The sequence below is a fragment of the Corythoichthys intestinalis genome, chromosome 4 (assembly GCF_030265065.1).
Source record: "Corythoichthys intestinalis isolate RoL2023-P3 chromosome 4, ASM3026506v1, whole genome shotgun sequence".
Lineage (NCBI taxonomy): Eukaryota > Metazoa > Chordata > Actinopteri > Syngnathiformes > Syngnathidae > Corythoichthys > Corythoichthys intestinalis.
Window position 1 is genome coordinate 58,386,579 of NC_080398.1, and position 144,179 is coordinate 58,530,757.

The 144,179-nt window shown below is 39.2% G+C and overlaps 2 protein-coding genes and 1 non-coding gene across 6 annotated transcripts; 1 reads left to right on the forward strand and 2 right to left on the reverse strand.

Moving 5' to 3' along the window:
* The first annotated feature begins 7,830 nt into the window (after nt 1-7,830).
* Nucleotides 7,831-119,444, forward strand: adcy3a (adenylate cyclase 3a). Of its 4 annotated transcripts, XM_057833452.1 has the most exons (22): nt 7,831-8,029; nt 18,604-18,915; nt 19,180-19,769; nt 25,980-26,129; nt 46,097-46,227; nt 47,424-47,535; nt 57,917-58,044; nt 58,290-58,448; nt 66,541-66,706; nt 69,311-69,430; nt 71,784-71,926; nt 77,276-77,437; nt 77,801-77,888; nt 100,717-100,833; nt 100,966-101,225; nt 107,609-107,690; nt 109,497-109,655; nt 109,730-109,876; nt 110,635-110,748; nt 110,822-110,951; nt 113,169-113,293; nt 117,608-119,444. In XM_057833452.1, the coding sequence occupies exons 3-22, from the start codon at nt 19,251-19,253 to the stop codon at nt 117,785-117,787; spliced, it is 3,192 nt and encodes a 1,063-aa protein (XP_057689435.1). In that variant the 5' UTR covers nt 7,831-8,029; nt 18,604-18,915; nt 19,180-19,250; the 3' UTR covers nt 117,788-119,444. The 4 variants fall into 4 exon arrangements, with proteins under 4 accessions (XP_057689435.1, XP_057689433.1, XP_057689434.1 ...); XM_057833450.1 differs by having other exon boundaries at nt 18,604-19,769; XM_057833451.1 differs by having other exon boundaries at nt 18,604-19,769; nt 110,825-110,951.
* On the reverse strand, nt 80,281-99,342 carry LOC130914352 (E3 SUMO-protein ligase ZBED1-like). Its single transcript, XM_057833455.1, has 3 exons — nt 98,401-99,342; nt 92,314-92,537; nt 80,281-81,704 (listed from the first exon to the last, which is right to left on the reverse strand). Exons 1-3 carry the CDS (start codon nt 99,263-99,265, stop codon nt 80,928-80,930), a joined length of 1,866 nt encoding a protein of 621 aa, XP_057689438.1. The 5' UTR covers nt 99,266-99,342; the 3' UTR covers nt 80,281-80,927.
* Nucleotides 119,445-141,628: 22,184 nt separating the features above from the next.
* On the reverse strand, nt 141,629-141,710 carry trnal-cag (transfer RNA leucine (anticodon CAG)). Its single transcript has one exon. It is a non-coding gene; the product is annotated as a tRNA-Leu (tRNA).
* Between the last annotated feature and the right edge of the window lie 2,469 nt (nt 141,711-144,179).

Here is a 144,179-nt window from a genome sequence, read left to right on the forward strand (position 1 = left end):
AGCCAGCTACAAGCAACTGAAATGCTGGTAGTGTCATTTTTCATCTTTACAGCCGTTTCTACAGAAAACATAACAGCAGTGACTTGTGAACATGTTTCACCCAAACCAGCCATGCAGGTGCAATGTCCACACAAAATTTTTCCTGAGGGCTGAGTAGCAAACCAGGGTGATAGAGGCGTCTCACTTAGACGTTGTGAGTGAACTACCTGAAAATATATAATTATAAGGGGATAGTAAGAAAGTTGTCATACAATGAATTTACAATTTCACTATTGAGGTCAAAAGCCCAAAAAATAAATTCAACTAGGGACAATCTGGAGTAGTGCTATCGCTAAACCATATAAACATAAAAAGCCCTAGCTGCATTGACAAATGACATGAAATCATTTAGACTTGACAGTTGATGTTAGCGAGAATAAAAGATTTTGAATTGAAAATTTCGTAACTCACCTTCCCGAGCACAAGATAGATTCCTGCCGAATTTTCGTGGACGAGGACCTGTCTCACCCAACCAGCAACGAAGTATTTATAAGCCTCCAAGCTCTTAGTTTTTCAAACTTTCGTGAGAATAGGCTGAGTTTGTGTGGACAAGATAGTTGTAGATATCAGGGTAGCAGATGTCAGGCAGAGACGGCGAAGACAGCGGGTCCAAAAATATCGATTTGGGCATCAAATATGGATCTGGCGACTGGATCGATCGAAGCTTTTCCACATAACGCCTTTTATGCAACACATCCAATGAGTTTACTGCGTCCGAAAGCATTGGGGCTTCCATGAATTGCACGATAAATTGCACGACCATTGAGTAGGGTGACCATATTTTGATTTCCAAAAAAGAGGACACTCAGCCGACCTCAAAATACTTGAATTTACTTGAAAGTTCACTCGAAGATGCCTATATCACTTTAATATATTTAAAGTGTGCCCCCTCACTCTGGGTGTAAAAATGCAGTTTGAAAATAAATAAATAATGACTTTAAAAAAAAAAAAAATATATATATATATATATATATATATATGTAATATATGTATATACACACACACACACATATAATATATAATGCAGACCCATAGAAATGTACAGTGCCTTGCAAAAGTATTCGGCCCCCTTGAACCTTGCAACCTTTCGCCACATTTCAGGCTTCAAACATAAAGATATAAAATTTTAATTTTTTGTCAAGGATCAACAAGTGGGACACAATCGTGAAGTGGAACAAAATTTATTGGAAAATTTAAACTTTTTTTAACAAATAAAAAACTGAAAAGTGGGGCGTGCAATATTATTCGGCCCCCTTGCATTAATACTTTGTAGCGCCACCTTTTGCTCCAATTACAGCTGCAAGTCGCTTGGGGTATGTTTCTATCAGTTTTGCACATTGAGAGACTGACATTCTTGCCCATTCTTCCTTGCAAAACAGCTCGAGCTCAGTGAGGTTGGATGGAGAGTGTTTGTGAACAGCAGTCTTCAGCTCTTTCCACAGATTCTCGATTGGATTCAGGTCTGGACTTTGACTTGGCCATTCTAACACCTGGATACGTTTATTTTTGAACCATTCCATTGTAGATTTGGCTTTATGTTTTGGATCATTGTCCTGTTGGAAATTAAATCTCCGTCCCAGTCTCAGGTCTTGTGCAGATACCAACAGGTTTTCTTCCAGAATGTTCCTGTATTTGGCTGCATCCATTTTCCCGTCAATTTTAACAATCTTCCCTGTCCCTGCTGAAGAAAAGCAGGCCCAAACCATGATGCTGCCACCACCATGTTTGACAGTGGGGATGGTGTGTTCAGGGTGATGAGCTGTGTTGCTTTTACGCCAAACATATCGTTTTGCATTGTGGCCAAAAAGTTCAATTTTGGTTTCATCTGACCAGAGCACCTTCTTCCACATGTTTGGTGTGTCTCCCAGGTGGCTTGTGGCAAACTTTAAACGAGACTTTTTATGGATATCTTTGAGAAATGGCTTTCTTCTTGCCACTCTTCCATAAAGGCCAGATTTGTGCAGTGTACGACTGATTGTTGTCCTATGGACAGACTCTCCCACCTCAGCTGTAGATCTCTGCAGTTCATCCAGAGTGATCATGGGCCTCTTGGCTGCATCTCTGATCAGTTTTCTCCTTGTTTGAGAAGAAAGTTTGGAAGGACGGCCGGGTCTTGGTAGATTTGCAGTGGTCTGATGCTCCTTCCATTTCAATATGATGGCTTGCACAGTGCTCCTTGAGATGTTTAAAGCTTGGGAAATCTTTTTGTATCCAAATCCGGCTTTAAACTTCTCCACAACAGTATCTCGGACCTACCTGGTGTGTTCCTTGGTTTTCATAATGCTCTCTGCACTTTAAACAGAACCCTGAGACTATCACAGAGCAGGTGCATTTATACGGAGACTTGATTACACACAGGTGGATTCTATTTATCATCATCGGTCATTTAGGACAACATTGGATCATTCAGAGATCCTCACTGAACTTCTGGAGTGAGTTTGCTGCACTGAAAGTAAAGGGGCCGAATAATATTGCACGCCCCACTTTTCAGTTTTTTATTTGTTAAAAAAGTTTAAATTATCCAATTAATGTTGTTCCACTTCACGATTGTGTCCCACTTGTTGTTGATTCTTGACAAAAAAATTAAATTTCATATCTTTATGTTTGAAGCCTGAAATGTGGCGAAAGGTTGCAAGATTCAAGGGGGGCGAATACTTTTGCAAGGCACTGTAGTCCAGTCAATACACATACACACAGTGGGCTATGTGCCAACTAAACATTTTTATAAATTACTATCACGACAATTGTCCTTGACAAATTGTTACTCCCATTCAATTGATATTCTCATTCAATGTTTTAGATTGTACACAAACAAAAACCGAAATAAACTGACAAACTATTCAACCAGCATGTTTCCAAACGTAGCAGTTAAAACTACGTTTCCCATAATGCCTAGCGCGGTTTAGCTTACTGATAGCTAGCTGAGGCAAAAATCAAACTTTGCTATAAAAGTTTACAGTCATCGGCAGCGCAACGATGCGACACCAAATAGGATTTTACAGTCAAAGCTCCGACAGAAGTCAACAGTTGCCATTCTATACGTATTTATCGTAAAAAACTTCAGGCGTTGTGGCCATATCGTCAACCCAGTAGATGGCGGTAATGCCTCATGATAGGGGTAAACTGCCAACAAAAACAAGAAGAACTACTCCTTCCCTCCCTACTACTCGGAGCCATGTCATCGCAGGCAGGCGCTGCCACCCAGCGGTCGGAGGGATTCTCTTCAAATTGGTCCCGTGAAAAATCATAAAAACCGGACATTTTTATGAATTTATAAAACCCGCCCGGACCACGCGGATACTACGTGAAAGTAGGACTTGTCCGGGCAAAAGAGGACGTTTGGTCACCCTACCATTGAGAATACGGACACACAATGACGGACAATATGGCGGCACAATACAGCGATCCCGTGATTGTGTGATGTCGGTGATTGGGGTCGTTGTAAGAATTATGATTATGTTTGATATTTTTTACTACAACTACTGTACTGCTGTGGCCGCAACACATGCTACTACTGTTAGCCTGTTGCTAATCAGTACGTGTAGGATGGCACATTTATGTAACAAAATGTCAACAAAGAAAAAATTATATGTGATGGTTCACTTACTTACTTTAGAAACTCCAAAAGGTTCAGATACTTTTTCATAACACTGTAGGCGCTTCCAGGAGTTCACGCACAGCACAGAAAGTCTCCGAGTCTCATCTAAGTCGTACTGAATCCATTTTGGAAGATCCCGCAGGTTCCTCTCATTAGATTTTGAAGTTTTAACTTTGTCAACACACTGCTTATTTCAACCACACTGCATGTTTTTCTGTTTAAACCGGAAGTTCGGAGCAGAAATTGTCAAAGATGGCGCCGCCCATGTTTCGCTCAGGAAACTTGTCTATAAGTACTGAATCAAGGTTTGCTAAAAAAAGTCGGATGTAAAACAACAAAATAGGAGGCTACATGGCCCCTAATCATAAAAGTTAGCATCCATGCAGAAGGACTTATTAAAAAATTTCGTTCATATAGCTTTTCCCCATAAACACAAATATAATGCATACTAACTGGTTGGCACGGATGTAAATTACTTACAGACGTATAGTTTCCAAGGCAGAAACGTAACGGAAAGCACTCAACACCATTAATGCGACCTACAGGCTATGTACTGTTAAAGTGAATGAGCATGTGATCTAAACTGTGTCACATGATGGATGCAGTGAATTATTATGACCGCAAGGTGGCAGTAACGTACTGTAAAATGGCAACTGGCTCCAAACACTGGCGACTCTAGCCAGCACAAATATATATATATATTAGAGGTGTGCATCGACACTGCCCTCACGATTCGATTCGATTACGATTCGGAGGGCCACGATTCGATTCAATTCGATTCAGAGGGTCACGATTCGATTCGGTTCGATTCGGCAATGCATTGCGATGCATTAAAGCCTGGGATGCATTAAAATTCTAAAGCAAACATCAACGAAATTGCAATGTAGAACAAAAGTAAAATGTAGGCATAGCCGATCTTATATCTATAATATTTCTCGCTCCCTCTTTCTCCGTTTCAGCCATTGTTATGTTATGTCCTATCTCTCTGCTCTCTCGATTACAACTGCGCTTGTCTGTGACGTTACTCCAGTCACAGTGAGGAAGCGGATTTAGGTTCCTCGTCCCCCCTGTATAGAGGTTAGATCTTGTGCCCGAACCCGACCCGACCCGAAATGTTAAGCATTCACGCTTCGGTGGGTCGGGTAGGGCCGCCGCGCCGGACTATAAATTTTTTTTTTTTTTTTTTAAATGCGCAGAGGGCTGTGGCGCAGCCCTCTTTTTCTTCTTCTCCTCCCGTTATTTCGTTGTGTGAATGCTTTTATAATTCGCATAAAAATATGTAGACTATTTAAATATTGAGTAAACTTGCGTTTTTTTCCTGCCAACTGAGAATTCGTTACGAAAGACACTTTTATTTATGCACACAAAGGCATATGTGATCCTTTTGAATCTTCTCCTCTGTGTGTCTGTAAAACCGTGTTTTTTTGTTTTGTTTTTTTTAATTAAACTTTCCCAGCGTTATTTCGTTGTGTAAATGGTTTTATAAATCTCATAAAAATATGTAGACTATTTAAATATTGAGTAAACTTGCGGTTTTTTTCTTCTGCCAACTGAGAATTCGTTACGAAAGACACTTTTATTTATGCACACAAAGGCAAATGTGATCCTTTCGAATCTTCTCCTCTGTATGTCTGTAAAACAGTGTTTTTAAAAAAAAAAATATTAAACTTTCCCAGCGTTATTTTGTTGTGTAAATGGTTTTATAAAGCTCATAAAAATATGTAGACTATTTAAATATTGAGTAAACTTGCGTTTTTTTTCTGCCAACTGAGAATTCGTTACGAAAGACACTTTTATTTATGCACACAAAGGCAAATGTGATCCTTTCGAATCTTCTCCTCTGTATGTCTGTAAAACCGTGTTTTTAAAAAAATATTAAACTTTCCCAGCGTTATTTTGTTGTGTAAATGGTTTTATAAATCTCATAAAAATATGTAGACTATTTAAATATTGAGTAAACTTGCGTTTTTTGTCTGCCAACTGAGAATTCGTTACGAAAGACACTTTTATTTATGCACACAAAGGCAAATGTGATCCTTTTGAATCTTCTCCTCTGTGTGTCTGTAAAACCTTTTTTAATTTTTTTTATTTTTTTTATTAAACTTTCCCAGCGTTATTTCGTTGTGTAAATGGTTTTATAAATATCATAGAAATATGTAGACTATTTAAACAGTAAGAAAACTTGAAGAAACGAAAATAAATTGCTGCTGCGTTTTTTTTTTTTTCCGCATCACTCGGCTCGGGCATGCAAATCTATAGTTAATTGATCTGGCCGGTCGGGCTTCAATACCAGCGGGCCGTGTCGGGTTGGGCTGGAATTTTTTAGGCCCGATCTAACCTCTACAGGCTTGCTTTGAAGTAGCTCTTTCTACAGGTAAACATGAGAATAACAATACAAATGGGGAAACCAAATTCATTGCATCACCGGAATTGCGCAGGGAAGATTTTTGAACGTACTTATATATTTTAAAATGCGCTGAATCGATTCAGCGTGTTGCCCGCATCGAATCGAATCGTCCCTGCCCCGCATCGGGATGCATCGCCGCATCGATTATTGTTGACACCCTTAATATATATATGTATATATATATATATATATAATATATATATTAGGGCTGTCAAAATGATCGCGTTAACGGGTGGTAATTAATTTTTTAAATTAATCACGTTAAAATATTTGACGCAATTAACGCACATGTCCCGCTCAGACTAAAATGACAGTACAGTGTAATGTCCGCTTGTTACTTGTTTTTGGGTGTTTGGCGCCCTCTGCTGGCGTTTGGGTCCAACTGATTTTATGGGTTAGTACCATGAGTGAGCATGGTGTAATTATTGACGTCAACAATGGCAAGCTATTAGTTTATTTTTTGATTGAAAATTTTACAAATTTTATTAAAACGAAAACATTAAAAGGGGTTTTAATATAAAATTTCTATAACTTGTACTAACATTTATCTTTTAAGAACTACAAGTCTTTCTATCCATGGATCGCTTTAAGAGAATGTTAATGATGTTAAAGCCATCTTGTTGATTTATTGTTTTAATAAACAAATACAGTACTTATGTACCGTATCTTGAATGTATATATCCGTCGTGTGTCTTATCTTTCCATTCCAACAATAATTTACAGAAAAATATGGCATATTTTATAGATGGTTTGAATTGCGATTAATTACGATTAATTTTTAAGCTGTAATAAACTCGATTAAAATTTTTAATCATTTGACACCCCTAATATACATATACATATATATATATATATATATATATATATATATATATATATATATATATATGTATATATGTATTTTTCACATTTTTTTTTTTTTAAATATTTTTTATTTTTTTTTACATTTTATTTCCAATCCTCTGACAAATGGTCTGGTTTCCGATCATGTGATCGGATGAGAGAAGTTTGGATCGGATCGGGACATCCCTAGTGCAAACAGGCACCTATGTCATGACCTAAACTGACCACGCGTTGACAGTAGAGAGCTTCGGTACCCCCAACCCCACTCACTCACCTGGGTTTGGGTGAGTGAGGTGTAGTGGGTATTTTATTAAGCGTGATTGCCAACACACTCAGCGCATCATATACGCCTGGAATGGTTGCATTTTACCGGTGAAATTGTCACAAATAGCTCCATACAGGTGCAACTTTTCGTGTGCTGCAAATGATGATTTACTTTGAAAAGCAGCCTCATCCAGTGCCTGCGTGACATTCCAGACGTGCCGGTATTGCTCATACACGTACATAAACTCATAAACGTGCAAAAACTAATTCACTACGTTAGAACGATTCTATCTCCACCATTGACATTCAGAATCCCAAAAAAGATAAAGAGGTGAAATGGACAGCATTCAAGCAGGCGGGGGATACAGAAAGGCAAACGTGAAGATGGGTTGGTAATGTTAGACAGAAAATGTACGAGCGTATACGGAAATGTGGTCACTTTTCCTTCAAAATAAGAGCCCCGTTCAGCCACGCTCCCCTCAAAAAAAGAAATTATATAATTTTATCAAACAGTACAATGATATTACGTTAAGAGATTAGAAATAATGAAGATTTATTTTCAGTGACGATCAATTTGTGTGGTAAATTTCGCGTAGAAAGTGTTTTTATTTCGCTTAATTTTCATTTGAAGGACCGGAAATTCTCTGTGCAGTATTTAAATTTAGTGACGAAACTGTGTCTTCTGCGGAAAACACCCAAGAAAAAAAAAAAAAAACACTAAACAACTGAATCCATGCCGAGGCTACTTTCTCTGCTCTACTTATTTACCCCGCAGACTGGGGCTAAACTTTACTGGCTATTGTGATTCCTGCTGATGACACCCACGCGTGTGTAGTGAAGGAGTCAGGATAACACCCAAAATCTGGCCTCTACGAACGGTAGGTAAATGCATCAGTGAAGAATTTCACGACAGCTGGCAGAATGGTCACTGATTATCTGCTTTCCTCCAACCAAGAGCATACAAATTAGCTAAATGAAATAATAACTCCTTCAGATAACTCTCAACGCAAAGATCTCCATCATTGTGTACGAATAGTTTATAGTCTACATTGTAAACTCCAAAATGCTAAAACATCAGTAGAAACAGTTAATCCCGAAAAAATAACGGTACCTTCATTTGTAAGCCTTGTCTAAGGGCAATTACTGTGGCAGTTGACAATGTTTAAACAATCCTGAGAAAGTACAAGTGTTTTTACGAGCTGTCCGTATAGCTTCGCGCAACATGTAGTCGGTCGTCAGGAAGGCCGTCAGCACAGGGCCTGGATGGACCTTGAATGATAACAACTACCACCAATGCTTTACCACAGCACTAGGATAGGTATTTCGGACGAAATGTCTTTTTTCATCAAAACCCATCCTGTAATACATCACTTTTAAGGGGTCTTCCAACCATTCACAGAACTGAAGCCCTTTTTTAAAAATTCCCAGAAATGACTCTGCAGCTGATCAAAGGGTACCACGGATAGAAAGATGTAGTTCTTAAAAGATAAATGTTAGTACAAGGTATAATCAGGGGTGAAAATGGGCCAGAACGGTCAGGAACGCAGTTCCGGTATAAGATTCAGGGCCGGAACACAGTTCCGGTATATGGTGCTTTGATTCCGAAAATATGACGGCAACTGTCAAAACGCTATGTTAAAAAAATGTTTACAAAGCTGCCACGCATGCATTTCATCTCCAAGAAGAAAACAATCCACCAACATCAGATTTACATACACAAGCGTTAACAACAAGCATAATAAAGTGCTTGTGTAGCGTAATCCGTTTCCACCGATATTTATTATTTATTTTATTCCACGGACTGCATGGAGGTTTCCCCAGCTGCTGTAGTTATCCGAGTCTGACGATGACGAGTCACATCAATGTGCGAATACACGCAGCAAAGCAAAGCACCTGGACTCATTTATCCATTCAATTGGCTGACATACTGACATGTGATCACCAGAGATTGTTAGCTCTGATTGGTTCAAATGTGAATGTTTTCTGAAACAGCAAAAAAATAAAATAAATAAAAATATAAAAATAAAAAGCAAAAGAAAATGGCTCAAATCTTTAAGAGCAAGAAAAGAGTTATTTAGTTTTATTTGCTCTGATGGGGAGGTTCAGAACATCTTAGCTGTCAATATGCACTTTGGACTTATTTATTCATTTATGTTGGCTACTTATTCATTTCCTTATGATTAAAAAAAAAAAAAAAGTCAATATTTGCACGATCTTCAAAAAATTTTTCCATTTCACTTTGTATAATATAAGTCATTTGTACTTATATTTCTGAATGTATATGTTACTTACAGTATATCTTTATGTTTAAAAAACACAACAAAAAGTAAATGTTTACATTATCTTCAATTTTAATATATATCCTATGTTCTCAAGTAGTTAAAATTGAGATTTGGAGTTTAGTATGTGAGGAAATGAGGGAAAATAAAAATTAGTAGATGGAGGTTTGGGTTATAGCTGTTTTTGTTTTATTTTACAAATCATTGGAAAAATACAATTTTGAATGAAAAACAGTTTTTGTATGTGTTATAGAAATAACTGACCAAAACAGTTTTCTTTGAATTTCAGTAGTTTTAACCCCCCCAATAAATAAATAAATAAAAATTTCTGGCTCCATGGCGACCCTCATGTCGGGGAGTTCCGGCAAGAAATTCTAACCACTTTCACCCCTGGGTATAATACTTTGATAACAAAACTCCTCTTAATGTTTTCGTTCTAATAATATTTGTAAAATTATTTTAACTAGGAGGTCGCCATTGTTGTTGACGTCGCAGGGCGGTGATGTCACATGGCTATGCTGAGGGACTTCCACCGTGTCACTCTTTAACTACATTAACATGTCCTAGTTTCTGCCCTTCCAACTTGAACCCGAGTGGAACATGTGAAGGACCGCAAAAGCAAAAGACGCGAATGAGTCGAGTAGTGTTAATGTGTCAAGTACAGCACCCCTGCTCTAGTGACGAGAGCAGGAGAGTGTTTGATGTCAAAAACTGTTTGCAGATCTTCACGGTAAACTATTGTGTGGTCCAACTGATTCCAATCTTATTATAGAGATAGTTAGCATCCATAGCTGTGCTTTACATATGATTAGAGGGCTGTTGTTCAACCTTTTCTGAGTCACGGCACGTTTTTACATTGGAAAAAATTTTGCGGCACACCAAAAACCAAAAATGTTCCAAAATTACTTTATGTACATTATTTTTTAAATTATAAATAAATTCTCAGTATTTATACTTAGTGTGAAACTTGAGCCTATTTAGATGAACACAAAGCCGATATCCTGGCAGGAATCTGCTTCAACAGCACGCAATCTCTCTCTGTTTTTGTTATTTATTTATTAATTTATTTTATATAGCAGTTAGGCTCGAAAAGCTCAGAGTTATAAGACGGGGACTTAAGCAATGTCTTTAAACGCATCAGGGCCAAGCATCTCACTGACAATGGCTTTGCAGGCAGGTAGTATTAATGTCTCTGCCACAGTGTGGGAATTTTTGGATTTAGCAACAAGTTCAGCAACTAGGTAACTGGCTTTGAGGGCTTTCTAATTTAGCTTTGTATTTTTTCTAAAAAAAAAAAAAAAAGTTGCCTGTTTCTCTGTTTACACAAAGGCGAACAAAATAGTCCATCAACTTGTTTTGAAGCGACGGAAGTTTCGTTTGGAGATGACGTTTGAACTTGCTTGGCACTACGGCGCTGTTGGATTGCTGCTCGTGTCGCATTCAAGAACTGCTCAGATTTCTAGCCAACAGCCGCCTTGCTGTCTTCGACAATGTGTTGGAATCAAACACATTGGAATAAAACACAGAGGGCAGGATTGACGGTCATCGCATATGGATAAGGTGGCCGAGCAGTTCTTGAACGCGACACGGGCAACACCTCACTCATCTGCACACGACCGCAACTTTCTACCTACTCCTTCCCGACAACGTTTAAAAAAAAATTTTTAAAAAAGCGATATAGAATAATTTCTCGCGGTACACCTGACGATCTCTTACGGCACACTAGCCGTGGCACACTGGTTGAAAAACACTGGATTAGAGTATACAGTGAAACACATCAGTTTGATTATTTTTGCTGATAGCCCAGTGCCGTGCATCAGAACACACGAAAACGTTTGCCTTTACCGAGACGTCTAATGGCATCTTACCTTATTTTTGTCACGTAAAAGCAGATGTTTAGATTGTTGATTATCCTGCCGGCTGCTTCCCGGTGAATAAGTGACACGAAAACGAATAACTGTATTAATGGCCAACAGATTATAATGACTCCTTATTTTGCACATTGAGATCTAAGAGGCAGAGAAAGGTGAGTGGACACATGCGTTCATTGGACCACGCCGTTTATTGACAAAAGCTTCGGCAACCCCTTCACAACAAAAATAAGTATCATATAGTGAAAATACAACAAAAATAATATATCTCTCAAAAAATAATGTTCACAAAAATAAAAGCGCTTCAATCTGTCCTAATGATGCCCTATTCTCACACAGTTAAACAACAATGGAAAGAGAACTGGCATTCACAATCAAAATAGATAAGCAAAATTCACATAAAACTTACTCAGACTTTGGTCAAACTCTATTCAAACATTTTAGCAACTTGTTTGGCTCAACAAATACACTTAATGTCAATATTTAATCATCACAGTATACAAACTCTGATGCTGGGAGCCATTATCAGGAGTCTTGTACGTTGTGAAGACAACATTCAAATGAACTTGTAAAGTACAATAGACCCGCAGTAAACGGGAAACTACGGTGTCAGTCAAGGGACATAACGCACTCATTGGCTTGATCTAATTGATTTTAAAACTCGCCATTGACACCTTGTGGTGTGTTTAAATCACTACCTTACATAGTTTGAAGAGTGACACTGTGGAAGTACGACAGGGAGCCCATGTGACGTCACCGCCTTGCGACGTCAACAACAATGGCAAGCGATAAGTTTTTTTTTGTTTTTTTTTCCAATTTAAATTTTTACAAATTTTATTATAACGAAAACATTAAGAGGGGTTTTAATATTTAAATTAGTATAACTCGTACTAACATTTATCTTTTAAGCACAACGTCTTTCTATCAGTGGTCCCCTTTAAAGGTAGCTACGCCAGGTATATGTTTTGGACTTAATCGCTTAACTTATTTTGGCTTGTAATGGTAAGTTCAGAAGTGTTAAAACAAAAATAAATGTTAGTAAAACTGAATTAGAAATGTGAAAATAAAACCTGCAAAGGAAAAACATCAAGCAGAAGAAAAAAGGGGATAACCTTTCTAACTATAGTCTATACACTTAAAAAATATGCTTCAAATGTTTAAAGTCCTCATACAACAACTAGAAACGAAATTAAATTGCATGAATTGCCTTTAAAAACAGTTATTTCAGCAGCAGCATCAAAATTGGTGTTTAACAATGCTCAGCAAAAGCATGTGTCATTGTTTACATTCCAATAGATAACTTCCGGTTTCCTTCAGGTTAAAAATCCCCTGGCGCGCAAAATGCTACTCCGCCATCAGTGTCAAAGGGGAAGTTCAGAATTTTTTAAACGTAATTCTTAATCTTTGAGATAGCAGGGGTTTAATTAGTAGGTGGAGTTGATTTCAACAAATTCCGTGCAGTTTGTTAGTTATTTGTTAATTTCAGGGCTCCGGAGTGGCTAAGCTAGCGCGAGTCAATGGTGCCTGCGTAGCATATTAGAGCTGTCCCGACAAGTCGATGTCATTGATGACGTAAATGTGTCGACGAGCACAACATCCTGTCGACAGTTAATGAAGGGTTGAAAAAATATATGCGTGGAAAGTTAAGAATGTTGGACGCTTGGTATGCAAGCGGGGAAAGCGGAACAAAGCCAAAAAAAAGCGCACCAGAGTGGCCAAAACATTTGAATCATTTCAACAGAACAAACGAGGGTACGCTGTTGTGTCCTGTCTCTTCAATGCCAAGCTTGGCTGCACGTCTGCCTTGAATGAACACCTAAAGCACCGTCACCCAGTTGTAATTTTGGAAGATGACAGGAAACAACAAGCTGGCAGATTGTAAGTCCATCTAACGAACTAACGACATGAAGTTGCTAAGCCTATCGCGATATGCAATGAGTCCATTTATATCACGGTAAATAAAAATGAGGGCGGTTATTTTCACGGCTGCGTTTTATTGTCGCGTGCGTGCGTGCGTACCTGCATACATTTGTGCGTGCGTGTTGATGGCATATGAGACCCCAGTTCCTTTCACAGATGTTTATTGGTCATCAACGCGCCGTAGAATTAATGTTCATACATACAAAATAAAGAAACGCATCTATATTAAACACTGTAAACGTTAGCATTGATACATTGAGGCTAATGGGGGGGGGGGGGGGGGGGCGGGACAACCTACTTTAGCCTGCTATAAAACATTGGCAGTCTTCTCCAAAATGCAAACTTGTGGTTAAAGGGTAAAGGTGACACTTCAAACATAAAAAAATAGCTGGTTAACAGCATCTGCAAAAAATAGCTTTAAGAATAGCTTTAAGTTACACCCTTTATGAAAAATCAGATTGGCAATGAATAATTATTAGAATTTCTATAATGCTATTATATATAGTGGTATACTATAATATTAATTAGGGTTCTTCCGATCATGTTTTTTTGCTCCCGATCCAATCCCGATCGGAACTTTAAATGAATGGATATAGTGTACGAAGGAGATGTTTACAGATCTAAACCTACTAATTCTGTCCGAAAATGATGTTCTTGGTGCCAAATTTACTGGTAAAGATGTGGAAGAACATACAAATGTTCAATTAAAGAGATGGCTTGACTGTCGAGGCCTGAAAAAGAGCCGAGCTGATCCATACCTTTTTCTTCACGCTACTGACAATGACGTTCTCCTGTTTCAACAAGCTATCCTTTACCCTCATATGCACTGCCTAATTTATATATTATACCCTCTGGTTGTCTTACATCTCTGACTCTTCTTGGGGGTAATTTATATTGTTAGTTTTGTGTAGCGATCGCAAATGCTACTCCGTGACAGTGAAAGAACACTTTTAATTTTTTCATTAATAACATGTTAATTCTATTAATTTATTTACACTTCACCCTTACTGAAGTTGTTTCTTCACAACAGAAAACTAAGGTTCGGAATCTCTGGCATGAAGCCGATTCAATATGTATCTAGATACCAGTGACGTGCGGTGAGGTTCATGGTTAGTGAGGCACTGACTCCTTTAGTGTCAGATTTCCAAATATATAAACCAAAAAGGGTAGCTTATTCAATTGGCTACTGGTTATTTCATATCTCATCAGCATTCTTCACAAAACACGCACACACGGTACATATTATCGATACGTAAAAGTAAGAAAATAACATGCATTCGCTCTACACCCTCAATGTGTTGGTCGTCGCAATTCTATAATTCATGCAACATAAATCAATTCTGACCTTTAGTGAAATATTCAGTTGTTTTTAAAACTTTTAATTCTGATACTTTAATCAATTTATTACAGATTGCTAAACAAAAAGTGTGAAAAGAAAAACAAAGAATATTTTATTTAAGGCCAAAATTTAGTTTTTATATATTCTATTGTATTTTTCTTGGTCTAAGCTCTTTTTTATTTTTTTATTTTTATTTTTATTTTTTTTATAAGGTTGAAATGAAAACTGTTTGTGATCTTGCGCCTGTCCTTCACCACAAAAACCGGCGTTACTTTGGAAGGGCATAAGTTTGGTCTCAACATTCGTAGGGACGATATAACAGCATAATCTGCATGTAGGTACACTTTTTGTTGGGACGGGACATTAATTAGACCAAACAGATTGGATGAAGGGGGCAAAGGGCCACATTTTTCATGTATATGAACCTAATCAATTAATAGGCAAAATGATCAATGCAAAATAAATCCTTCTGATAACTTTTACATGCATTGGTTCAGATGATACACTGTTCGATTCAAACCTTTGTTTTCAAAAAATACTAAAGAAACATTTTGAAAACTTCCTGAATAAATGTCTGTTTTTTTATTAGCAAACATAAACATAATGAAAATAATTCACTTAATAATGGCAGGGTCAATTCTATCCTTACAACATATGGAACTATTGAAAGATCTCTCTATATAACTGAACATTATATCATGCAGAAAAGGTAAGGTTGCTTAAAAGTTGGTGGGGACAATTTTAGCATCCTGAAAAGTTGGTAGTGTTATGTCCCTACCGTCCCTATGCAAACCTACGCCTTTTTTGTAAAAGTCCTCCTTATTTTCCTTTACTTTAAAAAAATCTCTCCGCCTCAATGGAGAGGATTGCTTCAATTAGATCGTTCTGTGTTCTATTTGACAAGCCAGAAAACACAGTGGATGTGTCCAAAAGTCTAGCTAACCTTTCATCTTTCTCAGCAAAACCATGTAATCGTTCTACATACTGTATATGCCACGTTTAGAAGAGCTACACGCTCATCGTTCCCACGAAATGTTAACTCCTGTTTAGCTAGGATGCAGGTTGCATTAATGAGGTCTTTCAAACTCTTTTCTTTACCTTAGCGCTGAGGATGCTACCGTTGAGCTTCCGCTGTTCGTCAAAGCCAAATCGATCCTTGAGCTTCCAAAAGTTTTTAAAGCAATCAGGCTTTGAATGTGAGTGGTCGAGCTCTCATGTTTGCTGAGGCTTCGTGGTAGTTTTTTAATGTCACAATATCTCGTGTTAGTCCAGACATTGGCACAAGTTGAGAAGAAAAGGCAGGGAAAGCAGCAAAGGCGATTTTTCGAAGGACAGCCACATAGCCAGTCTTTTCGGGTGTACCAGTCCGTTTGAAAAGTGCGAGTTATCTTCTGTCTCGTTGTTTGAAGCAAACCTTTTAGCGCCGGTGTTGTGTTAACCGCGTCCACTTTTAACGGAAAGTCCAGTTTCACGTACGCCCCCTTGCAGTGCGGCAGAGTACTATCTGCTGCAACCTGTGCCTTTTCACTGCGGTTTTATTTCCCATCAGCAAAACTAACTAACAAACATTAAACTTTAAGGGATAAAGACATTAGCCAGACTGTGGAAAATCAGGTCAAATAAACGTATCTGGAAACATTATAATGGCGACATGCAGATGTACGGCAACCAGCACGCTCCAATTCCATGTATCAACCCAGTTTGTTGTGGATTGCGCAATCAGAGGTGAGGCTTTACTCGTTGCTGCCGCACCTCTCGTTTCATTTCTTTATTTGAACAGGAAATGGGCAAATTCAGCGATTTTGACTATAAAAAATGTTTGAAATGAGTCATACATAAAGAGCAATGGACATATATTAATATAAATTTGATGCTATAATTATTTTTTTGTCATGATGACAGGTGAGGCTCTGCCTCACCTGCCTCCCCTGACCGCACGTCACTGCTAGATACACAGGTTACGATTCGATTAAAAAAACGATACATTTTTAAGGCCGAGCGATTCGATACGATTCGATACAGTTTAAGAACGATATGGTTAGATGCAGAGTGAAAACGATACGATAGTAAACATTTGTTGTGTGTGTACGTACAGTATTTTAAACATATTAAAAAAGATTAAAGATTAAATTAAACAACAAAATTTCCTACCAATGTTATGTTTTATTTTTTTTTTACGAAAAAAAAATAAAATAAAGCTTACTATATGACTGTCATTTTGTTCGATGGGATTGATAATAAAATATAAATCCAGTGATAGAAACCAGTAAAGTGCAGTAATTTAACTACTGTATTTCCTGGTGTTTTGAAGACAATAGGTAAGTAATTTAAGTGCAAACTTTCAACATAAACATCTTACAAGCAAAAATATTAATTATATGCAGCAGCTCTAGAAAAAAAATTAAACCTGCTAGTGTTATCATAAATAAATAATAAATTATGCTCTACCACTGGTATACCTGGGGGAATAAAAACATGGTATTTTAGACAGACGGGTCTATAATCATTACTTTAACCTTATACACAGCAGAGTATGCCTGTGCTTCCACATTTTTTTTTTTAAATTCCTCATCACTGTCTATATATTTTTTTTTGAAGGGCACATTTTTCTTGAGGAAGATCAACTGATCCACATGTTCATGTTTAAGTAGACTGCGTTTCGTGGAAAAAGTATGCCGCCCTTTCCACCATTGTAGTGGGTTAATTTTTGGGTTAAAAACTCACGATCTCTGTACCGCTTCACACTAGCTCTGTCCCATGCGAACAGATCTGACTGCCTTCGTCACTTCAAAGTCCGACTTTTGTTTTCCTGGGTGCGTTGAAAATCAATCGCTGCATGTCGCTGGCGTGGGGCGCAAACTGTCCATTGTTTTAGCATGTTGCTTTGTTGCCACTACTAGTTTCGTTTTGGGCTGTGAAGAAAACGCTGCGGAGCGTGCGTTACAGTGGTTTTGTTAGCTCTCGCGTTGTTATGACACGCCCAAGACGATCGGGTAATGACGGCGACTACTAGCGGTTCTGCCGAAATGAATGGGAAGTCGAGGCAACCACAAAGGCGGTCACAATCTAAGTGCGCTGTGTGGTGAATGACACAAGCGCAGCATGTGAGGTAAAAGCTAAATTTTCATATCATCATGTCAATGCATTGGACTAAGTATTAGAAGCCGATTCTTGTGCCCGCGATAGCCGAATTCTATCTCTACAATCGGTTCATTGAATATTTAATGGCTAATTACTGTCGAATGGTAACTTTATTATCGATACAGCTGTATCTCTCACCTGTAAAACCGGATATCCGGTCATATCTGTTTATCGTTCTCAAGCTTACAGAAAAGCTAACAACGGTGGCAGTCAGATACAAGTTTAATTTTTTTCAGGTTATTCAATGTCGGACAGAAGCAGCACGGCAAAATACCGCGCTAAAAAATAAGTAAAAATATCAAAATGGCTTACCTCTTTCTAGGGCGCTATGGCAGGGAATGGGTCGGGATTGTCATTTGTAGGACCATGACCCACAACTAAATTTTTACTGCATATCAAGGTGAATGACTTCACCTTCCTGGCATTAAACTGGTCTCTTGGACATACGCACAAGCTCCATTGAACCATTGTTTACATTTTTTCCTTTGAATCTTTGGTTTCGGAAACGTATGAAGAAAACATCTTTCATATGTGGACAGTCGTAATGTCTAGAGTCTTTTCTACAAGTTCCATCGTCGCAGTGTTTGATCAGCATGTTTGTTCTTGAAAGATTATCGGAGAAAACTAGCAGAAATATACTGGTTTGTATGCGAGACTGTGCCTATAATGTCCCACTTCCACTTTACTATGTGACGTCATGGTCGAAAAATAGCATTCGTGCAGTACGCTATTGATGGGAAAGGAACACATTTCCTTGATAATATGGTTGAGATGAAGAAGGGTTGTCACAGTGGATCCATTCAGATCTTCTTTACAACTTCCATACATTGCAATATTGGTGCGCTTAATGTGTTTGATTGTTTAATAGTGACAATCCCTTTTATGTGTTCCCATTTTTTCAGGACATGTGACCCTTGACTATGGAAGTCCAACATGGAAAATACTGCCCATGCCAGTGGAACGATGGCGACAGGGGCTCATGTAATCATTTGCCCAGGCGATTACATAATTCCAATTTAACCACATCGACTGGGTGCAATACTATGGAGAGCCACTATGGAAATGAGATTGTGAACCAGTCACGTTGCTGATGCTGAATGAGGAAAAAGACAATCTCTGGATCATGTTGCTAAAGAGGCGGGTCCAGTTTGTGGATATGACACTGGACTGAGCCAAACGACAGCATTTGATGGAGTGACAACAACTGCAGCAATGTAAGCAGGTGTCTCTCATTTGTCAGTCCCGTCAGACAATCAACATACGGAAGGGATTTCGTACACTTATATGGATTCAAAACGGATATAGCTGATGAATCTTCAAAGAATTTGATCGACGCCTGTGCCAAAACAATCGTGTCCTCTAGTTGGAAAGAAGAGAACGCTTAGTGTTCATTATGCCTCGAAACCGAGCTTTCTCGGAGCCCGAGTATTCTGCCGAATATTCCGCAGACTGTTCAGTGACTCTGCCCTCTGACCCAGGGCAGGCTGTCGGGCGGACGCACGAGGTCACGGTGAGGAGCTCAGGATGCTGCCTTTGCCTTCCCCGTTTCATGCGCCTCACCTTTGCGCCAGAGTCTCTGGAGAACCTCTACCAGACCTACTTCAGGCGTCAAAGGCACGAAACCTTACTGGTACTGGTTGTGTTTGCGGCTCTTTTCGACAGCTACGTTATTGTCATGTGTGCAGTGGTATACACCGGTGACAAACTGGCATCTGTCCTCGTGGCATCTGTTGGGCTGCTGGCAGAAATCATCCTCTACCTACTGTGTCGCTATGGGGTTCTGCCAGATCGCATCTCAAGGCGGGTTGTACCCTACGCCCTGTGGGTGCTCATAGCGGCACAAATATTTTGCTACTTGGGTTTGAACTTCGCCCACTTTCACCAGGCCAGCGACACAGTGGGCTGGCAGGCTTTCTTCAGCTTTTCCTTTTTCCTGACTCTACCTTTGAGGTTAACACCCATTGTACTTATAACGGCAGTCACGTGTGGTGTTCATACCCTAGTTCTGGGTGTCACTATCGCCCAGCAGCAACAGGAGGACATCCAGGGGGCAGCACTTGGCAGACAGGTGAGACTTGGCAGGGGATGACAAATGTGAACAGGATTCAGGTTATTTTTCAACAAAAGAGAAATTGGACATTGAACTTGTGTATTTATATCATAATATAGTGTAAGTGAACCAAAAAAGGGTAAAAATTATATCACTACATCCATCGCATATGAATATAGCATATTATTTTTATTATTATTATTATCCACCTGTTTCATTAAAATACCTTTTCATCTAACTGTGCAGTATATATAATGTTACTCCATCCAGCTTCTACTTTGCAAGCACTTATAGTAGTATGAAATAATAATAATTAAAAAAAAAAAAAAAACAAGCGTGGAAAGATGAACAGTTTGGTTTGGCAATATATTAATGATGCTTAATTTAGCCTTTTTTAAATTCATCGTCAGCCATTTGACTTGATGTTGTTTAGGGTTGGGCATCAAGCATCGATGGGACCCGGTTCTAACACTCCGGTTCTCCCGGAACCGTTCGAATTTTAAAATTTCGGTTCCATGTTTTGATACTCTGACAGCCGAGCGGAAAAAAATGCTGCCGAAAACCACGAAGAAGAAGCCACAAGAAGTGCGTGTTTGTGCATTGCAACTTGAGAACAACCATGGACATGGTGCGGCGGCGCTCAAAAGTTTGGCTTAACTTTACACAAAAAAAAAAAAGATTAATCAGCTCAGTGCAACATTTGCAACACAGCTATATCTTGCAAAAGTGGCTGCACGACCAATTAGGCACGACCGGCCTCATGAAATATCGCCTAAGTGCCAAGTGCAAAGCTAGCTGAGTGCTACGTAGTTGACACGCTGTGCCGCCAGAACTAGGTAAGTAAAACAATACATTACGTCTGTCTTCTGCTGTCCCAGCGACCCGACCCCGGATTAAGCAGTAGATGATGGATGGATGGATGGATGGATGGATGGACGGAATAATATGAGAATAAATCGTATTATTTGTCGGGCTATGGTCGGTATCACATGTAAATAGAACTAGATGCAAAATGACAGACTCGGTGGCGTTAGAACATATAAGGACTCGCTGGTGTTAGTAAACAGCCGCCATCTTAAAGCAGTAGACTCCTCCGTTAAGATCAACAGTATTAAAAGCATTTTTGTTTTGGAATCTGTTGTGTTGCTAATTTAGAAAGAAGCAGCCATATGAAGCATTCGATTACGGTTCTTTTTTTAATGAACTCGTAGCAGTGAAAACATAGCATCACATCACAAATCATTGTAGCCAGACGCTCTCATCTCTTCTTCTCTGCATTATATGTACACACTCCCAACGCGACACTCACTGGCCTAACTGGTATTGTCACAACAGCTACATTCACAATTCACGTTTAATACTTAGTTCTCAAAAAAGACTCCCAATGTCTCAAGCCATGGCTATCAAAAATTTAAAACTATGAATAAAAATTCAGTTTAGCTTTTTGTTGACAGGAACAGATAAAACAGAAAGAGGAGAAAGTGTTCCCCAGCCATGATAAAATTACTTGATTGCGTAAGTGCAATAATGATCAGCACCAATGAAAAGTAAAATCAGATGACACAATTCTGTGCCTTTTCCCCCTCTCTACTTTAAAAGAAGTCACAGTACAAGCGAGTTTACTGTCATAGTACCGACTTTGTTTGTTTTTCTGCACAATTTGTTTACATAAGAAAATTCAAACCAGTCTGAGCTGTTCATGCAAATAATGAGACGCCAAACAAATGTTGCAGACGTATCGAGTCCTGTTATTCAGCTGTCCAATGCATACAACTGTTTTAAAAATAGCTTTTAAATGTAAATGATGCAAACACATTGCATAATAGTGAATTAAGAATTGGTAACACTTTATAATAGCTGTCCATTATAACTAGTTAATAGATCATTAGTAAAATGTTAATAGAGGATTTATTGTTGATTTGTGAAGTATTAAGTTTGTCAAGCATTTATAATGCCTTATAGATAGTTAATATACCATAAATTAGATGGTTAATGAGTAATAAATGACTAGTAAGCTGTATGTAAATGATTTATACCTACACCTTATAAATGAGTAATATACCATTAACAAGTTATTAGTAGCTTACTAACTAATGACTTAAGGTTCAGTTGATAGTTTATTTGTGTTATTAGGACATTCTAAAGTTGCAAATTAACTACTCATTTCGTAATTGTTAGTGAATGAGGAATAAGTGCTACTTAAGAATAATGTCCCAATAACATACATAAGCTTATAACTAGATTCAGTATATTAACTCACACTTTACAAATCAGTTGTTAATAGTTTGCTAACCATCTACTAAATTTTAAAGAACAGCAAATTGGTTGAGCAAGTTCAAGGTACAGAAATTTGATGTGATATTTAAAATATCAAATTTTTGTACCTCAAGATTGTTCCACCCATAGGTCTTTTTGTGTGCTTTACCAAAGAAACACCGAAGATGAAATGTTGAACATTTTGTTTAATGCATAGAAACACACACACTGAGCCATCACATGGCAGAACAACAAACTACTAGTACAAAGCCATGAGTTTGTGACACTTTTTGTGCTAAACAGAGGATAAACTGAATTTATGAGGGGCATTTAACATCCATACATCACAGCAAACTGTTAATTCAATTCAATTCAATTCAATTTTATTTGTTTAGCCCTGGATCACAACAATGATGTCTCAAAGGGCTTTGCAGAGGCAATATGATACACAATCAGAAACTGCAAACGAAGCAACAAAGATGAATAAATAAATTCAAGTCCTGGGTATCCCCCATCCTTAGACCCTCCATACTGTTAAACACTTAAATCAACAATAACTTATTAACAGTTTAGGAATGATGTATTAAGTAGTTATTATGAAGTGTTACCACAAAATTATAAATACCTGGTTAATGTTTACATATGTATTTGGAAACCTACTTGTGCTCATCAGTACACTAATAAAGTGTGTTCGTCATTCGCAGCCATTTGCTTTACACTTGTCAAGTTGTTCCTGTAAAAAGCATGTGTGTCAATTGCAAAAATGGGCTGTAAAACCAATGCTGCTGTCACCCCCTGTCTATTTATAGTGTAAATTATTGAATTCTTTTAAAGTCAAGCAGCACAACGCTCAACCCATTGCAGCATGCATTGTGGGTTATGTGACAACGCTGAACAAAATATCAATGCAGCAAATGTTTTTGTTCTTGTTTCATATGAACTTAAAGGAGCAATATGTAAGATTTGCACTTCAGTTATTCATTTAATGGCACTAATATTTCAGTAGACGTTAAAGAAAAATGTTTTTGGGAAATTCTTCTAACACTGTTCTCAATGGTTAATCCGAGATTTCCCGATTTCAAAAGTTGATTGTCAGCCCGTAGAAGTTGGTGTTGTTTTCATTCTGTGTTTACAACAGATGTCCTGCCCTCCACCAATCAACCAATTACAAGTTAGTTCTTTAGCCTTTGCCTAGGTTGCCAGTTGCCTCAGCTCAGTAGGTTTCGTAAACTAAGGTTGGAGAAATAAGACAAGTACGCATATGCGTCTCGCACTTGTAGTACAAGTACCTTTTCTTATACTACAAGAACATGTACTTTATTATACTCAACTATGATTACTTGTACTATGTGTATGTGTGTGCATGACAAATACGTGCTTTTGCGTGTATTAAAGTCACAAGTACGTGTACTAGTACTGCAAGCGCACGTGCTTGCGTGCACATGTACTACAAGTATCCCGACCAGCACAGCAGTCCAGTTTCTGATTGAAATGTAACATTAGCATAATACTGATCCTGTTCATTCATTGAATGGCCCAGCAAGAGCCTAGATTTGAATCACAAATATGGCCAAGACATTTTTATCTTAGTTTTTAAACAATGATTAACTCTTGAAGGAAAAAGAACTGCCCTTTATTCAAATTATCATATCATGAGTGACAATGCTTGGCTTCACTCATTAAACTTTACTTTGTAGCTTAGAAAAATGGGTAAGATTCAAAATAGGGATGTCCCCGACTCATTTGAGAATGACTTCAAAACATCCTGAGGTGGGTTGACTAGCCAAAAATTGTACTCAAGTACAAGTAAAAAGTATTTGGTAAAACAAATACTCACGTGATGAGTAACATTGTGAGTAACTGCTTACGACGTTTAATTATTATTATTATTATTTTTTGCTAAACAATGGTATTTTTTTTTATCTTGCCACAAAGTTTTATATGAACTGTTATTGTGTACTGTTTATGTAAATTTAAATATAGGCGTCCAGCCAAACAAATATCCAAAATGTGAGTTTAGTGAAGTCAAAATTGCAAATGTGAGTCTTCATTTTTTCACATGTACTTCTGGGACACCTAACAGTTATGGTGATAATCAGGAAAAGTTTACAATGAAAAAAATATATAATCCTTTGTTAAATCTGTGATACCTCTGTGTGTACAGGTTTAAGCCTTTCAAATGACGGTATGTGTTATCAAAATCAGTTTGAAGTGATAGAGAAATCTGATGGAAATTGCAAATGAACTTTTTTATTGTTTGACCACCAGTGTTGTTAATAACGGCGTTACAATATAACGGCGTTACTAACGGCGTTATTTTTTTCATTAGTGGGTAATCTAATTAATTACTTTTCTCATCTTGGCAACGCCGTTACCGTTACTGAGGACGGAAAGGCATGCGTTACTATGCGTTACTATATTGGTCGAAAAGTCTGAGGGAGACGGACTCACCGAGACGACAGAGCGGAGTAGGGAGGAGGCAAGAAAGTTGTGACGCCGAGCAAACGCGATGCTAGGTAGCTCCAATAATACATGTTGTAGCCGATAGCCTACAAACGACGACCGCATGTTATGGTAGATATGGTAGACATGGTAGATATCACATATACTGTACATAGATATAATTAGATGCAAAATGACAGACATGGCACTAAATGAGTTAGTAGACAGCCGCCATCTTAAAGCAGTAGACTTTTTAGGACGGCTCTGTTGTAGAGAACCTTCCTAGCGAACCTAAGTAACTTTTTATCTAAAATACTTCTAAATCGGCAAAATCTTGACTTGAATCTATCTTTAAATGATGAAACAGTTTTAAAACTTTCATATGTCGAAAGTAGAGAGAAGGGAACTAATGCAATAATGGGAGCAATTTTAACAACTTTTAACAGTTGATTCAGGGTAAAGGGTAAATTAGGGTAAAGAATTGGGCTCGGGCCAATTGTACCAAAAACCTTCACAAAAAACTTCACATAGTGTGGCCAATGTTTTTTTTTTTTTTTTTTTTTTTTGAGGAGGAAAAAAAAAAAGTAATTATCACCAATTACTTTGCCAACTAACTAATTACTCTTACATTCAGGTAATTGAGTTACTAACACAATTACTTTTTGGGAGAAGTAATTTGTAACTATAATTAATTACTTTTTTTCAGTAAGATTAACAACACTGTTGACCACACAGATCGTAACAGTGATGTAGCATTGCTGGTGTGTCCACCAAAGTCATGTCCTCATTGAACATTGATGTCCCCGAGGTTGTTTGCTGCACTCTCATTGGCATTGCTAATGGGCTAATGATTTTATTGCTAATGGGCTACTGATTTTATTGTTACAAAGCATCCATCGTCCTCTAATTTCTTTCTTATTTAAAATAAATAAATAAATAAACGCTCGCATCATCAAAATCGCCTACAGCATGTGGTTTGAGGGCATTCTGTTAAATTTTAAAAAGACACTTCAATGTTAATCTTACATGAGTGAATGCCATTTTATAATGTGACCAACTGGTATTTTGGTGACTGATTGAGTTTATTGATTTGTCAAGACTATTTTTGTTAATTGATTTTTTTTTTTTTTTTTGTATTCTTTGGCTATTAATGCAAGTTACTGCTTAAAAGAAGCTTTAGGTATCTAGATAGAAGAAGCAAAACATTTTTAATGCTACCCATTCATCTTTTGTCTGAAAAAGATTACCGTAAATTGGAAATCTGGCCAAGTTTTTTTTTTTTTTTTTTTTTTAAATAATTATTCCGTGACTTTAGTGGGATATTATGAAAGCTACAAGTAAACTGCAGGCTCTGAGTTGAATGTCCTGCTTAAGTGCTGTGTTCCGTGTTATTTTCAGAATATGCTACTGACTAATTACAAAAGGCTGCCGGATATGTTGCTCATGGCAGGCCTGTCAATACAATTTTGCTAGATGCGGCTTACAGAATACCATTCACGAAACTGTGATCCTGCCTCTTGTTATTTTCAGCTCCTGGCCAACATTGTGATCTATGTTTGCGCTATCACCGTGGGTGTTATGTCGTATTACATGGCAGACCGGAAGCACAGAAAGGCCTTTCTTGAGGCAAGACAATCTCTGGAAGTCAAACTCAACCTGGAGGAGCAAAGCCAGCAACAGGTCAGAAATCGTATTGTACAATATTTCTGTGTTCAATCACAACGTTGTGACTGTTATTGTAAGTTTAGTAGGGGTGGGAACCTCTGGGTACATGAACTGTTGATATAATGATACTGTACAACAGCCCATTACATAACCACATTAAAGTGCTTGTGACACGAAAAAGCATGTTTATTTCATAATACACGCGGTATTTTATGCTCCTGAATGATATGGACCGCTTGGATGTGTGTGGAAGCGATCGCTATATTTATTTAGTTTTTTGAATCCCGCGCCAGGAAAATGAGTGACTTCCGGCTTCGGTCTCGCATTGAGGAGGAGGGCGCTGTGACGTGTACGGTAGAAGACGTCCCCTTCACGCTACAGTGTACTGTTGTGTATGAGGACGAAGGATTCAGCTGATTTGGGGGATTAATACTTTTATTTTTTGCATCACGCCAGCCAAACGGCTGCAGAAAAATCATTCTGTATGCGGGAGAGGCGTATGCGCCTTTTTGGAGTTTCAAAAGGTTCCCATTCACCGTGGATATTTACTGTGGGACCATTGGACTTACAAGGAAGTGAGTAAACATCTTGTTTTGTATTATGTCAAATACGAATACAGTGATTACAAATTAAACACTATAAAATTCCTTTAAATAAAGGACTACTTACGTTTGATCATTGATAGGCATGTAAAAAGCTATCCTCACGCTCATTAGCAGTTAGCTGTTAGCACGTTAGCTACACAACAATTCCAGCCACCCTCCTCCAGGGAACGAACTGTAAATTGCTCTCCGCCGGGCGGTTTGCCGATCCGCAAAGAAACTCGACAACCGGGTCGTCATGTCAAATAATCCAGGCTAGTTATGTGTGATTTTCCACTTCGAAGACTTAGAAACATCCCTCGGTTCGGGTTAGCATGTCGGCTAGCTGTCACTCCTTCTGGTCTGTTTACATTCTCCGAAGCCGGGGAAGGGAAATGACATATGTCCGATTTAGGTGTCATAAAATATCGTTCGGCAGGTGTGACAGTAAAGGTAAAGTCGACTGTTTTGACCATTATGGAGTAATTTTGCCATGTCGTCTTGAATAAATGGATTTTTATTATTTTATATTCCATTTAGCACAAGTTATTTGTCATGACCATGCCATTTATTTAGCAATTGGGGAAAGTACTTGGGTAAAAAGAATATCCTGTAAAAATATTGACGTAAAGAGACAGAAACAATGACATTTTGCCGCTCTCTTCGTCGCGTTTTCCTCATTGTGAATAGTTCCCCCTCGACGGGCTGACTGGTCCTTCTCAAGCCATTTATATAGCTATTGGGGAAAAATACTTGGATAAAAAGAATATCCTGTAAAAATATTGAAGTAAAGAGACAGAAACAATGACATTTTGCCGCTCTCTTCGTCGCGTTTTCCTCATTGTGAATAGTTCCCCCTCGACGGGCTGACTGGTCCTTCTCAAGCCATTTATATAGCTATTGGGGAAAATACTTGGATAAAAAGAATATCCTGTAAAAATATTGGGAGTAGAGAGACTGAAACAATGACATTTTGCAGCTCTCTTCGTCTCGTTTTCCTCGTCCTGAACAATTCCCCCTCAGTGGGCTGAATAGTAAAACCGATGAGCCTAGTCTACCGCTGACGTCATCCACCTGTTGGGGACGCTAAAGCCCTATAATTGTAGGCGTGGCTAACCGGCAGATTAAAAGACTAATTTCTCGTCATCTGCGCTTTGCTAAATTGTTGTATATGGTCGAATCGTCTCAAAATATGATTCTAATTCACATAATAATGCCATTTAAGACTTTTTTTCTGGTGTCGTATGCTCTTTAAAGTGCCTATGACAGCAAAAAGCATGTTTATTTAATTTTTCACGCAGTATTTTATGCTCCTGATTGAAACCGCTTGGATGTGTATGGAAGCGATCGATTTATATATTCAATAATTAGAATACCGCGCCATGAAAATGAGTGACTTCCTTGATTGAGGAGGAATGTGAATGTCACGTCACCCAGGTCAGTATCTCACAATACAGCATTGCTTTATAGCATGCAGATGGCTGCGGAGTCAGCACATTTTGGGATAAATTTGTTTATTTTTCGCATCACGCCAGCCAAATGTGCTTCAGGTTTTTGTTGCTGCACCAGGGAGAGGCAAGTGAGCCTTTTTGGGTTTTTAAAAAGTGCCCGTTCACCGCGGAAATTGACCTAAACAAGTCCCACAACTGTGGGACCATTGGACTTACGAGTATGTGAGTAAACTACGTGTTTTGTATTATTTCAAATACTGGGATCATGGCACACGTTTTAATAAGAAGTTGGCTTGCATTTTGTGGCTGACAATGCTCCTTGCCCACCGAGAAGGCCACTCGGCCGACGACCGGCGGCTTGTCGCACACCCCACTCGGTCCTCTTCACGAGCCTGCTAAGAATGCACTTTCCTCGGCTTGATGACGAGCACTGGCAGCCCAGCTGTTTTCACATAATAATTCCATTTTTTTTATGCTGTCACAGGCACTTTAAGCCAAACAATTTTTAAAAAAATCATTAGATTAAAGAGAGGAAAAAAAAAAAAAACAGGAATGAAGCATTATTCGTCCAAAGAGCATGAGTGCCCTGCCCTCTAGTGGAAAAAATAGTTCCTAGTTTGAGTAGTGAATACTGTAGTTCCTTCATAGATACTATTATGAAATTAAAAGGATCATATCTTCGGCTTTACGTGGTCGATTGGTTAAAAATAAAAACTTTTAGAGAGTTTTAAATCCACGATTTAGATTCATATTGAGGGCAGCGCTCAATGTTAAATACTTCATTTGCTACGGTGTTTTAAAGATACATGATTGAACAGGTTTGCGTGATCATAGAACAGCAAGCTTGCGTCTGATTGGTGTAATGGAGTCATGTGATTATTGTGGCGACATCAGTGGTGAAATTAGTAGCGCTATTCTTGGCAATAGCATGGCTAGCAAAAAAAAAAAAGTCATAACGACTCTTGCGTAGCCCAAAGTAGCGGAGTAAAAGTAGTAAGTTGACAATGACAATAAATAAAGAGTAAGTTTTTTCTTCACAAATCTACTCAAGTAAAAATAAAAAGTATGGCTTGTAAAAAGTACTCTTAGAAGTACATTTAAAATAAGTACAGTAAAAAGTTACTCAAGTAAATGTAACGTACTACCCACCTCTGATCTCGTGCCAGGATCCAATCACGCATTTGTATGCTTTGCTGCGAAACATTCTCACTCACATCTCAAAATGAAACTGACAGTATTTTTTTCATTTTTATTGTTTTATGTTGTTTTGTTTATGTTGTGTTTTATTGTTTTACAAATGCGTTTTACAACCCCATTAAATCTGCGAAACCTGAACCGCGAAGTAGGGAAAGGTTGCTGTAAATTTAATACTGAATAAAATACATCGAGAAGGATTGTTTGAGTGCTGGTTTATTGGTTAAATGTTGCCCCTTGTGGTCAGCGCCCCAATGGTTTTGGATGGAAAGTCTGCCACCTAGTGAGGAGAATTCTACACATCAAACCCTCTGCTTTCAACTTCCCAATAGATTGTAGATGGATGGGGGAGAGACACATCTCACATATCACGAATAATACAAATCACATTTTCATCACATCGACTGTTTGTCATGCATTTTTCATGTCTAATTATTATGTGAGCAATCAAATTGAATGAATTTGTCATTGCAGATAATATACAAAATTAAAATGATATACAACTAAATTGTAGTGATGCTCCAGTAAAGTCTTCACATGATCATACCTTTAAATGACACGCTTAAGATAAATAATATAAATCAATCAACAATAATAGCAATGTTAAAAGGAAAATAATGATCCAGACAACTTTATGCTGAAAATCAAACCGATAAGCAGATAATATACATCAAAATTGTAGTGCTGCTCCAGTAAGGTCTTCACATGATCACACCTATAAACTCAAATAATAAAAATCAATAAACAATAATTACAATGTTAAAAAGAAAATAATTCAGACCAATTTTTGCTGAAAATCAAGTCGTGTTAAATACCTCTTGAGTGAAAAATGAATCACAAACCTGAATAGAGGGAGCAAAATCTCAAAATCATCAACACAGACTCATGGAAATTATAATCCGAGGTGGAAAGGGGATTATTTTCAAAGGATTTTTACACGACGTGTAAAAGTAAGGATACATTTTGGTGTGACCGGACAAGTCCGGCCAATCAGAACTGTTCTTAGTGGTCCAGAGTACGGTGTTTGTAAGGGATTCCGATATTGAAATTGATCTTTCATTCATGTCCACGTCAATTCGGATCCTCTGCACTTTCACAGACAAATTCCAAGATCCTTTTAGGACAGCCAATTTTTGGTATTTACCATCACGAAATCCAAGGCAGCAATGACTCCTCTGACCTTGGAAACACAACTCCCCCCACGCAACCCCGAGTACCCAGTGAGTATTGTCTCCCACCTCAACGTCCCAGACGTGTCTTCCTGAGTCCAAAGCACAACCCAGCACGTCGGGAAACGCAGCCCTCTCTGGATTCTCTGGTCGCCATTGTGCTTCTTTATGAGTCAGACTGGTCAGATCATCGGACAGACTGAGCTTGGGATGAGCCGTGTTGGGGTCCAGGATGACAGGACTGTAGGAGAACGTCTCCTTCATCCGCTGCCACACGTTGAATTTGAGGTTGCCCACGTGTTTGGCTTCATCCAATAGAGCTCCTTCAATCAGCTGTGGTTCATCGGGCAGTTCTTGGATTCTGCTCATTGCAGTCTGCAAGTTCTTCATGATAGAAACATTGTCAGACTTCAGCAGCTCCTCTGTGCTTCTGATCGTATTTGAGAGAGCTGTCATTTCTCGGCTGAGGGCTGTAATCTTCTCCTTCATGGTCAGACTCTTCTTCTTCTCTTCATCCATGACAGCAGACAACCTGGCGTCCTCCTCAATGTCAAGAAAGTGACGAAGCTCCTCAAAATCCTTCTTAATCTTGCTCTTGACCTTCTCCCTCTGGACCTTGATGTAATTTGCTTGTTGATTGCACTTGTCTCTAACTCTGATACAATTTTGGAGTCTTCTTTTGGTATCCTGCAGGCCTTCCTGGAGTTTCTCTTTGTGACCGTTCGCAACCTCTTCAAGGGGACTGAACTTGTGGCCAGCGTGGATTTCTTCATCCTTGCAGAATAGGCACCCAAGCTCCTGGTGGTCCGAACAGAAGAATCTGAGTTCCTCCTGATGCAAGCTACAGAGGTCCTCCAAGTTCACCAAGACTGGTGAAAAGTGCCTACACACATTCCTCAGTGCCAAGTTTGGAGGTGGATACAGAGAACTCATCTGCGTCCTACAGACTGGACACGATCGGTTCCCTGTGTCCTTCCACTGCTGCAGACACATGCGACAAAAGCTATGACCACACGACAGCACGACAGGATCTTTGAATATGTCCAGACAGGTGGGACATTGAAGATACATCCCCACTCTTCCAGCCATGGTCTTTGAGAAGACAGCGTGTCAATGTAAAAACTTTGAGTGTCAACTCTCTAGCGAGCTGCAGTTCTTCTGCCTCAGTCACAAATGAAAGGACTTTTAAAAGTCCAAAGTGCCCTTTTAAGTTTCCTGTCAGCGGTATTGCAGATATTCAGAATGAAAGAGAAAGATGGCTTGAAAGGAGTGTCCAAGTACATCATCACAACGCATACGTATGACGTCACCTTAAGTGTAAATTATGTGAGTGTATTCAATCAGGTAGTTCAAGCTGAACTTGTTTGAGTATCAAAAACTATAAAATTGCACTTCCTGCTTTAAGAGTTAGGCTTCATAAGTGGATGACACTTGGGAATAGGCTCAAAGTTTTCTGAGTTTTAATAACATACTTTAACGAATCGGGTTATAAAAATAGCGCACGACTTACGGGAGTAAGGGTGGTGCGGAAGAGCGAGAGACGTGCCTTCCTGTTGTTGTTGTGTGTCTTTGTGTGTCGGCTCCTGCAGATAGCAGTCGTGTGTTGTTCCACGAGTTTCCAAAGTAAAGAATTGCAACCTAACTAATTGGGTGACTCTTTGTCAACGTTACAATACCTTAACTTTTCTTTCCAAACAGCGCCAGCAACACTGTACTTAGTTGACTCCTCAAGCTCACTACTGAGCGTGTGTCGTCCTCTTCGTCACGCAGCAGACCGGCTTTTCGAAACCAGTTGATGATGGTGGATTTTTTTTTTTACACTGCTCCAAGCTGTCAAACTCGTGCAAAAGTTGCTCTTCGTGTCCAGTTTTGGTAAACAATCTCTCGCCGCTGGTCATCCAAGCCTTCAATTCAACTCTGCACGTCATATCCTTTTCTTCTAGCATTTTCCATGATGCGGGTCTGCTAATTTTACTAATGCACAAAGATGAGGGTCTGCTACTTTTATTCGTGCACAAAGCACAAAGTTAAAATAGGGGTAAGACTGCAAACTTGCGTCTTCCTTGACACAAATATTCCATGTGTCTTATGCTTACATTTTATGCTGGAGCGCTCTTGGCGGTCATTAGAAAAACTGATAAATTGGCCGCATCATTGCATATGCCGCAGGATTCAAAATGAGGGAAAAAGTAGCGGCTTGTAGTCAGGAAATGACGGTACAGTAAAGTTGTACCTCGACATCCGATCACTTCGACACACGATCTTTTAAACATCCGAGGTAAAATTTGACCCGCCATTTGTTTCTACATCCGACAACATGCTCGAAATACGACGACATGACAGCACCGCAGACGGATGCACGGCAAATTTTCTTTGTTGTGGTAACATCGGCAAAGAAATCGCCAGCTTCGTCAGGTTTTTATCATTTATTTCAGCCCTTATCCAACACAAAACGCCTCCTGACCGCCAAAGTTGACGGTGTTCTCAAGAAAACATTGAAAGCGAAAGTAAACTCTTTGTCACGTCAGTCACGCAGTGCGTTCGGGTACAGAAAAAAAACATCCGCCACATTAGAACCCAATTCGTTTCGCTATTAAGGGAATTATTATTATTTTATTGTTCAGATTTTTATTTATAGTTTGTTTTTCTATGTGTTATCGTCATAGCCATAGTACCAGCAGGATTTATTAAGGATTTAGTGTAGGTTTTTGGGCTGTGGAACGAATTAATGGGATTATAATGTATTCTTATGGGAAAAACGTGCTCGACATACAACCATCACGACTTACAAACAAGGTCCTGTAATGAATTAACATCGTATGTAGAGGTACCACTGTAATAGAAAAATATGAGCGTAGTGTGCGCATCCGTGAACTGGCTCGACAATATGGCCGTAGAATATCTACTCTCGACGGTCCTCCTTCAACCTCCATTCGTCACTCGTTATAAGTTAAGGTGACAAGTATAGTGGTAACAACGCCAAAGAAATCGGCAGGTTTGTCAGGTTTCCAGTCATTTATTCCATTAACTTGTGCAACACAACACGCCTACTGTCTCCCGTAGCTGAGTGAAAATGAAAGTAAAAGGTCCCATCTCACTATGTCAAGTCAGCAACACAATGCGTTCAGGTACATAACGCAAAATCAGTCGCCATATTAAAACAAATCATTACATTATTACAGGTGTTATTATTACTATTAATATATTATTATTCCAGTTTTTATTCTCAATTCACTTGTTTTTCTCTGTGTAATTGCTATTTGTTACAGTACCAGCAGTATTTATTAAGGATTTAGTGTAGGCTTTCGGGCAGTGGAACGAATTAATGGAATACTAGCTCCTGGAATGATTTAACTGCATATGTAGAGGTACCACTGTACTCAATGATGAACTTCCATCCGTCCGTCTGTCCGTCTATCCATCCTCAACACTGTTTATACTTGTTAGGGTTGAGGGTTGGTTGAGCCTATTGCAGCTGACTTCGGGCGAAAGTGGGACTAGGGCCTAAAGTAGGGTTGCCAAATCCCTGACAAGAAAAAAATACGGGACACCTCATTATTAAAGCTGACGGGTCCAATAAATGTCACTCTTTAGTTCGTTTTTTTGTATGTGAAAAGGGATTTTTTAAATATTAATGATTTTATCAATCATTAATAATTTTATAATAATTTTTGTCAAACCTGAATTATTTAGGTGCATATTTGAGTGATAAGCACATGGAAAAGCAATCATTATTAAAATGTAATAAAAAAAAAAAACAAAAAAAAAGGGATAAGATTAATATCTATCCTTCTTAGTTAAAAAAAGGTATAATTTAACCCTTTAAGGTCCTGAGTCCTGTGTGTGTTTTTGGCTGTCTTTTTTAGAAATTTTTAAAATACTTTTTAGTTTGGACTCAGGTTTCCCTTGGCCTGACGTGGGTTACCAGGGCCCCCCTCTGGAGCCAGTCCTGGGGGTGAGCTCGAAGGCGAGCGTCTGGATGCCGGGCCTGTTCCCATGGGACCCGACCGGGCACAGCCCGAAAAGACAACCTTCCCATGGGCTCACCACCTGTAGGAAGGGCCAGAGGGGTCGGGTGCGTAGTGATTTGGGCGGCAGCCTAAGGTGGGGCCCCGGGGACGACCCAGGACATTCTGGAGAGAGCATGTCTCTCGGCTGGCCTGGGAACACCTTGGGAGCCTGCCGGAGGAACTGGTTGAAGTAGCTGGGTAGAGGGAAGTCTGGGCTTCCCTGCTAAAGCTGCTGCCCCCGCGACCCGACCCCGGATTAGGCGGCAGATGATCGAAGGATAGATAAATGAAGTTTGTTTCTACTTACAATGTACACAAGTTTAACATGCACTGGATATTTTGTTTGGTACATTTTTTTGGCCAATGGTCCCCGACCTTTTTCTCACCGCAGACCGGTAAAGGCATTCCAATTTTTCTCGCGGACTGGTGGGGTGCCACAGATGGGTAGGGAGGTGCACGACGGCAAAAGACAGGCCTCCCCGCAGCCAGGAAACGAAATCAAAGTACAAATATACATTTATTTTTCATTGTTGCACCAGAAAGCCGTGACTTTTAGTATTGCAAGGAATAGGGCGAAATTGAAACGGCCATACTAGTTTTGGCGAGAACGGCCGCTCCTCGATACAAAATGATGGGTTTACGTGCTGCAAGCTGGGCACTGATGTTGCACCAGTGGTATTCCCCACAGTGTTCCATTGGCTCCTGAGAGTCTGTTTATCACACACCAAGCGCTGTTGGCACTGCTATGAAAAGAATTTCTGAAATGTCCCCGCAGTGTGCAATTAAATTTGTTGTATGAAGAGCGCATGTGCAGTGAGTGCGTAGGTGCAGCAGTGTTGACATATTGGGCAGGTTCCTGCTAAATTAGGTGGGTTATAATTACAGCTTGATTGGGCTGGCGACTCTTTTGATCTGGCAACCCTTAGGTGCAGCGCCAATGGATCCAGATTTTTATACTTGAATGTGGATGGTGCACACATGATTAAAAACGGAAATATTATTTCCGTTGAGAGACCGGTGCCAAGTGGCTCATGGACCAGTACCGGTCTGCGGACCGGTGGTTGGGGACCACTGCTCTAGGCGACTGCCTTCCTCCTCTATGCCTAAGGCCGGGCCTGGTAGTGCTGGTAGAGGAAAATTTTAACGATTCTTGTCACATGTAGCCCAAAGTCGCGGCATAAGCGTAGCCTTTCTTTTTCACACATCAACTCATGTATAAGTATAAATTATTATGTGGTAAGAACACTCTCAGAGGTACATTTTTTCAATAAGTTACTCAAGTAAAGGGAAATGTATTGCGTTACTGCCCACTTCTGGTCACAACACTTACCTGGGGCATATTCAGAAGGCTCTGCAATGAATGAAACTTGGCCTTATGATCAAACTTTTATGGATTTATTACTTTCTTTTTCTTCTTTTGCTTTCGTCTTTAGTAGCGATTATATCTGCCCTGGACATGACTTGTCATGACTTGAGATAACATTTCCTGACACGTTGAAAAGTCTGACGATCATGTCCTCCACCTCAACCAGACTGTACTTGTGGTACTCCTTGTCAGGATTCTTGGTAAACAGCAGGTTGATGCATTTACTGCCCGTGCGAGAAATGTTCTTTTTAATGTTTTAAAAGTTCAGCGCAAATTTCAAAGATCACTGTATTTCATTTAGTTGCAAAGAGGCAGATGAGGTGCAACAATTGCTGACCTCAAACACTGCGTTGCTGCGGTCTACTGGCATTTTGAAGCCAGCAAAAGCCTACCGGGAAAGTGCTTTGGAAATGGAAATGAGCATAATAAGGGTTCATGTGGGTCATTAAAAAGCATTAAAAGTCATTAAATGGGTTTTGTGAAAAATTCAGGCCTTAAAAAGCATTAGAAAATATTCGAGGCATTAAAAACTATGTAAACTTGACTGTTAAAGAAGCTATTTTTTTTAGATAATATCTGACAACTCTAATCAGGCTGGCCGAAAAAACTATGTAAACTTGACTGTTAAAGGAGCTATTTTTTTTTAGATAATACCTGACAACTCTAATAAATCAGGCTGGCCGATAATATCTGATAATATTGACATCGGTTTTTCATTATCCGTTTTGGGCCAATATACATGTTGCCTTCAAAGTGAATGTAGAAGCCTTCTGCCTCTCTACAGCGGTTATGCTTAATGGCCATTAGATGTCTCCAAAAGATGCTTGGTATTTGTTATGTGAGCATACCATATGCATTCATGGTGCAAAAATTAAATGAACAATAAACGATTGAAAAATCATGAATTATAAACTCATTACAAACCTCATTCATGAAGCTACGTGCCTTTGTTGTTATTTTGAACCAAAGCACTGTGTGAGCCATATGTGATATGGCAGTGCTCATTGGCACTTTGCACTTGATCCAAAAAACTGGTGTTTGCACCATTTTGATTTTAACTATAAATGTAGTGGTGCAATATAGGCACTTTTCTCATAACTTCAGTTGAAGTTGTTCCCTTATTTTTCACAGAATGTTCATTGTAAAACCTTGAAGTTGTTACATTTATCATTATTATAATGTCCAGTTTGGCATCACAATACAATTAGGAATAATATGTCCACGACTGCGTAAAACGATAATATCGGTATCATATTTTTGGAGTTGGACAATATCGAGATATCGGCTATCGGTTAAAAAGTCCTTACTATCTACAGTTGGGCATGGGCATTAAATGAGATTTGCTGATACCTGAAGAAACCCTGATAATATTGGCTGCTAAAGTGAAAATATCTGTTACATAATATTTAAGGCTGTCCCAAACGATTTGTTCTCCCCATTAGACTTTTTTTTTTAGATTAGCTGGCTAGTCTTATAATTTTTTTTTTTTTTTTTTAACTACTCTTGCAATTAAATTTTGGCTGACGATTGTTCATTCACAAAAATATTTTGGAACACTTAAATTCTTTATTAAACACATAAAAAACAATAATAAATCACAAATAAACAATGATGTCAAATGCTGATGGCATGAACCAGGGCAAAACAATGGAATGTGAACGGATTCAGAACGTGACTTCACTTTTCCACTAGGATTGAAAACAATTCTTACTTTCTCTTTTCTCCTTTCTTAATGATGATGCGATGGAGAAATTGGGCCAAATAAATAACTTTTAAAAAAGGACTACGAGATTAAAGTCGTACTATTGCTACAAGGAAGAAAGAAAAAAAAAAAGTCTCATTATTATGTAGGTGTAATGCAGCTGTGAGCCGCTACTCACTTTACATACATGTACCTTAGCTGAGAGCTACGACAAAGCATTAGTATAACTTTTTCTATTGACTATAAATGGATGTAGATGAATCAGAATAATAAGGATTTCCTTAATTGTAAAACCGATTCGAAAGCACAAGATGCTTTCAATATTGCTGATTTTAACGGAGGCGGCAATGTGCTACGTAAAGTATGTCGTTGCTTATTCAGCAACATGAGCCCGACATTAGTCTCTAATACACCGTCGTACGACGCACATTAAGGCAACATCAAGAGAAATGTTGATATATATATATACTAACGATCCTCCAGCTTGTTGTTTCCTGTCGTCTTCCAAAATTATAACTGGGTGACGGCGCTTCAGGTGTTCATTCATGCTGGCGTGATATGCAAGCTCGGCATTGCAGAGACAACACACGACAGTGACACCCTCCTTTGTTTCGTTAAAGTAAATCCATGCTTTGGCCACTCAGGTCTGCTTTTTGTACTTTGTGCCACTTTCGCCGCTTTCATTCCAAGAGTCTGCCATTCTCAGCTTTCCACGCATTAAGATATGGCGGAAAACACTCATGTGACTTGATCTTCCGCTCTGAGACCCCCAATTTGGCCAAATTTAAAAATTGTCCTATATGCATGTGTGATACATCATTGGAAAGCTTAAAATCTCAATTTTCTGGGGAAAGAAAAATTTTGAACAGGAGGGCATTTACAAAAAATATATATATATATATTTTAAACACCAAAACCCTAATTGGAGGTGAGAGCACGCAAGAGCAGAATTAAAGACGGCATGACTTTAACGAGATATTGTCACTTACTTACCTTGTTTCGATCCAAAAACTCCATGTAGCATGTATCACTGAGTGTCAAGAAACAGCTTTGAATGGCCACAGCTGGATTTTTGGGGGGATTTTATGGGTGAAACATAGTATATAACAAGGGTCGCGATGCAAAAATCGCAAACATCAAGGAGTGGTCAAGATTTTCTTTTTCATATATTTACCCTTTTAAATGTTTTTTTTTTTTTTTTTTCTTTGTTTGGATCGATTATTTAGCATCTAACATATTGGAGAAAATGCGACAGTAAAAAAAAAAAAAATACAATTAAGCGATAGTTATGAGGTAGATATCTGTGACTTTTTAATTATTTTTTTATTATTTTAAGTTTTTTGGCTTAAAATACACAAGTTTCTTTTAAAGAGGAGTGCAAGAGCAGCTTTTTCAGTCTTGTCTGTGTTTTCCGCCTTTTTTTTTTTTTTTTTTTTTTTTTTTTTTTTTTAACTCACCTTTAACGGTCGATGGGATGTTTTGCTCGTCAACGAATTTACGTCCTCCACTTGTCAGAGAATTGTACACAACATAATCTCTGCATTCAACATCTCACAAGATTGTGGATCTGCACATCACCAAAAATACCAAATCACATTTCCATCACAGACTTTTTATGTTGCAGTTTTAATGTCTAATTATTAAGTGAACACTTAAATTTAATGTCTTTGTCATGGCAGAGAAAAAAATACAGTAGCACTGAAGTACTGCTTGCTCCAGTAAATTATCACTTGATCAAACTTATACATGAACAATAATATGTCAAAAGGACACTTGATTATTCAGATCGCATATGCAGAAAATCAAGCCATGTCAAATATTGTTTGGGAGAAAAAAGAAAAATCTCAACATCATTACCCCTAACTAACTCAAGGAAGTCAAAACGCAGGGTGGGAAGGGGATCATTTTCAGAGGGCTTTTATCCCATGTGGAAAAGTAAGGATACATTTTGGTGTTACCGGACAAGTCCGGCCAATCAGAACTGTTCTTAGTGGTCCACAATTCGGTGTTTGTAAGTGAATCTGATATTGAAATTGATCTTTCTTTTATGTCCACGTCAACTCTTATCCTCTGCACTCTGACACGTGGATTCAGTGCTCCATATTCTCTACCAGACTTGTTGTATTTTCCATGACAAAATCCAATGCTCCAAACATCCTTCAACTGTAGCAAACAAGGGTCCCCACACATGATCCCCACGTTCCAGTCGTTGTTGTCTTCCACCTCTACGTCCCACACTTGTCTTCCTGAGACCAAAGCACAACCAAGCACGCTGGGCAACGGAGACCTCTCTGGATTGTTTGGACAATGCTGTGGTTCTTTCAAAGTCAGACTGGTCAGATCTTCAGAGAGACTGATATTTTGGATGGGCTGTGTTGGGGTCCAGAATGACGGGACTGTAGGAGAGTGTCTCCTTCATCCGCTCCCATATGTTGAACTTGAGGTTACCCACGTGTTTGGCTTCGTCCAACAGAGCTCCTCTGGGCAGCCTTGGCTTGTCAGGCAGCTCTTGGATTCTGCTCATTGCAATCTGGAAGTTTTTCAAGAAGGAAACGTTGTCAGATGCCAGTTGCTCCTCTGTGCTTCTGATCAAGTCTGAGAGAGTGGCCATTTCTTTGCCAAGAGCTGCAATCGTCTCCTTCATGGACTGACTCTTCTTCCTCTCTTCCTCCCGGACAGCAGCTAACCTGGCGTCCTCCTCAATGTCAAGGAAGTGTCGAAGCTCCTCAAAATCCTTCTTTATCTTGCGTACAATCTTCTCACTCTGGACTTTGATGTACACTGCTTGTTCAAGGCAGTTCTTTCTACAGTCATTATAAGCATTGAGTCTTTTGTCAGCGTTCTGAAGGCCTTTCTCAAGTTCCTCTTTGTGACTTTTTGCAACTTCTTCGAGGGGCTCAATCTTGTGGCCAATGTGGATTTCTGCTTCTCTGCAGAAGAGGCACACAAGTTCCTTGTGGTCCAAGCAGAAGAGTTTGAGTTCCTCATTGTGCAAGCTGCAGATGTCCTCTGACTTGACACAAGTTTGCGAAAAGTCCAAAAAGTTCTCTAACGACCGACGAAACGTTGTCTTACAGACTTGACATGCTCGCTCTCCTTTGCGCCTCCACTGCTGCAGACACACGCAGCAGAAGCTGTGATTGCACGGCAGAATGATTGGATCTTTGAAGGTGTCCAAACAGGTCAGACAGCGGAGATTCTCCTTCAGTCTTTCAGCCATGGTCTTTCAGCGTACAAACTTTGAATGTTGACTCTCAGGAGAGCTACAATTCTTCTGCCTCAGTCACAAGTGAAACGATTCAAAATGAATCGATCAAAAGTCCACTTCGAGAAGCTGGGCTTGGCTTTGTAATGAGTAACCTTTTATGACTTGATTATTATTGTAGAACCGAGATATTGCAGAAGTGCAAGATGAAATGGAGGGAAAGCCCACACATGAAGACGTTCAAATATATCATCTTAACATTTACGTTTAGAGTATATGAGTGTATTCATCTCCGAAGGTACAAGCTGACATTATTTTGATTCCAAAAACTCAAAAATTACACTTGCTTTGTGACGTGTGCTTCTCCAATGGATTACCATCGGACTTAGGATCAAATTTATATAATTAGCACTGAAGTAATAAATCCATATCTGCCAAAGTGTTTTATGAAATGAGATAACAAACTGCCATGACGTAAAAAATGCAAAGAGTACTGTGTAAAAGTGTAATCTTAACAGTGTCAAAAGTTAACTAGCAAACTGAAAAGAATGAAAAAGTCAAAAAGAATTATTTTAACTCATTTGCTCCCAAAAACGTATAAATACGTTCTATTTTTAATTGTTTCAGTGTCCCAAAGACCTATTTATATGTCTTTTGCGTTTTTTTTTTTTTCATAAGAGACATCTCTGGGTTCTGATTCAACTGAGCTCCAAAGCACAAAGCTGAAAATCCATTTTAAAGCAATAAAACTGGCCATTGGAGGGCATTAGCGCATTTGGTAAGACCCGCAACCTGATTCAACGGCGACGAACAACCGGGCCACACAGCCGGGGCGGCAGCAGAAGGATGCCAGGCGGCGGACGACCAAGCAGAACAACCGAGAAGACGCCCGGGATGCCAGGAGCTGGACGACTGGAACCACCAGTGCGATGTCGTTGAGTCGGTGCTGCTCGCCGATCAGACCCCGCAGAGACTCAAAAAAATCCATCTTTATAAGACAGGTGGCGATAAGGGAAAAGTTAACCCGGCTGTCGCGGCCACAACAGCGTCATCTCAGTTATGTGTAAATAAATTGTTACTTTGCTATCAGTAGCTCTATTTGTCTTGTTTTTTATGTTATTTTGTAAAAGGAAAATATTATTCAGATGTTTGGGATGTAACCAAAGCAAAAAATAGCTGTGTTAAAGTCAAAGTTATGTTTAAAATGTATGCTTTCACAAAAAGCTAAATTTCTCTGTGTTTTCATCAGAAATTGGAAAATTGCTCAAAATAAGCTATTTTCTAATGCTGATTTCTAAAGAATGGAAAAAGATATGAACTTTTTTTTCTGCTGAAAGAAAAGCGTAATCTTTCTTTTGGTGGGTTCCATGTTTATATAGCAAAAGAACAGAATTTTCTGTGGGCCTTGCAAAATCAATCAAAATCCAGTAAAACGGCCGAAAACGGCAAAGGGCCTTGCTCCGGTGAAAATGGCTGGGAGTGAATGAGTTAAAGTGATATAGGCATCTCTGAGTGAACTTCGATTAAAATTCAAGTATCTCGAGGCCGGCTCGAGTGTCCTCTTTTTTTTTCTTTTTCTTTTTTTGAGATCTTGGAAATTTTCTTGGAAATCTTCAAATCTTATGGAAATTTTGAAGAATACTCAGCTCATAGACTCTATGAGCTGAGTATTCTTCAAAAAGTAAAAGCTATGTGAATGCTACGGAAGCTGAGCAAAGCTAAAGTAGTCACTGATTAGCTGAAGTGCTGAACTGTTGTACCTTGCAAAGCTATAGGACACGTACACTACTTAGCACTGGCACTGTGTGCAATGCAGCTGGGAGCAATATTGTCTTGGCTAAAGGTGGTCTTCAAGTTTTGCGACTATTCAATACTTATGAATTTGAACTTTTGTTGCTGAAGCAATACTAGTGACTGTGTTTAGTTACTTAGCAGAGACAAATGGTGAATGACAAATTAATTTTTTTTACACTGTATTACTGTCTAGGGCATTGGTCTCCAAACTATTCCACATAGGGCCGCAGTGGGTGCAGGATTTCACTCCGACAAAACAAAACCACACCTTTTCACCAATCTGGTGTTTTATAAGTGTAATCAATTGATTGCAGTCAGGTGCTGCTTGTTTTAGTAGAAACCGCATTGGTTAAAAGGTCTGTGCTTGATCGATATGAACAAAAACCAGCACCCACAGCGGCCCTCGAGGAGCGGTTTGGAGACCCCTGGTCTAGGGTTAGGGTTAGGGTTAGGTTAGGTAGTCCCCGAATTACAACGTACTCGTCTAATCTTTCTTTTGTTGGGTTCCATGTTTATATAGCAATAGAACAGAAGTTTCTGTGGGCCTTGCAAAATCAGTCAAAATCCAGTAAAACGTCCGGGAGCGAAGGGCCTTGCTCCGGTGAAAATGGCTGAGAGTGAATGAGTTAAGAGTGAATGAGTTAAAGTAGAGAAATAGGAGGAAAAAAAGTTTGGAAACGTGAAAAAACCCAAAAAGATTCATACTCATATTTATGCATTCGTGTTTGTACAACTCTCTTTTCAACGACTTTGAATCTTGTCTTTAGACGAATTAAAGTTTACGGCTATGACTCAAAAGCATTGAAATGACGTCACCTCGGTCTCAGGGGAAACTACACTATCCTCTAACTGCGCATGTGCCAAACCATAGACTTCATAACATATTGATATGACACGGGAAACGGGGCCGATTTGTTGGGGGCCTATTTTCAAAAACTTCAAATTCAAATATTAACAAAACCAAAGCTGCTACCGACCTAGAACCAAAACAGGCACCTACCTTATCCATATATGAGTCTTCATGAGCAGCGGCATCAAAAAATTCAAAGTCGTTCCCTTATAAAATCCCAATTAATTATTTTCTATATAAGTATATCACAACTTAGAATGGCTATAAATGTCTCAGATTTTACACTAGATGCACAAAAATCACCAAATGCAGAGATATAACCTATATTTTCAGGATCAATAGCAAAAAGCAACTTATTATTTTTTATTTACTGCAAGTTTTTAACAGCTAATAAATCACTCAATTTAACATCATAAACTTAATACTTGAAGAAAACATGCAGAATCAATTATAAATAATATGTCAATAGATTATTAATAAATTATATATTCAATCACAACTTAAAGGATAGAATAGCCCTTTATTATCATTATACACTATTTACTGTTAGCGAATGAGGCTAGCGGCCGCCTGGTGTAACAGGAGCTTTTCTGGCGAAAATTCTTGTGAATAAATGCGTAAATCCCTGAATTCCTCAACGATATGGACGTACAACAGTCTCGATTCTTGGTTAAAAGCAAAGAAACCGTGCAGTTAGCGTTTATTTTACGTGTATTGACCAAGTACCATGCTGCTATGTTAGCGAATGAGGCTAGCGGCTGCCTGGTGTAAAAGGAGAATTTCGAGCAAAAATTCTTGTGAAAAAAAAAAGCTTAAATCCCTGAATTTTTATATAGATATGGGCGTAAAACTGTGGATTCTTGGTTAAAAGTAAGCTATGAGGCTAGTCAGTTATGAAAAGCCATGTGTAAACAAAGAAGAAAATTCCTGCGAATAAATGCTTCAATCACACATGCATGGTACAAAAAATATAATATTTACCTTGAATCCTTGAACAAATCCCTCCTGAGACAATCCTTCCTGTTTGTATGCGGTACAGCTTTGTAGTTAAATCCAATCGTAAGTAAATCCAAGCTTAAATCCGACATGAGTGTGTGCACGTGTGTGTCACGTTGTGCAAAGAATGACGACGTGACACGTCAATAGTAATGATGTCTATGGCGAAACCCCCCCAAAAAAAAGGTAGACTGGGGTGTTGTGCGTGGAGCTGTCAGTGCTGAATCACTGGTAAAGTCAATCACGTGTTTTTTTCCCTTGTAATTGTACTTTATCAAAAGATGTACAGTTCATGGACTTAGTCACTACTGTAGCTCACAAATGGTTTTGTTTTTTGTGTAAGTCGGAATTAACCCTTACGTACCCCTACAAAATAACTATCCAAAAAGTCCAAGAGTATTGTATTTTGTTTATTGATGGAGGATGCACTGCCCTCTAGTGACATCGTTGGGTCTGGCTGGACTGTCGCTTTGCATGACTGAGAAACGGACTCAGACGTCTATTGATAAAAGATAGCTGCGCTCTGATTTGGCCCACATCAGGCTGTAAGTTAATTCAGCTAGCATATGCTTGTGTGTGCATTTGTAATCAATTTAATGCCACATTTTGTGGAGTGACGTCTGAGCGATTTGCTATGAGAATTGTAAATACGTTAGGATTCGGAGCATTTAAGCTAGCGGATTTTTGTTAGGCTACTTCAATCTACTAAATTTACATATTGATCAGACTAGATGGACGTTTGAACACCAATTGTTTTGTGTCGAGTGTTCTATTGTTAAAACGTGTCGTTTTGAACATAGGTGTACATATGTGTGTTACAGCTTTACAAATTGTCAAAAGTGAAGAAAGTAAAAAGCTTCAAAAAGTACAATTGCCTTGTTGTCTGTAAAGCTGAACAACTTTACATTTGGTGAGGATAGAACACGTCATATTAATAACGTAAAGTAAAATATAAGATACTGTAAGGTACAATAATGTACTGTATATGAAAAAGAAAAACCCGACAGGAGACAAAATGACGGACGAGACTCTGGCGTCGTAAATTCAACATAGCTTAAGTACAGTAAGTCGTAACCCAGGGACTAACTGTATCTGTGACTGGATCATTTAAAGACACGACTAGACTTGCAAAAACAGATGTTATGAGCCTTACCAAGCTCTGATTGTCGCACGACATTTTGACAGTTTCATATTGCACCCAGTTTTTAATGTGAAGGCCCTTGACATTAAAATTAACCTTCTATTGTAAGACTTAAATGATTAGAAATAAAGTTATATGTCATTTTAAGTCACTATGTCCTTATGCGACAAGAATTTGGTCAGGGGGTGTAGGGATGTAGTTGTATTAATTCATAGCAGACTTAATTACAGTACATCTTCACAAATGTGATGTGGTGACTGTTGGCAGATAAGGGTCTCCAACCAATCAAGAAGTGGAGTATGTTGTATTTTCCGTTGCCATGGCAAATACTCTCCTAAGATGACTAATGGTAATCATAAAGCCTACCTGATCATTTCTTTCGTATCCACTACACTGAGACATTTTGATTAATTCCCTCCCATACTCTTCAGATTGTGCATGACCAACTGTGCATAAACATAGCCAACATACTGTAAAAGGTGTATTGGAATAGTAAGATAATGGCTTATTTGTTCTTTTGTAGGAACGCCTACTGCTGTCCATCCTTCCAAAACATATAGCTGATGAGATGCTGCAGGACATGAAGAAGGAGCCCAGTCAGAAAGAGATGCAACAGTTTAACACCATGTACATGTACAGACATGAAAATGTCAGGTAATGTAGCAACTTTTTAAGGGTCCAAATTCAAGACTACCCTTGTGCCGTTTTCAAACATAATACAGGTAGTCCCTGGGTTACGAACGAGTTCCGTTCTGGTGCTGGTGACGTAACCTGAATTTCCGCGCAAGTCGGAATTAACCCTTTAAGAACCCATAAATACCCCCCAAATCTCAAAATAACTATGCAAAAACATGTGTGATACACTGCTGGCCAAAAGTATTGGCACCCCTGCAATTCTGTCAGATAATGCTCAATTTCTCCCAGAAAATGATTGCAATTACAAATGTTTTGGTAGTAATATCTTCATTAATTTTGCTTGCAATGGAAAAAACACAAAAGAGAATGGGAATTTTTTTTTTAATCATTATCATTTTACACAAAACTCCAAAAATGGGCCATACAAAAGTATTGGCACGCTTTGAAAAATCGCGTGATGCTTCTCTAATTTGTGTAATTAACAGCACCTGTTACTTACCTGTGGCGCATCACAGGTGGTGGCAATAACTAAATCACACATGCAGCCAGTTAAAATGGATTAAAGTTGACTAAACCTCTGTCCTGTGTCCTTGTGTGTACGACATTGCGCATGGAGAAAAGATAGAAAGCCAAAGAACTGTCTGAGGACTTGAGAAGCAAAATTGCGAGGAAGCATTGGCAAGGCTACAAGTCCATCTTCAAAGACCTGAATGTTCCTGTGTCTACCGCGTGCAGTGTCATCAATAAGTGTAAAGCCTATGGCACTGTGGCTAACCTCCCTAGATGTGGACGGAAAAAAAAAATTGATGAGATATTTTAACGAAAGATTGTGCGGATGGTGGATAAAGAACCTCCACTAACGTCGACGTTACGTTATTATGTCTAAAGGTTGTGCTGCCAAGTATTGGGCTTAGAGTGCCAATACTTTTGTCTGACCCATTTTTAGAGTTTTGTGTAAAATGGTAATGATTTTTTTTTTTTTTTCATTCTCTTCTGTGTATTTTCATTGCAAGCAAAATCAATGAAGATATTACTACCAAAGCATTTGTAATTGCAATAATTTTTTGGGAGAAATTGAGCATTATCTGACAGAATTGCAGGGGTGCCAATACTTTTGGCCAGCAGTGTAACAACTATTGAATGGAACACGTCAAGATGAAATAAATGTGTAAATATCTTAATACAATGCTTTGTGTCTCTCTCTTGTTGTGCAGTATTTTGTTTGCAGACATAGTGGGCTTTACCCAGCTGTCATCATCATGCAGTGCTCAGGAGCTGGTCAAACTGCTCAATGAACTCTTTGCTCGGTTTGACAAACTTGCCGCAGTGAGTCTCAATATGAATAATTGTGGTTGTCCTGAATTATTTTTTGACATTTGTATTGTTTTATTCTTATATAGATTAATAAGTGTTTTTGAATTGGGCTTACAATATTATTTGTTATATATGTTTGCAGTCTACAAACATTTTTATTCATTACAGAGGTGGGTAGAGTTGCCAAAGAATTTACTCAAGTAAGAGTAACGTTACATCAAAATAATATTTTTCAATTAAAAGTAATCATCCAAAAAATGTACTCAAGTCCAAATAAAAAAGTATTCGGTGAAAAGAATACTCAAGTAATGAGTAAAATTGTGAGTAACTGCTTACAATGTCAGATTGGTATATGGCATATATATCTGTAAATGATATATGGTGTATTGGGTTATGGTATTTTTTTTTTTTTTACAGCACATTGTCATCTATATGAACTGTTCTAATTATACTGTACCATTACATGACAATATTAGGCCAAAGAAATGTACAAAAATAATTTAATTCAGACTAGAAAAATCTACAGAAATGATTGACTTTATAGACGATATGTGATTGACCAGTGATCACAGGACTTCCAACTGCAAGCTTGTGTGTGGTCATGTGATGGCGCTTTTTTGTTTTAACATGGCCTTTATATTGATATTGACAGGACATGGGGCCGATTAATAGCGAGACTGCATTGTTGGTGTGGCCGTCAGAGCTGACAGAGTGGAATCACAGACAAAGAGCTTTTTTGGTTGAAAATTCATATGAATAAATTCTTAAATCCCTGAATTCTTTATGTATATGGACGTAAAACAGTCTCGATTCTTGGTTAAAAGCCCCCCCCCCCCCAAAAAATAAACAAAAAAACGTGCAGTTAGCATTTAATTTACGTAAATACTGTATGTCGAAGTACGATGCTGCCGCCATATGTAAACAGAGCTTTTCCGGTGAAAATTCTTGTGAATAAATTCTTAAATCCCTCAATTATTTATAGAAATGGACGTAAGACAGTCTTCATTCTTGGTTAAAAACAAACAAACAAACAAAAACGTGCATTTAGCATTTATTTTACGTAAATATGTCTAAGAATGATGCTAGTCTGTTCGACAATGTGGCAGCAGCCTTACAAAAAAGTGCTTTTTACGTTGAAAATTCTTGTGAAAAAACGAAAAATATAATAAATCACCTTGAATCCTCGAACAAATCACTCCTTAGAAAATCCTTCCTGTTTGTATGCGGTACAGCTTTTGTACTTTTCAACATAAATGGTAAATGGCAGGTACTTATATAGCGCATTTATCTACATGGTTACCATGCCCAAAGCGCTTTACATTAGCACACATTCACACACCAATGGTGCTGCTGCATTGCAAGACGCTGCCAGCCCATTGGAGGCTAATTTGGGTTCAGTGCCTTGCCCAAGGGCACTTCGACAGTGGGCAATATTAGCGGGGAATCAAACCACTGACACTTCAGTCCAAGGACAACTCCAGCTACCAATTGCGCCACAGCCACCTTAAATCCAGCGTTGGATCGCTGCATGTGTCGCTCCCACCGACTGCGAATAACTGAAGCGAATTGTGGGATGACCCCCTACTTGAAGGCCAGGCGCAGTGAAATTGGATCTGACCCGTCAATATCATTATGAAGTCTATTGGTTTTAATTGGTATAATGAAGTCATGTGATCACTGTTGCAACGTCTCATTGTTGATAGTGGTAAATCCACTGTGGGCATTTATGGCTAAACGTCAAATCTAATATGTAGAATGAAGAGGAAAAATGTAACGACTACTGTAGCTCAAGGAGCGGAATAAGGGTAGTGCTTCTTCTTCACAAATCTACTAAAGTAAAAGTAAACGGTATGGCATGGTAAAACTACACTTAAAAGTACATTTTTCTCAATACGTTACTCAAGTAGATAGAATGCATTACTACCCACCTCTGATTTGTTTAAGCTAAGCCTGTAAGTTTTATTCTTCTAGTTGTGTTGGTTGTAATGATTAAAAAGACAAAAATGATTTTTTTTTTTTTTTTTTGTGGTGTATTTTGACCTAGAGTTTACATTCCTCTCTTTAAAATAAACATAAAAGTGAACGCTCTCAGTAAAACTAATCAGAGTAAAACTGATTACAGTTAGCTAAAAATAATTGACGTTTTGCATTTTAATCATCATTGTTAGGCTAAGCTCTATTAAGGTTAAATGGGACAGAATGAAATATAAAAAAAAACATTTGTAATAAATACTGTACTTAAATGTGCCATTAATTTGTTAAAATACTAGTCTATTCAATCATCTTCTGAACCGCTTATCTTCACGAGGGTCGCAGGAGCCTATCCCAGATAACAACGGGCAGGAGGCAGGGGACACCCTGAACTGGTTGCCAGGTCACATAGGCTAGGTTCATACTACAGGTGTTGACGGATGACAGCCAGCATGTGTGGTCATTTGTTTGATGCTTCTGCGCATGCGGGTCTTCTAGCTCAGCAAGTGTCGGACTGCGAATTAGTGCGCATGAGTACTACTTGAACGGTCTCAACGAACAAAGGCAGTCTGAACGGGCACGCCAAAAAAACAGATATGACAAAAAATCGGATTTATGCATTAAGACCTGTAGTATGAACGTAGCCATAGAGACAGACAACCTTCCATGCGCACACGCACACCTACGGACAATTCGGAGTGCTCAGTCAGCCTACTATGCTAGTTTTTGGAATCTGGAAGGAAGCTGAAGTACCCGGAGAGAACCTACGCAGGTGCGGGGAAAACTTCACAAAGAGTGGCCGGTGCGGGGAATGAATCAACTGTTATGTACTTTCTCAATCTAAGTACACTTAAGGCACAGACTTGAGTGGAACAATGCTTCTTTATTCCGTGTGCTTCTCATCACGTGCACACGACTCATCACTTTGATGTCTTCTTATTGTAATACCACACCCACTGGGAGCGCACAACTAAGGCTAAAGCAGTGTGACATAAACACAAAATAATCTCCTGCTTTTCCCATTTTACTTACTAGTTATAAATCCAATCTAGCAGGCGGTTGCCTGTCACGTGCAGGATAACGACATTCAGCAGTCACTTCAGATTTTTCACTTGTGGAAACAGGTTCTGATACCATTGCAGGTTTCACAATTACAGCAGGATTGTTTGGTTTTGACACTTCCGTTAAGATAAGACATTTCTAGTATAATTACACTACTATAATCATCCTAGTCACTAGACAGTTCTGGAGTAGTGCCTGGTGTTCCCAACAGTTGATCTACTGTACATGGCGAAGCCAAACACCATCAGCTGTCGTAATTGTGTCGGAAACAGGCCCAGTTTGAGCAATGATGGGTGCATGGGCCCACTTTTCCTTACTCTGATAATACCGGGCCATAATAGCGTCACCAGGTGCAAAAACTTGGTTCTTCGAATGCAAGTCTCTGTACTTGACTTGTTTCCTTTGATCCATTTGAACAATGTCTCCCAGGGTTGTGGTTTCAGCAGGTCCATGCCAGTACGCAGCTCGCTGGCAATACCTTGGTAGTTGCATGCATACATGTTCGGTATTTGAGGGAAAGTTCGTGCAGTCTCTGATATAGTGTACCTTGCCCTTGTGATGCTTTGAGAGCATGTTTGAGGGTCTGCACAAACCTTTCTGCCAAGCCTTTGGTTGCCGTGTGATAGGGAGCCGACTTGATGTGTTGTACCCCATTGGCCTACAGGAATTCAACCATTTCTTTTGACGCAAATTGGGGTCTGTTTTCTGACACAAGTTGTACAGGGGCTCCGTAACAGCTAAAAATCTCTCCTAACTCCTCATTCTTGTCCGGGATGACTTGTAGTTGTAAAGAACCATCTGACAGCTGCCGAACTTCTTGCCAATTTAAACGAAGTGTATTCAACCACAGTCGTCCCATGATGGAAGCAAAATTCCCTTTTGTGACATACAGTGGAAGTTTTCCAGTTTGCTCATTGCATTGCACAGTAATGTCAGTCATTCCTTTCATGTGCACTTTGTGTCCAATGTATGCTTTAAACACAGTATCTGATGGTCTTAATGGAAGGTGTTTCATACATTGTTTATAGACTTGTTAAGACAAGTGATGCCTTTGAACCAGTATCTATTTGCATTTTGACTGGGTGATCCTCTAACTTTTGTGTGACCCAGTAACAATCAGAGTTTCCGTCTACGCTCATTACATGCACGGTGTGCACGTCACTGTCATCTTCAGAAGTAGAGGCACTCTCTACTTCTTTTCCTTTTTGTCATCCATTTTCTTTGTTCTTTATTTATTCCGACAGGCACGTGAAACATGACCCTTCTTTCCACAATTGCGACAGTTCATTTCTTTGCACCAGCAGGTGGAGGCAAGATGCCCCATTTTACCGCACCTAAAACAGGGACCAGCAACATTGCTTTGGGTACTTGCCACTTGGTGTATCCTGCTCATTGTGTTCAGTTGTTGAGCCTCCTTTGAAGCCGTTTCCATTGCCACACTTATTTCAAAGGCTTTCTTTAATGTCAATCCACTCTCTGTGAGTAGCTTCTTTTGTGCTACTTCATTTCTTAGTCCACATACCAATCTGTCTCTTAATGTGTCTTCTAAAACATTACCGAACTCACAATGTTCAGCAAGCTTCCGCAGCGCCGCTACAAACATAGCGACAGATTCCCCCTCCTCTTGATTTCTCCTGTGAAATCGGAATCTCTCTGCAAGTACAAGGGGCTTGGGTAGAAAATGTGCATTAAAGGTTTCCATGATGGAAATGGCTTTCTTTAATGTCAATCCACTTTCTGTGAGTAGCTTCTTTTGTGCTGCTTCATTTCTTAGTCCACATACCAGTCTGTCTCTTAATGTGTCTTCTAAAACATCACCAAACTCACAATGTTTAGCAAGCTTCCGGAGCGCTGCCACAAACAAAGTGACAGATTCCCCCTCCTCCTGATTTCTCCTGTGAAATCGGAATCTCTCTGCAATCACAAGGAGCTTGGGTGAAAAATGTGCATTAAGAGTTTCCACAATCTCCCTGTATGTTTTTCTGCCAGGTTTATCAGGTTGAAGCAAGTTTCTCAGTAAATTGAAAGTCTTTGGCCCAATAACGCTCAAAAACGTCGGCACTACTTTCTCTTCTGCCATATCGTTAGCTTCCACGAAATAGCCAAACCGTTCCGTGTACGAGCTCCACTGTTCCACAAGCTCATCAAAAGGACCAACAGAGCCGATAACTCCCGCCATAGCGCCTGGTTATACAGCACCTTCACGCACCTTTTGAAATCTTCGGTCGTCCTCCTCCCCACGAAGTCACAAAGCTGTGCCGTCTATCACCTGGAGCACTACAAAAAAAGACATCGGAGCTGACGCAGGTCCAGATGTCCTCGTCGCTACTTTTTGTTATGTACTTCCTCAATTTAAGTACATTTAAGGCCGAGCCTTGAGTGGAAGAACACTTCTTTATTCAGTGTGCCTCTCATCACATGTCCACACGACTCTTCACTTTGATGCCTTTTTACTGTAATACCACACCCACAGGCAGGGGCGGACTGGGACTAAAAAGCAGCCCTGGACTTTGACTCAGCCCAGCCCACATGAATCGCTTTATGAAAGGAAACACAGAACCCCTAGGGGGGTCCGGGAGCATGTCCCCCCGGGGAGATTTTTTTTTTTTTTTTTTACATTTTATTGTAAAATGCATCAATTTCGTGCACTTTCAGAGAAAAATTAAGAAAATTTGTCTAGACTGTGACTGTCTGACTTGGGGCGCTCAAAGTACTGCAAGTCTGAACTGGAGTTGGATTCATTTTCTGTACTAGCTCTATGATCAACCTGAATAAACAAATTAAAGAATTTATTTTTCAAAGCAAGTTTTAGGTATCCAATTGATTATAATATATCTCTATATATCTCTGTCTATAAAATGACTTCATTGTTTATGCCATAATTCAGTGGTCTCCAAACTATTCCACATAGGGCTGCGGCGGGCACATGATTTCATTCTATTTCATTCTAACAAAACAAGACAACACCTCTGCACCGATCTGGTGTCTTACAAGTGTAATCAGTTGATTGCAGTCAGGTGCTGCTTGTTTTAGCAGAAACTTCATTGGTTAAACTGTCGGTACTCGATCGGTTGAAACAAAAACCAGGCCCCACAGCGGCCATTGAGGACCGGTTTGGAGACCCCTGCCATACAAATAATCAATTTCAATGAAAATACAATAAACATTTCAAGACAAATCCTGTATACATAACCTTCATTGGAAAGTATTAACCAGACAACAAAACGATATATAAATGATTAAAAATATATTGTATATCATATCAGTTTAACTACCTAAACTTTAAAGTAAAACTATTCATTTTATTAATATTTTGTTATATTTCTTCTGAATTAATATTGCTATGCTGCGTGTGCATACATTGTTTTACGGCTAAAATATTTTTTCTTAAGAGTGGGATAGTAGGACTAGCATACTGTAACTTGACACGATTGCAAACGGGTACATCGATTAGCTGGCACTAACCCTTTAATTGTCATTTATTTTCATTTAAAATGTAGCTACCTGGTGGATAACAATTGCCAGTATACCGAGCAAGTAACCCTCTTCATCCCAATTTACTTGCCCTGCGCTTGTCTGGGGAACTTCCTCCAGCTTACTTCCCTCTTCTTTTCTCTCTCCCTGCACCGGCTGCACGTCAGAGCGGCTGCCGCTCCCTCTCACCATTGCTATCCGACGTGGCCGTTGCAGCCAGACTGCTGCTTGCGAAAATATTTGTCGACTTATGACATTTTAATGCTCACTCTCCAGTTTAATTTTTTTCTCCCTAACCTTCTCCGCGCCATCCTGCTCTTTTCTGTTTTTTGCCACCACCATCCATATTGTGCATTAACGCTCGTCGCTATTTTGCTTCCACAAGGAAGGAACCAATGAAGGCTACTCTGTGCTTTCTTCGTTCCTAGTCTATCAGATTGGCAGTCAACAGCCAGGCGCATTGCTGCCACCTGTCGGATTGGATGTGAACTGTAGATAATCAGAGGATAGACGGGATAAAAACAGTGATGTATAATAATGAATGGCGGCCGCGGCCGTCCGGGGCACCGGCCGTTCTGTGATCCTCCAGAACCCACAGATTACCAGTCCGCCCCTGCCCACAGGGAACGCACAACTATGGCAACAGCAGTGTGACATAAATATTGTGGGAGAGGATTTGCGATAGCTGAGGAAAATTTGACTGTAGATCTGGGTGGTTCAAATTTCTATCTCAAACAAGCTGGGGCGCCGGCCAGAGCGCTACTTCATGGCCAGGATGTCCAAGGACGGAGGGAAGGCGGCTGAATAATGAGGAGGCAGACTGCAGTAACTCAAAATTCCATTTATTCAAAATTGCAGTTTCCAGGTTGTACAGCAGATGGCGACAATGTCCGCTTTATTTCGATGGCATTAATTTGGCTGTGGTAGGCAACCAAGCTGAATATTGCTTAATAGGAAATAGTACAGGTGAATATGTGGATCTATGGGTTTGTGTGTGTGGTTTTCTGTATAAAAGAGAAAATAAAGCAAATTACAGCACATTAGTGACAGCAAGGCTAATATACTAACATACAGTCGACACTGAAATGACTCGTTAGCAATTCGCTAATTATTTTAGCACGCGAAGCTAACTTGTTGTATCACAAATAATAACAATAAATGCTAAATAATACAAGGGAGTTGATGCACTCAACTCTCATAGACGCACACGGGACTTGAACACTCATTCAGGACATTTCTAAATGAACGCAATCAACAACTACTGGCAGACAACTGAAAGGCGAGTAGTCACGAACTTTTTCTCTTCCTTTTGCTCTAAAATTATCTTGCGCACATGCAGGCAGACAGAGGAGGACCCAAAACGCGGCGGCCCAGAGTTTGCCTGTCTAAAATACAAATAACATATGAGTCTTGCGTACAAATATGTTACACCAACGTCAGAACTGTGAGGCGGACGTGCTAACCATTCTGCCACTGTGCCACCAATACTAGTCTATTTCATGGAAAAAAACAAATATTTCACTATTTAATTATTTCATGGGCATGTGTTACATCACTTCCTGAATGCATTTTATCTGTCAAACTCGCCCATCAAAGTCAGTGGGCGGGACTAACACTTGATTTTGTCACCCAGCACATCAAGCCAAGACGGGTCAATTTTAGATAAACGCTTCCTTGACTCGACCAAACAAGTGGAGGATGAGTGACAGCAAGTTTAGCTCATAAATTCGTAAGGGCTTCAACGATGAGCCGAAATGACGTCAACAACTTCAATAAACTCCTCTGCTTTGCACCCTAAATGTTCTTAGTCAGCAGGTCCCACTTTCACGTAATCGGCAAGGTCGAAAAAATATCTCCTCCATAGCCGCCATGTTTTGAAAGAATTCCGATGACAGCCATTGATTAGACTTAGACTTAACTTACCGTTACTCCCGCCCACTGACTTTGATGGGTGAGTTTGACAGCTAAAAATTCATGAAATGCTGCAACATGTGTTAATATTTAATTAAATAGTGGAATAAATTATATTTTTACATTAAATGAGCTGGTATTTTAATGAATTATTGACACATTTAATGACACTTTCTTTTAATTCCCGTTTTAATGAATTACACATTTAAGTGTTTATAGTGGTATGAAAAAGTATCTGAACCTTTTGGAATTTCTCACATATCCGTAAAAAATCACCATCAAATGTGATCTGATCCTTGTCAAAATCTCACAGATGAAAAAACAGTGTCTGCTTTAACTAAAACCACCCACACATTTATAGGCTTTCATATTTTAATGAGGATATTATGCAAACAATGACAGAAGGGGGAGAAATAAGTAAGTGAACCATCACATTTAATTTTTTGTGCGCCGCCCCCCCCCCCCCCCCCACCCCACCCTTGGCACCAAGAACTTCAAACAGATGCTTCCTGTAGCTGCAGATCAGTCTGGCACATCGATCAGGACTAATCTTGGCCCGTTCTTCTCTACAAAACTGCTGTAGTTCAGTCAGATTCCTGGCATGTCTGGCATTAATCGCTGTCTTTAGGTCATGCCACAGCATCTCAATGGGGTTCAAGTCTGGACTTTGACCACTCTAGAACATGTATTTTGTTCTTCTGAAACCATTCTGAAGTCGATTTACTTCTTTGTTTTGGAACATTGTCTTGTTGCAACATCCGACCTATTCTTAGCTTCAACTGTCTGACAGATGGCCTCAGGTTGTCCTGGAAACAACATCCTGTTAAACCTTTGAATTCATTCTTCCATTACTGATTGAAAGTTGTCCAGACTCTGAGGAAGCAAAACAGCCCCAAATCACGATGCTCCCTCCACCATGCTTCACAGTGGGGATGAGGTTTTGATGTTGGTAAACTGTTCCATTTTTCCTCCGCACATGACGTTGTGTGTTACACCCAAACAATTCAACTTTGGTTTCATCAGTCCACAGAATATTTTGCCAAAACATCTGTGAAGTGTCCACGTGCATTTTTCCCGAACATTAAACGAACAACAGGGTTTTTTTGACAGCAATGGAGCTGTGGAGTCCTCCCATGAACACCATTCTTGGCCATAGTTTTACATATGTGCACACATCAACTACTGTATATTAGACTGAGCCAGTGCTTTCTGTATGTCTTTAGTAGACACTGTAGGGTTCTTTTTTACCTACCTGAGTATTCTGCCCGGAACTCTTGGCGTCATCTTTGGTGGAAGGCCACTCCTTTGGAGAGAAGCGACAGTGCTTAACTCTCTCCATTTGTAGGCAACTTCTCTGACTGTCGACTGATGAACATCCATACTTTTAGAGATGGTTTTGTATCCTTTCCCAGCTTTATACAAATCAACAATCCTTGATCGCAGGTCTTCAGACAGGTCTTTTGACCGAGCCATGATGCACATCAGACATTGCTTCTCATCAAGACAATGCTTACCAGGTGTGCCTTTTATAGTGGGCAGGGCAGCTTTAAACCACTCATCAGTGGTTGGGCACACACCTGACTGAAATTGTTTGGTAAAAATTGGAAATCTTTAAGTCTCCTTAGTCAGAGGGTTCACTTACTTTTTTCCCCCCTTCTTTCATTGTTTTCATGCCATCCTCATTAAAACATCAAAACTTATAAATGTTTGGGTGGTGTTAAAGCACTGTTTTTTCATCTGTGTGATTTTGACAAAGATTAGATCACATTGATGTTGATTTTATGCAGAAATGTGAGAAATTCCAAATGGTTTAGATACTTTTTCATACCACTGTATTTAAAGATGTATATATGCATTTCATTCTGTCCCATTTGGTCCTCCATGAACCTCATACAACAAGTTTTGTCCAATTTGGTCCTCCTTAAACCTCACACAACAAGTTTTTTTCTGAATAAAATCCCATCCATCTTGTCAGAAATATCACCAATTGCGGATCAAGATCCTAGGAGACTGTTACTACTGTATCTGTGGGCTCCCGGACTACAGGGAGGACCATGCCGCCTGTTCCATCATGATGGGCCTCGCCATGGTAGAAGCCATCTCGTGAGTATGCGATTGAGCTTGTATTTCATGTTCCCAGACGTCGATCAGTGGATTTGCGTGTGATGTCAGTGAGAAATTGATCACACTGATATAGATTTTTTTGTGTAGCAATTAAAAAAGGCACATTGGTTTTAAGGATTATTCCACATATGCGAGTGTAATGATTAATTTGCTGTTGTTGGGTAGGGACTTTTTTTTTTGACATAGCAATAATTTATCTCCATGTTTCTGTAAACAACCACTAGGTATGTGCGTGAAAAAACCCAAACAGATGTCGATATGCGTGTTGGAGTGCATAGCGGTACAGTCTTGGGTGGCGTGCTCGGTCAGAAACGTTGGCAATATGACGTGTGGTCCACTGATGTCACTGTTGCCAACAAGATGGAAGCTGGAGGGATACCTGGGTGAGAACTCGCCTTGCTTTTGTCCATTGTATTTTATGTATGGTCAAATTTAGAATTCCTTTTAGGAGACCACTGGACTCTGCCTATACCTGAGCATTTGCACCATACTGTACACTATTACAGATAGTTTTGAACTCGTATTAATCCTGGTGACAAGAAAACTAGACAGATTAATACAGTGAGCCCCCGCTATATCGCGCTTCAAACTTCGCGCCCTCCATCCATCGCAGATTTTTTTCAATTTAAAAAAAAAAAAAAAAACATAAATGTTATATTTAAAAAAATTGAACATGTACAAATCAATATTTTCTTTTATACAGTGGTACCTCTACATAAGAATTTAATTCGTTCCAGACCCTAGTTTGTATATCTAAATTGTTGTATGTCGAGCGGGATTTTTCCATAAGAAAATATTATAATTTGATTAATTCGTTCCACAGCACATAAAGCCACGCCAAATCCTGAATAAATACTGCAGTTACAGTTACAAATAGCAATTACACATAGCAAAAACAAATAAAGTATAAATTAGGGCTGTCAAAATTATCGCGTTAACGGGCGTGAATTAATTTTTTAAATTAATCACGTTAAAATATTTGACGCAATTAACGCATGCAATGAATGACCCGCTAGCATATTGCCTCAAACATTACAATGAGGCCGTTTATGGACATTAAGAGTGAAGAGAATGCCACCGGCCGCTTGGGGGCAGCGCCGTTCCATACTCATGTTATGTCTTCTAAACGTGGGAGAATTAGTAGTTGTGAGACATTTATGCTGTATTCACAATGCAACGCAAATTGCTATTTGTGCTCCACACATATTTCGGTAAGTTTTCTTTCTTTTAGTGGCAATTATGTGTTTCTTGTTTTATTTTGGGTAAGATATGTACAGATACTGTATATGTTACAGTAAAGGCGAGTGGACACAGGCGTTCTTTGGACCGCGCCGTTTATTGGCATAAGCTTCTCCTTCACAACAAACATAAGTATCGTTAAGTGAAAGCACAACAAAAATAATATTCGTATCTCTCTCTCAAAAAAAAAAAATAAAGTTCACAAAAAGAAAAGCACTTCAGTCTATAGTAATGAGGCCCTATTCTGACACACAGTTAAACAACAATGCAAAATGAACTGGCATTCCATATCAATATAGCTTTGCAAAATACACTTAAAACTTTTCACTCTATTTTTATTATTGTTATTTTTATTCTTCTTATTATATTAACTCTACTTTTGATTGAAAATTTTACAAATTTTATTAAAACGAAAACATAAAGAGGGGTTTTAATATAAAATTACTATAACTTATAACTATAACATTTATCGTTTAAGAACTACAAGTCTTTCTATCCGTGGATCAATTTAACAGAAAGAATGTTAATAATGCCATTTGTGGATTTATTGTTACAATAAACAAATACAGTACTGATGTACAGTATGTTGTATGTATATATCCGTCGTGTGTCTTATCTTTCCATTCCAACAATAATTTACATAAAAATATGGCATATTTTAGAGATGGTTTGAATAGCGATTAATTGCGATGAATTACTATTAATTAATTTAAAAGCTGTGATTAATGCGATTAAAAATTTAAATCGTTTGACAGCCCTAGTATAAATACAATAAATATGCGATTGCAGCGTTTCCCCTACATAGACAATATTGTGGTGACCCGCCACACCAAAATAAAAGCCGCCACACCTCGTAAATGAGATTTTGCTGCGTCTTGTCGTTTGTTTTTTTTTTTTTTTTTTTTAAGGCCGTTTCACACTAGCGTCAGCCTAGTAAGAAGGGTTCAGCGGCAACCTATTCATTGTGTATTGTCATGTCTAACTAGGCGCGGCCTCCTTAAGAGACAATCGGACTAGGGAGCTGACACGTAGGAGGGAAACGAGTAGGAAGAATGGGAGAATGCGAGAGCGGTCGCATGTCGTGGCAGCCACAGTTAATTTATCATTGTTGCTACAATAAAGCGGGAAGCCAATACAGACTCCTCTCCTTGCGGCGGCATTACAGTAGTTTGGATCACGGCTGCGATAACGTCAACAACATATCCAATAGTAGAGGGGCAGACGTACTTATATCTGTGCTATCAGGCTGTTTCGGATGACTTATATACGCAATCGCGGTTGACGAAACTTTGATAAATGCACTTTTTTTCCTCCCCAAGTTTCGTGAGGTCTGGGACACTTAAAAAATGACTCTCATACCTCTCCTTGCTAAGTTAACCCTTTAACACCGAACGTGTCGGATGCGACACGTTTACGCATATCATCTTTGAAGCCTTGTAACGCTGTAATTACGTCACCCACGTGCCCCTGGTTGCTCTCGTTTGAAAGTACGGAAGTTGATGTCCACACCAGTTTTTATTTGAAGTCAATCGACCAAGTAAAACGGGAGATAGTGTCATTTGAGTTTTATAGTTTTATTGCACTCATCAATATGCATTAAAACGCTGCATGGACCATGTGTCTATCTCCATATTTCCATCATTTCTTGTCCTTTTTTCAAAACCGAAAGCAGCACAAAAGACTACATATCCCTAGAGCCGTTGTGATGTCAAGAAGGACGGACCTAATGTGAACATTTTTAATGAATTGACGAGCAAGGCGCCAACTAAGGGAAAGGAGACACGCGTAGCAAGCAACGGCCGGTTGGATTCAGCGAGCGACTTTGAAACGTGCAAAACGAATCGAAAACTAAACTTAGCGCAAGCTAATGCATTATTTCATTAAATCAAGGAATAGGATGAGCTGTATTTGTCATTGTTTTCCTCGGATCAGTCGGCGTCTCAGCGAGTAGAAGTGACAGCAGCGCGCAAACGGCGGATGAGTAGGCTGTGTGACGTTGTATGTGACGCAGCTTAGTGACATGTTCAAAAACAAACTTTATTGAGTGCGCAAAAAAAAACAAAACTTTATTGGGTCGCATGCCTAAAAAAATTATATTGAACTGAACTACTTGTCAATATTTTTGAAAATACCTTTTTTTCAATGTTTTTTTTTTTTTCACAATGAATCTTTTCAATTTTTATATAGATGTGTGTTCGAGAAGCTTGATTGCATGTACATATATACCTTTGATAAGGTGATGGGTACAATACCTAACTTCACAAAGAGATATCCTCCAAACCCTTTTAGTCTTGGATAATATATATAATTTTTTTTCACACTATTTTGCACTGTATATAACATGTTTTGACCATAGTATTTGTGAAGGCTAAAAACGCCTATGACCATAGCTGCTGTTTGTGTTGAATTGTCAAACATAAAACTATTCAATCTTATTTTTTTCTATTGAATGTTTATCCTAGCAAGTTAAATAAGTATTATCAAGCTTCAAAACAGTTGGTCGAGCATATTTGGTTGTCAGTGGGACTTCAACATTACAAATTTTGAAAAAAGATTTAGGGATTTTTTTGTCTTTTTGGGTCCATTAAAGTTGGTCACTGAAGAAAACAACAGTTTGGACGTGAAGTTCAAGGTATCCTGAAAAAAGGGACCCAACCTGGCATTTGTAAACAGTTTTTTCTTTGAAATATAAAGGCAACATAAGGCATGCAAATTCGGCCAAAGTAGGCTTCGGTGTTAAAGGGTTAATGACACCTCGATGTGCGTTTGTGTGGAAATTTAGTTCCCGAACAAAAAACTTTCTCACTGAAAATGGTAAAACTCTTAACACTGGTATTATAAATTTCCCCCTACTCCTTGAAATGGGTCCGTTAACAGAAGGACTATTATTCTTTTGGTAATGTAGTACGTAGTAGGGCCAAATAAAAGGAAAAAGAAGCACTATGCCTGCGGCTCTTTAGCGCTGCCCTAGTGGCTCCCTGGTGCTTTTTAAAGATTTTTGAAAATGGGAAAAGATGGGAGAGGGAAATATATTTTTTGTGTTAATATGTTTTCTGTAGGATGACTAACATGACACAAACATTCTTTCTATTCATTAATATTGTAATGAATTTAAACGAGGTGGCATCGTACAACGGGGTAGTCACGTGGTGCGTCATTCTCTGTAGGATCAACTGCAGGGAAAAAAAACATTTAATCATGAAGGCTAATTATGTATTTGTAGCCAACTAAGTAATTTTGATAGTAGGCTAATATAGCTAATATCGATACATCCAGCCGGTGTTGCTTTCATTTTGTGCTGTCAAATTTATCGCGTTAATGGGCGGTAATTAATTTTTCATTAATCCGGTTAAAATATTTGACGCAATTAACGCATGCACGGAATGACCCGTTCATGCGTTGCCTCAAACAGTTTACAATGACGCCATTTTAGCACACTGAGAGCAAAAAGGCAGAGAAATGCGAGTGGACACAGACGTTAATTGGACTGCGCCTTTTATTGGCTTAAGCTTTGACAACTCTTTCACAACAAACATAAGTATTGTGGCGAACGACATGGGGAAGAATGACAGGAGTCGATCTTTTTCTTGACACGCTTAATTGAACACAACGCAGATCATACTGTATACCATTTGCAGCCACCATTGATAGTCATGGTTGACCAACTTCCCATCATGCATTTGGGCAGGACAGTGAAGTCGCTACAGTATCATTTAGCGAAAGCACAACAAAAATAATATTCCTATCTCTCAAAAAAATAATCTTCACAAAAAGAAAAGCGCTCAATGCAAGGAGGACTGGCATTCTCAATCAAAATTGCTTTGCAAAATACATATAAAACTTATTCAGACTTTGCCTTGGCTAGATCTCTAAATAATTTTAAACTCGCCGTTGACACCTTGTGGTGTATTTCAAACACTACCTTACGTAGTTAAAGACACTGTGGAAGAACGGCAGGGAGCCTGATGTGGTGAGCTACTAGTTTATTTTTTGATTGAAAATTTTACAAATGTTATTAAAACGAAAACATTAAGAGGGTTTTTTAAATATAAGATTACTATAACTTGTACTCAAATTTATCTTTTAAGAACTACAAGTCTTTCTATCCGTGGATTCCTTTAACAGAAAGAATGTTAGTAATGTTAATGCCATCTTGTGGATTTATTGTTTTAATAAACAAATACAGTACTTATGCACAGTATGTTGAATGTATATATCCGTCTTGTGTCTTATCTTTCCATTCCAACAATAATTTACAGAAAAATATGGTATATTTTAGAGATGGTTTGAAATGCAATTAATTACGATTAATTAATTTTTAAGCTGTGATGAACTCAATTAAAAATTTTAATCGTTTGACGGCCCTAATTACAATTCCATTAATTCGTTCCACAGCCCAACAACCTACGCCAAATCCTTAATAAATACTGCAGGTACAATTAAAAATGGCAATTACACATAGCGAAACAAATACATTATAAATACAATAAATATGCGCTTCTGTTTTGCATGCTGCGCCTGAATGCACCGTGTGACTGTCGAGAGAGAGAAAGAGAGAGGTGTGACAGAGATTTTACTTTCTCTTTCCATCTTCTGTTATTGTTGACGTTGGCTACGGTAAACAGTATCCATATTGTGTTGCACAAGTTCTGAAATACAGTGGTACCTCGACATACGATCGCATTGACGCACTATCTTTTCGACATCTGATGTAAAATTTGACTTGCCATTTGTTTCTACATCCGATGACATGCTCTAAATACGACGATTTATGGCAGCGCCGCAGTATGTTTTCCCGCAAGACGGACGCACGGCACATTTTCTTGTGAGAGAAATCAACAGGGGTTCCAACAATGTTAGTGCAGGTGGTGAAAAAAAAAGGAAAAAGGTGATGCTTACCTTTGAAATGAAAATGATAGAAAAATATAAGCGTGGGGTGCGCACCCATGACGTGGCTTGACAATACAGCCGTAGAATGTCTACTCTCGACGGTCCTCCTCTGACCTCCTTTTGCCAGTCTTTAAACAGTAAGTGAAGGTGCCAATTATTATTGTGGTAACATAGCCAAAGAAATCGACAGCTTCGTCGGGTTTCCAATCATTTATTCCATCAACTTGTGCACCGCCTACTGTCCCCCGCAGCTGAACAAAGTACACAAAGTAAAAGTAAAATGTCCCTTCTCACTCGGGCTCACTCTGTCAAGTCAGCCACACGATGCTTTCAGGTACAACACGAAAAACACATTTGCCCCATTAGAACCCGATTCGTTACATTATTACAGGTATTATTATTGTTATAGTACCAGCAGTATTTATTAAGGATTTAATGCAGGTTTTCGGGTTGTGGAATTAATTAATGGAATTATAATATATTCTTATGGGAAAATCCTGCCTGACATATGACCATTTTGACTTACAAACAAGGTCCTGGAACGAATTAACTTCCTATGTAGAGGTAATACTGTAAATGATTAAAAAACCTGATGAAACTGTTGACTTTCTTGCTGATATTACAATATTATTATTCATGAGAGTCGTCCTTGAGATCGAAGACATATTCCGGCTGGATTGTCGAGCCAGTTCACTGACGTGCAAACCACGCTCACATTTTTATATCAATTCCTTCTTAATTTTAATAGTAATTATAAACTTTTTTTCTTTTTTCACACCTGCACGAACTTTCTTGAGACCCATATATATTTCTCTCACAAGAAAATCCGCCGTGCGTCCGTCTTGCGGGAAAACAATGAACGCTGTCATAAATTGTTGTTAACCGCAAAAAAAGAGGGATCACTGTAGTTGTTAAAACACTTCTTCTGAGAGGGAATAAAGTTCTTCCAATTGGAATACAGTTCCATAAGAAATGTTTGCAATTCACAGTGGTGGATGAAGTACTCACTTTTTTTTTTTTTACTTAAGTCAAAGAAAAGATACAGGTGCAAAAAATTACTTAAGTAAAAGTATCTCAGAAAACAATTACTCAATTAAAAGTACAAAAGTACTTGCTTTAAAATTTACAAGTGAAAAATAAAAGTATTAAATACCAATGCAAAAAAGTAAAATACATATACCTATTGTTTTTTTTATATATGCAGAGATCTTGGTCAATTTTGAATGAAAGAACTAGAAAATTAATTGACTGCTCAGTTGTATTTAAAACTGTGCAGAATGGGTATATCAAGGATTAAAATTGACTGCACTGTAAACAGATGCTTAACAAGCTCAAAAACTCCAGAACTTAGCTTAATGGCAGATTGCAGGCAAGTATCAGGTGCATACCGCCACCTGAGTGTGCAGCATCCATCTGAAGCCACTCTGCTACACTGTTGCTTTTTTATTGGTCAATATCTTGTTCACCTTCCTGATCTTGCTTGTACTCGTGTTGCTGCCTTTAGTGCTCAATTACGGTATAGTTGCACTGGACTTATCAATTGCGCCTATCAATTCACAATTAGGAAAAAGAAAATGAACCAAAGTAATGTGTAACGCAGGCAACAATTTGAAAAGTAGTGGAGTAAAAAGTACAGATACGTGCTGTAGAATGTAGTGAAGTAAAAGTTAAAAGTACCACTTCGTATTTGTACTCAAGTATAGTACAGATACACAAAAATATATTTAAGTACAGTACCGAACTACTTTGTTACATTCCACCACTGGCAGTTCATCATGTTTAACTTTACTTAATTCGGTTAACTGCTTTTAATGTAGCACTTTTACAATAGCAGCAGCTATACCAAAGTACTATACAGAAAGCATGACCTAAAACAAAACCAATAACACAGTTAACACAAAGCAATACTTCTTGTCCATACCTACAGTATATCGTCTTTGTTGTATGACATGCTCTTCCAGTTAACATATTAGGTGTGCCTTGTGGTACACTTCAAATAGCTTTTGTACTGCGCTAATAACAACTTCTCTACAAAGAATTGAGTTTAGAATACAGGAACCTATGCACAATGCCAGCCACTAAAAATCTGACTGGTTGCTTGCTTGGATTAAGGATGGTTTGTTTCATTTTAGCTTTAAAAATACCGTAATTGCCTGCCTACTAAGAATTGCCCTAAACTTCACACTAATCAATAGTAGTATTGTAGCAGTCGTAGAAGTCAAAATGCAGGTTTAATAAACCTAATCGTCTAACCAGTAAGTAATACTACTACTAATTCTCTGATTTGTTCCATATCCATTTGTTCCATTTGTCCCTCAACTCATTCCTCCTTTCATTTCGGACTAGTCGTGTCCACATTTCTCAGACGACCATGGAGTGTCTTCATGGGGAGTTCGAAGTGGAGCCAGGGAATGGAGGTGAGCGCTGTGACTACCTGAGGGAGAGAGGACTCGAGACCTACCTTGTCGTTGTTTCTAAAGGACCTGTGGGGAAAAATGGCATTAACAGTGTAGTAAGTACAACCTACATGCATCGACAATTATTGATTACATTCTGGTACACAATTATTATTGAGGCCAATTCATGCATTTTTCAGTATAAGCCAAAGCTACTCGATTTTGAAATCACAACAATAAATAAGCCACCAGATATCGATTGCTTATATTACTCATTTGACTGACAGATGTGTAGTTACCCATGTGTATCTGATCACAATGAAGATTCAAACCCCCAAAAAATGCATTGAATGTCTCCATACAGTTTTAGATTTGCAGTTTGCTCATGAAGACTTGTCTGTTGGTGGAAAAAAAACACAGCACTGACTAAACAGAATCACACAAACATTGGCCTCAGCCAATATACAACTATTTGTAACATCTTTGAAGAAGTAACTAAAACCAAAGGATAGCTCAAGGAAAACTACACCAGGTGATTACAGAAACATTGTTCAGGCTTCTAGAGTGAAAAGACCTGGTCAAAGATACAAGTTCCTTTTTGAAACACAGTAGAGGTGCGGCAAGAATAAGTAAGGATTTAGACTTGCTAATTTGTTCTCCTTGGATTTGAAGCCCACAGAGCAGTGGTTCTCAAAATCCCAAAATACTTTGCTCACCAAGTAAGTCCCCCCGTAATGAATACAGTTGCATCATTTGTCCTACAAGATGTATTGGAATACTTCTTAAACGTGACTTAAATGCTATTAAATCTACTGCAATGTTTCCTGAAACTGATCAACAGTGTATCACAAAAGTGAGTACACCACTCGCATTTCTGCAGATATTTAAGTGTATCTTTTCATGGGATAACACTGACAAAATGACACTTTGACACATTGAAAAGTAGTTTGTGTGCAGCTTATATTGATTTGATTTATTTTCCTCTCAAAATAACTCAAAATATAGCCATTAATATTTAAACCCCTGGCAACAAAAGTGAGTACACGCCTTAGTGAAACTTGTCAATATTAACATACAACATGTCAACTGTCAATATTTTGTGTGGCCACCACTATTATCCAGAACTGCCTTTACTCTCCTGGGCATGGAGTTGACCAGAGCTTCACAGGTTGCCACTGGAATGCTCTTCCACTCCTCCATGACGACGTTGCGGAGCTGCCGGATATTTGAGACTTAGCGCACCTCCACCTTCCGCTTGAGGATCCCCCAAAGATGTTCTATTGGGTTCAAGTCTGGAGACATGCCTGGCCAGTCCATCACCTTTGCCCTCAACCTCTTCAGTAAAGCAGTGGCCACCCTGGAGATATGTTTGGGGTCATTGTTATGCTGGAACACTGCTCTGCGACCCAGTTTCTGGAGGGAGGAGATCATGCTCTGCTGCAGTATTTCATAGTACATGTTGGAGTTCATGTTTCCCTCAGTGGAATGTAACTCTCCAACAACTGCAGAACTCATGCAGCCCCAGACCATGAAATTCCCACCACCATGCATGACACACTTATCTTTGTACTCCTCACCTGGTCGTCGCCGCACATGCTTGAGAACATCGAAACCAAACAAATTAATTTTCGTCTCATCAGACCATAGGACATGGTTCCATTAATCCATGTGCTTTGTTGGCATGTCTTCAGCAACCTGTTTGCGGGCTTTCTTGTGTACCATCTTCAGAAGAGGCTTCCTCCTAGGGTGACAGCCAGGCTGACCCCCCACCTCTTCAATCTCTGCAGCAATGCTGACAGCAATCCTGCGACGATCGTTCAAAGAAAGCATTTGGATGTGACGCTCAGCACATGCGCTCAGCTTCTTTGGACAACCAACCCGAGGCCTGTTCTGAGTGGTCCCTGCTCTTTTAAAATGCTGGATGATCTCAGCCATTGTGCTGCAGCTCAGTTTCAGGGTTTTGGCAATCTTCTTGTAGCCTTGGCCATCTTCATGTAGCGCAACATTACGTCTTTTAAGGTCCTCAGAGAGTTCTTTGCCATGTGGTGCAATGTTGGAACTTTCAGTGACCAGTATGAGAGAGTGTGAGAGCTGCACTTCAAATTTGAACACACCTGCTCCCTTTGCACACCTGGACCTAGTAACACTAACGAGTCACATGACATTTTGGAGGAAAAATGACAAGCAGTATTCAATTTGGACATTTAGGGATGTAGTTTCTAAGGGTTGAACTCACTTTTATTGCCAGGGGTTTAGGTATTAATAGCTATATTTTGAGTTGTTTTGAGGGGAAAATAATTTAACTCTATTATATAAGCTGCAAACAGACTGCTTTTCATTGTGTCAAAGTGTCATTTTGTCAGTGTTGTCCCATGAAAAAATATACTTAAATATCTGCAGAAATGCGAGGGGTGTACTCACTTTTGTGATACACTGTAAATACGCCTAGATACAGTACACTCAAATGGCCTTTAACTTACCTAAACACTCTTACCTCTACTGACATACTCACAAAAATGATTTAAGTGTTTACGTGCATCGCTTAGATGCACGCAAATACTTTTTAAAAGTTACCTCTTAAGAATGTATCTTGAGGGGGGGGCTGTATTGCATATAAAATTATCATATAAATTGTATCAGAATAATTGATCTTGCTCAAATTTAACTGGGCACCTATGATTCAAAGTATTCATTCATTTTTTTTCCCTGTTCCCCATTAGAAACTATCTGTAACTTCATCCAATGGAAACTCCCCTCTGCTGATCAACACCACAGATTGTAACGGTAGCATGAATACAGCATGTATCACACCAGATGAACCTGAAGAACTTGACACAAGGGTAAACAGTCTTTACCTCTCAAAATAAGAGTACAGATGATGTTTCCAAAAACAAGCAACACCCAATTAGGAGATCTATTCTTTTTGAACAATTGTTCTAAAATATCAACACCACTTTAGAATATGAGACTTCTATGAAAAAAATGACTAAAAAGAAAAAAAAAATATTTGTATCGTTTAAATTAAAAACATTAATAGCCTTTTACTCTAGCCATTCTTGTTTGAATGTGTGCATGAATGTGAACTTGGCATGGAAAGCTGTTTGTGGTTGCTTACAGTTGTGGTCCATTGTTTACCTTACACTTGTAAAGAACATAATGTAATGTGTTAGGTTGAGTTTTAGTTTCCAGTTATTTCAGCAACTGAGATTTTTCTTTGATAGTGACTGGAACATGTACTTTGTTCTCTCAAAAGATATTCACAATGTTTGGTTCTTTTGACTTTATTATGGGTTAACAGAAAAAGTGATGATATCTACTGGGTCCAACATGTGTGCTAAAATCTGGTTGAATGTTCCTTGGCCATTTTCACTTATATTTGGCGCTTTTGGTAGCAATCCACAAGCTTGTGGTGGAATCTTTGACCGCTCCTCTTAACAGAATTGGTGTAGTTAAGCGAAATTTGAGGAAAAGCGGCATGGAAAATGAATGAATGAATTGTTGACTTTCTGACATACGGACTTGTTTCTTCACAATTGTCCGTACGTTCTCAGTGGTGTTTTAAGACAGGACTAGACATGTGCCGATTACCTGTTTCAAGGTATACCATGGTATGAAAACGTCACGGTTTCAAATCGCATACCTCAAAATCATACCGTCCCTAACGTAGTAGCTATTTTTTATGTCCCAAAAATGCAGGGAGACATCCATTGCTTGCAGCTGTAAGGCTCAACCCTCCCCCACCAGTTGTTGCTCAGTGTCAGTGAGTCATGTAGCTGTGCTACACGATGGCTGGAGGAGGTGAAACTCCTGAATTTTTTCCTCGATCGAAGAAAACAAAATTGTTGGTATGGGAATACTTATGCTACAGAAAAGCTACAGTCGGCCGCGGCTTTGAGGAGGAGGGCCAACCGACATGTAAAAGATGTTTGCGGAGGATGGCTGCTGAGGAGGCAATACCTCCAATATGATTTCACACTCCAGCGTGTGTAGCGGTGGTAAAACGTGGTGCTTTTTTTTGTCTCTGGCAACTGGCTGTGTTGAGAAATGTATGATGTGCTTTTTATGGAAAATAATTCAATTATTTTTGTTCTGATGATAATCAAGTTGAGCTGTGGCTGTGGGTTTAGGCTCAACTAAAGGACTGAATTTGCATTTATTTTTAATTTTATTTAGAATATTTCAGTTGTTTTTTGTCATTTTGTTTAATATATTTTAACTTATTAAACTTATGTTCCAATTCGCTAATATGTTTTGAAAAATTAAAATTCTGTTCAATGGAAATTTTATTTATTATTATTTTAACTCTGATATCTCAAAGTTAGACATTTTAGAGCTATAATTGGAATACCGTGAAACTGTGATAACTCGGCTTAAGGTTATCATACCATCAGAATCTTGTACCCGCACATGCCTAGCATTGGCAAGTCTCTTTTGCTAACAAAGGAACCGGTGCTTTACAGATAGTAATTGAGATAATGAAGAAGGAGGATTAGCTTCAAATTCTTAAAGATAACCCAAAATCCTTGGCCTGAAGGTTGGGTCTTGGGCGCAATTTTAAGCATATTAAACATTAAGGGTGTTCCAACAGGACAATGACCCTAAACACTAATCAAAAGTGGTAATGGAATGGGTAAACTAGGCTAGAATTAAAATTTCAGAATGGTTTCCACAAAATCCTGAATTAAACCCCGCTAGAACATGTGGACAATGCTATAGAAACAAATCCATGTCAGAAAGACAACAAATTTTAAACTGAACTGCACCAACTCTGTCGAGGAGTGTTCGAAGATTCAACCAGAAGCTTGTAGATGACGAGCTAACGTGCCTAATTGAAGGGAAAATGGCCAAGGGACATGTAACCCAATATTAGCATGGCTGTCATTTTTTGTCTGTTAACCTTTAATAGAACCAAACTTTATGAATGTTTTTTTATGACAAAGAAGTTTGTTCCATAGAAAATCAGTTTTCAGGTAGAAATAACTGGAAACTCAAAAGTTTCAAAGTATACATACACAACTGTAAGTCAAGTTTGCTTGCAGATTCTCTGATGTTTGTGATATGAACATCTCACCTAGATGTAATTCCATAAAATCAATAATGATAACCGTAGTGATTGTTTAGATTGTTTTCTTCGTCCTTTTACCACAGTAAAAAAAAGGCGTGAGATGCTGATGAAAATTGTTGAAATTGCAGGTGGTAAACCCTTCTTTCCCAAATCCTCGCCGGCGGCTGCGGCTACGGGACCTTGCTGAAAGAGTGATTGATGCACAGGAGAATGAACAGGAACTCAACAAATTGCTGAATGAGGCTCTGTTGGAGCGAGAGACGGTCCAAGCGTGAGTCTAAATTTTCTCACTTCTTAAAGGTTGTACAGGGAATCCTCAGTTTATAAACGAGTTCCGTTCCTGTGCTGGCGATGTAACTCGGATTTCCGGCTAAGTTGGAAATAACCCTTTACATACCTCTAAACACTCTCTAAAAAAAAAAAAAAAAAACAGCAAAAAACATATATTATACGTCATTGTATTGTCTTCGCCAAGTCGTTGGAGCCAAGTCCTAGCTAAACAGTGGGCTAAGCTCCGAAATGACGATGTCAGACGTCCGTGTGGTTTGCTGGCTTTATTCAGCTGCTCATAACACTTGCAGAATGAAACTAAAATAAAATGAAATGATCTGTCTCATCTTCAATAACAGCAATTCACATTTGCGTTTACAAGTAGCTGCTGACTCAGCAATAACAAAGGATTAGCATGTATCAGTTAGCGTCCTCACATCATCAAAAACAATCACATAAACTCGTCCCTAGTAGTCGACCACAATTGAAAACGCACAATAAACAGTCCAAAAGGGGTTATAAACAGCCGTCGCCTCTGGATGCTTCACAAGCAACAAATGTGCGCACAGGCTGTCACCTCTCTGTCACTCGGCTGCTCTCACTGTGTATATGCGCTCGCGTGCGGAAGTACTAACTGCTCTATGCTTCCTGCGGCAAAAAATAAGTATGCATCACAAAACTCAACATTAAAAAAAAACCAAAAAAAACCCGACAACACTCGGGCGTCATAAAGTCGAAATCACATAAGTCGGGTACGTTGTAATTCGGGGACTACCTGTATCTGCTACTCTGGTGAGATACTAGACCAGGGGTCTCCAAACCGGTCCTCGAGGGCCACTGTGGGTCCTGGTTTTTGTTTATACCGATCAAGCACAGACCTTTTAACCAATGTGGTTTCTACTAAAACAAGTAGAACCTAACTGCAATCAACTGATTACACTTAGAAAACACCAGATTGGTGAATGTTTTGTTGGAGTGAAATCCTGCACCCACTGCGGCCCTATGCGGAATAGTTTGGAGACCACTGCCCTAGACAGTGATACAGCATAAAAACAATTAATTTGTCGTCTCTGCTAAGTAGCTAAACACAGTCACTAGTATTGCTTCAGCAACAAAAGTGCAAATTCATTAGTATTGAATAGTCGCAAAACTTGTCAAAACCACCTTTAGCCAAGACAATATTACTCCCAGCTGCATTGCACACATTGCCAGTGCTAAGTAGTGTACGTGTCCTATAGCTTTGCAAGGTACAACAGTTTAGCACTTCAGCTAATCAGTGACCACTTTAGCTTTCTTCATCTTTCGTAGCATTCACATAGCTTTTACTTTTTGAAGAATACTCAGCTCATAGAGTCTATGAGCTGAGTATTCTTCAAAATTTCCAAAAGATTTGAAGATTTCCAAGAAAATTTCCAAGATTTCAAAAAAAAAAGATATATCACTTTAACTCATTCACTCCCAGCCACTTTCACCTGAGCAAGGCCCTTCGCTCCCGGCCGTTTTTTCTGGATTGTGATTGATTTTGCAAGGCCCACAGAAAATTCTGTTCTATTGCTATATAAACATGGAACCCATCAAAAGAAAGATTAGACTCTCATCTTTCAGCAGAAAAAAAGTTAGTTCATATCTTTTTACAGTCTTTAGGAATCAGCATTAGAAAATAGCTTAGTTTGAGCAATTTTCAGATTCCTGATGAAAAAACGGAGAAATTAAGCTTTTTGTGAAAGCATACATTTCAAACATAACTTTGACTTATACACAGCTATTTTTTGCTTTAGTTACATCCCAAACATCTGAATAATGTTTTCCTTTTATAAAATAAGATAAACCACAAGACAAATAGAGCTTTTGATCGCAAAGTAACAATTTAATTCCACATAACTAAACTATTGAACTGTTGAACTATTTGCGCACATAACAACGGAGAAGGCTCTCGGCTGCTCTCGTGGCTAATCTGATGAGTCCGGATCAAGATCGGTCTCTTTTTTCATCATCTTCATCGTTGGTTTCAACCTCGGGCTAAGGAGTAACGCAACGTGAGCTCCACAGAATGCGTGTGGAACCTGACGCTGTTGTGGACGTCACCGTCTGTCTCATCAAGATATTTTTTTTTTAATCCTTCTTTGACGATGGTTTCGTTTTCTTTTCAAAACACTCCTCCAGTGTCGTTTGCCTTATTTTCCCGATCGTTCTCCACATTTTTCTCAAATTCTCAGGCGTCTTCACAAGATCCCTCCAACTTCCGTTTCCTGACTGTTTTTCGTCACGCCCTTTCTTGGCCCGAGATGAGTTCTTACCAAATGCGCTACTGACCTCCAGTGGCCAGTTTTATTGCTTTAAAATGGGTTTTGAGCTTTGTGCATTATATTTTAGCTAGATCGGAACCTATAGATGCCTCTTGTCAAAAAACAAAACAAAACAAAAAACGCAAAAGACGTATACCGTATTGGCCCGAATATAAGACCTCACTGATTATAAGACGATCCCCTCTTTTTCAAGACTCATGTTTGGAAAAAAAAAACTTTTTGAACACAAAATTAATTTTTATACAGAAAATAATTACAGTACATCCGAAACAAATGATTATAACAATATATTTGAGAGAAAAAGCATGTTATTTTGCCTCATTCAAATCTTAATATCTGAACAATTAAATATGTTAACTAAAGTGCAATGACATTCGTAAATGAATGACTTCTGGTTTTTGAAATGTAAATAAACCAAACAACAAAATTGCAATAACTGTGTTAACCATCAAAGTGAAGTCTAACTGTAACTGTAGTCTTGAAACAAATCTGAATAAGGAAAAACATTGCAATGAAACAATGCAAACTTGTTAAACTTGAGAGTAGCTGAGATCTGTCATGACAGGACATCGCTTCAATGATATCTGGCGCCATCTAGCGTCGTCAATGGGGAGAGTAGCTGAGAGCTGTCATGACAGAACATCACTTCAATGATATCTGGCCCCATCTAGCGTCGTGAATGGGTATAATGTCTAGACCGCGAATATAAGACGAACCCCTCTTTTTCAGTTTTATTTCAATGCAAAATACACAGTCTTATATTCGGCCAATACGGTAAATACGTTTTTGGGACACTGAAGCAATTAGAAATAGAACGTATTTATACGTTTTTGGGAGCAAATGAGTTGATATATTTAAAATGTGCCTCCTCCAACTGGATAGAAAAATTCAGTTCTATTTAAAAAATATACATATATATATATATATTAATTAAATAATGAAATTAATTAATGAAAAAAATATATAATGCAGACCCATGAAAATGTAGTCCAGTCAATACCCACACACAGTAGGCTATGTGCTAACTACACATTTTTATAAATTACTATCACGACAATTGTCGTTGACAAATTGTTATTCCCACTCAATTGTTATTCTCACTCAAAGTTCTAGATTGCACGCAAAACAATAACCGACAATAACCTGACAAACTATTCAACCAGCATTTTCCCAAACGCAGCAGTTCAAAACTACATTTCCCATAATGCCTAGCGTGGGTTAGCTCACTGATAGCTACCCAATTAGCGAGTACCAGGAGTAGAGGCAAAACCAAGCTTTGCTATAAAAGTTTACAATCATCGGCAGTGCAACGATGCAACACCAAACAGGATTTTACAGATCACGCCAGTACAAAGCTCAGACAGAAGTCAACAGTTGCCATTATTTCCGTATTTATTACAAGACTAATACGATATACTGCATATCTGTGTACACATATAACTCAATGTCGATCACGTGTCTTCTGTTGTATATTAACAGGAGATAAACTTACAGCAAGGTGTATGGAGCCACGTCTCTGAGAACTACTCCTTATTGTAGTCTTTAACTGCCTGATCTCTTGCCAAACCGTCAACCCAATAGATGACGGTAATGCCCCATGATACAAGGGGGTAAACTGCCAACAAGAAGAACTACTCCTTCCCTCCCTACTAGTAGGAGCCATGTAAACGCAGGCAGGCGCTGCCCCCCCAGCGGCCGGAGAGATTCTCTTCAAATTGGTCCCATGAAAAATCATAAAAACTGGACATTTTCAGGAATTCATAAAACCGGCTGGACACTACTGAGAAATGTGAAATGAGGACTTGTCCAGGCAAAAGAGCACGTTTGGTCACCCTATCAGTTCACTTAGCTTAGCTGTATTAGCTTGGACTACTATTTTACAATGGCAAAGTTGTCATCCACCTCCAAACATCCTTGACTACATCCGTTCTCTGATATGGATTTCACTCGGATCTGGAGACTTAATGGATTGTCCAGATTTCGGTAGCTACTTTGTATAGCTCAGGCAAACCTTCTCTGGAAGCATAGTCAAAAACGAGTACAACGACTATAACTCCAGATTTCTTTACTCTCCATTGCACATCCAAAATTGAATGTCAAACGTTCATAATCTTCATTGCAGTTGGTATGGTTACAAATAAACGTAACAGTACGTTAGTTGTAGGAGACTTTGAACATGTAATACATTTTCGTGATGCATTCAAAACCGATAATTGAAAATGAACTCAGAAGCATACTGAATGTGCACAGAGGACTTAATGAACTAAATCCAGCAGCTCCAAATTGATAATAGTCTTTTTAATACCGGAATGATTAACATCTGAAATATTAAACATGAATACAGTAAGCTATGTGCTCTATTCAAAGTTTTTCTCTCACAAGCCAAAAGTGCCCTCTCATGGCTGATTGCGGTTAATGTTTACTCATCGGTGTTAAATAACGTTTAAGAACAAGTAACGCGATGGGAAATCTTTTCTTGGTCACCAGTGCAGCCGGCGTTTGGTACTTAAAGTTAACGTTGATTTACAGGTTAGTAGCGTTGACGTGGCTAGAGAAGGCTTGGTAGCTCTACATCAAAGGCACAAATGTGTTAATAATCGTTTAGTCAATCTTCGTTGTCAAGTGGCTGTTCTCGGCAGCGTGAATGAATTTGAGTGGACTCACTCAATGAAGCATTCAATAAAGACAAGGATTTTTCTACGTTATTTTTGTTTGAAAGGAATTCACATTATGAAGACGGCACGGAGGTTAGCACACCCACCTCACAGTTCTGGGATTGTGGGTTCAATCCTGGCTCCTGCCTTCTGTGTGGAGTTTGCTTGTTCTTCCCGTATGGGTTTTCTACAGGTTCCAAAATAACATGCATGATAGGCAGAAAAAATATAGTCTGCCTATTTTTCTTCATTAAAAAAACATTCATTTTATTAGAGAATAAAAAGTTTCTTTGAGGTAATGTAAAATACTGCAATAATATTGATATTGTGATATTTAACCACTCTTTAACATTGTGCAGCTTTAGTATTGTTGTTGTTTTGATTCCTCAGTTTAAAGGGGAAGCACACAAACCGTCTCTCCCTGAGGTTTGTTGACCCAGACTTGGAGACTCGTTACTCTGTGGAGAAAGAGAAGCAGAGTGGAGCTGCCTTCTGTTGCTCCTGTGTCGTGCTGCTCTTCACTGCTGCCATGGAGGCCCTCATAGATCCCAGGTTAGTTAGTTCTTAAGGGCAGTGGCTTTAGATATTAGAATTTAAAGTGAACTGCCATTTCTGCATCATCTTTGATGTCCTTTTATCAGATTTGCAAGGTACAGTACTGTAATTTTAGTGCCCAGAATTTCCTTTTTTAACCTGTTCTAGTAGGTTCTTTTTTTCTTGCCTCTGTAAATATCTGGCCCTTTTTGGGGCATTTGGTGAAAATTAAGTTAGAACATTTGGTGTACATGAAGAGTTTGTTAAGCCTAATTAGGTGAGATCCAAGCACTTGTACTTTTGATCTACAGAAACGGATAATTTTGGAATATAAGTAAAAGCCAAGAATCCTTTTTTAAAGATATTTGTTTTTGTGAACAGGTTGATTGCAAACTACATCACATTTGCAGTGGGAGAAGTTTTACTCCTCATCCTGACCATCTGTTCGTTAGCCGCTATCTTCCCTAGGGTAAGGTTAAATACTTTTATCCTTTACTTGATGGCTACCTATGCCCATCACTGAAGCTACCAAAACATGTGCGTCGTCTACCTTCTCAGCAGCTAGTTGTCACTAACTGCAGTTTGGTCAAGTCAGGATTTATCCCTCTTTTTTTCCTTGTTGCTTATGTCTAATGTAAATGCCAAGGACAAAGAATGGGAGGACCAAATCACTCAATGACTACTCTGCCTTTGGAGGTGGTGTGATGTTTCACAATAAACACTTCTTCCACCCTATTCTTTTACATGTCACATCAGGTGGTGACACAAATACATTTTCTGCTTTCTTGTTTAAAAATAAATTCATTAACACAGGGTTAAGGTGTATATGGAAAAAAAACTCAAGCTAGAAGATGCTTCTGTTCCCTAGACTACCTCTACCTGCAAGCAAGAAAACATTCACAAAAGTCATGTCAGTTATTTTAACACTTGAATTTCTGGGAATAACGTGGGATCATTGTTTTTGGTTCTTTAAAGCGGAGTTCAGGATTTTTTACATTAGGCTTAATCTTCGAGTTAACAGGGGTTTAGTTAGTTGCTGGAGTTGATTACAACAAATTCCATTTCGTTAGTTCTTTTGTTAGTTTCAGGGCTCCGGAGTGGCTAAGCTAGTGCGAGTCAATGGCACCATTAGGCTATAGCATGCCAATAAAAAAATGATACAGATCTACGAACAGATCTAACATAGTCAAATAAATTGAAAACACAGATCATTGTTTCAAAACACCCACAAAATAAGCCAAAACAATGTCACACCAAACTGCCGTAATTCATTTCATTCTGCAGGACTATTTTTTTGGATGCTTAATACGACCCCAATAAAGAGGAGTGCTTCGGTCACTCGTTCTCACGCTGCATTCGAGGAAGGTGGGACTTATTCCGTTCAGCGGGTACCAGTTGCGACCATAAAGCATTCCAAGTGAATGTTAACAGCAAATAGGGCTGATCTCCACAAGTTGTTTTTAATTTTGGCCTTTAAAAATCATTTTGACCTCCAGCAAACCTGACTTCTCATAAGCGTTCAAATAGTGGAGGCGTATTAAGGATATTTTTCCAGATCAGAGGTTGGAAATTCTGACCTCCCACCTTCCTTGAATGCAGCATCAGTCTGCCGAGTTAACTGACGGCCGGCAACATGGCAAAATGGGCATTTTAGAGGCTGTGGAAACATACAGAGGAACTGGGCAAAGGAAAGTTTCCACAAATTCCCTATGAAGAACGAGGAAAAATATAAACTGGTCCCTTGCTGCTGGCTACGACATAAAAAAATCAGCTGTGAAAAAAAATGTGATACAGCTGCAAATAGGTATTTGAACACCTGAGAAAATGGATGTTAATACTTGGTACAGTAGCCTTTGTAATTACAGAGGTCAAACGTTTCCTGTAGTTTTTGGGTCGTTGTCATGTTGGAAGACCCACCTTCAATGCTCTGACTGAAGGAAGGAGGTTGCTCCCCAAAATCTCACAATACAGGGCCCCAGTCATCCTCTCTATTTTTATACAGTGCACTCGTCGTGTCCCATGTGCAGAAAAACCCATCTAAAGCATGATGCTACGCTCTCTATGCTTCACAGTTTGGATGGTGTTCTTGAGATAGTACTCATCATTCTTTTTCCTCCAAACACTGGTTAGTTGAATTATGCCCAAACAGTTCTATTTTATTTTCATCTGACCACAAATCTTGCTCCATGTCTCCTCTGCATCATCCAAATGATCATAGACAAACAAGACGGGCCTTGACATGTGCTGGTTTAGGCAGGGGAACCTTCTGCACCATGCATGATTTCAAACCAAGACGTCTTCTTAGTGTATTACCATCAGTGACCTTGGAAATGGTTAATGACCTGAAAGAGCTGGACCACCAACTCCTGTTGTGTAGTTCTGGGCTGATTCCTCACCTTTCTTCGATCATTGAGACCCCACAAGATGACATCTTACATGGGGCTCCGATTGAGATTGACAGTCATGTTTAGATTCTTCACCAAGCCGTTTGGGAATTGCCCCGCAGCTTTTTCCAGACTTGTGTGGAGGTGAACAATTTTGTCTTGACCATGTTACAAGTTTGAGTCTTACTGATTGTATGGAGTGGACAGGTGTCGTTATGCTGCTATCGACCTCAATCAAGTGCATCGGATTATGCATGGAGTGGAGGTGGACTTTTAATAGGCGGACAAACTGGTCTTTCAGGGTCAGAATTATAGCTGATATAAAGGTGTTGAAATACATATTTGCAGCTGTATCATACAAATAGTTTTTTTAAAAAATCATACATTGACTTCCGGATTTTTCTTTTTCCAGTGCCGGCCAAAAGTATTGGCACCTCTGCAGTTCTGTCAGATGTTTAATTTTCCTCCCATAAAATGATTGCAATTACAAATGCTTTGGTTGAAATATCTTCATTTATTTTGCTTGCAATGGAAAAAAAAAAAAAACACAATTTTACATTAAACTCCAAAAATTGGCTGGACAAAAGTATTAGCACCCTTTGAAAAATCATGTGATGCTTCTCTAATTTGAGTAAATAACAGCACAGGTGGTGGCAATAACTAAATCACACTTGCAGCCAGTTAAAATGGATTAAATTTGACTTAACCTCTGTCCTGTGTCGATGAAAATTTCAGACTCCTTCATGGTTAAGTGGGTAAACCTGCAAAATAGCAGGGTGTTCAAATATATATTTTCTTCACTGTACATGCACAAACAAGCATTTAGGCATAAATATTTAAAACGGCTGAACAATGTCAGTAAAATTGGAGGGGAAAAAATATTTGGTGCAAATAGTGTAAAGGTTGCCAATTGCAAAGGCCTATAAAGGCACTTAAGGCAGCCTTTTTTGAGGTAATGTCACAATCTGGCCAGAACAACAAAACACACAATTAACAAGACTGTCATGTGAAGTTGAAGTAGAAAATGCCTGATATTTTACAAACATTGTGAATATTGCAAGATGGGCTGTCACAGTGCGCTTCAAACCGAGGACCAAGTATCTGGCAACTCAAAACAGTAGTGTTTACTTCAAGTTCCTACTGAGAAACACCAGCATATTAACCATTTCCGGTTTCAGGCAGGATTTGAAGCATGTTACAATATTGCCTCCAGAGTTGAAAACGCGCTCAGGCGGTGAACTAGTGGCTGGTACACACAAGTACTTTTTTGCAATTTTGCTCAGACTGGGGAAGTGTGCATGGTGCTCTCTCCACCATTGTAGTGGATTTCCGTCACTATCTTGCGCAGGGGACACCAAGTAGCTTTTCAGCTCACCTTCTATTGCTTGCTGACATGATAGAACAGATGTCGTCCAGGGGAGTACCTCACTTTCTTTGAAAAAGCTTCCCAAAGATCTCTTTGGCCTCTTCGGTAATGATGACGTACAAGGCTCAGACTCAGTTGTAGCGGCAGCAGTTGACTCCATCTCTGTTTTCATCTTTTCCTGAATGGCGGGGACACGGTCTGCAGAGATGTATGAATTCTTAAATCGAGGATCAACAAAACACGCAATGTCCAAAAGTTCTGTGGTAGTTGGAGCTGAGAATTTCTCTTCCAGGTAGGCCAGTATGTCAGATTTGAGCTGTTTTGTAAGAGCCACGTCCTCTTCCTCCTTAGCCAGCACCCGAGATCGGAGTATATGAAGCACGGGCTTCACTGAAGAGATGGTTACATACTCCTCTCCTGATAGGGCATCGGTGAACTCCACCAGCGGAGCGAGAGCTTTGCTGATGGCCTCTAGCACATCGATGTCGGACCATGTAGGCACGAGGTGCCTTGAGGCGCGATCTTCAGAGAGGACCTGTAAAAATAACAAGTACATTTATATATGTGTACATACAGTTGTGGTCAAAAGTTGACATACACTTGTAAAGAACATAATGTCATGGCTCTCTTGAGTTTCCAGTTATTTCTACAACTCTGATTTTTCTCCGATAGAGTGATTGGAACAGATACTTCTTTGTCACAAAAAACATTCATTAGGTTTGGTTCTTTTATGACTAGGGATGGGAATCGAAATCCGATTCCAATTCAGAACTGGTTCCTGGTGTTTCGAGGCCTCGACATCACAATGAAAAAGCCTGAACGATCCCTTTAACGATTCCTAAAGACGCATATTGCGTTGTGACGTGTCTTGTTGTTCAGATGCATCAAACTAGCATGGCGCCAAGAACCACCCGCTCCAAAGTTTGGCTACACTTCACCAGGAAAGAGGGTGAAAATGAAAGGTTACGATGGTTTAGCACGAGCATTGCAGCCGTAAACAGAACAATGACAGCACGTAGGTTCAAACGCTCGAAAGTGTGTCTTTACTTCACGAGGAAAAATTACAACAAAACGACTTGCAGTCTTGCAAGGTGGAGATAACTGCATCGGAAGGGGAATAAGACTGCACTGTCCTCACAGAGACGCTAAGGCTTAGTGCTGGCTATATAGCTAGCTAAACTCCCAAATGAGGATACAGAAGACGTTGGTATAATTTGCTGACTTTATTCAACCATCACTTGAAGAGTGAAACTAAAGATAGAAATGAAACAAATCAATTTCGTCCCCAATAACAAACAGGTTTGCATCAACGTAAATCAGCGATGATTAGCTGCTAATACAGCTAAACGGTTAGCATGCGTTCGCTAGCATTAGCACATCGTTCAAACTACTACACAACTGGATATAAGTGTCCGATCGCGAGTGGAAGCACACAACAACACAAAAGACGATACATACAGGCGTTGCCTCTGTAGATATTTTACAAACATTAAAAAAGAACGTAGGCTCGTAGCAGTGTTTCCCCTCCCTCACTAACACGCTCACTCGCTTGGATGCGGCATTTCTTCTTCGCTGTAAGCGCGCTCTTCATGTGAACGCGTTCTTCTTCGCGTGAGGAAGCGCAAGGGCGCACCCACTTCAGCGTGAAAGCGCCATAAAAACTAATGCATTTCAATATACTGGTAAATAATACACTTTAACAGGGGTCCCCAAACTACGGCCCGCCCCCACATTTGGTCCGGCCCCTGAACAATACCAGAGAGCATTTTGAATTTTTTTTTTTCTTAATAGTGTTATTTATTTTCTGGCCTTTTTCTGTGAAGAACTCAGAGAGGGTTATTTGGTTATTATCTATTTTAATTAATAGTGTTAATATTTTTTATTATTATTATATTTTTATTTTATTTACTTTTGTTCTGTAAAGAATCCAGAAAGGGTTATTTGATTGCGGCTTCCTGAAAAGCAATAATTTTTTACATTTCGGCACTCCTGCAATCGTCACACTTTTTCTGTGTTCTGTTCAAACTGACCCCGGCCCCTCATCAGTTAAAAGTTATGTGGCCCTCACAGGAAAAAGTTTGGGGACCCCTGCTTTAACACATATTGCCAACGGCAGAACAATGACCTATATGCCAATATTCATTCATTCATTTTCATATTTTTTATTTCTATTAGAAAAACGTTTCAGTAAAATGTTACATTCTTGTGCATTTGCCACTTATTGCCACAGTTAATATTGAGGCTTTGGGCCTCTTTTGACCTCGTTGTGAGTTTGTAAGGTTGTGACTTCTGATTAAACTTGATGCCAATCAAAACGTTTGTTCTTCTTTTTCCCCAAATTAGAATCGATAAGAGATTCGATAAAGAATCGAATCGTTAAGCAATATCGATAATGGAATAGGAATCGTAAAAATCCTATCAATTCCCATCCCTATTTATGACTTTATTATGGGTTAACAGAAAAAGTGATCAAATCTGCTAGGTCAAAAATATACATACAGCAACACGAATTAGCAATTTTGGTGACTTAGAAAGTTGTCAGTGAAATGAGCTTCATAGCATGGCCTCTTAACTTCTTGTGATTGATTATGAGTGACTACAGCTGGTGACTTCTCTGAGGCCATTTAAATAGGGCTCTTTGGATGCAAACGCCCACAAACGCTACAATGGGAAAGTCTAAGGAGCTCAGCATGGATCTGAAAAAGCGAATCATTGACTTGAACAAGTCAGGAAAGTCACTTGGAGCCATTTCAAAGGAGCTGCAGGTCCCAAGAGCAACAGTGCAAACAATTGTTTGTAAGTATAAAGTGCATGGCACTGTTTTGGCACTGCCACAATCAGGAAGAAAACGCAAGCTATCACCTGCTGCTGAGAGAAAATTGGTCAGGAGGGTGAAGATTCAACCGAGAATCACCAAAAAGCAGATCTGCCAAGAATTAGAAGCTGCTGGAACACAGGTGTCAGTGTCCACAGTCAAGCGTGTTTTGCATCTCCATGGACTGAGAGGCTGCCGTGCAAGAAGGAAGCCCTTGCTCCAAAAGCGGCACCTTAAGGCTCGACTGAAGTTTGCTGCTGATCACATGGACAAAGATAAGACCTTCTGGAGGAAAGTTCTGTGGTCAGACGAAACAAAAATCGAGCTGTTTGGCCACAATGCCCAGCAATATGTTTGGAGGAGAAAAGGTGAGGCCTTTAACCCCAAGTACACCATGCCTACCGTCAAGCACGGTGGTGGTAGTATTATGCTGTGGGGCTGTTTTGCTGCCAATGGAACTGGTGCTTTACAGAGAGTTAATGGGATAATGAAGAAGGAGGATTACCTTCAAATTCTTCAAGATAACCTAAAGTCATCAACCCAAAGATTGGGTCTTGGGCGCAGTTGGGTGTTCCAACAGGACAATGACCCCAAACACACATCAAAAGTGGTAATGGAATGGCTAAATCAGGCTAGAATTAAGGTTTTCGAATGGCCTTCCCAAAGTCCTGACTTAAACCCCATTGAGAACTTGTGGATAAAGATACACGATAATATCGGTCACCGATAATTATCGGCCGATAATGGCAATTATGACGTCACACAGATAATCCAGATAATAAAAAAATTCATCGATAATGCAATCCGATAATTATATACTTGATTTTGCCTCCAAATGTGCGCAACCGAAGAATTCAGCATGCCGCTTCCTCAACCCCTCCCCTCTCTGAAGCTCCTGAGGGAGGAGGGGTTGAGGAGGCGGTGTTACACGACAAGAAGTAGTTGAATATTATGGCGGCTGTTACTAAAAAAACTACGCTCTCGCCATCTGCGAAACATGTACCGTAGAAGTTCCACGAGGCAGAAAGAAAGCGTCCTCATTCAAAACCAATAACCCAGCAGCCATTTAAAACTGCATCACAAAGATTTTTGGAACGAATACGAGGCTGCTGCTAGGGGGAATGCTAAAGCTATTGTAAACACTAACCAAGTTAAACTACAGGGCTTGTGACGATACAGAGTCGGGCTGTTTGGGAATGCAACCCAAGGCGGGTGGTAAATTCGCATCTAAGGCTAAACACCGGCACGACTGGAGACCGATAGTCGGCAAGTAGCCGTCTTCCGACGGAGCCCGCCGCTCTGGCCGGTCCGGCAGGCAGGCCGCTGCCGCCTCGCCATAAGCGGGGCGGGCCGAGCCCGGTTCCCCGGCTTCGGGACGTCCAGCGAACACCCCGGTTTCTCGAGCGTTCCCCCACGGCGTGCGAGCAGAGCCAGGACCCGAATACGCCGCGGCGAACCGGCTGGGGCGGGCGGATTATCCGGTACGAACGTAGCTGCCGCCGAGACGAGACATGTTTTTTTATGTTTTTTTTTTTACCTAAATGACCCGAGAACCAAAGCCCTGGATAGAAAAAATAATGCAGTTTATACGACCACCATTCTTCATGAAAAAGTGATGTCCAGTAAGCAAGCTTATCATGACGGCACAGTGGTTAGATGATAATTTAAACATGGAGAAAACGAAGTCAGCCAGTCAATAATGCATTCAGTATGTAAAATGACGAGCGGCCAGATGACTTTGTAACGCTGCCTTTATTTTCGGCTTAACAAAACTCAGGCACAAAGCAACACGCACGCGGATGCGAGCTCCAACTCCGTCCAGATAGTACTGCCGTGTATCAGGTGTATCAGTTTAGCTGCTGTGAAGCAAATGTCGTGAAAGCCGCAAATGTAAACAAAGCGCTGCAGAATGGGTACATGACATCTCGCTCTTTTGAGTTAATCATTTTCACAGTGTGCAACTTTGTTGCACACTTTAACATTTAACATTAGCAATCACTTTTCAAATTATTTAACATATTTCTCTGATCAATTACAGTCACAGTAGATAATCAAATTCTTAATATTCTGTAGCCACAAATATTATTCAAAATCTTTCCTTCTTCCAAGTTTTTGTTTTTTTTAGGATTAAGTATAATAATGTATCGCTTAAAACAAGGCTGTTAAGATTATTTTCAGCTAGCTATTTTTCTTCCAAGAAATCTGAGAGAAATAAATACACTTGAAGCGATGGCAGATAATTTCACTTATTGCCAATAGATTTACACTTAAAACTGACTAGTTTTAAGGAGGTGTGTTTTGCAGTGTATTAATGTTATATATGTTAGGAATGGCTTACTTTTAAAGGCATTTTGTGCAACTTTGGTATTTACTCTTTAAGTAATTGTTGCCAAAAGTTTACCGTTACACAATGTCAGATAATCTGTCATTATTTAGATGTTTGAAGTGACGACTTGTTCATATTTTATGTTGGAAAAAAAAGAGCAATAAATTATATTTTTGCACAGTAATATTTTCTTTTGTGTATACTTTAAAATTTTACATAAATCTTTTAATAGAATTATCGGCTTGACATTATCGGTATCGGTTGAAAAATGTATTATCATGCATCACTACTTGTGGACAATGCTGAAGAAACAAGTCCATGTCAGAAAGCCATCAAATTTAACTGAACTGCACCAATTCTGTCAAGAGGAGTGGTCAAAGATTCAACCAGAAGCTTGCCAGAAGCTTGTGGATGGCTACCAAAAGTGCCTAATTGAAGTGAAAATGGCCAAGGGACATGTTACCAAATATTAGCACTGCTGTATGTATATTTTTAACCCAGCAGATTTGATCACTTTTTTCTGTTCACCCATAATAAAGTCATAAAAGAACCAAACTTCATGAATGTTTTTTGTGACAAAGAAGTATCTGTTCCAATCACTCGATAAGAGAAAAATCAGAGTTGTAGAAATAACTGGAAACTCAAGAGAGCCATGCCATTGTTCTTCACAAGTGTATGTAAACTTTTGACCACAACTGTATAGCACTTTTCCCCTGAATGACAATCAGCAATTACATTAAAGACTAAATACTTAGCCAATAACACAATATAAAATTCCGCCCATCACAACACTAGTGTAGGTAGCTCGCACCCCCCCCCAAAAAAAAAATATATATATATATATTACTATATATACAGTGTATCACAAAACTGCGTACACCCCTTGCATTTTAGCAGATATTTGAGTATATCTTTTCATGGGACAACACTGACAAATGACACTTTGACACAATGAAAAGTAGTCTGTGTGCAGCTTATATAATAGTTAATTTATTTTCCCCTCAAAATAACTCAAAATATAGCCATTAATATCTAAACCCCTGGCAACAAAAGTGAGTACACTGCATGGGAACTACGTACATCCCTAAATGTCCAAATTGAGTTCTGCTTTTCATTTTCCCTCCAAAATGTCATGTGAGTCGTTACAGGAGTGCTGTCAGCATTTCTGCAGAGATGGAAGGGGGGTGGGGGGTCAGCCTGTTAGTGCTCAGACAATACACCGCACTCTACATCAAATTGGTGTGCATGGCTTTCACCCCAGGAGAATGCCACCTCTGAAGACGGTACACAAGAAAGCCCGCCAGTCTCATCAGACCATAGGACATGGTTCCAGTAATCCAGTACTTCTCAAATAGTGGGGCGCGCCCCCCTGGGGGGGCGCAGAGCGATGCCAGGGGGGGCGCATGTGACCTTGGGGAACATGCTTTTTTTTTTTTTTTTTTTTTTGCCGTACTGGAATAACGTGTACTTGCACAAACACTCAGTGGGTGGTAGTGGCGCTCTCATTTTCAGAGTGCGCGCAGTATTTTTGAACTAAGGAAGAGCACTCAGCACACACAGAAAACAGATATGAAGAGCAGTGTGCCGCCGCCGTTTTCGAAAGCCGTTTTCCGACCGGACTCACTCACGCAGCGACCCACTGTCTTGTCCGGTTCTCACGTCGCCGCCCGAGAAGTGTCATTTTCGGCTTGGGATCGTCACGACGACCGCCCTCACCTACGGTTCTACCTCGGCCGCCGAGAATGCGTTTTTTTCGGGCCGTTTTCCTTTTAGCTTTGGCTTTTAATACAGTGGGTAATGAGGAAAGACCACTGTTTACTGTGTCTAAAAATAATTATAGCAGACAGCCAGAAGCCAAATCAATTAAGACTCCACTTAAAGACTTTAGACCCCAATCTCATTGATAAGCCGCTTGATTGTTTTTCAATGAAAACGTGCCGAATATTGCCAACAATCATCCTGCTTTGTCAGTGTTATATCAGTAAACCAGTGAGCATTGTTAGCATGCTCATTGCAAAATAACTCCACACCATTGCAAAGGAGGTAAATACTGTGAGAAGCAAAAATAAAAACTGTCCTTCTGTCCAAGGACACTTTTTTTTTCTATTATTCAGTTTTGTTTTTTCGGTCAATTTTTTTTGGCATATTGTCCGCATGAGTGAATGTTTCTAATCAATTTTAATTTGTTATTATTTACTGATTTTTATTTTCTGTATCAAATGGTCAAAAATGTACCTTGAGTGTATTTTTTACAGTTTGGATGTGACTTTTTTTGAAATTCAGGCAAACTGATGCGCGTCAAGTCTTCTCTGTTACAAACAAAACAATGTTAATAAAGTTATATTTTATTATAAGGTGATCTGTTACTTTTTTTCTTTATTAGAAAAAAAGGACACAATGTTAGGCAGATGCGTATTTATAATAGTAATTTTATAGACAAATGATACTGTTTACAGTGGCGGCAGAGAGTTTGGGGGGGGCGCGAAATATTTGTCTTCCTTGGGGGGGGGCGTTACAGAAAATAATTGAGAAGCACTGCAGTAATCCATGTGCTTTGTTGACATGTCTTAAGCAAACTATTTGCGGGCTTTCTTGTGTACCAACTCACTTTTGTTGCCAGGGGTTTAGATATCAATGGTTATATTTTGAGGGGAAAATAAATTAACTCTATTACATATTTAAGCTGCACAGACCACTTTTCATTCTGTCAAAGTGTCATTTTGTCAGTGTTGTCCCATGAAAATAATTAAATATCTGCAGAAATGCTAGGGGTGTATTCACTTTTGTGATACACTATATAGCACTTTTTCCCTGAATGACACAGCACTTACAGTAAAGATTAAATACCCAGCCAATAACACAATATAAAGTAACAGGATCGTTCCGCCCATTACAACACCAGTGTAGGTAGCTCACATTGAAAAAAATAAATATATACAGTGGGGAGAGCAAGTATTTGATACACTGCCAATGGGAAAACCCATTGGCAGTGTATCAAATACTTGTTCTCCCCACTATATAATTTTATGCACATAGTGAATTACGTTGTGTGACAAAATAACCTCATACAGTCATGTGAAAAAATGAGGACACCCCATTAAATATTCAGTTCTTTATAAAGAAATGCTCACATATCCATGTCTAATCTTGTTTTTCTTTACCTGCAATTAAATCACATTGTTTGACTCATTATGCATTTTTGTTGATATATTTGGTTTATTCTAACTAAGGAAAAAGTTTGGACACCCTACCATCTAATAGCTAGTGTTACCCCCTTTGAATGAAGTAACTTCAGTGGGACACTTTTTGTAGCCATCTACCAGTCTTTGACATCAGTCTGAAGAAAGTTTGCCCCACTACTCAACGTAGAATACTTTCAGCTGCGAGATGTTTGAGGGGTTACTTGCATGTAAAGCCCGTTTCAAGTCACCCCACAGCATCTCAATGGGAGTAAAATCTGGGCTTTGACTCAGCCATTCCAGGACTCTCTATTTCTTCCTTTTCACCCAGTCCTCGGTGGAATTACTGGTATGTTTTGGGTCAATGTCATGTTGCAGGGTCCAGTTTTGCTTCAGCTTTAATTAAAAAAAAAAAAAAAAAACGATCTCACATGTTCCTCAAGCACCCTCTGATACTCGATAGAAATCAGGGTGGATTCTATGATGTGAGCTGGCCAGTTCCTGCTTTATCAAAGCATCCCTAAACCTTGACACTTCCACCTCCATGCTTCACAGTTGGTATGAGGTTCTTTTACTGGAATGCTGTATTGGGTTTACGCCAAACATGTCCTCTGTTCCAGTGTCCAAATAATTCAATTTTAGATTCATCTGCCAAAAGAACATTATTCCAAAAGTCTTGGTCTTTGTCTACATTCACTCTGGCAAACTTTAGTCTGCCTTCATGTTCTTCTTGGAGAGAAAAGGTTTCCTCCTTACACAGCTCCCATGAAGGTTAAACTTGTTAAGTTTCTTTCTGATTGTAGAGGCATGCACTTTCACATCAACAGTAGCAAGAGCCTGCTGTAGGTCCTGTGATGACATTTTAAGGTTTTTTGGAGACTTCTTTTAGCATCTTGTGGTCTGCTCTCGGGGTACACTTGCTTGGACGGCCAGACCTGGGCATGTTGGCAGTTGTTTTGAATGTCCTCCACTTGTACACTATTTTCCAGACAGCGGAATGACTGATTTTATATTCTTTTGAGATCTTTTGAAATCCCTTACCAGACTCCTAAGCATCCATAATCTCTCTGAAGGCCTCAGACAGCTCCTTTGATCTCACTGTAGTGTTTTATCTCACTTCAACAGTCAGGGACACACCAAACTAAATGTAAGGTTTAAATAAGGCATGCCTCCTTCAAAACACTGTGTAATGATGTTCTAATCACATGCACCTGATGTGATAACCCTGTGTGTGATTTTAGCCATTTTAAGTGGGATTGAATGTTGGGGTTAGAGCAGGGCGGTAAACCGAAAATTTACCGTCACCGAAATTCTTCACGATGACCAACGTAATTTTGACCATGTCGGTAAATTCGGTAATTTAACAAAACAAGAAAATATAGTCTTTTCATCCCGCTTTGATTCTGTGTTGTTCGGCTATGTTCATTCCCCTTCAAGAAAGCAGACAGTGTGCTTACGTATGGAGTCACGTGGTTTTCAGGAAGCCAAACAAACAGAAGCCCGGTAGGCTAACGCTACAAGTAAACGGGATGGAGTCGGGCTTAAGTTAGCTTCGCCAAACTTTCACCCGACATTAAGTAAACTCTTGGCGGGTTCCAGACGGGCTTTCACCCGCTGTCCTCCCTGGTTCTCACGATTTAAGGAGAGGATGCTTTGAGTGCTTTCTTCTGGTAGCCAAGCCACAGGCTAACGCTAGCGGCTAACAGCGGCTACAAATGAACGTGAAAGAGTCGGATAGCGGCTCTAACCTTGTCGAAACGGCTGAAATTAATGAGTGGACTGGGCACGGACTTCATGTAGCAATCATTATGTCGCGTTATTTGGCATCTCTGTGTGATTTCTCTGAAAGCTTTCATGATGGTAAAGCACTCAGTATAAAGTATAATTCAACAGTGAAGCCTATATATGACAGTTTAATGGCCACAGCTATTTTTCTGTATGTGTTTGCTTTATTCTGCCATCATAAAACCTTGAATGTTTCATTGGCATCGGAGCAATACAGCTTTAATCTGGTTGTGTGTGTGGGGGGGAGCATGTATTAAAAAATGTTTCGGGGGAAAAAAAAAAAAAACCTGAAACCTTGACGTAAACACTTGTGTTGAATAATTATGTCACAGCAGCCACTACCAATAAGTTGTCTGAAGTGTACTGTTAAAGCTGCAAGACATTTGTGTTAGAATGACATGTTTGTACAGTTGTCATATTGATTTTTATAATGTTGTACATTTTTCAAGTCATACAAGCTGTTATAAATGTTCACACTAGAATTCTTTTTGTTTACAAGATTTTTTCAAATACTTTATGTTTAGACTGCATGTGCAATTGTTAAATTGAAAGCTGGTAAATAAATTTAACGAGAAACGGTTAATTTGTATTCCATGCATTGATTCAAATTTTCAAATTATATATCAGTCCGCTTGGGCGAATTTATCGTCATTTATCGTTATCGAGGTAAATCTGCTCAATTTATCGTGATACGTACTTAAGGCCATATCGCCCAGCCCTAGTTGGGGTGCCGTAATTTATTCCTCAAGAGAAATTGCATATAAATTTTACAGAAAGTTATTTAAAAAATCGTTTTCAGTTTTAATTGTTTAGTTATTACTTGAATTTCTCAAGATTGTTAAAATTGATATTAAATATCCATGACCAAAAATGTTAGAAAAAACACACAGGCTTCCAAGGGGGTGTCCTAATTTTTTTTCACATGACTATGTTGCTCACACAACATAATTAACTATGTACATTACATACAACCCCCCCCCCCCCCCCCCCACCGCTCTCTCCCTCCCACCAGTCTTTTCTACTTCCTTTCCTCGCCTACCTGTGTGATGGCTCTCTTTTGCTCGAGGAGTCTGGCCGTCATCAGATGCATGGATCTCCATCTTGTTGGGCAGGATGTTTTAAGCTTGTGTTGGGGAAGGTCCAGCTCTTTCTGTGCCTTCTTGAGTGCCTTTATCCTTTTCCAACTGTATGAAAATGCACTCACAATCTTCTTGCAGGCCCTCATGGCCCTATCTACAACAGGATTTTTTTCCAGAGCATTTTCTGAAATACACACAGACACAAACACACATTAAGCTATACTGCTTAACTCCTCTTCTACCAATGACACATTTAATATTTTATTATGGCAGTAATGACACACAATAAAGTAAGCACATACAGAAAAATAGCTGTTTCCATAAAACGGTCAGTCATGTTGGATTATACTGAATGTTGAATGCTAAATTTATTATTTGCAGAGGTGGGTAGTAACGCGTTACATGTACTCCGTTATTTGCTTAAGTAACGTTTTCAGAATGATGTACTTCAAAGAGTACTTTTACTAAGCTATACTTTTTACTTGAGTAGAATTGTGAATAAAAAACGCTACTCTTACTTTGCCACTTTGGGCTACACAAGAGTCATTACATTTTTCCTCTGTCCATAGGGACAAAACACTACCAACTTTTCAGCAATCTTATTTGAGTTATATAATGACTTCAGTTATTAAGGTCATTTAGACTGTATTCCCATATGTTTTAATTGTTGTAATTGACGCCACCCTTATTAAGTGATTTTCATCATGGTCAGACTTATATTTTGCCCCATTTCACTTGCTGAATGTGCCAGTCTGCTTTTTCACTCCTAAATAGACATTTGTTTGGCTAATAACTTGACCCCCCTCCGCACATACACACACACATTAGATATTAGAGCTATTAGGGATATTCTTTTTTGAAGTCACTGTAGAAATGTAAAAAGATGTCAATGTTGTGGAAGTGGGGAACACGCCACTAATTTTGCTACTGAAAGTCCGACATGCATCAGAGTTAGCAAAATATTAAACTGTGTGAACTTGCTAACCTGCAAAATTCGAGTAGGAAGCTTCTTAGAGAGAAGTGCCCTCCTGTATGTTTTCTACTTTTGACGTTAAATTAACATACAGTGGGGAGAACAAGTATTTGATACACTGCCAATGGGTTTTCCCATTGGCAGTGTATCAAATACTTGTTCTCCCCACTGTAGTGAGGAATGTAGTGAACCGAGGTTTACCCTTTACTTCCCAATTTTTCTTTTTAATTATGTGGTCTTAAAGCAGCCCGCAGGAGCTTTCATTTTTTTGTTGAGTATGTGGTCTTAAAGCAGCCCACAGGAGCTTTCATTTTTTTGTTTGAGTTTGGCTGTGCTTGTGGACAAAGGCAGTGGTGTTTTACCTGAAGGTCGGCTCCATTTTTATTTATTCGTGTTATTCCCTGACAAATAAGTTACTTGTTTTATTTAATTTCTTTATTTAGACAATGTTGAGTGGTCTTAAGACAAATGTTTTTTGTTTTGTTTTTTTTATTATTCTTGGCATGGACTTCTTACCTATTAACGTGGCACTTCGTCATTCTTTGCGTAACGCCTTATCAGACGGGGCCAAGCTTCATTTAGTAATAGCCGAAGACGGCACACGCTCATGTCGGATTTAAGCTTAATTTTTGATGAACTACGAAAGCTATACCGCATACAAACAGGAAGGATTGTCTCAGGAGGGATTTGTTGTGAGGATTCAAGGTAAATATTATATTTTTCGTATCATGCATGCGTGATTGAAGCATTTATTCGCAGGAATTTTCTTCTTTGTTTACACATGGAGGCTGCTAATTTTCGTAACGGACTAACGTAATGGAGTTTACTTTTAACCAAGAATCGAGACTGTTTTACATTCGTATCGACAAAGAATTCAGGGATTTAAGAATTTATTCACAAGAATTTTTGCCAGAAAAGCTCTGTTCACGCCAGGCGGCTGCTAGCCTCGTTCGCTTACAGAGTAGCATTGTACTTCAACAATATACGTAAAATAAACGCTAATTGCACGGTTTATTTGCTATTAACCAAGAATCGAGACTGTTTTACATCCATATCTATGAAGAGTTCGGGGATTTAAGCATTTATTCACAAGGAATTTTCGCCAGAAAAGCTCTATTTACGTCAGGTCGCCGCTAGCCTCATTAGCCACTAGTGGGGAGAACAAGTATTTGATACACTGCCAATGGGTTTTCCCATTGACTGTGTATCAAACACTTGTTCTCCCCACTGTATATAGTGCATAATGATGATTAGGTGCTATTCTATAATAATTTGTGTTGTAGATAGAATGTATTAATAATCTATTTACATATTATTTATAATTGATTCTGCATGTTTTCCTCAACTATTATGTTTCTGATGTTAAATTGAGTGATTTATTAGCTTTAGCTAAAAATTAAGTTGCTATTTTGGTCAAAAACTTATATATGTTAAATATTGCCATTGATCCTGAAAATATAGGTTATTATCTCTGCATTTGGTGTATTTTGTGCATGTAGTGTAAAATCCGGAACATTTATAGCCATTTTAAGTTGTGTTAAACTTATATGTATAAAAAATTAATCAGGATTTTATAAGGGAACGACTTTGAATTTTTTTTGGTGCCGCTGCTCATGGAGACTCATATATGGCTAAGGTAGGTGCCTGTTTTGGTTTTAGGTCGGTAGCAGCTTTGGTTTTGTAAATATTTGAATTTGAAGTTTTTGAAAATAGTGCCCCTATGAATCTGCCCCGTTTTCAGTGTCATGTCAATAGGTTATAAGTCTATGTTCTTGGATAGTTAAGATTAACAGGCTTGTATTTATTGTGTATGATAATATCATTTAAGTGATGTTCAAATAATGCAATTTAAATTTGCTCATATAATCGGGGCATTTTTCTGGAAATTTTCTAAAGGTTTCTTTAGTAGTTTTTGAAACAAAGGTTTGAATTGAACGGTGTAAACCGAACAAATACACATAAAAGTTAGTATAAGTCAATAAAGATAGTGCGTTGATCATTATGAATGTCCAGTCCCCAGCAAAAAGTGCACATGCAGGTTATGCCATATAGACCCTACTCACCTACGCCACAAAATGACGTGTCGCTGTATCTGGCCGCCATATTGTCCATCATTTTTTAGCCCTATTCTCAATAGTTTCAATTGGTCGTGCAATTTATAGAGCAATTCATGGAAGCCCCGGTGTTATCTGACGCTGTAAACTCATTGGATGCGTTGCATAAATGGCGTTATGTGGAAAAGCTTCAGTTTATCCATTCGCCAGATCCATATTTGATGCCTAAATCGATGTTTTTCGACCCGCTGTCGCCGCCGTCTCTGCCTGACATCTGCTACCCTGATATTTACAACTATCTTGTCCACACAAAATCAGCCTATTCTCAGGAAAGTTTGAAAAACTTTAAGAGCTTGGAGGCTTATAAATACTTCGTTGCTGGTTGGGTGAAACAGGTCCTCGTCCACGAAAATTCGGCAGGAATCTATCTTGTGCTCGGGAAGGTGAGTTACGAAATTTTCAATTCAAAATCTTTTGTTCTTGCTAACATCCACTGTCAAGTCTAATGTATTTCATGTCATTTGTCAATGGAGCTAGGGCTTTTAATGTTTATATGGTTTAGCGATATCACTCTCCCTACATACATATATAATATGTAATAAATATGAAGTGCGATAGCACTACTCCAGATTGTCCCTAGTTGAATTTATTTTTTGGCTTTTGACCTCAATAGTGAAATTGTAAATTAATTGTATGACAACTGTCTTATTATCCCCTTAAAATTATATATTTTCAGGTAGTTCATTCACAGCGTCTGAGTATGTTGTCGGCGATTAGCCTAGCAATGATCTTAATTGTGGTTGTCAGCCCAAAACCCTCTAAATATATATTAAATGCATCTTACCAGATATAAAATGACTACTACATAGTCTGCGGTAATCGTTTGGAGCCCAGTTTTCTCGTCCAATTGCAGCAGCCCATCTCGCTCTCCTCTCCGGGTCTCTCGGAATCCGGTAGAACTTCAAGTCTCTCCATCTATCTTCTCTGTTATTGCAACCGACCGATCAAAATGGTGAAGTCGTGTGTGGCGGTCGGTTGCAAAAACAGAGAAGATAGACGGAGAGACTTGAAGTTTTACCGTATTCCGAGAGACCCGGAGAGGAGACCGAGATTGACTGGTGCAATTCGACGAGAAAACTGGGCTCCAAACGACTACAACAGATTATGTAGTAGTCATTTTATATCTGGTAAGATGCATTTAATATATATTTAGAGGGTTTTGGGCTGACAACCACAATTAAGATCATTGCTAGGCTAATCGCCAACAACATACACTCAGACGTTGTGAATGAACTACCTGAAAATATATCATTATAAGGGGATAATCAGACAGTTGTCATACAATTAATTTACAATTTCACTATTGAGGTCAAAAGCCAAAAAATAAACTCAACTAGGGACAATCTGGAGTAGTGCTATCGCACTTCATATTTATTACATATTATATATGTATGTAGTGAGAGTGCTATCGCTAAACCATATAAACATTAAAAGCCCTACCTCCATTGACAAATGACATGAAATACATTAGACTTGACAGTGGATGTTAGCAAGAACAAAAGATTTTGAATTGAAAATTTCGTAACTCACCTTCCCCAGCACACGATAGATTCCTGCCGAATTTTCGTGGGCGAGGACCTGTTTCACCCAACCAGCAACGAAGTATTTATAAGCCTCCAAGCTCTTAAAGTTTTTCAAACTTTCCTGAGAATAGGCTGATTTTGTGTGGACAAGATAGTTGTAAATACAGTGGTACCTCTACATACGATCGCTTCGACACACGAACTTTTCGACATCCGACGTAAAATTTGACTCGCCATTTGTTTCTACATCCGACGACATGCTCGAAATACGACGACAATGGCAGCACCGCAGACGAATGCACGGCGGATTTTCTTGTGTGACAAATCAACACAGGTTTCAGAAAAGGTTGGTACAGGTGGTGAAACAAGGAAAAAGTTGACGCTTACCTTCTAAATGAAGATGCAAATGTCAGAAAAATATGAGCGTGGGGTGGGCATCCGTGAAATGGCTCAACAATACATCTCCACGGTCCTCCTCCGACCATCGTTCGCCAGTCTTTATAAGTTAAGCTGACAATTCTTATTGTGGTAACATCTCCAAAGAAATCGCCAGCTTCGCCACGTTGTCATCATTTCTTTCACAACTTATTCAACACAAAACGCCTGCTGTCTGCCGCAATTGACGGTGTTCTCAAGAGAACATTCAAAGTGAAAGTGAAACTCAAGCTCACCGGTCCAGGCACGTCAGTGGTGCGTTCAGGTACACAAAAAAACGTCCGCCTTATTAGAACCCGATTCGTTACACTATTACAGGAATTATTATTATTCTTTTTATTATATTATTCCAATTTTGATTCATAATTTATTTGTTTTGCTACGTGTAATTGCCATTTGTAATAGCACCAGCAGTATTTTTTAAGGATTTAGTGCAGGTTTTTGGGCTGTGGAACGAATTAATGGAATTATAATGTATTCCTATGGGAAAATCCTGCTCGACATACGACCATTTCGACTTACAAACAAGGTCCTGGAACGGATTAACTTCGTATGTAGAGGTACCACTGTATCAGGGTTGCTAGCAGATGTCAGGCAAAGACGGCGAAGACAGCGGGTCGAAAATCATCGATTTAGGCATCAAATATGGATCTGGCGAATGGATAAACTGAAGCTTTTCCACATAACGCCTTTTATGCAACGCATCCAATGAGTTTACAGCGTCAGATAATACCGGGGCTTCCATGAATTCCTCTATAACTTGCACGACTAATTGAAAACAATGAGAATAAGTCTAAAAAATACGGACAATATGGCGGCCGGATACAGCGACACGTCATTTTGTGACGTAGGTGAGTAGGGTCAATAGTCCCTACCAATGTTGAGACCAAACCTACGCCCTTGACTCTACCCACCTTTGATTATTTGCTAATTTTACCATCATAAAAGCCTCATAGAAGTCAGAAAAACACACACCGATACAAAATACGTAGGGTGACTTACCTATTGCCAGGTGCAGTATGTGCCCAAAGCATTGCTCACGCATCCACTCATTTAGTTTAGCTGCTTTGAAAATATTAGAGCCGCTGTCGGTGGTGATGGCTACCAAGTTCTCCAGCTTCAGGTCCCACGCAGAGATCATTTGTTTGAGGGCCTGAGCTATCATTTCACTCGTGTGGTCGTCGGGGAAATAGGCCGTTTCCAGCACCCGGGTGCAAAGCTCCCACTTGTCGTTTATAAAATGGACCGTTAAACTAATGTAGGGCTCTGTCGTTCGACTGCACCACAAGTCTGACGTGGCTGCAAAGTATTGAACATCTCGAAGTTCGGCCAGAACTCTCTCCCTCTCCGTAGTGTACATCTTCGGGATGGCGGTCTTGGAAAAGTACTTTCTAGATGGGATGCTGTAACGTTTGTCTGTTACGTGCATCAAACGTTTGAACCCCGGTTGTTCCACTGTTGCTATCGGAGCCATGTCTCTGACGATGTGGTAGGCTATGGCATCGGTTATTTCTAACCACCTTTTGGTAGTTCGCTCGTAAGGTGTAGCCACGACTAAAGCCTCCGCTATGCCGGACTGCAGCGTTTTGCTCACATTCTCGCTGTGCTTCTTCGCCAATTTAACGGCTTCGTACTCCGCATTGTGGTTGTGCTCTAGGTGGTGAAACAGGTTAGAAGTGTTGCCCTGCCTCGTGGCGATGGTTTTCCTGCACACTTTGCACTGCGTGTTCTTTTGATCCACGTCGTCCTTCTGGAAACCAAAATACCTCCATACAACTGACGTGGAGTTTTTTCTTGGCACCAACACGTCGTCAAATGCTATATTGTTGCCTGTGGCCTGTCTACGGGTAGTTTTCTTGTCCTCCATCGCACTCAAGGTAGCTGTGTAGCATTAGCGTACTGGATGCAACGTGCTTCTGTTTAGTTTTATGATCGTCACGTGACTTCATACGTAAGCACACAGGCTGAAACTTCTTAACCCTTTAGGTTCCGGGCCTTTTTGTCTGATTGTGCATTCCTTTGATGTTGCCTTTTTAGTTCAAATGGGAAAAATAATATTCACAATGGCCAGGTTAGGTCCCTTTTTAAGGACACCATAATCTTCATGTCCAAACTTGGGTTTTTCACTGACCAATTATTATCAACATTTTGGACCCAAAAAGACAAAAAATCCCAAAATATATTTTCAAAATATGTAATGCTGATGTCCCATTGACAACCAAACATGCTCGACCAACCGTTTTGAAGCTTGATAATATTTATTCAACTTGTTAGGATAAACATTCAACAGAAAAAACTAAGACTGAATACTTTTATGTTTGACTATTCAACACAAACAGCAGGTATGGTCATAGGCGTTTTTGGCCTTTACACGTACTATGGTCAAAATAGGTTATATACAGTGCAAAATAGTGAATATATATTTTTGGTGGAAAACACAGACAAGGCTGAAAAAGCGGTTTCTGTTCTTGCACCCCTCTTTAAACATCACCCATCCCATTCTCCATACAGACCGATGCCTCGAAAAAAAAATGAGCAGGAGGATATTTCCCCTTGCTGTCCAGTACAGTCCAGAGTCTGGGGTCACCAACAAAATGCTGGACTTCATGGAGAATGCAGACGAGTCAGCTGCTGGAAGTTAGCTTTCCTGGAACATTCCCTTGAGAAATTTGGCTTGTCAATGGGTCAATTGACCGGATTCAGTGCCTACAACACAAACGTTAATTGCGATGTTCTCAACTTCGTTTTCACTAACCTGCAGAAGAAAACAAAACAGTCTCCTGCAAGGAAACTGCCATGCCCACATAGTGCACAATACAGTTTTCTCATCTAAAAATAGATACATTTCTATGCATTTTAGGAGTTTTGGGGATGCCCCTTTTTTTTCGCCCGTAAGGCTTTGAGCCCCAGGGGGCGTCCCTTATTTCTATTTCTGAAAGGTGAAAACCCTAGATATGTCGTTTTTGAATTTGAAAAAAAAAATGCTTTTATTATCTAATTAATTCACATGTGAAACTTGTGGTTTTCGGTACCATTAGTAAGGTTAAGAACCACTGGTTTAGTGGCTTTGATGGTCCTTTAACTAAGATGAACCCATCTCACACAGAATTACAGGAAACCTTTCACACAATTGCATGATACAGACCCATTGTATAGATAGGCACTATACAATGGACTGAGTTTGAGTTTCATGTCAGACATCAAGCCCTGACAATAAAGCTTAAGAAACATTTGGCATTGTAAATGGAAGGAACAAAAAAATGCATGGAGATGCAAAATAGTAACAATTTGTTGTCTTCTGTGTCGTTATTTTTTAAGGTTTTTCCAAAGAAACTTGTCAGTTTCTCCACTTGGATTGACCACACTCGCTGGGCTCGTAACACCTGGGCCATGGCAGCCATCTTCATACTTACCATGGCTGACATCGTTGATATGGTAAGATTTGCACTCCATTACTAAAAAATACTGCTGTAAAGCTGTATCATGAGTTGCACTTTGGTGATAAAGTGCACCAACCTTTTATGTTAATAGTCACTGATCTCCCTCTCATTATTCCCCAACTTGTAGCTGAGCTGTCTGCCTCAAGGTCTTGACATGGCATCATCTTCCTCCACCTGGTCTAGCCCTGAAGGTTGTCTGAACAACCCAAAATATTATAGCTACATTGCTGTTCTGGCACTTATGGCCACCACCATGCTGGTTCAAGTTAGTCACATGGTCAAGCTCACACTGATGCTGCTTATCACAGTGGCAACTGGTGTTGTTAACATATACAGTTGGAGGGACATCTATGATCGCTATGATATGGCCCGCTTTCAAGATTACAGGTGAGAGAAAAATTGATGCATATCGTGGCACTAAAGATTTTTTTACATTGCATTTTTATAACCCAGGAGGCCATTTTGCAGTTTGCATGACGATTTGCGTTGAAGTGCTTAGAATGTAATTTCTCAAGTCATTTTAGGTCGTCCTTTTCTTTGTCTTTGTGCAATATCCCAACTCTCATTAATACAGTGCTATAAAGAAGTTTCTGAGCCTTTTGGAATTTCTCACATTTCTGCATAAAATCACCATCAAATGTGATCTGATCTGTGTCAAAATCACACAGATGAAAAAAACAGTGTCAGCTGTAAGTAAAACCACCCGAACATTTATAGGATTTCATATTTTAATGAGGATAGTATGCAAACAATGACAGAAGGGGAAAAAATAAGTAAGTGAACGTTCACATTTAACATTTTGAGCCCTTGTTTTCCTGCAAAACATCCTGATAATCTTTTGAATTAATTATTCCATTAATGATTGCAAGGTGTCCAGGTCCTGAGGCAGCAAAACAGCCCCAAATCATGATGCTCCCTCCATCATGTTTTACGGTCGGGATGAGGTGTTAATGTTGGTGAACTTTTACATTTTTTGTCCACACATGACGTTGTGTTTTACTCCCAAACAATTCAACTATGCTTTCATCAATCCACAAAATATTTTGCCAAAACTTCTGTGGAGTGAGTGTCAAAGTGCCTTTTTGAAAACATTAAATGAGCAACAATGTTTTTTTTAGACAGCAGTGGCTTCCTCCGTGGAGTCCTCCTATGAACACCATTCTTGGCCATAGTTTTACATAAATACAGAGATATTGGATTGTGCCAGTGATTTCTGTAAGTCTTTAGCAGACACTTTAGGGTTCTTTTTTTTACCTGAGTATTCTGAGCCAAACTCTTGGCATCATCTTTGGTGGATGGCCACTCCTTGGGAGAGAAGCAACAGTGCCAAATTTTCTCCATTTGTGAAGAAAGACTTTTAGAGATGTTTTTGTATCCTTTCCCAGCTTTATACAAATAAACAATCCTTGATCGCAGGTCGTCAGACAGCTCTTTTGACCGTGCCATGATGCTCATAAGACAATACTTCTCATCAAGACAATTCTTACCAAGTGTGTGTTTTATAGTGGGCAGGGCAGCTTTAAACCACTCATCAGTGATTGAGAACACACCTGACTTAAATTGTTTGTTAAAAATTGATTTCAAATTCTCTTTAAGTCTCCTTAGGCAGAGGGTTCACTTACTTATTTTTCCCCCTTCTGTCATTGTTTTCATACTAGTCTTATTAAGATATGAAAACCTATAAATGTTTGGGTGGTTTTAGTTAAAGCAGAAGCTGTTTTTTTCATATGTGTGATTTTGACAAAGATCAGATCACTTTTGATGGTGATTTTACACAGAAATGTGAGAAATTCCAAAAGGTTAATACTTTTTCCATACAACTGTACATAGCTGATTGGATGCAATTTGAATATTCAAATTTTAAATTTCAATTCTCTGCTCTGATTGGCTGTTGGTGGTAAAAATCATGGTCATTGCCATATGTGTGGTTGCAGAGATGTATGTTACAATCGTTCTTTAATGACACCAAACTTTGCTATTTCTCAATGGCGTATCGCAAGCAACACGTCACTTCCGCTCATTAATTTTCATGACATTAGCTACTGTTGCTAAGTAGGGACAAGCCACCGGTTGTCCCTAATAGGAAATGAATGGAAATCGTGTACGAAGGAGATGTTTACAGAGCTAAAACTACCAATTCTCTCCGAAAATGATGTGCCTGATGCCAAATTCACTGGCAAAGATGTGGAAGAACATAAAAATGTTCAGTTAAAGAGATGGTTTGAGTGTCGAAGGCTGAAAAAGACTAAAAAAAAACGAGCCGACCTAAGCATAGCCTTAGCTTTTTTATCGATGCGACTGACAATGACATTCTCCTGTTTCAACAAGCTATCCTTTACCATCAGCCCTGTCTTTCTTATATATCCTCTGGTTGTCCTACGTCTCTTACCGTTCTTTGGGGTAATTTAGTTAGCCTTGTGTAGCGATCGCAAATGCTACTCAGTGACAGCCAACGAACACTTTTCATTTTTTCATTGATAACAAATCTTAATTCTATAATTTATTTACACTTCCCCCTTACTAAAGTTGTTTATATATATATAACAGAAACGGTAACAGTGGCATTCAGATACCATTGTAATTCTTTTCAGGTCATTCTTTGTCAGACAGAAGCAGTACGGCACAACGTTACGCAAAAAAAAAAAAAGTTAAAAATATAAAAATGGCTTACCTCTTTGTCCTCTGAAAGACCATGCCAACCCGACAAAATGTTTATTGCATATGAAATGTGAATGGATTCACCGAGCTGGTGTTAAAAGACCGCGCAAGTTGATTTGGTCTTCACATTTTTTCCTCCCGAGTTTTTGGTTTCCGGAAACGTATGAAGAAAACATCCTTCATGTGTCTAGAGTCATTTCTACAAGTTCCAAAAAAGCAATGCGTGATCGCCATGTTCGGTTTTGAAAGATTACCGGCGAAAAGTAGCACAAATTACGTTGTTTCTATGCGAGGGCAGGTCTATAATGTCCCACTTCAGCTTTACTTCCGCTTTACGATGCGACGTCACGGTCTAAAAATAGCATGCGTGCGGTATGCCATTACATAAAAAAAAAAAAAAAAAAAAAAAGAATTTGCAGTCATTTGACAGTCTTGCTTCAGCGGGGTTCTGCCGACATACGTGTGGTGAACCGTATTTCAGTCATGTATCTTTCGGTTGGACTTCCTGGTCCCAAAATGCTTAAAAATTCCTAAAATTAAACATTCACTCACTTGACACCAACACACTCTCTCACACGGTGCGTCAAGACTGGAATTTATCATCGTATTGCAGACGTTGTGGGAGAAAAAAAAACAAAAATCAAATGTCGATTGAGAACCAGGCGAAGAGGCAGAATTCTGGCGGTGAGCAAGCCAAGCAACGTGCTTCTTGGGAGTGGGTGGCGTTTGTGGAAAGATAAAAGTCAATGAAGAATCACGCGAGGAGGAAGACTTATGGTGTTAAGTAAGCCTGTCGCTATATGCAATAAGTCAATTTATCGCGCGGTAAATATATATGAGGTTGTAATTTTCCCGGTTGTGATATATCATTTGTTCATGCGTGTGTTTGCGTGTGCTGCGTCCACTCGGCATTCTTGTGTTTTGATTGCATGTGAGACTCCAGTTCGTTTCACAGATGTTTATTGGTCATCAACAAATAGTAGGATTAAATTTGAGACGTACATAATGAATAAACACATATAGACCCTACCCACCGACGTCACAAAATCACGTGCTCGCTGTATGGTTCCGCCCACTTGTCCGTCATTTTGTGTCTGTATTATCAATGGTCTCAATTGATCGAGCAATTTATAATGCATTTCATGGAAGACCCGGTGCTTTCGGTTGCCGTAAACTCACTTGATGCATTGCATAAAAGGCGTTATGTGGAAAAGCTTCAGTTTATCCATTCGCCAGATCCATATTTGATGCCTAAATCGATGTTTTTCGACCCGCTGTCTCCGCCGTATTTGCCTGACATCTGCTAGCTACCCTGAACTGTACAACTATCTTGTCCACACAAAATCAGCCTATTCTCACGAAAGTTTGAAAAACTTTAAGAGCTTGGAGGCTTATAAATACTTCGTTGCTGGTTGGGTGAAACAGGTCCTCGTCCACGAAAATTCGGCAGGAATCTATCTTGTGCTTGGAAAGGTGAGTTACGAAATTTTCAATTCAAAATCTTTTGTTATTGCTAACATCCACTGTCAAGTCTAATGTATTTCATGTCGTTTGTCAATGGAGTTAGGGCTTTTAATGTTTATATGGTTTAGCGATAGCACTCTTACTACATACATATGTGTATGTTGTCGGCGATTAGCCTAGCAATGATCTTAATTGTGGTTGTCAGCCCAAAACCCTCTAAATATATATTAAATGCATCTTACCAGATATAAAATGACTACTACATAATCTGTGGTAATCGTTTGGAGCCCAGTTTTCTCGTCGAATTGCAGCAGCCATCTCGCTCTCTTCTCTCCGGGTCTCTCGGAATCCGGTAGAACCTCAAGTCTCTCCGTCTTCTCCGTCTATCTTCTCTGTTATTGCAACCGACCGCCACACACGCCTTCACCATTTTGATTATTAATGTTAACGAGCAGAAAAACACGTCGTAAATAGGAGGAATGTACGTAGCCGTAACAGGGAAACATGATGTGTTGACGGACAATTGGGCGGCACCAGTCAGGAGGAAGGAGTTGTGACGTCACGTGGGTAGGGTCTATACTGTATATTCAACATTGTAAAACGTTAGCATTGCTACATTGAGGCTAATGGAAAAAGAGACAATGTACTAATCACTTTAGACTGCTATCAAACATTGGCAGTCTTCTCCAAAATGCAAACTTGCTGTTAAAACGTGACCGTTCAAACGTGAAAACTCGCTGGTTTACAGCATTTGCAGATGATGCGAAAAAAAGAAAAAATCTATTACTGAAACCACATACACAAGGAAAATTGAAGGCAAGTGGACGTTTTTACATTTTTTTCCTGAGTGTAAAGTTTACAGTTAGCGCCTCAGCGAACATACTTCCAGTGAACATTTCAAAATAAAAGCACATCATGTTCAACATGTAAATAAAGAATTCTGGAGTTAATCTCGCATACTTCACATTCTACACTAAGAATAGCTTCAAAATGATACCAATTATGAAAAATCGGATTGGCAATGAATAATTTGGCTTCAAATTTGCTGACATGTGCACTTTGTAGGACAATATGACAGTCATTCTGGATCAAATAAACACCTAAGATGGGCTGTAATTGGCAGACAACAAAAATTGTGTTGGGTTTCTCACATACTACTTACAACGTACCCGACTTACGTGATTTCGACTACGACGCCGAAGACTCCTCCGCCATTCTGTCTCCAGTCCTTTTAAAAATTTTTTTTTTTTTTTTAAGTCGTGCAAAGTGTACATAGTTCTTGCCATGTCAGGATCCCCTCCGCCCTCAGCAGCGTTGCCGCCGTCGTGCAGTTCCTGACGGTGTCAGGTCGCATTTCCTTGTTCTCATACTGCTGCTGCTCCGCCTGGCGCGGTGTCTTGTGAGTCCCAATGCAGTTTTTTTAGTTCGGACAACGGGCTTGCGTTAAGAGAGGGGATGTTGGTGACCTGAGCAGCCATGATATCCTCCTTCTCTCGCCTCCCTACTCTTTCCACAGCACCCTTTTCTCTCAGCAAGACGAGTCACTCGCTTGTAAAGCCCATTTTTAAAGCCCGAATAGTCATTGAATATAAAGGCAATTAACACAACGCAGCTCACAGTATCTTATTTTTTACTTAATGTTATTAATATGACGTATAGTACATGTTTTGGGACAGTTATTTTAAGGTTCAGGGGTATCTTGGGGTACTTAAAGGGTTAATTCTGACTTGCGCTGAAATTCTGGTTACATCGCCAGCCTAGGAACGGAACTTGGTCGTAACCCGAGGACTATCTGTATTTCATATTCTGCACTTAGCTTGCTTTGAAATGACTCGTTATGCATTTTGTGTGTATGGGTGTGTGTTTTAAAAATTAATATTATTCTTAATTTAGGTTGTGTTATTTAAGAAAAACAATGTATTGCATTTGAATGGATGATTCATCAGGATGTGTTGTTACTACAATTAGTGGTTGATTGGTAAAAAAAAAAAAAAAAATTCACCTACTAAAATTGGTCAAGCAAGCTGAGTAAAGTGCCTCTTTGATGGCTAAACAGAGAACACTGGTGGTGGGTGGAAGTTGCGTGAAATAAAGTTGATCAAGAACCAGGCGAGGAGGCCTCTTAGCCAGCTAGATGTCGAACAGCTGCGGGGGGTGGAGGTCACCGGAAAATAAGTGACAAAGACAAGAACTCGTCATCTGACAAAAGCTTTGTACTAAACCACAGCAAATGCACAAATGTAGATTTGAATCCTGCATTTTTTACATGCTGTATGCTTGGTGCAGCTAAGTAAAAAACCAGGTTGCCACAACTTCAGTGCTAAACACTCGGTATTAGTGGGATGTGGAAGAAGAAGACTGCAAGTTCTTTCATCATAAGGCATGGTCTGACGTCACACCGTGACCAATTTCAAAACCTACCGTTTGCAGAACGAATTCATTTACAAACACGATTGCATTAATTAAAAGAAAATACAAGAATACACAAATAACATAATTCAACCAAAGCACGCTCCCACTTTGTTGAATCTTATGCTTGAAACATATTGGAAAATGACTTCTTTAGTCTTGATGATTCTCATCGAAATATATTTTGTAACGGATTGTGTCACTTTGAATATTTGGATATCATTGTTTCTTCTTCACAGGTCAAATCTAGTGCCCTCTAAGTTGACAATGACAGTTATGATCTTCATAATGATGGTCAGCTTTTATTATTTCTCCCGACATGTAAGTTAACATTACTTACTTTAACTGCTTAGGAATGCATGGAATTTAATTTTTTTTCTCAAACCCACCCACTACAAATCTATAAAATACATAGAAAGAAAAGCTAACATTAAAGCTCGCCGGGCAGGACAAATGTCCTCAAGTGCCTCAGGTGTCTTTGAGAGGATTTGCCCTGACCTTTCAATGCATACTTTTTGTTATTCCAAATATGAATAGGCAAGCCCCTTAATTAACCCATGAATTGGCTCACAAGAAGGTGGAATTTTACTAGGCAGCTGTGTTACTGTATGTTTTGTGTTATGTTAATGACCTCGCGTGAGAGAAGATGAAAGCTGTACTCTTATCCAAACAAAGTCAGAAAGGATTAAAAAAAAAAAAAACAATTATGGAAATGAATACATCAAGTAAAATGAACAAATATATGGGAACAGCTCACAGGGAAAATAAATGTTATCAATAAATCAGCAGTTATCATCAAATTCACTGTTGATTTCTCTAGTTACTGTGCTAAAGGTACAATTCAGGTATGAAAAAAGAGACCTATTCTATTATTTGTTTATTCATAGACTTCATAACCTATTGACATGACATGGGAAACGGGGCCGATTCGTAAGGGGCCTATTTTGAAAAACTTCAAATTCAAATATTTACAAAACCAAAGCTGCTACTGACCTAAAACCAAAACAGCCTTATATGATTTTCCATGTGCAGCAGCATCAAAAAATTAAAAGTTGTTCCCTTATAAAATCACGATTATTTTTTTTTTCTATATACAGTATATAAGTATTACACAACTTAAAATGGCTATAAAAGTCTTGCAGCCGACTGGTGTAACAGGAGCTTTTTTGGCAAAAAATATTTTGAATAAATGCTTAAATCCCCAAATTCTTTCTAGATATGGACGTAAAACAGTCTTGATTCATGGTCAAAAGCAAAGAAACCATGCAGTTAGCGTTTATTTTACGTATATTGATGAAGTACAATGCTACTATGTTCGAGAATGAGGCTAGCGGCCGCCTGGCGTAAAAGGAGCTTTTCTGGTGAAAATTATTGTGAATAAATGCTTAAATCCCCAAATTCTTCATAGATATGAACGTAAAACAGTCCCGATTCTTGGTTAAAAGCAAAGAAACCGTGCAGTTCGTGTTTATTTTACGTATATTGACAAAGTACAATGCTACTATGTTAGCGAATGAGGCTAGCGGCCGCCTAGCGTAAAAGGAGCTTTTCTGGCGAAAATTCTTGTGAATAAATGCTTAAATCCCTGAATTCTCTATAGATATGGACGTAAAACAGTGTCGATTCTTGGTTAAAAGTAAACTATGAGGCAAGTCAGTTATGAAAACTAGCTGCCTCCATGTGTAAATAAAGAAGAAAATTCCTGCGAATAAATGCTTCAATCACACATGCGTGGTACGAATAATATAATATTTACCTTGAATCCTTGAACAAATCACTCCTGAGATAATCTTTCCTGTTTGTATGCGATACAGCTTTTGTAGTTCTTCAACAGTAAATCCGACATGAGCGTGTGCCTTCTTCGGCTATTACTAAATGAAGCCCGGCCTCCTCTGATAAGGCGTCGTGCAAAGAATGATGAAGTGACACGTCAATAGTATTGATGTCTATGGTTTATTATTTTTCAAGAATGTGGGGTTGACTGCACTGGAAAAAAAACTGTCAGTGAATGAGTTTAATAACGGCTTTACTAATTTCATGGGATTTGTGGCTGTAGTGTTACTTAAGAATTGTAAAGTGGATGTTGTTCAGTCAAAGCTTGTGATGAATGACTATTAATACCTGTAGGTGGAGAAACTTGCTCGTACCCTATTCCTGTGGAAGCTTGAGGTTCATGAGCAGAAGGAGAAGGTATATGAGATGAGGCGATGGAATGAAGCATTGGTGACCAACATGCTGCCCGAACATGTTGCTCGACACTTTCTAGGCTCCAAGAAAAGAGATGAGGTGAGGGCGTTACATCAGTAGAATACTGTACTGGTCTGTGATTCACCTTCACTTTGCTTGTATACAATACATAGGAGTTGTACAGCCAGTCATACGATGAGATTGGAGTCATGTTTGCCTCCATCCCAAACTTCTCTGACTTCTACACAGAGGAGAGCATCAATAATGGAGGCATCGAATGCTTACGCTTCCTGAACGAGATCATCTCAGACTTTGACAGTGTGAGTTGGTTTACCATGTGTGGCCTGTCACATTGACCCATTTTTGGCTCGTATTTCTATGACAACCCTACACTCATTAAGAAGCATTAAAAGTCATTTAATAGATTTTGTCAAAATTCAGGCCTTAAAAAGCATTATGTAAAAATTATATAAATTCTTGGCTTTCTCTTGGGGTGACAGCCATGCACACCAATTTGATGTAGAGTGCGGCGTATGGTCTGAGCACCAACAGGCTGACCCCCCACCTCTTCAGTCTCTGCAGCAATGCTGACATCACTCCTGTAACGACTAACATGACATCTTGGAGGGAAAATGACAAGCAGTACTCAATTTGGACATTTAGGGATGTATTTTTTTTTCAAAGGGTTGTACTCACTTTTGTTGCCGGGGGTTTGGATATTAATGGCTATATTTTGAGTTATTTTGAGGGGAAAATAAATTAACTCTTTTATATAAGCTGCACACAGACTACTTTTCATTGTGTCAAAGTGTCATTTTGTCAGTGTTGTCCCATGAAAAGATATACTTAAATATCTGCAGAAATGCGAGGGGTGTACTCACTTTTGTGATACAATGTAGTCTTTATAAATTTCTCTTAAATTCCCTAATCATATAAGTTGGAAATCATGCGTTTATTTATGGCCATGGTATTTCAAAAAGGAAAATAAATTGTTCGGGTCATACGATTCAGTTAAATGATGTTGGACCAGAAGTAACAGATGCTTGATGGGGTTAATCATGACTTATATCTCTTACAGTTGCTAGATGAGCCTCAATTTCGCTGCATCACGAAAATCAAGACCATTGGAAGCACCTACATGGCAGCATCAGGTGTTACTCCTGATGTTAACAATGGGTACAACTGCATGAAGGTCAGTATGATCACCTAATAGTATAAAACCGATCACATGGCCACAAATAACACTCATACTCAATGTCGTTCAGCAGAAGGAGGAGCAGTCGGACAAAGAGCGCTGGCAGCACCTAGCAGACTTGGCGGACTTTGCGCTAGCCATGAAGGTTACGCTAATGAACATAAACTACCAGTCATTTAATAACTTCATGCTGCGAATCGGTACGTCTTTACAATTTACCTTGTTTCACATGTAGTTCGTAGTGTTGATTAAGCCGGTCACGGTGACACGATATTATCGTGACACACCTTCAAGTCGAGTTAAAACCAAATATTCCCCAAGACGGGCTGATACGGCGACAATAAGCTTGAAAGAACGCAGTGAGAACGCAGCTCGCAGCAGATACCTTGAGAAACATCAGACATCTCCATCCAAAAGAGCGCAGTCCTAGGAACAGTAAAGATACTACGCAGGACACTCAAGCTCCCAGGCCTCTGGTAGAGGACCCGAGCTTGAGATGAACAACCACCCACCCTACCAGGGGGAGATGGGGGGGAGAGAAGAGTTTTTTGAATAAATTTACTGTATCCAGTACAGTATCCCATGAGTAACCACCCACCCACCACCCGTTTGTGCTCCTCATTGTCACCTGTGCACCCCACAGTCAGTCATAATCCAACTGATTCCATGGGCAAGACTATAGAGCTTTCAAAAGACACCAGAGAAAAAAATTGTTGAGCTCCACAAAACTAAAAAAGGCTATGGAACAATTGGAAAACAGCTTGGTGAGAATAAATCAACAGTTGCAGCAATTTTTAGAAAATGGAAAAAGCTGAACATGACTGGTAATCAACCTTGGACTGAGGCTCCATATAAAATCTCTCCTCGTGGGGCATCACTCATGATGAGAAAAGTAAAATCATGCATTGCTCAGAAGGTTCCCCTGTTGAAGCCAGTAGATGTGAGGGCCCGTCTGAAGTTTTGCCATGGACCATCTGAATGATGCACAAGGGTCATGGGAGAAAGTCATGTGTTCAGATGAGACCAAAGTAGAAGGAGGAAAAAGAAGGATGAGATCAATCCAGAGCACACCATCCCTACTGTGAAGTATGGAGGTGGAAATCTCATGCTTTGTGGCTGCTTTTCGGCAAAGGGGACAGGACAACTGTACTGTATAAAGCAGAGGATGGATGGTGAAATTTGTCGTGAGCTTTTGAGCCACAACCTCCTTCCCTCATTCAGAGACTTGAAGATGAGTCGTGGCTGGATCTTCCAACATGACAATGATCTGGCGCACACAGTCAAGCTGACCAAGGAGGAACTGCGTAAAAAGCTTATCAAGGTTCTGGAGTGGCCTAGCCAGTCCAGACCTCAAACCAATCTAAAATCTTTGGATGGAGCTGAAACTTGGTGTTTCTCAACGACAGCTCCGAAACCTGACAGATCTAGAGAAGATTTGTGTGGAGGAATGGGCCAAAATCCCTGTTTCCATATTTGAAAATCTGGTGAAGAACTACTTAAAGCGTCTGACCTCTGTAATTGCAAAGAAAGGCTTCTGCACTAAATATTAGCACTGATTTTCTCAGGGATATAAATACTTATGAACCCCAGTAAATTAGAAATAAATGATAAATAAATTTTTTTTTTTTTTTTTTTAAGATTATAGCTCTATGAGTGGAAATGCATCTATGATTGAAATTTCACCCCTCTACCTATTTTCTAAGTGGGTGAACTTGCAAAATCACAAGGGGTGCAAATACTTCTGCTCCTCACTGTATATACTGTATACAGAGTGTCCTAAAAAAATGGATGCACTCTTGAGCAGTTCGTAACCAAATTGTCTTTGGATGTTTTGTGGATTAAACCAATTGAATCAATGATGGCAGCAGCGACACTAAACTTTGAAGAAAGAAAATTTATTCACAAATGATACTGGAAGTATGAAAATGCAGTTCAAGTGTGAACATGTCAAGTTATTAGCTGTAAAGGGTGTATACATGGATATATGGTATACAATGAACATATCAACTGTTTTCTCATTAGTTATTTACAAAGCTGCAATTCAAAGAAATTTCTACTTGATCATTGTTAGGAACTCCAATAATCCATACATGAAAAGAAATCCCATTTTAATCCATAAATAATGATTATATGGAATGAAATGCAGTAACACGGGGTAAAAGTATTGAACATACTAATTGAGACTCGTACTATACAATACTATTGTCTTCAAATTTGGAATATCTTTTGGTGAACCCTTTTCTTTAGTTCTTTTCACAAATGTTCAACAGATTGAAATTTAGAGATTTAATGGGCCATTCCAACAGATGAATTTTTTAAAACCATTTCAGAGTTAACTTTGCCATGTGCTTTGGATCGTTGTCCTGTTGTATGTAGCAATAACCTTACGTCTCTCTTCTTTCTAAACTCTCCAACAGGTCTGAATAAAGGAGGAGTTTTAGCAGGAGTGATTGGTGCACGCAAACCTCACTATGACATCTGGGGAAACACAGTGAATGTTGCCAGTCGTATGGAGTCTACAGGGGTGATGGGAAACATTCAGGTATAGCAACAGTCATTACTGCAGTCTCTAATTGAATTTGTTGAGGTCACAGATTATTACACATTACTGAATTTAGCTTTGAGGGGATTTTTGCGGCTGTATACAACCATGTTTTAAGAAAACCTCTGTTCCTGACCAAGTCTTGAGAGATTGTTTAGCAACAACTAGGGCTGCAGCTATCGATTATTTAGGTAATTGATTAATCTATCAGTTAGTTAGTTAGTTCGGATAATCGAGTAATCGGATTAGGAACATTTAATGCGTTGCAGAATACATTTTAGTATATGTGAAACAAAGACTTGCTAAGATTGCACTTCTGAAAGAGCATTAAATGCAAATACAAAATAAAATTCCTGAATGTTTTTTCAAACTATGCAGAATCGCACTTTCATTTCACAAGAGCAATAAATGCATTTAAAAATAAATTAAAAAACCAGAGTTTAGCCTCAAATGATATAGAAAAATAAATAAATGAGGATCTATGGACAACAAAAGAACAATTGACTAACTTGCATAGCAAAAGCCTGCTAACTGAAATGCTATAAAATGCTAACCTTTTTTTTTTTTTTTTTTTTTTTACAATGCTGTTCACAAATCATTCAAACACATATTCCCACGAAAAACTGCTGAATATACCTCTAAACTAAACTACAAATACATAAACAATCATATTAGCTCAAACAAAAATTTACAACCTTATGTTGGTCTTATCAGGGAGCAGCTGGATCCAGCCATGTTACATGAGTTATTCATAGACTTCATTTTGACGGGACATTAGGCGTGGGGCCGATTATTGGGGGCCTATCTCGGTCAAAGCTGACCGAGTGGAAACCCATTTCTGTCATTGATTTATTCAAAATGTTTCAAAATGCATGCGTGGTACAAAAACTATAATAATTACCTTGAATCCTCGAACAAATCACTCCAGAGAGAATCCTTCCTATCTGTATGCGGTATAGCGTTTGTACTTTTTCAACCTAAATCCGCCATTAGATAGCTGCGTGCGTGTGTTTGAGAATAACTTCTCTTGATGTGGGCAGGCCCCCTACTTGAAGGGGTGGCGCAGTGTAAGACGGATGTGACCCGTCAACCTAATTATGAAGTCTATGACTTATGTCATATTGACTGTTGCCACAAGAGGACAGTGTATCCACCCAAATCAATAAAACTAAATGCAAACACTTTCCCAAAACAAATCATTTAAACGCCACTCTAATTAGACAAATCCTCGAAGCAGCAAAATTTCATTCTAAGCTTTTTTCTAATCGAATTACTCGAGTTAGTCGATTAATCGTTGCAGCACTAGCAACACGTTTATTTCAGCTTTATTGTACTCATCCTTTCCTGCCATCTAAGAAGACTCCATCAATGAATGAATAATTCTTTAATTACCATCCAGCCAGGTTGGCGGAGTTTGTTGAATTAAATTAAATCAGAGCTGGCTAACACCATCTGTGTAGTAAAGTGCACAATAATAGCAGTATTATCTTGGGAATTTTTTTCATCAACTGAAAGTCAGATTTGAGAACACGAATTATGCAGCAATTATACGTGGGGGCCCTTGATTTAAAAAAAAAAAAAAAACTGTCCTAGGACACTATGAACTTCAAACAGTGGAAAAGATTCACCGCTCATTTTTTTTTTTGTCCCAAAAAAAAGTTCTTGATAAAAACCTGTCCTAGGACGCTGTGAACTCCATAAAGTGGAAACTATTCACCTCTCAGATTTTTTTGTCCAAAAAAAAAAGTTTTTTTTCTTCTACCACCTACCTGCGTAATAAGTACACAAACTCATTTTCATGAGATGAACTAATGAATATATTAACAGTTGCATTCAGTTCTTCAATACTTGACTCTTTTGTTATGATTAACTATATATTACAGTATATATTGGTCCTTCTCAAAATTTAGCATATTGTGATAAAGTTCATTATTTTCTGTAATGTACTGATAAACATTAGACTTTCATTTGTTTTAGATTCATTGCACAAAACTGAAGAAGTTCAAGCCTTTTATCTTTTTAATATTGATGATTTTGGCAAAAAAGTCAAGAAAAACCAAACATCCCTATCTAAAAAAATTTGCATATAATGAAAAGGTACTCTAAAGAAGCTACTAACCTAATCAACAAATTAACTCAAAACCACTGCGAAAGATTCCTGAGGCTTTTAAAAACTCCCAGCCTGGTTCATTACTCAAAACCGCAATCATGGGCAAGACTGCCGACCTGACTGCTGTCCAGAAGGCCATCATTGACACCCTCAAGCAAGAGGCTAAGACACAGAAAGAAATTTCTGAGCGAATAGGCTGTTCCCAGAGTGCTGTGTCAAGGCACCTCAGTGGGAAGTCTGCGGGAAGGAAAAAGTGTGGCAGGAAACGCTGCCCAACCAGAAGAGATGACCACACCCTGAGAAAGATTGTGACGAAGGGCCGATTCCAGATCTCGGGGGACCTGCAGAAACAGTGGACCGAGTCTGGAGTAGAAACATCCAGAGCCACGGTGCACAGGCGTGTGCTGGAAATGGGCTACAGGTGCCGCATTCCCCAGGTCAAGCCACTTTGAACCTGAAACAGAGGCAGAACACGTGTGCAATGTATTGAAGAGTAAAAAATCGAGGCAAAGATACTCGGAGTCGACGTTTGCTTTTGACAGGTTATTATAATACGCTTGAATAAAAAGAAGATGACAAAAACACATTCTCTATACTGTGCCTTGGCATACGTAGGTTTGCGTCTCAACTGACCAACTATCATAATATTAAGGGTGTAACGGTACATGTATTTGTATTGAACCGTTTCGGTACATGGTGCTCGGTTCGGAACGGAGGCGTACCGAACGAGTTTCATACGTAATGTAACCCTAACTTTTCGAGGCTGTGAGTCGATCAGGTTACAGTTTGTTTGTGTAGATTATATTTACTCCGTCTTCTCTACTATAATGAGGACCAACACGGTAGTACAGTATAACCCAGAAACGTCAACGGCGTGACAACGCGGCCGCCGCGAGAGCACAGTGAAACGCGGCCGTTAAAGTCAATCAGCCAATGCACACCAGCCGCATTGCAGCCGCGTGTTAGACGCGTCCCAGAAGCGGCTCAACGCGACGCACGCGAAAAGAACGGCAGAGTTTGTTATTTGAAGCGAGATGCGACCCTCCTGCGTCAATACTACTACCGGTAGCTAGGATCGGGCAGACCGGAAGTCACACGTGTAAAAATACGGTGGATCTGGTCAATCGTAACCCATTTTTTGAGTTCATCAGATCTCTTGAGTGGTAGATTGGGGCACAGTTGACTTGTCTTTGTTGATTTACTGCCGTCTTCTCTGCTATAATAACACAGTCCCGTGTTCAATACAAAACCCTCCTACCACAACAAAACAAGTAGGAACTAATATTCACATAGGAACTAAAGTTATACAACATAAAATATACAATATAAATGAATACTGCATCACATTTGTAAAATATAAGCACATAATAAAATAAATAATAGCCCATTTAAATAAAATAAATTGAAATGAGCCAAAACACCTGTAATTAAATAACAAGAATAATACACAGATCCTGCTTACACAATTAAATTTATTAATTTCTGTGTGGCACTTTAACTTGAGAAAATCCACCAATAAAGCTTTTGAAAACCGTTCATTGAGGCATTTCATTTGTAAAATACATGTTAAAATCTTTGTCATTGGGATTGCTTTTCTCTTTAGCACAGGACCTCTTTTTTCTTTTTTCTTTCTGAAAGAAAGCTGACCAATACGCTGTGTCTGAGAGGCAAATTGTTGTTGGATTATCTTTAAATAGCCGCTACTTTTTGAGCAGAATTCTAGCTTTGTATAGGCTAATGTTCCTATTGTTGAAAGCACAAAGGTGTGTAATAAACAACTAGCACATTTATATTTTGCATTTTGTTTTCTTACTGTACCGAAAATGAACCGAACCGTGACCTCAAAACCGAGGTACATACCGACCCGAAATTTTTGTGTACTTTTACACCCCTACATAATATTACAGCCAAGATACCAAAAGACTGACTTGAGCCAACTGCTCAAGTGTGAGCTAACACTGCTCATCCAATCTGATGCCGATTGGCAAATTCTGTAAAAATAAATGCAAGACACTACCCATGTCATCATTGTCAAGAAAAATTGAGGATGGCTTCTATAATGTATTGCGTAATAGGAATTAGTATAAAAAGCCTTTTTATCATTATGATATCATAATGGAAAGCTTTAGAAATTAAGTTCAAAACTTGAAAACCTAAGGGTGTGAAGTACCTAAATCTGAATAACTACTCTGTGTTTCTCCCAGGTGGTGGAGGATTGCTATAAAATTCTCAAAGAGTACGGCTTCCGCTTTGTGAGGAGGGGGCCTATCTTTGTCAAAGGAAAAGGGGAGCTCCTCACGTATTTTCTGAAGGGTAGGGACAAACAAGGTTCCTTTCTGAACGGATCATCTGTCACGCTTCCACATCAAGTTGTGGATAGTTGAACCCAAATGTGAGCATACTGTTCTAAAAGCCAATGTTTGCTCGATTCCAAGAAGTCATGAAAACAACTTTGAATGAGAAGTCATTTGCCTTGAAACCATGAAATGCCCTCACACCCAAGACACTGCCTACAAGTCTCTCCGGAATTACATTTTTTTCCCAGCCTTGACATCTCCAGTTATTTACCAAGGACATGCTTTAACAGTCATCTGTGTCAACAGGCCGAACATTGCTGAAGATGTCTTAACTTCCATGATAAACTGATTCCCTCTTTTATGCCATTAGAGAATGTATTTCTAATTCAGTGTCTTGGTCAACTAGAATTGTTTGTTATAGGAAGACATACTGTACTCCATAATAGGAATTCTGGATATACGTCTTTGTAAAAATTAATATTATATATAACTATCAGAGGTGGGTAGTAACGCGTAACGTTTACTTTTAGTACCTTTTTGGAGAAAAATGTACTTCTAAGAGTAGATTTATCATTCCGTAATGTTTACGAAGAATAAACACTACTCTTACTCCGCTACTTTGGGCTACACTACAGTACAGTCGTTACATTTTTCCTCTTTATTCTAAATATTCAATTAGACTTTATTTTTGCCAGCACAGTGGCTCTACCAGTTTCCCCAATGAGACATCGCAACTGTAATCGCATGACTAATCAGTAGTAGCAATACAGTCACAGGACCAGTCTTACAGTTGGAAGTCCTATGAACACACCGGCTTATTCAATCACATTCTGTCTTTAAAGGGCAGTAAAAAATACAATTTTTCACATAGAGTGCCTCCAAAAACATGACTCGAAAGCGCGGATTTCAACCTCTCTGCCAGTTTTTATTTTGCACCATTAGACCACGGAAAACTGGACTTGTTTTACTTTCATGGTAGGAAAACTATTTTCTCCACTAGAGGGCACTCATGCTCTTTGGACGGGTGATGTTTCATTTCTGTAGATTTTTCCAGTCGACTATTTTTGTGTATTTGTTTAGCCTAATAACAGTTCATATACAGTGGTACCTCTACTTAAGACATTAATTGGTTCTGGAAGTAGTCTCCTAACCTGAAAATTTTGTAAATAGAGATACGTTTTACACATAGGCGTAATTTGACTTTTGTGGCAGGGTTGGCAAAACGTGTTGATGACCCCGAAACGCGGTGTCAACAATAAAATTAACCTACAAGCTATATGCTCACTCACACCCTTAAATATGGTGCTGCGGTTGTGGCTCTGTTGCACAATTAGCGTCTTTAGTGGACAAACTGAAAATCCGCTCACCATTTTGGCGGTGCTGTCCGGCAATTCATGGTCCACATCTCCAATTCTTGGTTCTCGCTCAATAGTTGTTCTCGCTTTTAAAAGCTTGGGTTAGAAAAAAAAAATACATAATCCATCCTGTTTCTTCTGTCTTCAGGTGGTTTTGGCTAAGCAAAGCAAAATACCATCTCTAAAGTGCCAATCAGATGATCTGTACGAAAATTAATTTTGACCCATTTAAAAAAAAAAAAAAAAAGTTTTGTCTATTTCATTAATTTTTGTTGTTTGTTTTGTTGCTTAACAACCTTTATAGACAACATTTTACCGGCAAAGTCTTAATCTTAAATTCATGTATTGGGAAGTCAATTACATGCAATGGCAATTATGGCCACCTGGTGGTCGGGGGGGGGGGGGGGGGGTGGTATTCTAATCTTCGCGTATGGTTTTACATGTAAATGCCCTAATTGATCCGTTACCAGCACTACTGACATGCCACATTCAATAATTGGCTTAAAACCGGAATAAAACCAGAGACAAACACATTTGAATCATTCCATAAACATAACCAAACCTCCAATACCTGTAATGAGGTAGAAAATAAAACAAAATGTAAAGAAATAAAAAATATATCTTACCTTTCCAATGAGGCAATGTCCTCTTTCGCGAGATCGATGGTGCCTATCGCCTCTCTCACTGTTCGTGACACAAAAACGCGCGGAGACCGATGTTCTAATGTGCTACTAATGTAATAAACCATCTGTCGGCTTAAAAAAAAAACTAAGACAAAAACACAAGGAGCCTTGTACTCATTTGGCTCAGATGTCGACCCACTATAGCAACAATAACACCATCGCGCCTGTGCAGGTCATCATACTGCGACACCCAATTTGAAACGTCATCAACAATAGATCAGCGGGATCTTATGGTGCAACATTTAAAAGCAGAAAGCAGGAAGAACATATGTATCTTTTACAGTATTTGACAGTATTTGTGCCTCTCGTAACCTGAAATTTCTTTCTTAACAAGATGCAACATTTTCCCGTTTAAACTTGTCCTAACTTGAAAATAACATTTTTGTAAAGACTTTCATAAGTAGAGGTACCACCTTCCGTGAAGTTGGCCCCCCATCAGACGCAAATTTATATACAGTATATATATATATATAAAACAATTATTGTCATTTGTTTGTGCTCGGCTTGTGCTTGTTTGTACTGAAAAAAACTGTGCTGTTATTGAGATATTCTTTTATATTTTATTTTATTTTTTATTTCTTTTTTTTTTTTGAAATATTGACATATTAATTTTGAGCGATGACGTCACAGAACCCCTCATTTATTGCCAAATGGACCCGTAATGGTGCCATTGTTTTATGCTTTTGTGCTAGTGCATAGACTTCATAATGTTATTGACGGGACACAGGGCGCGGCGCTCATTAATAGGGGGCCTATCTCCGTAAAAGCTGACCGAGTGGAAACATAGACCAAGGGCTTTTTATGTTGAAAATTCTTGTGAATAAATGCTTAAATCCCTGAATTCTTCATAGTTATGGACGTAAAACAGTTTCAATTCTTGGTTAAAAGCACACAAAAAAAGAGCAGTCAGCATTTATTTTACATAAATATGTCGAATGTGCTGCTAGTCTTTAAGTCATAGTGGTGCCGCCTTGTCACCACAAAGAGCTTTTTACGTTGAAATTCTTGTGAATAAATGCTTAAATCCCTGAATTCTTTATAGATATGGACGTAAAACCGTCTCGATTCTTGGTTAAAAGCAAAAAAAAACTGGGCAGTTAGCATTTATTTCACGTAAATATTTTGAATGTGATGCTAGTCTGTTAGTCAATGTGGCGGCCCCCTGAGTACAACAATGAGCTTTTTGGGTTGAAAATTCTTGGGAATAAATGCTTAAATCCCTGAATTCTTTATAGATATGGATGTAAAACAGTCTTGATTCTTGGTTAAAAGCAAAAAAAAATCACGCAAGTAGCGTTCATTTTACGTAAATATTGCAAACTATGAGGCTAGTCAGTAAGGAAATTAGCGGCCGCCAGATGTAAACAAAGAGCTTTTTCTATCGAAAATTCTTGTGAATAAATGCTTAAATCCTTAAATTCTTAATAGATATGAACGTAAAACAGTCTCAAGTCTTGGTTTAAAGCAAAAAACCGGGCAGTTAGCAGTTATTTTACGTAAATATAAGTATAAGTATAAGTAAGTAAGGATAACGCCAATAGTCTAGCGGCTAATTTCTCCCTTTGATTTATTCAAAACGGTTCAAAATGCATGCATGGTATGAAAAATGTAATAATTACCTCGAATCTTCGAACAAATCTCTCCTGAGACAATCCTTCCTGTATGTATGCTGCACAGCTTTCGTACTTTTTCAACCTAAATCCGGCGTTAGATCCCTACGTGCATGTGTTTGAGAATAACTCTTCTTGATGTGGGCAAGCCCCCTACTTGAAGGCGTGGCGGAGTGTATGTCGGGTGTGTCCCGTCAATATAATTCTGAAATCTATGGCTAGTGCTTGGGACTGCCCTCTCTTACTGAAAGAGTTGGTACGCTCCGTCAGCTGAGACGGAGGCGCTGCGATTAACGTCATCACTCAAAATGAATATCTCAATGTCTATAAAATGAGAGCAATACAAACCAAACTTTTTACAGCACTAGCGAACACAAAGGGAGCATAAACGAATGATACCATTTCGGGTCCATTTTGCTAAAAATGGGTGGCGGCATGACGTCATCACTCGAAATTAATATCTCAAAAACGATGCAGCACAAACGAAAAATTTTACAGCACAAACGATTGACACAATTTTTAGCAACTTTTAATTAAATTGCAGGGCTTGTTGACCTCAGATTGACCAATAAAATAATCTTTTCGACATTCGACCTAAAATTTGACTCGTCATTTGTTTCTACATCCGACGACATGCTCAAAATACGACGATTTATGACGGTGCCGCAGTTTCTTTGTTTTCCTGCAAGACGGACGCACGGCGGATTTTCTTGTGAGAGAAATCAATGTGTTCCAACAATGTTAGTGCGGGTGGTGAAAAAATGGTGAGGCTTACCATTGAAATGAAGATGGAAATGATAAAAGCTTGGGGTGCACATCTGTGTACTGGCTCAACAAAACAGCCGTAGATGGTCTATGATCTCGGCGGGCCTCCTCCGACCTTCATTCGCCAGTCTTTATAAGTTAAAGTGACAATTATTATTGTAACATTTCCAAAGAAATCACTAGCTTAGTCAGGTTTTTAATCATTTTTTTCAGAACTTGTGCAACGCAACATGCCTACTGTCCGTCGTAGCTGAACAAGGGAAGTAAAAGTAAGAAGTCCTCCCTAACTCTGATTTGTCAACCACGCGCTCCATTCAGGGTACACCACGCAAAAATATATCTGCGACATTGGAACCCGATTCGTTACATTACTACAGGTATTATTATTATTATTATTAGAATTACTATTATTATAGTATTATTCCCGTTTTTATTCAAAATCTGTTTTGCCCTGTGTAATTGTTAAAAATGAACAGTATTTATTTAGTATTTAGTGTAGGTTTTCGGGCTGTGGAATGAATTAATGGAATTATAATGTATACTTATGGGAAAATCTTGCTCGACATACAACCATTTCGACTTACAAACAAGGTCCTGTAACAAATTAACTTCGTATGTTGAGGTACCAATGTATTTTAAAAACGATAGTAGCACAAACACTGGAGTTTTCAGCACAAACTTAGCACAACAATTGACATCATTTTTCTCTAAATTTGCATCTGATGGGTGGGGCAACTTCACGGAGTTGAGGTACCACTGTAGTTGACTTTGAGCTGATTAACCACATACCACTGTTTAAAAAAAAAAATCTGACATTTTAGCAGTTACTCCTTACTTGAGTATTCTTTTCCCCGAATATTTATTTACTTGTGGCGGAAAACACAGACAACACTGAAAAAGCAGTTTCTGCTCTTCCACTCCTCTTTAAAAGAAACTGCTGTATTTTAAGCCAACACAACTGTTGTGTTTGATAGAACAATATGTCCATATGCTGCCATAGCAGATTCGTGGGGCATTAAGCCCCCGAACTATTTTTAATTTGTCCGTTTTACCCTGGAACCCCCCCGTTTACAGACGTTGCGCAACCGCTTTTGTTTCAGCCCAGCTATAAAACTAAGGTAATTAATTATGTTTATTATTCAAAATGTCTGTCATTTTTAGCTTAGAATCATGAATTGATGTCTAATATTTCATTTAAAAAAAACGACTAAAAATTATTCACTCGCATATTTTAAACTTTTAAATAAATTACGTCACAATGAAAAAAATGGTGTCTGTAAAAAAGTCACGGATATCTACCTCATAACTATCACTTAATTGTATTTTTTTTTGTGTTACTGTCGAATTTTCTCCGATATGTTAGATGATAAATATTCGATCCAAACAAAGAAAAATTGAAAAAAAAAAATTTTTAATATATGAAAAAGAACATCTCGACCACTCCTTGAAGTCTGCGATTTCTGCATCGCGGCCATTGTTATATTACCATGTTTCACCCATAAAATCCCCCAAAAATCCGGCTGTGGCCATTCACATCTGTGTCTTGACACTCAGTTGCCACGTTTACATGGAGCCAAATATTCCAATCACAATCGGAATATTTGTTCAAACCGAATAAATGTGTTCCATATAAACACCTCATTCGGAAGGAACAGGCCCAAACCGAATGGAATTTCATTCCGATTCACAGGGGTGGAATATTCCTTTTCCCAAACCGATTAGAAGTAAAATTATATCATGTAAACAGGGAAGCGGAATGGTGTCTGGTTGCGTTCTTTCTGCACATGCTCCGTACTGACGTGGTGACGTCCCTTTGTGACGTAAGTAACGTCACTTGCAACATGGCTTCCAAGCACAGCGCACCTAATTGGAGTCCGGCGGAAAGATTGTATTTAATTCAAACTTAAAAAGAATTGAATATAATTGCTCGCTTAGACGGGCGTAAAACGAGGAACAGTGAACTATTTAAAAAAAGTTCACGAGAGGTTACACGAAGCCGGAATAGACCGGAGCGTTGACCAGATTAGAAACCGGTGGAAAACCGGCTACTACAAGGCAAAAGAGCAAAACAGCAGAAGCGGATACGACCCCACAAACACAACAAGTGGGTTAAAGTTAAAACAGCAGCACTCCGACGATCGATCTCCATGTTTTGCAACGTGACGCTTTGTTTTGATTCATCTGCGCATGTCAGACGGCAGTTGTCAAACGTCCTTTAATAAAGGCAGTCACATGTAAACGCTGGATCGGAATAGATGAAGTGACATGTAAACAGCTGATCTGAAATTTCCATTCGGAATGATTTGAATCGGTATGAATAAAAGTCAGCATGTAAACGTGGCTAATGATACATGCTACATGGAGTTTTTGGATCAAAACAAGGTAAGAACGTGATAATATCGAGTTAAAATCATGACGTCTTTAATTATGTTCTCGCGTGCGCTCACCAGAATTTTTTTTTTTTTTCAAATGCCCTCCTGTTCAAAATTTTTCGTCCCCCAGAAAATTGAGATTTTAAGTTTTTAAATGATGTATCATACATACATATCGGACAACTTCGAAATTTGGCCAAATTGGGGGTCTCCGAGCGGAACTTCAAGTCACCTGAGTGTTTTCCGCCTTGTGCATTTTTCGGATACCTACTTATACTTGGGGAATATTATTTTGAAGCAGTGCTACTCTTACTAGAGTAAAACTTGGCTATTCTACCCACCTCTGGTAACCATGTTCAATTAGTTCAAACATTTGGCACTCTAGACAAATGACTCCATAAGGTAATGTTGATGGTATACATCAGAGGTCTCAAACCGATTCCACAAAGGGCCGCAGTGGGTCCTGGTCTTTGTTCCAACAGATCCAAAACAGACAGTTCAACCAATGAGGTTTCTGCTAAAGTAAGCAGCACCTGACTGCAATTAACTGATTACACTTGTTAGACACCAGATTGGTGAAAAGGGATTGTTCTCGTTTGGTTGGAATGAAATCCAGTACCCACTGCGGCCCTTTGAGGACCGGTTTGAGACCTCTGGTATACATAGACAGATAAAGTGAATGGGAGAAAGTGTGATTTCTAAAAACAAACAAACCATAGACTGGAATCACACTGTGACTCTAATGTTCTACTGTAAGTATCCACCTTTAACTTACACTACACTATGGGGGGGCTGACCGGAAGAGGGGCATTCATGGGTATGTATCTATGATCTGCATTGCTCCGCATCCTCAGTCAATGTATTGTTCCCTCATTCTTCTGACTGAGGACTAGGTTGGCTCAGTCAGTACTCACCTGTCATGTCTTGTCCTGTCCTGCTGATGGATTTCTAAAGCACACTTACACAGCTGGCCTTGGGCCATGAATAATTTGGTTTTGGGACAGAGACAAGAGTGAAGACACAGCAGCGATTAGTTTTACGCGGGTAGATAGAAGTGCCTATCACACATGTGATCACCAAATTATAAGTGAAGAATTCCACCATATTCTTGTCCATTTACCGTGTTCTTAAAGGATATCTCATGTTTATCATAACAGTATTGGGGTTTTTCTGGCCATATGAAATAGATTATCAAACTGTCCAACCAAACCTTTGACCAAAAATGTTACTACAGTATTATTGCTACAATTACTTTTTTTTTGTCTTGCCAAAACCATTGCTGCCCAAGTTAAGCTTGTTGCTGATCATTACTGCTAGCCCGTGGTGGATGAAGTACTCACTTGTTTTTTACTTAAGTTATTTTTGCACACGTATCTGCACCTTTACTTACTTTTTTTCAGGAAAAAGACAACTCGGCCAAAAGGCCAAACTCCGCGCGTTCACCTTAGTCTTAACCCCTTGTACTGACTCCATTTTGAAAGCTGGAAGAAGGCTTCGAAACACAAGTTGACAATTTATTCATATCGACAACGATCAAACAGCAAATAGGTCCCCGACAAAGATGCAATTCTGGATCCAGGGTCAGCAAAACAACGAGCACATGGAATGTCCCCGAGAAGCGACAGTTGTTAGCTAAACGTTCAGTCTTTTTAAAGTCTGTGGTACGGAGGGCCAGACGAAGGGTGTGCCTGGGTGTTGTTGAGGATAATTCTTCTGTTACCGATTTGGGCGGTCAAATTCGTACGTCACCATTTGTTGCTGGGTTATGGTTACTGAGGCAACTGAGTTTTGGCCTGCCTTGACATCTGAGAGGCGCCGAGCTATCAAACTTAGAGTTGTTTGTGTTATCGGGTGTTATGGTAGTACAGGACATCTCGCCATTTGTTCTGGACTGTCCTGAAGAGCTGATTGCGGGATTTGGTGTTGCAGATGTTGGCTTGTAGATGTTTTGCCTATCACCTAGTAGTCGGCATCAATCTTGCTCGCTCAGTCAGCTGCGTGACGCACGCGTTGGGCTTCCGTGGTCAGAAGGCGTCATATATATCTTATGCCCTATGTCAAATATATTCTGCTTGTTTTCCTTAAACTATTATATAAATGCTATTTATTTTTTATCGGGTACATTAGAGTAATACAAACAGTAAATACGAGAAAAGATACTATTCCCTTCAACATACATACCGAGATCTGAGTCAATATTCAAAGAAAGAACCAGAAAATTCGTTGACTGCTCAGCTTTATTTAAAACTGCAGAATGGAAAAAACAAGCATTAAATTGACTGCACTGTGAACAGAAGCTTAAAAAGCTCAAAAATTCCTAAACTGATTGCAAGCAAATATTAGGTGCATACCACCATCTACTTTACAAGAGTGTGGTGAATTTTATTGCTCAATAACTTGTTCACCTGCCTAATCTTGCTTGTACTCGTGTTGCTGCCTCAAGTGCTCAGTTACAGTATAGTTGCACTGGGCTTATCGATTGCGCCGCAGACGAAAACGAAACTATCAATTCACAATGAAGGGTAAAACAGCAAACAAATAAAAGTGACGTGTTACGCAGGCGACAATTTGAAAAGTAGTCGATTAATAAGTACAGATACCTGCTTCATAACTGTACTCAAGTAAAGTACAAATACACAAAAATGTACTTACAGTAACGAAGTACTTCGTTACATTCTACCACTGCTGCTAGCAAACTAATAGGTTACACAAGGGCCCCTCAATTTTTTTCCGTTCAGGAAAATGCGTTCATTACTTAATGATGCTTTTTATACTGAACGTACTGAATGTATGATAAATATTGCTTTTCAACAGGGCATCCCAAAGTGCCTAGGATGGAAGAATGAACCAAAAATAATAGATATTAAATAAACCAAGAATGAGGCTTGGGTGAGAACAAGTATCCTCACCACTTTTCTACCTCACTAAAAACCACTGACAAGACCTGCAAAACTGCTCTGGAAAAAAAAAAGCAATTTTATTGTCTACGTTGATGAATTGGAAAAAGTATATTATACGCAATATGTGAGAGAACTTAGGTCGTCTTAAAAGTCAAATTCTAAAATACTTATGTTGCCTGGTTCGGGTTTGGAAGTCAATCTGGTTAGTATTGTCGATTTATTTATTTTCTGTATGTGAAGAGTCAAACAAGAAAGGGCCAGACATTAATAAACTGGGTTTCCTTTAACACCATGGCAAAGATATGGACAAGAATGTTTTAGAAGAGGGAGAAATTCATAAGTCAACTTAACGTGTTTCCACATTTCACCTAAGATTATTTGGAGGTCTGCAACTTTAGTTGTGGATTTAAAGTTGCTTGGATTGTGCAAAAATGATGGGTGGAAGTCTGATCTCTTTTAAATATTTGGCTTCCTTTTGGTTTTGACCAATGATGTAAACGTTTAAAAACACTTCACATCATTAAAAGCTATTAAACAAACTGGTGGAAAATCATAAAAATACACTAAAAATGGTACAATGTTGATACCTGCACTTTACTTGAGTATTTAAATTCATTTGTGCCATATATCTACTTTAGATTCTCTACATACATTTGACAGCTTTAGTTACTACTCAGGTCATAATTGTAAACAAAAACATGATTTGTACACATAACATCTTTTCTTTAAGCAGAATGTATAATTTCTATCATGTTTGTTAAGATGTCCTGTAATAATGGTATTTCTATTTATTGTTTTAGTTTTACACTAAATAGGGACCACCCAATATATGACAGCTACTTAAAGGAGCAATATGTAAGATTGGTAGCTAAAAATAGTACTACAGCCAGGATGACAATATTGAAGCGCACAACATCCCTTTCCTTCGCCTTTGGACTGCCAGATAAGTGCTTCGCAACGGAAAATCAAGCCTCGTTATCATACCAATGTTGCATTTCAATCAGAAACTAGAAAATGTCATTTATGGAACAATTGCGTGGGTAGCTTTGTTGTGTTGGTCAATATACTTGTCAAGTACACGAACTTGTAGTACAAGTACACACACTTGTAATACAAGTACCTGAAGTACACACACTTGTAGTACGAGTACACATACTTGTATACGTATTTGTACATGTACTTGTAGTAAAAATACAAGCAAGTACACGCAAGTACACACAAGTACCCGTATTTGTACATGCACGTACCTGTACTTGTAGTACTCGTGCACACACGTAAGTACCCGTACTTGTAGTACATGTGCACGTACGTAAGTAAGCGTACTTGTAGTTCGAGTACACGCTAGTACGCGTACTTGTAGTAAGAGTACACGCAAGTATGCGTACTTGTGTAATATGATTACACGGAAGTACGCGTACTTGTAGTACGAGCACACGCAAGTATGCGTACTTGTAGTATGAGCACACGCAAGTATAAGTACTTGTAGTACGAGCACACGCAAGTACGCGTACTTGTAGTACTAGCACACGCAAGTACGCGTACTTGTAGTACGAGCACACGCAAGTACCCGTATTTGTAGTACTTGTACACGCAAGTACCCGTACTTGTAGTACTCGTGCACGCACATAATTACCTGTACTTGTACTACATGTGCACGCACGTAAGCGTACTTGTAGTACGAGTACACGCAAGTACGCGTACTTGTAGTAAGAGTACACGCAAGTATGCGTACTTGCGTAGTACGATTACACACAAGTACGCTTAACTGTAATCGGGTACACGCAAGTACGCGTACTTGTAGTACGAGTACACGCAAGTACGCGTACTTGTAGTAAGAGTACACGCAAGTATGCGTACTTGCGTAATAGGATTACACGCAAGTACGCGTACTTGTAGTACGAGCACACGCAAGTACGCGTACTTGTAGTACGAGCACACGCAAGTACGCGTACTTTTAGTACGAGCACACGCAAGTACCCGTATTTGTAGTACTTGTACACGCAAGTACCCGTACTTGTAGTACTCGTGCACGCACGTAATTACCTGTACTTGTACTACATGTGCACGCACGTAAGTAAGCGTACTTGTAGTACGAGTACACACAAGTACGCGTACTTGCGTAGTACGATTACACACAAGTACGCTTAACTGTAATACGGGTACACGCAAGTACGCGTACTTGTAGTACGAGTACACGCAAGTACGGGTACTTGTAGTAAGAGTACACGCAAGTATGCGTACTTGCGTAATAGGATTACACGCAAGTACGCGTACTTGTAGTTCGAGCACACGCAAGTACGCGTACTTGTAGTACGAGCACACGCAAGTACGCGTACTGTTAGTACGAGTACACGCAAGCACCCGGACTTGTACCCGTACTTGTAGTACGAGTACATGCAAGTGCACGTACTCCTAGTGCAAGTACACTTACCTGTGGTACAAGTGCACGTACCTGTAGTAAAAGTACATGCAAGTACACGTACCTAAAACATGCAAGTGCATGCAACTTTTAGTACAAGTGCACAACATATTTCTGCAACCTTAGTTTGCGAAATCTTCAGAGCTCTGACAACCGAGACGAAAACAAACAACTTGTAATTGGCTGATTGGTGGAAGGCAGTACATTCCTTCTTAACGCAGAATCAAAACAATTTTACGGGCAGAAAATCGCTTTTTAAAAAAAGGAAAATGTCGCTTAACCATTGAGAACCGTGTGAGAAGTATTTCCAAAAAATGTATATTGAAATATTAGGGCCATTTCATAATAATTGAAGTGCAAATCTTACATATTGCTCCTATAAATAATGAGTGGATTTTATGCAAAGTACAGTACGGTACTTAAAACTGTCTTTGCCTGAAATTGTCTTCTGAGGAAGAGTTCATGAAAAATCCATTCCAATCACCTTTACTCAAGAAAAGGATCCAAGTACTGTACTTTTATTGCAAAATACCTACATGGAATTCGTGTTCACCCTTTTGATGTCAGCTTGCCCAATTCTGGTTAATACAATAAAGAAATGTGACATTTCAATATTACATACTGTAAATGTGACAGATAAGTCAGCAGCACATGCATTGTTTTGAATGTTTGTAAGGATGAGAACATCCTACCTTATGAATTTGCCATTTTAGAAGTACAGTACACAGGGACAAATAGGAAGTTTAGCAAAACCGTTTTACAGTAAGTTTTGTGTCTGTTTGTTTTGGGAACCTTTGCTGTTGAACGGGATCAAAGTGCAATAGTTTCTTCTACAAACTGTGACATGTCCTTGAAAAGAAATGTGTCATTTGTTCCCCTTTAATTAATATTTTTATGAAGATTTGCTCCATTTTTAAAAGATTATGGAACACGGAACAGTATTTATGGGTCAGATTAGTTGATTGCAATTTCTTACACTCAATGTGAAAGTGCCAATGATGATGAAATGACTTGATGTTAGAGCCAAAAACATGAATTTCGCCTCATTTGTCTGTTTTGTTTTGTTAAAATCTGGAGAACAAAATAGCACTTTATTAACGTGTTGATTCTAAATTTTGTTGAAAATTTAAAACTCCAGAAAATACTAAATAGGTTTTCCCAAGTGGTTCTAGTCACCCTCATTTACTCTTGATTTTTTTTTTCTTGACTTGATGGCACTAAGCCGATTGTTGTTCCGCAATTGATTTATAGTGTAGATGACTTATGACCATTTCATCTCTAGATAGCTTTCATTTTAAGTATTTATAAGTCGATGTCTCTTTGTTCATTTCAGTTGCCATAATAAAGTTTTTTCTAAATGATTGTCATTGTTTTCATCATTACATCTTGTCAAACTTAAATCAGCAGCATGTTATAAATGTCCAAAATGTCCCTACGTAAATCTTGGACAGTTTAGCCTCTTGGACTATGACACTTTAACAGAAATTGTGTCAAAATTAAAGCCCACAACTTGCTGCCGTGATATTCTTCCTTCAAACTTTTTCAAAACTGTTTTTCATTGCATAGCCCCAGACGTACTTCAGATCATAAATACTTTTGTCCAAACAGGAGAGTTTTCACAGCCTTTAAAAACTTCAGTATTCAAACCTCTTCTAAAAAACCTAATCTGGATGTCTCAACCATTAGTAATTATATAGTAGGCCTATATCAAATCTGACATTCTTGGGGAAAACTATCGAGAGGGTTGTGTTTGAAGAGATCCAGGTTTGTATGATGCAAAACAATCTTTTTAACTCATTTCACTCTGGATTTTGGCCTCAACACAGCACTGAAACCGTGCTTATCAAAGTCCTAAATGATATTCGTCGGAATACCAATGCAGGCAAATCATCTGTTCTGCTACTATTGGATCTCAGCGCCTGTCGACACGGTTGATCACAACATACTGTTCAGCGGATTGGAACAGTGGGTAGGGCTTACTGACACTGTTCTTCAGTGGTTCACATCTTATTTACATGATAGGGATTTCTTTGTGTCAATCGGAAACCATCAGTCAGAACGAACCAAATCGTGTGGAGTCCCTCAAGGGTCAATTCTTGGACCACTCTTATTTAACATCTATATGCTTCCCCTAGCTCAGATTATGGAACAGTATGACATCTCCTATCACCCCTTTGCAGATGACACACAACTCTACATTTCTGTGTCCCCACATGATTATAGTCCCTTAGTCTCCCTGAGTAAATGCATTCACCAAATCAATGAATGGATGTGCCAGAATTTTCTCCAGTTAAATGTGGAGAAGACAGAAGTGATCATTTTTGGGCGTAAAAAGAAAAGGTCTAAAATAAGCAAGCACCCTAGCACAATGTCACTTACAGCTACAAATCAAGTCAGAAACCTTGGCGTAATTATTGACTCAGGCCTAAAATTTGATAGCCATCTAAAGTCTGTCCCTAAATCTGCTTATTACCGCCTAAAAAATATAGCCAGAATTAAGGGCTTCTGACTCAACAAGACATGGAAAAAATTATGCATGCATTCCTTTTCAGCAGATTGGACTACTGCAACGGTATATTTACAGGTCTTGATAAAAAATCAGTCAGGAAGCTGCAGCTAGTACAGAATGCTGCAGCCAGAGTCCTCACAAATACAAGGAAACTGGACCACATTACACCGGTTTTGAAATCGTTACACTGACTTCCAGCGAGTCAAAGGATAGACTATAAAATTCTAATGCTCGTCTTCAAAACACTTAATGGCCTTGGACCAAAATACATGCTTGATTTGTTAGATTCCTATGAGACATCTAGAACCCTAAGGTCGTCTGGAACCGGTGTTCTGCATGTTCCAAGAACATGAACCAAGCAGGGTGAGGCAGCATTTAGTTATTATGCTCCTCACCTCTGGAACAAGTTACCTGAACGTCTGAAGTATGCTCAAACTGTCGGCTCCTTTGAATCAGGGCTAAAAACGCTGCATATTCATAACTGTCTATATATGTCAATCTATTTGCTGATTTCAATTATTAGCAATAGTAGTAGTATTTTTTTTTATTCTATTCGTGATTAAATTTGATTTTCATGTATAATTTTATTTCCTATTTCGATTGTCTTTTTTTTTTTAACGTTCTGTTGATTTTAATGTGATTTTTATGATCTTCATGTGATGTAAAGCACTTTGAATTGCCTTGTGTTGAATTGTGCTATATAAATAAATTTGCCTTGCCTTATACTTGTAATCCAGCTCCAACTAACTGCATAAAGAGGACAAGACTACTTGTTAATGGACAAAAAATCAAATATACTGTAAGTGCCCATTGAAGTAAAAAAAAAATAATAATAATGACAATCAGTTTAAAGTACCTGGTATTCCCAAGTGGTCTTCACCCAATTATTGACCAGGCCCAATCCTGTTTAGCTTCCGAGATCAGACGAGATCGGGCGTTCTCGGAATAGTATGGCTGTAAGATGACTGTACTGTGAAAGGTACCTACAACCCCTAGCAAAAAGTATGGAATCACGGAGTCTCAGACGAGCACTCACTTGGCATTTTATCATGTAGAACAAATGCAGATTAAAAGCTTGAAAAAAATAATGAATAAATTCAAAAGTGCAACTCTTTAGTATTCAGAAAGACTAAAAGAAATTAATAAAAACATTGTGGTGGTCAGTAAATGTTACTTTTATAGAGCAAGTGCAGGAAAATATATGGAATCACGCCATTCTGAGGAACAAAATATGGAATCATGAGAAACAAAGAAATAACTAGCAAAACACATCACCACCTCTGGCTTTTATGACAGCTTGCAGTCTCTGAGGCATGGACTTGATGAGTATTCTCCATGAATTTGGTGCCAACTCTCTTTGATTGCAGTTGCCAGATCATCCTTGCAGGTCGGAGCCTTGCTGTGGACCTTTTTTTTCTTGATTTCCACCACAGGTTTTCAATAGGGTTGAGATCTGGGCTATTTGCAGGCCATGACATTGACTCGATGAGTCTTTCTCCAAGGAATGCTTTAACAGTTTTAGCTCTGTGGCATAATGCATTGTCATCTTGGAAAATGACAACATATTTTCAATTGAAGGGACAAGAAAGCTGTCTAAAATTTTCAATGTAAACTTGTGCATATATTGAAGATTTAACCACAGCCATCCCCCCAGTGCCTTTGCCTGACATGCAATCCCATATCATCAAGGACTGCGGGAATTTTGATGTCTTCTTCAGGCCGTCACCTTTGTTAATCTCACTGGAACAGCATCCTCACTTTGTCAAGAGTCGAGAATCTGCATTCAGGGTACCCGCGGGTTATTAAAAGTATTAAAAAAGCATTGAATTAATTTTTCCATTATTAAAGGTATTAAAAGTATTAAATTAGCTGTCATAAGTCTGGAATTTTTTCACCGTAGTTTTAATTTTGAAGAACATCTCAGTGCAACCTAAATTATATCCGTGAAGTTTTTTTTTTTTTTTTTTAAATCCATAACGAAGATGACGCGTAGAATTTTTACGATGCACTGCACTAAAAATCATAATGCACCTCGTGCGTGCGCGCTGTTAGCATCATTAGCATGAACATCACAACAGCAGGCAATCGCACAGTACTGTGTGCTAACGTAAGGAACTGCTCAGATGTCTTAGTTGTTATGTTCGACGAAAGCCTCAACAAGACAACCAAGTCCAAACAGTTGGACCAGCATGTGAGGTATTGGATCGGCGACCAAGTCGCATCCAAATACTTTGGGTCGCAGTTTATGGGTCATGCGAAAGCAGTGGACCTGCTTAACATTTCAAAGTAAGTTGCCAATTTCTCCAATTAAAATGTGTTAGATGCAATAATGTATTTCTGCACGGTTTGCCTTTCGAATGAATGTGAATTTCGTAGTTTTAACTCAAGAGTTAGCCATGTTCAATGGGGTATTGGCAGGTGCACTAGCCTTAGCATGGATAAACCAGAGTCATAGATCACCATCACCCTCAGATACACAACACGATTGACACTATTATTGGAACGAGTGCGGGGTAACGTTGATCTGAATAACACGGCATGGTGATAGGCAAATTAGAATGTAGGTGATAGTAAAACACCTCCTGGTATATTTAAATGTTTTTCTTGATTGAATAAGAGTATGGATTTTCTCTATCTGATTAAAAGAAATGTCTTCAATAGCTAACAAAGGATTAACATGTGTTTTGTATACTTCTTGTAATGTGATTAGGAAAAAACAATTACCAAGGGAAATGGTCATGTGTAGCTTTTTTATTTTGTGGTAATTAATGGTAAACTACTGCCATTTAGTGGCTGTTTTTTAAAGTTTCACCGCCAATTGCAAGATTTTCCCAAGCACTTTACAGTTAAGGTGAACAACTTGACAATCACCAGTTAAGGTGACCAACTTGACAATCACCAACCTACCACCTTAACTAGGTCCTCTTAAAAGGGAAACCTGTTGTATTGCAAATGTAATTTCTGAAGTTGCTTTACAAAAATAGTGTAAAATACATTTTATCCTAGGGGGAAAAAGACCTGAAAGACCTTATATTTAAATGTGTTTTAATTGTATCTTCAGTAAATGTGCATTCTTTTGTCAAACACACTTAGTAATTGAGGTTAAATTTGATGTTCAGTGCTTTATTATTTTTTTTATATGATTCAATATTATCTAAATAATGGGTGCGAGAAAAGTATTAATTTTCAGTTGAAATGGCATTAAAAAAGGTCTTAAAAGTCTTGAATTTAGATTTATCAATCCTGGGGGGACCCTGTGCATTGGACAAGGTGTTGAAAGTCAAGAATCTGCATTGGACAAGGTGTCAAGGTGTCATCATCACCTTGTCAAGAGTCAAGAATCTGCATTGGAGGAGGTGATGATGCTGGAACTTTTGTTTGGTGCTGTTCCAGTTAGATTTACAAGGATGATTGCCTGAAGGAGACATCAAAATTCCCTCAGTCCTTGATGATATGGGGCTTAACCCTATTGAAAACCTGTGGTGGAAGTTGAAAAAAAAAAGGTCCACAGCAAGGCTCTGACCTGCAAGGATGATCTGGCAACTGCAATCAAAGAGAGTTGGCACCAAATTGATGAAGTATACTCATCAAGTCCATGCCTCAGAGACTGCAAGCTGTCATAAAAGCCAGAAGTAGAGCTACTAAAATACTAGAGATGTGTTTTGATTTATATTTCTTTGTTTGTTCCTAATGATTCAATTTTTTTGCCTCAAAATGGAGTATGGAATATATTTTTCCCTGCACTTACTCTATAAAATTAAAATCACTATAAAATTAACATTTACTGACCACCGTATTGTTTTTTTTATTCATTTCTTATAGTGATTCTGAATGCAAAAGAGTTGCACTTTTGAACTAATTCATTATTTTTTTCAAGCTTTTTATCCGAGTTTTTTTTTTTTTTTTCTTAAAACCTGTCCTGTTCAGCTGTTTGACACAGAGAATGGAAGTCTAAGTGCCCGGATTCTGAACAGTTTTAATGTTTCACATGGAGAGTCTGACATACTCCCATTGTGATCCTTCAAAATACCTTTTTTATTATGACAAAGCAGCGAACAGGAAGGGATTATGGGGGGACAGAAGAAAAGAAATACAAGAGAAGAAAGAAAAGAAACACATACACAAACAACAACAAGAAATACATTGAACATCTAAACTAGTTACTAATATGCTGGTGCTATCGTCAGCGAGATGTATTTCCGGTTTACACCATGTGGGGGCCAATTGGCCAGTAAAAGAGGAGAATGGGGGTGGGGGTGTCTATAAGACTATAATCTAAGTGATTGAAAGGGGTAGAGTGTACACAAATCAGTTCTGTGATCTAGAACCCAGTAATCGTGTGAATCTCTTATGAGTGTAAGCCCGTTGGCGACCAACCCTACGCCGCCGCATCGCCAATCCCGGCACCGGAACCCCCAACCCGAGCATGCCCTACCACATCCAGCAGCACGCAAGCCCCACCGGGCGCGCGACAGCCACGCAGACGGGCGGAGAGACCGCGCGGGCGCCAACCCAGGGCCACGGCCCCCACCCAGCCAACCCGGGGAGGGAGGGCGGGCGGGGGGGTGGGGGGGCCATGCGCAGCCCATCCCTCCTCCCGCCGCCCAGCAAAGGAGCCACCTTCCCCCCCCCGGGACCCAGGGTGGTCCCCCGGGCCACCCGCGCGCCCATCAACCGGCCTTCAGGGATGGCAGGAGGGGACGCATCACCAACCCCACGGCCACACACACCCCCGCCCGCCCACCCACCCGGGCCACGAGCCACAGCCACAGCCACCCAACCGGCACGGCACGCCACGGGACCCCCAGCGGCCCACCAAGCCCCAGGCAAGGCAGGGTCCCCCGCCGGTGCAGGCGACACCCCGCTGATACACCGGCGCCCAGCCAGCGACCCGCGACGGAGCGCAGGGCGGATGCCCAGCCAGAGAAGAGAGGGGAAGGCGGAGGCAGGAGAACGCCCAGGAACTGCCACGGGGCGATGCAAGATCGGAGACCCGACCCCCCCAACCCACTCCCGCGGCTGGCAGCCGAGGCAGAGGGGAGGCCACACCCCGGGAGCCACGCCATATAGAAAAAGTGTGGGACCCACCTACCACCCTATTACTGTGGCTGCCAGGTTCCCGACTGGCAGCCATCACCCAGCACCGTGATGGGGGTGTGAGGGGAGGGTAGTGCAATGTATGCATTAAAATAGGAGAGCTTGGCTTGGGGCAGTGGGACCGCAGCGTGGAGTTTCTGTCCAGCCACCCGTCCCACCGCCCTTTGCCGGAGCTCTCCTGTGGAGTATGATGTGTGTGGTGCATTTAAAAAAGGTGCAGGGATGGCAGGGCCTGTGATGAGGAGGCAGCCGTAAAAAATGAAGTACAGTGGTACCTCTACTTACGAAGTTAATTCGTTCCAGGACCTTGTTTGTAAGTCGAAATGGTCGTATGTCGAGTAGTATTTTCCTATAAAAATACATTAGAATTAAATTAATTCGTTCCACATCCCGCAAGGCAAGGCAAGGCAAATTTATTTATATAGCACAATTCAACACAAGGCAATTCAAAGTGCTTTACATCAGATGAAGATCATAAAAATCACATTTAAATCAATACAACGTAAAAACCAAGACAATCAAAATCGGAAATAAAATTATACATAAAAATCGCATTTAATAACAAATAGAATAAAGATAAATAAATAAAAATAAAACAAAAACTACTACTACTAATAATAATTGAAATCAGCAATGGAGATAAGCACAAAAGGAATAGAAAGCAAGTAGATTAAAATATATAGACAGTTATAGATATGCAGTGCTAAACAAAAGCGTTTTTAGCCATGATTTAAAAGAGCTAACAGTTTGAGCATACTTCAGACGTTCAGGTAACTTGTTCGAGGTGACGAGCATAATAACTAAATGCTGCCTCACCCTGCTTGGTTCTTGTTCTTGGAACATGCAGAATACCGGTTCCAGACGACCTTAGGGTTCTAGATGTCTCATAGGAATCTAACAAATCAAGCGTGTATTTTGGTCCAAGGCCATTAAGTGTTTTGTAGACGAGCAGTAATATTTTATAGTCTATCCTTTGACTCACTGGAAGCCAGTGTAGCGATTTCAAAACCGGTGTAATGTGGTCCAGCTTCCTTGTATTTGTGAGGACTCTGGCTGCAGCATTCTGTACTAGCTGCAGCTTCCTGACTGATTTTTTATCAAGACCCGTAAATATACCGTTGCAATAGTCCAATTTGCTGAAAATGAATGCATGCATAAGTTTTTCCATGTCTTGGTGAGTCAGAAGCCCCTTAATTCTGGTTATATTTTTTAGGTGGTAATAAGCGGATTTAGTGACGGACTTTGGATGGCTATCAAATTTTAGGTCTGAGTCAATAATTACGCCAAGGTTTCTGACTTGATTTGTAGCTGTAAGTGACATTGAGCTAAGTTGCCTGCTTATCTTTGACCTTTCCTTTTTTGGCCCAAAAATGATCACCTCTGTCTTCTCTACATTTAACTGGAGAAAATTCTGGCACATTCATTCATTGATTTGATGAATGCATTTACTCAGGGAGACTAAGGGATTGTAATCGTGTGGGGACACAGAAATGTACAGTTGTGTGTCATCTGCATAGGCGTGATAGGAGATGTCATACTGTTCCATTATCTGAGCTAAGGGAAGCATATAGATGTTAAATAAGAGTGGTCCCAGAATTGACCCTTGAGGGACTCCACACGTGAATTTGTTTCGTTCTGACCGATGGTTTCCGATTGACACAAAGAAATCCCTATCATGTAAATAGGATGTGAACCACTGAAGTATAGTGTCAGTAAGCCCTACCCACTGTTCCAATCTGCTGAGTAGTATGTTAAGATCAACCGTGTCGAATGCGGCGCTGAGATCCAATAGTAACAGAAGAGATGATTTGCCTGCATCGGTATTCCGACGAATATCATTTAGGACTTTGATAAGCACGGTCTCGGTGCAAAAACCTACACTAAATCCTTAATAAATACTGCTGTTACTATTGCAAATACCAATTACAAGGAGCAAAACAAATACATTATGAATAAAAATCTGAATAACAGTAATATAATGATAGCAATAATAATACCTGTAATAATTTAACAAATGGAGTTCTAATGTGGCGGACTTTTTTTTGCTGTACCTGAACGCACCGCGGGGCTGACTTGACGGTGAGCAAGAGAGCGCTATTTGACTTTGTTTCGATCCTGGTGTCAACAGCAGCGGACACTAGGCGAGTTGATGGAATATATGCATGAGTACAAATTAGGGCTGTCAAAATTATCGCGTTAACGGGCGTTAATTAATTTTTTAAATTAATTACGTTAAAATATTTGACGCAATTAACGCAGATGCCCCGCTCAGACAAATTTAAATGACAGTCCAGTGAAACGCTCACTTGTTAATTGTGTTTTATGGAGTTTTGCCGCCCTCTATTGGCGCTTGGGTGCGACTGATTTTATAGGCTTTAGCACCCATGAGCATTGTGTAAGTAATCATTGACATCAACAATGGCAGGCTTCTAGTTTATTTTTTGATTGAATTTACAAATTTTGTTAAAACGAAAACATTAAGAGGGATTTTAATATAAAATTTCTATAACTTGTACTAACATTTTTCTTTTAAGAACTACAAGTCTTTCTATCCATGGATCGCTTTAACAGAATGTTAATAATGTTGATGCCATCTTGTCGATTTATTGTTATAATAAACAAATACAGTCCTTATGTACTGTATGTTGAATGTATATATCCATCTTGTGTCTTTCCATTCCAACAATAATTTACAGAAAAATATGGCATATTTTATAGATGTTTGAATTGCGATTAATTACGATTAATTAATTTTTAAGCTGTAATTAACTCGATTAAAAACTTTAATCGTTTGACAGCCCTAGTACAAATAGAATCAAATCAGCAAAGAGTACAGCCATCAGTTGACTCAAACAGCTTCAGTCCAGCCAATTGAAGGAAACCAGTTGGCAGTGGTGGGATTCGAACCCACCCTCCTGAGAGACTGGAACCTGAATCCAGTGCCTTGGACCGCTTGGCGACATTACCCTATTTTATGGTTCTAAGCCATCACAACCCTAAAGCAATCAATCCGCAGTTTCTGTTACAAATTGTTGATCAATAGCAGCGAACATTTCAAGGTGTTTGCATGAAAAGCAGAGTGGTGCAGCGGTAGTGTGCTGGCCCATTACTCGGAGGTCGATGGTTCGAAACCATCTTCTGCTACTTAGACTCGAATCTTCAGTAGCAGATCACTGAGGGAATGTTACAAATCCGTAATGTTGATTTTATTAAAGACTCCATTTCAGATCATCACCATAGGTAAAGATAATTAAATATTAGATATCTGAAAAGTATTTCCACAGGACTAGATTTTTCGAGAATGCATGACTACAAATAGAATCAGATTTGGAAAGATTACATGCTTTTGGTTCTTAAAGAGCCTTGGTCTTCTTGAAGGGCAATTCCAGATGAACGCTACAGGTAATAATGAGATATCTGAAAAGAATTGCCAGAGGACCAGATTGTTCAAGAATGCATGAGGGCAAATAGAATCAGAAAAGAAAAGAGTACAATCTTTTGGTTCTTATAAAGTCATCCATTGACTTGAAAATCTTCAATTCAGCCAATTGCAGGATACCAGGTGGCAGTCATGGGATTTTAGCTCTCGCTTCTTGATAGACTGGAACCTATATCCAGCACCTTGGAGCACTCGGCCACACTACCCTGTTTCGCGATTCTAAGCCATCACAACACTAGAGCAAACACTCCATGGTTTCTGTTACAAATTTTTCATCAAACATTTCCTAGTCTGCCCATGAAAACCAGAGTGGCACAGCGGAAGCGTGCTGGGCCAATAACCCAGAAGTCAATGGATTGAAACATTCTTCTGCTACTTAGACTCGTATCTTCTTTGCCAGAGCACTGAGGGCAAAAGGTATTGAGACTAAAGGTGTTCAAAAGGTTGCGGTTGCTGTTTCAAGCTTTACCCTTCAATCTGCTCGATAACGGGAAAATGACCTCTCCTCAATTCATGTTCTTTAATCTGGTGAAAATTGACTACCTTCACTCTCAGATAGTTAGAAATCCCCAATGTTGGTTGTCTTGAAGAGTCAATTTCAGATCAGCACTACAGGTAAAGATAATTAAATTTAGTTGTCTGAAAAGAATTGCCACAGGACCAGATTGTTCAAGAATGCTTGAGTGCAAATAGAATCAGAAAAGAGAACAATCTTTTGGTTCTTATAAAGCCAGCCATTGACTCAAACAGCTTCAATTAAGCCAATTGAATGAAATCAGTGGCAGTGGTGGGATTCGAACCCACGCCTCCTGAGAGACTGGAACCTGAATCCAGCGCCTTGGACCGCTCTGCCACACTACCCTGTTTTGTGTTTCCAAGCCATCTGTTATGTACTTACATTTATATCTTTACTTGTATGCATTATGTAGCCTTTTATTCTTAGTCAAAGCAATCATACATTCACATTCTGGTTAGTTTTAACATATACCATTTGTTGTCATAAGAGTAAGCTCAGTTATATTAGTCCTTTGAAGACCACAAAGGTGTAACATGAACCCCGCTTAGCCTACTCAAGTCTTTGTTCATCCAATCAGGGGAAGTCACAAGACAACCCCCAGAACCTTTCCTTGTTGACCATTGGTTTGAATGAGTAAAGTAAACGCCCACTAGATTGTAAAATGTGAGGTGTATATTGGAGTCAGATTCTGTAATGTGTGTGCCAGATTTCTTAAATCATGAGTTTGTTGTTTGACCACACCCTGAGACTTTCAGTATTTATGTGTCGACTCCGTTTTTAGTAAAGCCTCCAGAACAGAAAAAGAATGCGCGGCGTTGAAGGTACGAGGTCGAGAGCCAACGCCAACACATCACAACACTAAACCAATCGATCCATGGTTTCTGTTACAATTTTTTTTTGTCATTAGCAGCAAACAATTCCCATTCTGTGCATGAAAAGCAGAGTGGCGCAGTGGTGGTGTCCTGGCTTCTTAACCCAGCGGTCGATGGGATTGAAGCAACCCTCCCCTATTTAGACTCATATCTTCTATAGCAGAGCACTGAGGGCAAAAGGTATTGAGACATAAGGTGTTCAAAATGTTGCTGTTTCAAGCTTTACCCTTCAGTCTTCTTGATAATAGGAAAATAACCTTTTCACTATTCACGCTCTTTAATCTGGTGAAAATTGACTTCCTTCACTATTAGATCATTAGAAATCCCCAATGTTCATCATCTTGAAGATTCAATTTCAGGTCAGCACTACAATCTTTTGGTTCTTATAAAGCCATCCATTGACTCAAACAGCTTCAATTCAGCCAATTGAAGGTAACCGGTGGCAGTGGTGGGATTCGAACCCACACCTCCTGAGAGACTGGAATCTGAATCCGGCAGCTTGGACCACTCGTATCTTCTATGGCAGATCACTAAGGGAAATAGGTATTGAGACTAAAGATTTCAAGATGTTGTGGTTGTTGTTTCAAGCTTTATCCTTCAGTCTGCTTGATAATGGGAAAATGACGTTTCCTCAATTCATGTTCTTTCATCTGGTGAAAATTGACTACCTTCAATATTAGATCGTTAGAAATCCCCAATGTTGGTTGTCTTGAAGACTCAATTTCAGATTAACACTACAGGTAAAGATAATTATATTTAGATATCTGAAAAGAATTGCCACAGGACCAGATTGTTCAAGAATGTATGAGTGCAAACGGAATCAGAAAAGCAAAGGGGACTGTTCTGCCATCGCTGGCAAAGTAAATATAGTTGCATGCACTTTCTGTTTCTAGTTTGAGATTTTATCTAACTTAATTGGAAATGCTCACGTTAAAGCATCCTGTTCCTTTAAGAGACTGCTTGCTTGAGACTGGTCACGTGATCTCACACCAGAAGTGGTTAGAGCTAACAGCATTTACCCGTGTCCTCCCACGCTCTGTAGACACGTAGCACCTATATACTAGTACATCCCATGTACTCGTGACATCGTCGTTTCACCCTTCCAATTGTCAGTGAACCTAGAGTCAGCTGGTCAAACTGGTTTTCAGAGTCTTGATGAGTGGAAGGTGTTAAGCTGACTGCCTTCGTGTACAGCACAAACATAGGAGGGCAGGACAGGGACAATGTTTTGGCTCTTAAAAAGCCATCCATTGCCCAGAAAATCTTCGATCCAGCGAACTGCAGGAAACCAGGTGGCAGTGGTGGGAATCAAACCCACGCCTCCTGAGACACTGGAACCTTGATCCAGCACCTTGGACCATTCGGCCCCACTATCCTGTTTTAGGATTCTAAGCTATCACAACCGTAAAGCAATCAATCCATGGTTTCTCTTACAAATTATTAATCCATAGGAGCGAACAATTCCAAATGTGAGCATGAATAGCAGAGTGGCGCAGCGGAGGCGTGCTGGGCCCATAACCCAGAGGTCGATGGATCGAGCCCATCCTCTGCTAGTTACACTAGTATCTTCCATTGCCGAGGGCAAAAAGTATAGAGACTAAAGGTGTTCAATACGTTGCAGTTGTTGTTTCAAGCTTTACCCTTCAGTCTGCTTGATAATGGGAAAATGAACTCTCTTCCATTCATGCACTTTAATCTGGTGAAAATTGACTCCCTTCTCTATTAGACCACAATGTTGGTCGGCTTGATGAGTCAATTTTAAATGACCATGTTAGGTGAAGATAATTAATATTAATTAATTAAATTTAGATATCTGAAAAGAATTGTCACATGACCAGATTATTCAAGAATGGATGAGTGTAAATTGAATCAGAAAAGCAAAGAGTACAATCTTTTGGTTCTTACAAAGCCATCCATTGACTCGAAAATCTTCGATATAGC

Coding starts and splice junctions, on each gene's coding strand:
- adcy3a (XM_057833450.1), top strand. CDS start 19,095: ATGCCTCGAAACCGAGCTTTCTCGGAGCCCGAGTATTCTGCCGAATAT. Junction 58,045..58,289: donor GCCATGGTAGAAGCCATCTC/GTGAGTATGCGA, acceptor AACAACCACTAG/GTATGTGCGTGAAAAAACCC. Junction 58,449..66,540: donor GAAGCTGGAGGGATACCTGG/GTGAGAACTCGC, acceptor ATTTCGGACTAG/TCGTGTCCACATTTCTCAGA.
- LOC130914352 (XM_057833455.1), bottom strand. CDS start 99,265: ATGGAGGACAAGAAAACTACCCGTAGACAGGCCACAGGCAACAATATA. Junction 92,538..98,400: donor CATACTGCACCTGGCAATAG/GTAAGTCACCCT, acceptor TGTGTATTTCAG/AAAATGCTCTGGAAAAAAAT. Junction 81,705..92,313: donor AAAAGAGAGCCATCACACAG/GTAGGCGAGGAA, acceptor TTATTTTTACAG/GTCCTCTCTGAAGATCGCGC.